General features: G+C 42.4%; 2 protein-coding genes across 3 annotated transcripts; one reads left to right on the top strand and one right to left on the bottom strand.

Moving 5' to 3' along the window:
* Positions 1-44,904: 44,904 nt before the first annotated feature.
* Positions 44,905-80,533, top strand: LOC135547570 (BRCA1-associated RING domain protein 1-like). The gene is made up of 11 exons (XM_064976684.1): positions 44,905-45,135; positions 45,283-45,339; positions 45,447-45,601; positions 47,022-48,118; positions 48,944-49,024; positions 49,951-50,126; positions 70,735-70,861; positions 71,085-71,217; positions 71,906-71,998; positions 75,298-75,395; positions 79,485-80,533. Exons 1-11 carry the CDS (start codon positions 45,047-45,049, stop codon positions 79,848-79,850), a joined length of 2,472 nt encoding a protein of 823 aa, XP_064832756.1. The 5' UTR covers positions 44,905-45,046; the 3' UTR covers positions 79,851-80,533.
* Positions 80,534-88,531: 7,998 nt separating this feature from the next.
* LOC135546986 (von Willebrand factor C domain-containing protein 2-like) lies at positions 88,532-121,516 on the bottom strand. Of its 2 annotated transcripts, XM_064975547.1 has the most exons (4): positions 121,127-121,516; positions 106,619-106,744; positions 98,034-98,163; positions 88,532-88,751 (listed from the first exon to the last, which is right to left on the bottom strand). In XM_064975547.1, the coding sequence occupies exons 1-4, from the start codon at positions 121,514-121,516 to the stop codon at positions 88,600-88,602; spliced, it is 798 nt and encodes a 265-aa protein (XP_064831619.1). In that variant the 3' UTR covers positions 88,532-88,599. The 2 variants fall into 2 exon arrangements, with proteins under 2 accessions (XP_064831619.1, XP_064831620.1); XM_064975548.1 differs by lacking the exon at positions 106,619-106,744.
* Positions 121,517-144,179: the final 22,663 nt, after the last annotated feature.

The raw sequence follows: 144,179 nt of genomic DNA, 5'->3' as shown, positions 1-144,179 counted from the left end.
TCTAAAATGGCATGCTATTTCCTACTATGTGTTAAAATCTCAATATTTAGGTAAATCGGTCTATACATGCTGATTGGGGCTTAAATTAGATTTGGGTTTGATTGTTCAGGTTCACAATCAGCAATAGTTTTGGTAGTTTTGCTTGAAACAATCAGTATACATATGGTTAGATGTAAAGACATTTTTATATGTAAAGTTGATCATTTCATAACGAGGGCAGCAATTACTTTTGCTAGGACAAGACTCATGACAATAAACCTCAACCTGCCAATACTGCATGGTCAAAGCTGGAGAAGAGAAGCTCACTCACTTCCAAAAGATCTAAACCATTCGATTATGAGAGGGGGTGAAATCCAAAGTTGTGCTATATATTAATTGGCTATGTCATAGCACATTTTTCAAAATAAATATTGATACATTACTAGCTCTAACACTTTTAATCTGCAAAAATGGCAAATTAATGAGTGGGTGATGGTGATTTGAGATCAAAAGTGGGGTTGGGGCCAAAGGGCAAAGATTTTTTTAATTCACCTTTATTTAAGCAGGTAGGCCGTTTTGAGAACAAGTTCTCATTTACAACTGCGTCCTGGCCAAGATAAAGCAAAGCAGTTCGTCAAAACAACAACCCAGAGTTACACATGCGATAAACAAACATTCAGTCAATAACACAGTAGAAAAATCTATATACAGTGTGTGCAAATGTAGTAAGATTAGGGTGGTAAAGGCAATAAATAGCCCATAGTGGCGAAATAATTACAATTTAGCATTAACACTGGAGGGATAATGATGTGCAAGTAGGGATACTGGGGTGCAAAAGAGCAAAAGTAAATAACAATATGGGGATGAGGTAGTTGGGTGGCTATTTACAGATGGGCTGTGTACAGGTGCAGTGATCGGTAAGCTGCTCAGATAGCTGATGCTTAAAGTTAGTGAGGGAGATATAAGACTCCAGCTTCAGTGATTTGCAATTCGTTCCAGTCATTTGCAGCAGAGAACTGGAAGGAAAGGTGGCCAAACGAGGTGTTGGCTTTGGGGATGACCAGTGAAATATACCTGCTGAAGTGCGTGCTGTGGGTGGGTGTTGCTATGGTGACCAGTGAGCTGAGATAAGGAGGGGCTTTACCTAGCAAATACTTATAGATGACCTAGAGCCAGTGGTTGAAGCGAGGGCCAGCCAACAAGAGCATACAGGTCACAGTGATGGGTAGTATGTGGGGCTTGAGTGTTGGAGTGTTGGAGGCTATTTTGTAAATTAAATCGCCGAAGTCAAGGATCGGTAGGACAGTCAGTTTTACGAGGGTATGTTTAGCAGCATGAGTGAAGGAGGCTTTGTTGCAAAATAGGAAGCCAATGCTAGATTTAATTTTGGATTGGAGATAGTTTATAGTCTAGCCAGACACCTAGGTATTTGTAGTTGTCCACATATTCCAAGTCAGAACCATCCAGAGTAGTGATGCTAGTCGGGCGGGCAGAATGAATGAAGTATACAGAATGCAGTATACATTTGAGAAACCAAGGCTGTTGAGTCTGCCGATAAGAATGCAGTGATTGACAGAGTCGAAAGTCTTGGCCAGGTCGATGAAGACAGCTGCACAGTACTGTCTTTTATCGATGGAGGTTATAATATCGTTTAGGACCTTGAGCATGGCTGAGGTGCACCCAGGACCAGCTCGGAAACCAGATTCCATAGCGGAGAAGGTACAGTGGGATTCAAAATGGTCGTTGGTCTGTTTTGTTAACTTGGCTTTTGAAGACTTTAGAAAGGCAGTGCAGGATAGATATGTCTGTAACAGTTTGGGTCTAGAATGTCTCCCCCTTTGAAGAGGGCAGCTGCTTTCCAATCTTTAGGGATCTCAGATGATACGAAAGAGAGTTTGAACAGGCTAGTAATAGGGGTTGCAACAATTGCGGCGGATAATTTTAGAAAGAGAGGACCCAGATTGTCTAGCCCACCTGATTTGTAGTGGTCCAGATTATGCAGCTCTTTCAGAACATCAGCTATCTGGATTTGGGTGAAGAAGTGGAGGGGGGTGCCTTGGGCAAGATGCTGCAGGGGGTGCAGAGCTGTTGGCCGGGGTAGCCAGGTGGAAAGCATGGCCAGCCTTAGAAAAATGCTTATTGAAACTCTCAATTATCATAAATTTATCAGTGGTGACGGTGTTCCCTGTTTCCTAGCCTCAGTGCAGTGGGCAGCTTGTAGGACGGCCAGGGTGTTAAGCATATCCCAGTTTAGGTCACCTAACAGTACGAACTCTGAAGATAAATGGGAGCAATCATTTATATGGGAGTCCAGGGCACAGCTGGGGGCAGAAGGTGGTCTATAACAAGCGGCAACAGTGAGAGACTTATTTCTGGAAAGGTGGATTTTTAAAAGTAGAAGCTTGTTGTTTTGGTACAGACCTGGATAGTAAGACAGAACTCTGCAGGCTATCTCTGCAATAGATTGCAACTCTGCCCCCTTTGGCAGTTCTATCTTGATGGAAAATGTTGCAGTTGGGGTTGGAAATTTCTGAATTTTTGGTGGCCTTCCTAAGCCAGGATTCAGAGACGGGTAGGACATCAGGGTTGGCAGAGTGTGCTAAAGCAGTGAATAAAACAATCTTAGGGAGGAGGCTGCTGATGTTAACATGCATAAAACCAAGGCTTTTATGGTTACAGAAGTCAACAAATGAGAGCACCTGGGGAATAGGTGTGGTACTGGGGGCTACAGGGCCTCGGTTAACCTCTACATCACCATCACCAGAGTAGGGTACGGCTAAAGGCTATAAGAACTGGCTTTCTTGTGCGCTGGGAACAGAGAATAAAAGGAGCAGATTTCTGGGTGTGGTACAATAGATTCAAGGCATAATGTACAGGCAAGGGTATGGTGGGATGTGTGTACAGTGGAAGTAAACCTAGGCATTGAGTGATGATGAGAGAGATTGCATCTCTGGAGGCACCAGTTAAGCCAGGTGAGGTCTCCGCATGTGTGGGGGGTGGGACAAACGAGCTATCAAAGACATGTTGAGCATGACTGGGGGCTCTACAGTGAAATAAAGCAATATGTACTAACCGTGATGGCATATTGACATTTTATAAAACATTTATTTTACCTTTTTATTTAACCAGGCAATTCAGTTTAAGAACAAATTCTTATTTTCAATGACAGCCTATGAACAGTGGGTTAACTGCCTGTTCAGGAGCAGAACGACAGATTTGTACCTTGTCAACTCGGGGGTTTTGAACTCGCAAACTTCCAGTTACTAGTCCAACGCTCTAACCACTAAGCTACATTAGAGAGAGGCATAAGATGAGATGGGCAGAGATGGTCAGTTAGGTATGCACAGGACCTGAGGTCGAGGCTGGGGCCGACAGATAAACAAAAAGAAGTACCGCGTTAGTGAATAGTCCAGCAGGCATCATCTGTGTAGCCGAGTGACCATAGGGTCTAATGAGCAGCAATAGATGAGTCCGGGAGCAGTTCGGTAGTCGCTACTACGCAAGGCGAGCGGGAGACAACGGCGTTCAGAAACTAGTGGGCCGGGTCTAGCGGATGGGTCTCTGACAACGTCGTAAAAGCCTGTTGAAACCACAACGGACGATTACGTCGGCAGACCAGTTGTGATGGATCGGCGGGGCTCCGTGTCGACAATAAAGGGTCCAGGCCAATTGGCAAAAGAGGTATTATAGCCCAAGAAGTTAGCCTCGAACTAGGCCCATATACCAGCTATCTCAAGATTAACTGATAGTGGGGTGGTAGCAGCTGCCCATCTTCCCTTATGGCTCAGCACCATATACAGTGGGGAGAACAAGTATTTGATACACTGCCTATTTTGCAGGTTTCCCTACTTACAAAGCATGTAGAGGTCTGTCATTTTTTTTATCATAGGTACACTTCAACTGTGAGAGACGGAATCTAAAACAAAAATCCAGAAAATCACATTGTATGATTTTTAAGTAAATAATTTGCATTTTATTACATAAGTATTTGATCACCTACCAACCAGTAAGATTTACGGCTCTCACAGACCTGCTAGTTTCTCTTTAAGAAGCCCTCCTGTTCTCCACTCATTACCTGTATTAACTGCACCTGTTTGGAGAGAGAGAGAGAGAGAGAGAGAGAGAGCTGAAAATAGCTGTACAGCGATGTTCCCCTTCCGACCTGACAGAGCTTGAGAGGATCTGCAGAGAAGAATGGGAGAAACTCCCCAAACACAGGTCTGCCAAGCACCGTACCCAAGAATACTTGAGGCTGTTAAAGGTGCTTCAAAAAGGACTGAGTAAATGGTCTGAATACTTATGTGATATTTCCTTTTTCTGTTTTTCAAATCAGATTGTATTTGTCACATGCACCGAATACCACAGTGAAATGCTTACTTACAAGCCCCTAACCAACATGCAGTTTTAAGAAAATACCAACAAAAAAAAGTGAGCGATAAGTATAACTAATAATTCAAGAGCAGCAGGAAATAACTATAGCGGGCTATATACAGGCGGTATCAGTGTCGAGGTAATTCAAATCAGCAGTAGGGATCTGACGGCCTAGGCGGGTCCTCCCTCGATGTCCAGGTGGAGGAGGGTGGGGGACAGCATCAGCCAGGGGACCAGGAACCACCGGCCTGAGAAGGGGGACATGAAACTTAGGTCAGATACGGTAGTCACTGGGAAGCTGTAACCTATACAGCACCTCGTTGACCCTCCGGAGAACCTTGAACGGCCCCACAGACCGGGGGACTAGCTTCTTGCAGGGCAGGTGGAGTGGGAGGTTCCTGGTGGAGAGCCAGATGCGATCAACAGGATGGAACACGGGCGCGTCACTGCGGTGGCGATCCGCCTGCTCCTTCTGGCAACGGATGGCACGCTGGAGCCTCACATGAGCCTCACTCCAAACCTGCTCTGTGCGCCAGAACCATTCGACCACTGCAGGGGCCTCAGTCTCAAACATAACATCACTACATTTTAGGTATAGCAAACACAGCTAGCCAGCTAGCTAGCTAAACTTGGCCAGCTTGGCTTGTAGTATTACTAGCAAGCTCTGTTATGTCCGATTCGGTCTCTATATTGTTATGTACTGCACAACACTGCCTTGTGTAAAATGAGAGGTTATATTGCTAGCTAGCTACAAACTTACTCGTTTGTCATTTGCCCTCCTGAGTCCTGGTCCAGTTGGTCTAGGCTACCACAGCTGCTTGCTGTTTTCACAATTATTTTTCTTGCTGTTTTAACTCCTCTTCAGTCTATTGCCACTCAAATAAATAGGTCTATGTGTTCCTATGTAAAATAACATTAAAGAATGTTTTGTCGTCCAGCTCTTCTTGGAAAGAGGAATCATCAGAAGTTATTTAGCAATCTCGGATAGACAGTGCACGGTAACATAGCTCTAGTGAACCTGTAAACTTGTACCCTGTTTTGAAAAGCCTGCTTTCGAGGGTGGAAACAAGAAAGTAAGGCTCCCGTCAGGCTGTATTCTTTACAAAGCCAGGGAAAATGAGTCAACGTAGATATCCCACAATGTCCTGGCAGATAAGAACATCATTGAGACAAGTCCAATAGCTCTATTGAACAAGGACAACCAGATCCACTCACTGCTAGTGTGACCATGCAATTGGCAAAACACAAAGGCCACAATAAATTCCCAATCTAGCCCTTGTACCATCATGGCCAGCTGATTATACACAGCTTCCAATTGACTCATTCATCCCCCCTCCTCTCCCCTGTAACTATTCCCCAGGTTGTTGATGTAAATGAGAATGTGTTCTCAGTCAAGTTACCTGGTAAAATAAGGGTAAAATAAAATACAAATTATACAGGACCTACCGCCCCCCACCTACCGTCAACCAATCATGTCAATGCGGAGCTATACGGAGCCCTATGCTTTGTTCTGATTTGACCTCCGGAGGCTCCTCAACTGTGTCAAACCCTCCATATGGAGCCTCCTGATCGCATTTCTGGAGCAATTATAAATTCATATTTAAAACAACCCCCCCCACATGCACAGTAAACATTTTTTTTATATATATATAAACACAGTATATCACAAAAGTGAGTACACCTCTCACATTTTTGTAAATATTTGAGTATATCTTTTCATGTGACAACACTGAAGAAATTACACTTTGCAACAATGTAAAGTAGTGAGTGTACAGCTTGTAACAGTGTAAATTTGCTGGCCCCTCAAAATAACTCAACACACAGCCATCAATGTCTAAACCGCTGGCAACAAAAGTGAGTACACCCCTAAGTGAAAATGTCCAAATTGGGCCCAAAGTGTCAATATTTTGTGTGGCCACCATCATTTTTCAGCACTGCCTTAACCCTCTTGGGCATGGAGTTCACCAGAGCTTCACAGGTTGCCACGAGTCCTCTTCCACTCCTCCATGACGACGTCACGGAGCTGGTGGATGAGACCTTGCACTCCTCCACCTTCCCTTTGAGCATGCCCCACAGATGCTCAATAGGGTTTAGGTCTGGAGACATCCCTGGCCAGTCCATCACCTTTACCCTCAGCTTCTTTAGCAAGGCAGTGGTCGTCTTGGAGGTGTGTTTGGGGTCGTTATCATGTTGGAATACTGCCCTGCGGCCCAGTCTCCGAAGGGAGGGGATAATGCTCTGCTTCAGTATGTCACAGTACATGTTGGCATTCATGGTTCCCTCAATGAACTGTAGCTCCCCAGTGCCGGCAGCACTCATGCAGCCTCAGAACATGACACTCCCACCAACATGCTTGACTGTAGGCAAGACACACTTGTCTTTGTACTCCTCACCTGGTTGCCGCCACACACGCTTGACACTATCTGAACCAAATAAGTTTATCTTGGTCTCATCAGACCACAGGACATGGTTCCAGTAATCCATGTCCTCAGTGTGCTTGTCTTCAGCAAACTGTTAGCGGGCTTTCTTGTGCATCTTTAGAAAAGGCTTCCTTCTGGGACGACGGCCATGCAGAACAATTTGATGCAGTGTACGGCGTATGGTCTGAGCACTGACAGGCTGACCCCCCATCCCTTCAACCACTGCAGCAATGCTGGCAGCACTCATACGTCTATTTCCCAAAGAAAACCTCTGGATATGAAGCTGAGCACGTGCATTCAACTTCTTTGGTCGACCATGGCGAGGCCTGTTCTGAATGGAACCTGTCCAGTTAAACCGCTGTATGGCCACCGTGCTGCAGCTCAGTTTCAGGGTCTTGGCAATCTTCTTATTGCCCAGGGCCATCTTTATGTAGAGCAACAATTCTTTTTTCAGATCCTCAGAGAGTTCTTTGCCATGAGGTGCCATGTTGAACTTCCAGTGACCAGTCCAACTATAGGCCCATATCAAAATTGTCTGTACTGTCAAAGGTACTGGAGTCCTTAGTTAGTAGGCAGCTAAAGACCTACTTCCAAGAAAACAACATCTTAAATGGAATGCAATCAGGTTTTAGGTCTGGCCACAGCACTGTTTCAGCAACATTGAAGGTTTTAAATGACATCCACTGTGCTCTTGATAAGAAATTACATAGCGTGTCTGTTTTTATTGATTTTATTGAAGGCTTTTGACACCGTGGACCATGCTGTGTTAGTGCAAAGGTTAAAATGTTGTGGAATTACTGGTCATGCGCTAGATTGGTTTATAAATTAACTATCAAATCGTACACAATGTGTAATGGTGGATGGTTGTAAATCTGAGTCCATAGAGGTGTGCTCAGGTGTTCCGCAAGGTTCTATTTTGGGCCCACTGTTGTTCATTTTTTATATCAACAACATTGGGGATCTTATTGAAACAGCGGATGTTCATTTTTATGCAGATGATACTGTTCTTTATTCAAGTGGTAGTATAGTAGTTTATCTTTAGCTTTTGAAAATGCCCAAAGAGCATTTAACATCATACATCAGAATCTGCATGATTTAAAGCTGATTCTAAATTCGGGTAAAACAAAATGCATGGTATTTTCAAATGCCAGGCATGTTACAAATCATGACATTGCTACATTGGCTGGACATAGTATAGAGAAAGTTAAAGTGTACACATATTTGGGTGTGTGAGTTGATGATAAGCTGAACTTCATTGTGCATGTAGATAACTTGATGAGGAAGCTCAAGCTGAAAATACAATTTTATTACCGGCATAAGGCTTGTTTTTCTTTTGAGGCCAGGAAGGAGCTGGTACGATGTACATTGCTGTCGGTTTTAGATTGTAGTGATGTTATGTATATGCAGGCCTCAGCCACTACCCTGAGAGCAATTGATTCAGTGTATCATGCAGCCCTCAGGTTCATTACAAATCAGAAAAGTTGAACACATCATTGTGATCTCTACAGCGCTGTTGGCTGGTCGTCATTGACCTTGTGTAGGCTTAAACACTGGTATACAGTGATTTATAAGTCCATATTGGGTAAAATGCCATTTTATCTCTGTTCTTTTTTTAGTCAGGTCAGTAAAAAAATATCAATTACGGTCCCATTCTGATTTGATTCTAACAGTACCAAAAATTAGAACAGGTCATGGTAGAAATAGTTTTAGTTACTTAGCACCGTGGTCCTGGAATTCTCTCCTTGTCACGCCCTGACCGTAGAGATCCTTTTATTCTCTATGTTTGTTTGGTCAGGGTGTGCCTCGGGTGGGAAAGTCCATGCTTTCTGGTTCTTTGTTTTTGGCCCTGTATGATTCTCAATCTGGGACAGCTGTCTATCGTTGTCTCTGATTTTGAATCATACTTAGGCAGCCATTTTTCCTTTTCTCATTTGTGGGTTGTTGTCTTTTTTAGTGGCATGTGTACAGAGCTTCACGTTCATGTTGTTTATTGTTTTGTTGGCTCCATTTAAAATAAAAGAATGTACACTTACCACGCTGCACCTTGGTCCGGTCATTTCCTTGACGACAATCGTGATACTCCTTGACATTTTAAAATCTGATGACCTGGTTTCGTTGGTGGAGTTTAAACACTTGATCGATGTATATATCATAGAAGAGTGTAATTGTTTTTAGGCCAGCTGTTTTTAGTCAAGATGTTTGAGTTTTTAATGTAATATGTAATTGTTGCACTGTATGTGTGTTTATAGTTTTGTTTAATGATGTGTTAGTGTATGTAAGTTGTTTTGTCTGAAACGTTGTTCCCCGTGCTGCTATTGGACTAGGTCTCTCTTGGAAAAGAGATATTATCTCAATGAGAAAAAAAATGAAAAATAAAGGACAAATTAAAAAATTAAAGATATTTGTGACCAAGCTTTATCTTCCTGACTGATGTCTTGAGATGTTGCTTCAATATATCCACATAATTTCCCATCCTTATGATGCTATCTATTTTGTGAATTGCATCAGTTCCTCCTGCACCAAATCACCACCACAACATGATGCTGCCACCCCCGTGCTTCATGGTTGGAATGGTGTTCTTTGGCTTGCAAGTGTCCCAATTTTTCCTCCAAACATAACAATGGTCATTATGACCAAACAGTTATTTTTTTAGTTTTTTTTCAGACCAGAGGACATTTCTTTGTCCCCATGTGCAGTTGCAAACCATAGTCTGGCTTTTATATGGCGGTTTTGGAGCAGTGGCTTCTCCTTGCTGAGCGGCCTTACAGGTTATGTCGATGTAGGACTCGTTTTACTGCGGATATAGATATGTTTGTACCTGTTTCCCCCAGCATCTTCACAAGGTCCTTTGTTGTTGTTCTGGGATTGATTTGCACTTTTCACACCAAAGTACGTTCATCTCTAGGAGACAGAACACATCTCCTTCCTGAGTGGTATGACGGCTGCATGTTCCCATGGTGTTTATACTTGCGTACTATTGTTTGTACAGATGAACGTGGTACCATCAGGCATTTGGAAATTACTCCCAAGGATGAACCAGACTTGTGGAGGTCTACATTTTTTTCTCTTTAGGTCTTGGCTGATTTCCTTTGATTTTCCCATAATGTCAAGCAAAAAGGCATTGAGTTTGAAGGTAGGCCCTGAAATACATCCACATGTACACCTCCAATTGACTCAAATTATGTCAGTTAGCCTATCAGAAGCTTCTAAAACCATAACATCAATTTATGGAATTTTCCAAGCTGTTTAAAGGCACAGTCAACTTAGTGTTTGTAAACTTCTGACTTATTGGAATTGTGACACAGTGAATTATAAGTGAAATAATCTGTCTATAAACAATTGTTGGAAAAATTACTTGTGTCAAGCACAAAGTAATGTCCTAACCGACTTGCCAAAACTATAGTTTGTTTTATTGACTCCAACCTAAGTGTATGTAAAGTTCTGACTTCAACTCTAATTAAAAGTTTACACTATTCATTTATGGCAAAGATACTTATACAGAGCATTCGGGAAAGTATTCAGACCCCTTCCCTTTTTCCACATTTTGTTACGTTACAGCCTTATTCTAAAATGGATTTAAAAAAAATGTTGCCTCATCAATCTACTGTACACACAATACCCCATAATGACAAACGGAAACCGTTTTTTAGAAACTTCCCAAATACAGGTGTGCCAAGCTTTTTTGTTGTTGTTATTATATATTTTTCAATTTAACTAGGCAAGTCAGTTAAGAGCAAATTCTTATTTACAATTACAGCAGTGCCTTAGACCGCTGCGCCACTCGGGAGCCCAAGCTTGTAATGTCATACCCAACAATCAATTTTTTCGCATTTTAAATTTGCAAAAAATTCTAAAAGCCTGTTTTTGCTTTGTCGTTATTTTTTCCATTATGACGGAAAAAAAATATTAGACATTTTCTACTAAGGCTGTAATGTAGTCAAGTGGTGTGAATAGTTTCAAATGCATTGAATGTCTCCACTTTCACATGTGTCTGGTGTTAAATAGTTACTGGCTAGTTATGTCTTCAGCCAGCATGGAGCAAAAGTGGGGGAATGGTCGTTCAAACCAGTTGTCATGTCAACACATTCATCAGTGCTGTTTCGAATTGCATCGCAAGAGATGTGCCAAACAGGAGCTGTATACAAAAATAAATACATTTGTAACCATGTTTTCACCCACAGGTTCTATGTGTAAAGTCATACTGTATATAAAAAAAATCTATGATGGAAACAGGACATTTTGGTACAATTTTATAAACTGTGACAGGTAATTAGTTTTTTCGACATATTTTGTGTTGATAAAATTCATTGGTGGGATTTTTTGTGTTCATTATGCGAAAAATGTTGGTGGAAACGCTTTTATGGACAAATATTGATATAATAACCATCATATCAAAGTAGACTTGGAGTTCCGCGGTGACATTTTGTGTGGTTCTCCCACTACGACTCATCGAGAAAGCATGCAGTTTATTATTTTGCATTTCTACCCCCCCCCCCAAAAAAAAATATTATGGTGATTTTTTTTTTGCCCCAAAAAGGCTATTTTACATTGGAATCAGAATGACTGCTCGGGACCTTAAAATTCTGGTCTCAAATTTGCTGCATATGAAGTGCAGCAGGATTCACCCACCCACAACCTGAGCTAGGTTTGGTTATTTTGAACAGAGAGGAACTGACAGAGCAGAGAGGAGAACCCTGTTTAGAGCAAGATGTTACCCAGTTCTTTCATCATCATCATAATTTTTAAAGACCTCTTGAGTTTTTATGAAATCTTAACTTTCTCTGACCTTAGATGAGAAATCTGAATCAGTAGTTGATATTTGCTGTGTCTACTGTTGCCAATTTGCCTTAATTGAGTAAGCTATGCAGTGTGGAAGTCTCCCGACCACACACACACACACACACACACACACACACAGTTCTAGTTTTGTTCTGCCTATGATGTGAGTCTCAAATGCTGTGTTTTTTTAAAAGTTGACTTTTAACTTTTCCCTCAGACGAGAATTCAAAATCACTCATATTTGTTATGTCTACTATCATTACATAAATTTGTATCATTGTTTAGACCAATTAATGAGGAGGCACCAAATACACAGTAGGTGATAATCTTAAAGGACTCCAGCTAGTAACTATGAATCTGTCTGACAACCCCATGATGCTTCTAAACAATCCCTCGAACAATATTTATTTATCACTGAGACATTTCAATAGCAGGAAGCAGCTGGTTTGATTCATAAATTGTAAGGAGAGCTCTGGCAGGGGGTGTTGGCAAACAGTAATTGCTTCTTCGTGGTGCTGGAAGTTGGAACATCTGGAGTTGGAACATTTCTGTTTGCGAGAGATCATTTATTATGAATGAAATGCTGTTTGTTGTGGGTTTCTCCGCTGAACCATTCAGAGTAATTACTGGCTCTGCTGGCATGGAAAACTAACATTGTCTCCAGGCCTGTCAAATAAGGACAAAGGACAGTTTGTAGCAGGACTAATAAACATGGGACATTTGGCTCTGCCTAGAAGGCCAGCATCCCGGAGTCGCTTCTTCACTGTTGGTGTTGAGACTGGTGTTTTGCAGGTACTATTTAATGAAGCTGCCAGTTGAGGACTTTTAAGGCATCTGTTTCTCAAACTAGACACTCTAATGTACTTGTCCTCTTGCTCAGTTGTGAACCAGGGCCACCCACTCCCCTTTCTATTCTGATTAGAGCCAGTTTGCACTGTTCTCTGAAGGGAGTAGTACACAGCGTTGTACGAGGTCTTCAGTTCCTTGGTAATTTCTCGCATGGAATAGCCTTAATTTCTCAGAACAAGAATAAACTGATGAGTTTCAGAAGAAAGTTATTTGTTTCTGGCCATTTTGAGCCTGTAATCGAACCCACAAATAATGATGCTCCAGACACTCACCAAGTCTAAACAAGGCCAGTTTTATTGCTTCCTTAATTAGCACAACAGTTTTCAGCTGTGCAAACATTTACCACATTAACCTATCTGGGATAGGATAACCCTACCACTGAGCTATCAACTTCTTCAACGACATGGTAGGACTACGCCAACACATCATGCACAGTTAGCTGATACAATACATTTCCTCCAACTTTGCTACATTGTCCAAAAATTGATAGCCAGGAGGAATTCTACATTGCTCATCCTGCACCTCCTTTATACAGTCAATGACAGAACTATGAAAATTGAGCACATAACCCTAATTGCTCCTGTAAGTCACTCTGGATAAGAGTGTCTGTTAAATCACTAAAATGTAAATGTTAACTGAAACCATTTTCAAACGATATTTCCCCTGAAAATATATGTTGTTCAGACTGTTGTTCTGATTGCATTTTTTATATTGAAGAGGTTTCTGATTCCATTACTCTTTAGGCTTGATAAACATTGAACTTCATAGGTAAACAAAGAAGGGTTTTGAAAGGCAACTTCCTTTCAATATTGTTCAATAATTAAACTATTTCGTTGTTTACCTAGTTGACATCCCATGGATTGAGACATACTGTAGATATTTAAACTCTTGCAAGAAGTGCTGATCCCTCTCTTTCTCTCTCTCAAAAAACACATACATTTTTTTTTATGAAACATTGAATTTGGCCTTACTGCTATTAGGCCATAGAAATGCTTTTAATAACATATTTATACATGGAAGAACAGATAGTCAAAAATGTAATCAAAAGGAAGTATGTCTGACAGATAGAAGAAAGCTCAGAAAAAAAGATATGCTGTAAGAATACACTTACACTACATTACCAAAAGTTTGTGGAAACCTGCTCATCAAACATCTCATTCCAAAATCATGCGCATTAATATGAAATTGGTCTCCCTTTGCTGCTATAACAGCCACCACTCTTCTGGGAAGGCTTTCCACTAGATGTTGGAACATTGCTGCAAGCACTTCCTTCCATTCAGCCACAAGAGCATTAGTGAGATCGGGCTCTGATGTTGGGCGACTCGGCCGGTCTCACAGTTGGCTTTTCCCCTTCCTCCCAAAGATGTTTGATGGGGTTGAAGTCAGGGCTCAAGTTCTTCCACACCGATCTGGACAAACCATTTCTGTATGGACCTTGCTTGGTGCGCGGGGGCATTGTCGTGCTGAAACAGGAAAGTTCCTTCCCCAAACTGTTGCCACAAATTTGAAAGCACAGATTCATCTACAATGTTATCATATGCCGTAGCGTTAAGATTTCCCTTCACTGGAACTAAGGGGCCTAGCCCTAACCATGAAAAACAGCCCCAGACTATTATTTATCTTCTATCAAACTTTACAGTTGGTTCTATGCATTGGGGCAGGTATTGTTCTCCTGGCATCCGCCAAACCCAGATTAGTTCTTCGGACTGCCAGATGGTGAAGCTTGATTCATCACTCCAGAGAAAGCGTGTTATTGCGAATGGTGATATTAGGCTTGTGTGCGGCTGCTCAGCCATGGAAACCCATTTCATGAAGCTCCCGACAAACAGTTATTGTGCTAACATTGCTTTACACGCTTCAGCACAGTGGCATCCTATGATGGTGCCACGTTGAAAGTCACTGGGCTCTTCGGCAAGGCCATTCTACTGCCAATGTTTGTCTATGGATATTGCATGGCTGTATGCTCGATTTTATACACCTGCCGGAAATGGGTATGGCTGAAATAGCCAAATCCACTAATTTGAAGGGGTGTCCAGATACTTTTGTATATATAGTGTGTGTGTGTGTATTGCCGTATATACTGTAGATTATGATACCTAAGGGTCCATTTTCCCTCTATAACCTCTACTGTGTGTGTTGCAGTATGAAGGAGTGTGAGGCTCTGTGTACACTCTGGTCATCACGGCGATGGGCCAGTTCAGGTGTCTGGGCTCCCTGCAACACATCAAGAACCTGTCAGTGGATTCTCCCACCCCCCCCCTCTCCTCCCTCTCCCATTCCCCTCACCATGTCCTTCCCCTCCCACTCTCATTCCCTTTCAGCTAGTCATTAGTCAGTCTGGGCTGCTTGAAGATTTGTTTGTGCTGCTTTTCCAACTCCTATGATGGTTGTTGTTTGGCATGACAATGGCCAAATGAGATCTGAAACCAGACTATTTCTATTGTTCTCTGACTCACCTTTTGTTCCATGTACCCTATGCCTATACATAAAATTATCCAGTGTTAATAACATTTAAAAAATGAACACAGAGTTTTAAATCATATAGACACCGGAACAGTGTTAAATTAACACAATGCGTAGTGTAAAGCGTTTTTCAGATATAGTGGGGCAAAAAAGTATTGTCAGCCACCAATTGTGCAAGTTCTCCCACTTAAAAAGATGAGAGAGTCCTGTAATTTTCATCATAGGTACACTTCAACTATGACAGACAAAATTAGAAAAAATATCCAGAAAATCACATTGTATGATTTTTTATGAATTTATTTGCAAATTATGGTGGAAAATAAGTATTTGGTCAATAACAAAAGTTTATCTCAATACTTTGTTATATACCCTTTGTTGGCAATGACAGAGGTTAAACGTTTTCTGTAAGTCTTCAAAAGGTTTTCACACATTGTTGCTGGTATTTTGGCCCATTCCTCCATGCAGATCTCCTCTAGAGCAGTGATGTTTTGGGGCTGTTGCTGGGCAACACGGACTTTCTATGGGGTTGAGATCTGGAGACTGGCTAGGCCACTCCAGGACCTTGAAATGCTTCTTACGAAGCCACTCCTTCGTTGCCCGGGTGGTGTGTTTGGGATCATTGTCATGCTGAAAGACCCAGCCACGTTTCATCTTCAATGCCCTTGCTGATGGAAGGAGGTTTTCACTCAAAATCTCACGATACATGGCCCCATTCATTCCTTCCTTTACACGGATCAGTCGTCCTGGTCCCTTTGCAGAAAAACAGCCCCAAAGCATTATGTTTCCACCCCCATGCTTCACAGGTATGATACCAGATAGGTATGGTGTTCTTTGGATGCAACTCAGCATTCTTTGTCCTCCAAACACGACGAGTTGAGTTTTTACCAAAAAGTTCTATTTTGGTTTCATCTGACCATATGACATTCTCCCAATATTCTTCTGGATCATCCAAATGCTCTCTAGCAAACTTCAGACGGTCCTGGAAATGTACTGGATTAAGCAGGGGGACACGTCTGGCACTGCAGGATTTGAGTCCCTGGCGGCGTAGTGTGTTACTGATGGTAGGCTTTGTTACTTTGGTCCCAGCTCTCTGCATGTCATTCACTAGGTCCCCCCGTGTGCTTCTGGGATTTTTGTTCACCGTTCTTGTGATCATTTTGACCCCACGGGGTGAGATCTTGCGTGGAGCCCCAGATCGAGGGAGATTATCAGTGGACTTGTATGTCTTCCATTTTCTAATAATTGCTCCCACAGTTGATTTCTTCAAACCAAGCTGCTTACCTATTGCAGATTCAGTCTTCCCAGCCTGGTGCAGGTCTACAATTTTGTTTCTGGTGTCCTTTGACAGCAAATTTTTGTTTTCTATTGTACATACTTCTTTCCATATGAAATATTCTAGTTTAATTATATCTGGGATATAAAGAAGGATTTTATCGAACAAAACGACCATTCATGTTGTAGCTGGGACCTTTGGGATTGCAAACAGAGGAAGATTTTCAAAAGTAAGTGATTTATTTAATCACTATTTGTGATTTTATGTAGCCTGTGCTGGTTGAAAAATATGTTGATGTGGGGTGCCGTCAAACAGTTGCATGGTATGCTTTCGCTGTAAATGTCACGCCCTGGTCAAAATGTATTATGTTTATCTTCATTTATTGGGTCAGGCCAGGGTGTGACATGGGTTTATTGTGGTGTGTTTTGTCTTGGAGTTTTGTGGGGTGTATAGCATAGTCTATGGCTGCCTGAGGCGGTTCTCAATCAGAGTCAGGTGATTATCGTTGTCTCTGATTGGGAACCATATTTAGGCAGCCATATTCTTTGAGTGTTTTGTGGGTGATTGTTCCTGTCTCTGTGTTCAGTTTCACTAGATAGGCTGTATAGTTTTTTCACGTTTCTGTCTGTTGTTTTTTGTACATTTCAGTATTTTCATGTCTAGTCATTTTTCTACAATAAATATGAGTAACCACCACGCTGCATTTTGGTCCGCTCCTCCTTCAACAGAGGAACGTCGTTACAGAATCACCACCACAACAGGACCAAGCGGCGTGGTGACAAGCAGCGGCAGCAGGAGCAGCGAAAGGAGGAATGGACATGGGAAGATGTTTTGGAAGGCAAGGGTTGTTACACTTGGGAGGAGATACTGGCTGGAAGAGATCGCCTCCCATGGGAACAGGTGGAGGCATTTAGGAGAGCAGAGGCAGCCGGAGAGAGGAGCCGGCGATACGAGGGAACACGGTTGGCTAGGAAGCCCGAGAGTCAGCCCCAAAAATTTCTTGGGGGGGCTCAGGGAGAGTGTGGCAGAGTCAGGAGTCAGACATGAGCCAACTCTCCCTGTTTATGGTGAGGAGCCAAGGAGGAGACCAGAACCAGAGCCGGTGTTGGAGGTGAGCGAAGCAGAGACTGTGAAGGAGTTAATGGGGAAATTGGAGGAGAGAGAAATGAGGGAGTTGCTGTGTTGGTGCTTTTTGCATGGAATTCGCCCGACGGAACGTGTCAGGGATTTGATGGCACCTGGGTCAGCGCTCCATACTCGTCCTGAGGTGCGTGTTAGTCGGCTGGTGAAGTTGGTGCCAGCCTCACGCACAAGGCCTCCTGTGCACATCCCTAGCCTTGCACGTCCTGTGCCAACACTGCTCTCAAGATCTCCAGTACGCCTTCACGGTCTAGCCCATCCTGTGCCACCTCCACACACCAGCCCTCCGGTGGCAGCTCCCCGCACCAGGCTTCCTGTGCGTGTCCTCGGCCCTGTACCACCAGTGCCAGCACCACGCATCAGGCCTACAGTGCGCATCGCCTCTCTAGCGCTACCGGAGCCTTTCTCCTCTCCTGCGCTGCCGGAGTCTCCCGCCTGTTCAGCGCTGCCCGAGCCTTCCTCCTCTCCTGCGCTGCCGGAGTCTCCCGCCTGTTCAGCGCTGCCCGAGCCTTTCTAGGCTGTATAGTTTTTTCACGTTTCCGTCTGTTGTTTTTTGTACATTTCAGTATTTTCATGTCTAGTCATTTTTCTACAATAAATATGAGTAACCACCACGCTGCATTTTGGTCCGCTCCTCCTTCAACAGAGGAACGTCGTTACAGTAAAGCCTATTGTAAATCGGACAATGCAGTTAGAGTAACAATAATTAAGCTTTTAATCGATATAAGCTACTTGTATGTTCATAAATGTTTAATATGATGATTATTTATTTGAATTGCGCACCCTCCAATTTCACCAGATGTTTCGACAGGTGTCCCGCTGATGGGATGTCTATCCCTATTAAAAAAAATACATTTCCTTCACATTGAGTTGAGCAGGCTGTTGATTGTGGCTGTCGTACACGCTGATCCAGAGCATTTCAAACATGCTCATTGGGTGGCATGTCTGGTGAGTATACAGGCCATGGAAAAACTGGGACATTTTCAGCTTCTAGGAATTGTGTACAGACCCTTGCAACATGGGGCTGTGTATTGTCATACTGAAACATGAGGTGATGGCAGTGGATGAATGGCATGACTATGGCCTCAGTATCTCATCACGGTATCTCTGTGCATTCAAATTGCCATTGAGAAAATGCAATTGTGTTTGTTGTTCATAGCTTTTGCCTGCCCATACCATAATCACCTTCACCATGGGGCACTCTGTTTACAATGTTTACATCAGCAAACCACTCACCCACATGACACCATACACATGGTCTGCAATTGTGTGGCTGGTTGGACGTACTGCCAGATTCTGGAGACGGCTTATGGTAGAGAAATTAACAGTCAATTATCTGGCAACAGCAACATCTGTGGCATTGTGTTGTGTGACAAAATGGCACATTTTATTGTCCTCAGCACAAGGTGCACCTGTGTAATTAGCATGCTGTTTAATCAGCTTCTTGCTATGCCACACCTGTCAGGTGGATGGATTGTCTTGGCAAAGGAGAAATGCACACAAACAGGGATGTCAACAAATTTATGGCCTAAATTGGAGAGAAATTATCTTTTTGTGTGAATAAGACATTTCAGGGATCTTTTATTTCAGCTCATGAAACATGGGACCAACACGTTACATGTTGCGTATATTTTTGTTCATTGTAAATTGAAGAGTGACCACCAATGACTGAATTTGTTAGTGATTGAGACATGGTTGTTGCTGTCATCCATTTTATTTATATTTTGTTTTTTTTAAACAATATATAACATACACATACAAAGAACAACAACATCATCACACAAACATCAACTACTTCATACCTGCCCAGACCTACGTGCTCACACCCCCATCTCCAGCGCCGCGTCACTCTTCGCCACTTGGCCTAAAACTGCACCATTTTGTTTCTCTTTGTCGCCCACGGAGAGATAATAAAGAATCTTACCTTTCCATTGTGCTAATGAGTGCAGACGTGTAAAATGATACAGATGTGTAAAAATGGTGCCGATAGAGATGGTCTCCTCAATTCGCGTTCTAAGGAAAATATGCAGTATTTTTTTTATGTATTATTTACAAGCATTTCGCTACAATCGCATTAACATCCGCTAACCATGTGTTTGTGACCAATAGCATTTGATTTGATGACGGATGATTGGTTGATTTCCAGTTTTTAATAAGTATACGTTATTGTACGATGATTGACGAGAAAAGCATCGTCCAACCCACAGGATATCTCACTGTACCCTCACTTGCCATGTCCTGAAATATGCAGGCAGATAAATGTACAGAAATGTACATTGTAATACTTCTGACCGGCAACTTTCTAACTCTGCTCCAAAACTTTAGGACTTTGCAACATTCCCAGAGGACATGCATTATTGAGTCATTGTTAGTTTTAGACTTAAGACATGACTCTGCCGTTGTGCTGTAGAATTTGTGAATTTTGTCTCTTGTATAATAAATTATATACATTTGTTTATACTGGATTAAGTGTACATTTTCAGTAACTGTAATTGTGTTGCTTTTGTTCCAACATTCCCTCCATCTTGTGCCAATATCAGTTATTTTTAGGTCTTGGATCCAATAGTTTATCTTTTTTTCTTAGATAGGCTCTCTGCAAGGTTTACTAGAAAGGAATTTGAATATCCTTTCCTGACTCAAATAGGATTCCCTCAAGATTGCTCTGATGTCCAAAACATTTCAAAAAAACATTTTGTAATATAAAACTTTTAAGTTGCATGTTTTTGAAAATATATACGTTGGTCAATTTCCCAGAATGCCTTGCCTTTCTAGTAAATTGTAGAGTTACCACCGATGACTGAATTTTCTAGTGACAGAGACATGGCTGCTGCATTCATTCATTGTAAGTCACTGAGATCTTAAGTGAATGTGTCATTGTGAAAGAGGAAAATATATTTAAAGTTTCTGAACAGTTAAAATCATGTTTTTCATGAAATGGGATGATGTTTGAAGGACACCAGATCAAGGTATGATGATTAAAGTATGACAAATGACTGTTGCGTCTACATTGATAAAATTTGGTCATAATGTCAAACACATGGATTCCGTATTAAGGGGACAAGGTGACATCACCTTAACTCTCATTTTAATACACCAATGGTGACGTGATATTCTCTTGCCTGATTTAAATAAGTACCGCCTTGTAACCAACTTTGGAGAAATTGTGTGTTTGCAGAGGGGCATGGTTAATATAGCTATATAGTTACTCTACTTTATCTATTGCAAAGATACTTATATGTTTGCAGTGTTGGGGCGTAACTGACTAAGTTACCAGCAACAATATTGGAATCAGATTACAGATACTACATGATCACTTTGAGGATTACATTTAGATTCAGAAAGAATGTTTGCAAAAAAAAATCTGACACTTCTCTGTTTTCTCAAAGACATTCAAATCAGCATTTTAAAAAAGCGCAAGTTTAAGTTTGTCTGACCATAAGTCAGAGATCACAATGATGACACACCAAATGGGTTTGATGGATTGTAGGAAAACAACAGGAATAGGCTTTCGTAGACTCAAATGATCAAATCTAATTTTATTGGTTACATACAAGTGTTTAGCAGATGTTAATGTGGGTGTAGCGAAATGCTTGTAAAACTACAGTCCAAACGATGTCTTCCAATGGTTCGACTGCTGTCGACATCCAAAGATTATCCAACTTGAATAAACGCTTGGAGGTAAGGATGATCGCAGTAGTGTAGTCTACGGAGATATGGATATCACTTATTGTTGATATCTATATAGCTCATTGTTATGAACCACACTGTGGTTGTTGTGAATGGCTGTTCACAAGTGTAAATGTGTATTTGAACTCCTCTGTCAGGAGGAATGGGCCAAAATTCACCCAACTTCTTGTGTTGAAGCTTGTGGAAGGCTTCCCGAAACGTTTGATCCAAGTTAAACAATGTTAAAGGCAATACCACCAAATACTAATTGAGTGTATGTAAAATTATGACCCACTGGGAATGTGATGAAAGAAAAAAAAGCTCAAATAAATCATTCTCTCTACTATTATTCTGACATTTCACATTCTTAAAATAAAGTGGTGTTCCTAACTGAACTAAGACAGGACAGGGAATTTTTACTAGGATTAAATGTCAGGAATTGTGAAAAACTGAGTTGAAATGTATTTGGCTAAGGTGAATGTAAACTTCCGACTTCAATTGTGTCCAGTATGACTCAAACGTTTGGACACATCTACTCATTCAAGGGTTTTTCTTTGTTTTGACTATTTTCTACATTGTATAATAATAGTGAAGACATCAAAACTATGAAATGGCACATATGGAATCATGTAGTATCCAAAAAAGTGTTAAACAATTCAAAATATATGTTATATTTGAGATTCTTAAAAGTAGCCACCCTTTGCTGGAATGCTTTCCACACAGTCTTGAAGGAGTGCCCACATATGCTGAGCAATTGTAGACTGCTTTTCCCAAACCATATCAATTTGTTTGTGGCCACGTGATTATAGAGGCCACATCATCTGATGCAGCACTCCATCACTCTCCTTCTTGGTCAAATAACCCTTACACCGCCTGGAGGTGTGTTGGGTCATTGTCCTGTTGAAAAACAAATGATAGTCCCACTAAGCACAAACCAGATGGGATGGCGTATCGCTGAAGAATGTTGATGTAGCCATGCTGGTTAAGTGTGCCTTGAATTCTAAATAACACACAGAGTCACCTGCAAATCACCCCCACTCCATCACACCTCCTCCTCCATGCTTCACTGTGGGAACCACACATGCAGAGATCAGACACAGCGGTTGGAACCAAAAATCACCAATTTGGACTCTTCAGACCAAAAGACAGATTTCCACCAGTCCAATGTCCTTAGCTCGTGTTCTTGGCCCAATCAACTCTCTTCTTCTTGTTGGTGTCCTTTAGTAGTGGTTTCTTTGCAGCAATTCGACCATGAAGCCTTGATTCACACAGTGTTCTCTGAACAGTTGATATTGAGATGTGTCTGTGAAGAATTTATTTGGGCTGCAATTTATGAGGCTGGTAACTCTAATGAATTTATCCTCTGCAGCAGAGGTAACACTGGGTCTTCCTTTTCTGTGGGGGTCCTTATGAGAGCCAGTTTCATCATAGCGCTTGATGGTTTTTGCGACTGCACTCGAAGAAACTTTCAAAGTTCATGACATTTTCCGTATTGACTGACCATGTCTTAAAGTAATGATAGACTGACGTTTATCTTTGCTTATTCGAGCTATTCTTGCCATAATATGGACTTGGTCTTTTACCAAATAGGGCTATCTTCTGTATACCAACCCTACCTTATCACAACACAACACATTAAGATGGAAAGATATCCTGCAAATGAACTTTTAACAAGGCACACCTGTTAATTAAAATGCATTCCAGGTGACTACCTCATGAAGCTGGTTGAGAGAATGCAAAGTGTGTGCAAATTTGTCATCAAGGCAAAGGGTGGCTACTTTGAAGAATCTCAAATGTAAAATATATTTTGATTTGTTTAACACTTTTTGGCTAACTACATGATTCCATATGTGTTATTTATTTTACAATGTAGAAAATATTAAAAACCCTGGAATGAGTAGGTGTGTTTAAACTTTTTACTGGCACATTGATTCTTGAAGAATATGAATAATACATGCCTCACTGTCACACTCCATGAGAACCCAAAATATAAGATTATTTTTATCCAATGTTTGTAAACATTGTAAATGCAAACAAACACTCTGTAACCTCATAACATGGTTAAAACAATCCTTTTGATATCATGGATGGTCAGTCCTTGCATCCATAGCTCTTTCTATTAATCTGAGAGTGGCTACATTTCTCCAGACCCATTCCTCGGTTTTTGATTAAGGCAGCCCCCTGCAACGCTCTGATTCGGGGGTTGGGTTAAATGCGGAAGACACATTTCAGTTGAAGGCAGTCAGTTGAACAACTGCCTCGGTATCCCCCTTTCCCTTTACCAAAACAGAGGTGGGGCAACCATTTTGTTATTGTTTCATCTGTCTATTTGCCTGTTAAACTGCTGCATATTATCAAGATATCAAAGTGTCACCAACAAAAAGGTAAACAATGGGCCTATAGCAAATGCAGCATATGGCATTCATTTATCACATGTAAATAGCACTTTTAAGTAGTGCTCAAAGCATGCCATTCCATGAGCGCAGCGTTTATTTTTCAACTCGATTCAATGAGCCCAATCAGTCCTCCATGACCACAAAATCATAAACAACGGAGTAGCGCTGGCTAATAAGTCCTTAGTTTTGAGGTCATGCTTAGGTAAAACAATTTTGCTAAGCCATATTTCCAAGTCCTATTCTTGAAGATCAAGGGGTATAACGTTTATTGGAATGACTGGAATTCTGATAGACTTTGGATTTCAATGTAAAGATAATATTTTATTGTATTATTATATGTAGTAGAAAGGTTAAAGTAAAATGTGTAATCCATATTTGGCCAGCTATGTAAACTTTAACATTGATTTATCCTGCAATATATGTGGTTCAATTGGTTACACACATTTTTGCCTCTTGAGGAGAAGTAATCTAAAAGTAACGGAATGTAATCAGATTACGTTACTGGGTTTAGGTCAAACAAAATGTACATTGCTGATTACAATTTTGGACAGGTAACTGTAACGGATTACATTTAGAAAGTAACCTACCCAACCCTGTATGTTTCCCCTTTCATTTGTGTCTGGTGTTAGCTAGTTACTGGCTAGCTAGGTCTTTGTCTGTGTCTGGTGTTAACGAGTTACTGGCTCGCTAGGTCTTCAACTGTGTCTGGTGTTAGCTAGTTACTGGCTAGCTAGGTCTTCAGCCAGCATGGAACAAAAGGGGGGGTCGTTCAAAACTCAGAAGCAGTTGTCAAGTTAACACATCTGTAGGTGCTGCTGTGACCCGCTGCACAAGATATGCCAAGGTATAAAAATAAAATAAAGATCAAATCAAATTGTATTGGTCACATACACATGGCTAGCAGATGTTATTGCGAGTGTAGCGAAATGCTTGTCATCTGCTAACCATGTGTTTGTGACCAATACAATTTGATTTGAAAGGGTTGATGTAAATTGATGAAAGTTGATGGAATTTCAATGTTTGAGTTGCTTTGTATCTCACAATTTTATTGAGATTATTATACTGTTCTGTATGCAGGTTGCAAGTGATACAAAACATTCTAACAGTTGGGTATCCTAACTCTGGCCGGATTCCAAAAGGAATTAATGTCACTTTATAAGCCAGTTTAATGTGATTTGCAGGTAGAGTTGCAGAATTTTGGTAAAATGACCAGTTTTTCCAGGAAGCTTGGTTGGAAGTTTCCTGGAAACAGAAAAATGTAATTGATACATGTATCGGTACACTGCTTTGAAATAAACTGCTTCGCCATTTCAACGCATGCATCGGAGCTCTGGTATAAAACGTAACATCACGAGGTACCACTATAGTGTCAAATGTTTGTACCACTTTATGAACAAATCTAAACCTTTTTTTCTGAGAGCATAATACAATGGCCTGGAACTCACAGTTTATAGGCAATATCAGGCCTGCAAGTCACATTATGCTGGCATGCAAGATGATGTGTAATTCGTATTGGAATCCAGCCAGTTTGGGAAGACCAAGCTATGAGACTACCTAAAAATCTAAACCTGAACAATAATTTCATTAATCGGTGCAATAAATCCAAGTAGCATAATGGATTAGTGGTGCGTCTGCACCAGACAGAACTGTTTAGTTTTGTTCCAGTTTGTCATTTTGTCTCAGTGTTCAGTTTAAATAAATTATCATGAACACGTACCACGCTGCGCTTTGGTCCACTCCTTCTTCATGCAACGACGAGCATTACAACAACAGTAAAAATACAGAAATAACAGTAGCGAGGCTATATACAGTAGCGAGGTTATAAAAGTAGTGATGCTACGTACAGACACTGGTTCGTCGGGCTGATTGAGATAGTATGTAGTAAGGTTAAAGTGACTATGCATATATGATGAACAGAGAGTAGCAGTAGTGTAAAAGAGGGGTTGGCGAGTGGTGGGTGGCGGGACTCAATTCAGATAGCCCGGTTAGCCAATGTGCGGGAGCACTGATTGGTCGGGCCAAATGAGTTAGTATGTACATTAATGTATAGCTTGGGGGTAAAAACTGTTCAGAAGCCTTTTTGTCCTATACTTGGCACTCTGGTACCGCTTGCCATGCGGTAGTAGAGAGAACAGTCTATGACTGGGGTGGCTGGGGTCTTTGACACTTTGTATGGCCTTTTTCTGACACCGCCTGGTGTAGAGGTCCTGGATGGCAGGCAGCTTAGCCCCAGTGATGTACTGGGCCATACTCTGTAGTGCCTTGTGGTCGGAGGCCGAGCAATTGCCGTACCAGGCAGTGATGCAACCAGTCAGGATGCTCTCAATGTTGCAGCCTTTTGAGGACCTTTTGAGGATCTCAGGACCCATGCCAAATCTTTTTAGTTTCCTGAGGAGGAATAGGCTTTGTCGTGCCCTCTTCACGACTGTCTTGGTGTGTTTGGACCATTCTAGTTTGTTGGTGATGTGGACACTAAGAAATTTGAAACTCTCAACCTGCTCCAATACAGCCCCGTCGATGAGAATGGGGGCGTGCTCGGTCCTCTTTTTCCTGTAGTCCACAATCATCTCCTTTTGTCTTGGTTACCTTGAGGGATAGGTTGTTATTCTGGCACCACCCGGCCAGGTCTCTGACCTCCTCACTATAGGCTGTCTTGTCATTGTCGGTGATCATGCCTACCACAGTTGTGTCATCTGCAAACTTAATGATGGTGTTGGAGTCGTGCCTGGCCATGCATTCGTGGGTGAACAGGGAGTACAGGAGGGGACTGAGCACGCAACCCTGGGGGGCTCCAGTGTTGAGGATCAGAGTCGCAGATGTCTTGCTACCTACCCTCACCACCTGAGGGTGGCCTGTCAGGAAGTCCAGGATCCAGTTGCAGAGGGAGGTATTTAGTCCCAGGATCCTTAGCTTAGTGAGGAGCTTTGAGGGCACTATGGTGTTGAACGCTGAGCTGTAGTCAATTAATAGAATTCTCACATTGGTGTTCCTTTTGTCTAGGTGGGAAAGGGCAGTGTGAAGTGCAATATTGATTGCATCATCTGTGGATCTGTTTGGGCAGTATGCAAATTGGAGTGGGTTTAGTGTTTCTGGGATAATGGTGTTGATGTGAGCCATTACCAGCCTTTCAAAGCACTTCATGGCTACAGACTTGAGTGCTACGGGTCTGTAGTCAGTTAGACAGGTTGCTTTGGTGTTCTTGGGCACAGGGACTATGCTGGTCTGCTTGAAACATGTTGGTTTTACAGACTCAATCATGTTGAAAATGTCAGTGAAGACACCTGCCAGATGGTCATCACATGCCCAGAGCGCATGTCCTGGTAATCCATCTGGCCCCACAGCCTTTTGAAAGTTGACCTGTTTAAAGGTCTTACTCACGTCGGCTACGAAGAGCGTGATCACACAGTCTTCCGGTACAGCTGATGCTCTCATGCATGCCTCAGTGTTGCTTGCCTCGAAACGATCATAGAAGTGATTTCGCTCGTCTGGTAGGCTCGTGTCACTGGGCAGCTTGCTGCTGTGTTTCCCTTTGTAGTCTGTAACAGTCTGCAAGCCCTGCCACATAAGACGAGCATCGGAGCCGGTGTAGTATGATTCAATCTCAGCCCTGTATTGATGCTTTAACTGATTGCTTGTTCGTCGGAGGACATAGCAGGATATCTTATAAGTGTCCGGGTTTTAGTTGCATAAAATTAATGAATCAATCAATCAATGTACATGCACAAGCAGATATTGAAACAACTTGAAATACAGCCTGCTGGGAAATATGATAATGATGGGCATGGTTTTGGTTTGCATTTCTGGTGCTTTGTATTAGGGTAAAACTAGTCCATCAAAATAAGGCTTTATGAAATACATGTTGTATTGTGTTAAATAATTGATACTTTTAATAATAAAATAATATAGTCACTTAGGATCTCACTTGAAGTCCATAGGACCAAAAAATAGATGAATGCAACATGTCATGTAAAGGCAAGGAACTTTCTGGAAAGGCAAGGAACTATTTAACAATATTCCAGTGTCTTTATGGGTCCACAGACTCAACACTTTACGTGGTAAATTAACACTGTGTTAATTTAATGTATTTTTTTTACACTGAAGATTTTGCTGTGTAGCATTCTCCCATATATGTATTATGTGCTGCCTTGCCAACTCATATGGTCATTGTTTCTCGTGACAACGGCCATAGGCAGCACAAACAGATCTAGGACCAGGCAATTCCTACTGTGCCCTGACGGATTTGATGTTTGTTTCCTGTGCCCTAAGCTAGCTTGTTCCCAGATCTATTTGTGTTATATAGCCAGCTATTGCACCATGACAACACAAAAAGATCTGGGACCAGGCTAACTGTACGCTATGGCTATAACCTAATATTCCCCCTTCTGACAGATAATAACATTGACTCTGATTGGTAATAAAATAAATACATTCCTTTGTGGTTGAGTGTGTGTCTCTCAGCTTTGGCAGTGGCTTCACAGTGAAGACGTATCTGGCAGTGTCTTCCTGTGAGGTGGAGTTTATTACCAACTTCATTCAACACCACTTCCCCACATTTCCCACAGCACGTTCCCAAAGCCCATTCACACAGTTTATGATGTATGGCACCTGATTGATGATTGATTGATTGACATGTGCCCTCCTGTCTCCTCACAGGACCAACACTTTCATTGTGGAGTGTCATGTTCCTGTGGCACCTGGAGGTATGGTAGACATCTTTGACCAGCTGGAGTCCAACAAAGCCACTTTGCAGATCAAGCACTTCTCTGTCAGCCAGACTACCCTGGATGAGGTGGGCGAGAGAGACAGGGAGAGGAAGGGAGATGGAGAAATTGAGATATGGGGTGTGAGAAAAGAGAGACAGACAGAGATGGTGGGGGAGTCTGGCAGAGACTTAAAAGGCCATTATGTCTTCACACTTCAAAAATCAAGGTGCAAAATATGTTTTGAATCATACCTATGCTGCATCCCAAAATGGCACCCTATTCCCTTTATAGGTCAAAAGTAGTGCACTAGGGAATAGGGTGCCATTTGGGGCATAACCCTACAGTATGTAAAGCAGTCTGAATAACAAACCAGTCACTGATCCTTCCAGGTCTTCATGAACTTTGCCATGGGAAAGGTTGGCATGGAGACAATCCCAAGCACACAGCATAAGCCTCGAATACATTGAGGGTTCAGATACATAGCTTTTGCGGCTATCTTGTTCACAATACAATGTGTCTGTCTGTCTGAGGACACCCACTGTGAAGGAAGAAGAGCAACATTCAATCTGGGCTGGAACTGAATAAATGGATCTGCATGTACATTTAATAATAATACAAATATGAAATTAATTATTCTTGTAATTAATTTACTTTATTTTAATTGTATAATTTTGCTTTTGGTACTGTAATCACTGTATCACATATACCTTATAAAGGATAACTTATGAAGTCACTTTGTGGCCACTTTGGACTGTTAAATTGAACCGGGTTGCTCTATTGATGTTTCATCATGTAATGAGAATCAAAGAGATGTTAACATGCTTCTATCATGTTTCTTCACTAATATGGGTTGAAGTCCTAAAAATGTAATGGCCATCCTTCCTCACCTGAAGGCTATAACCAATTAACAAAAGTACAATTACATATTTAAAATTACAATCACATCTAAGAGCAAATAAATGGTATTGTCATGTTATTATCATTCCAAATCGAAGTACTGTGGTGGAAGCACTGCTCTTCACCAACAGTTATAACCTTACAAAAATCAGTATTCCCCATGTTTAACCATTCTCTGCATTCCAATGGTGAAACTCTTATATTTTGTTGATTCAATTATATTTATTTGGCCCAATGGTTAAGCAAAAAAAAGATCTGGAAAAATACTTGAAAATGTATGACCGACTATATGTGCAGAGACTGTACTTATGGTGACGATAATATCATCAAAGCTTCTGAGATATATGTAAGTCAATAGAAAAAACGCTTTGCCACCCAGAGATACAAACGTTCTCAATATCTCTTCGTTTCTCCTTACGACTTCCTCTGAGGGAATATCTAAATGTTTTATTGGCTCCTCCAAATGCTTTAAAGCGGCAATCAGCAGTTGACAAATCGTTCTTCCCGCCACTGTTTCTCTAGAAAGCTGAGGTAATGGGGCAGGAGAAATGTAACCACTCTCAAATTCATAGACATAGCTATGGGTGCAAGGGCTGACCATCCATAATATCAAAATGATAGTTTTAATCATGTTTTGAGGCTATAGTGTTTGTTTACATTTATTGTTTACAAACATTGTAGTAAAACATGCTTAGATTTTTAGTTCTGATGGGGTATAACAGTTGAACTAATAAGTTATAAGTTATATTTTTTCAAGAATCAATGGGAATATGTTATTCATTTATAAGTGCAACAATTTATGTAGCTACTGTATATTGCCCTTTAAGCACAGTTCCACATAAACATGAATGCACTGAACTTATTTTTGTACATTTAATAACGCTATTTTTCAAAGCATTTGTTGCTGTGTGGTGTGCTCATTATATGATAGCAAGTGTTGGTTCCTTATTACAACAATGTGTCATAAAACATTACTTTGTCCATTAGGCTTATCTATTGCATTTCACCATGTGCATGCAAATGACCTTCCTCCATTCCAGTATGATTAAAGATCCTTGCTAGCTACCGTCATTTTCATTATAATTCTAAGTATATTCAATGCATAATGAATGAGTATAACGTTGAGATGGTAGATACAGTATCTACTTGTTAAGGCTTTTTTCGTTTATGGAAGAGGGGAAGAAATGTGCCATACACAGTCAGGAAGGCACAGGAAGCAATTGTGCAATTGGGCAATAATGTGGGGATTCAGGTTCTCTGTAGAGAAAACTCAGACAGTGTTCTTTACCAGGAAGGCGAGAGATGAGGTACACTTGAGGTTTTATGGGAGAAACTTGGAGAGGGTGAGGCTTTCAGGTTCCTTGGGGTATATTTTGACAGTAGACTGAACTGAGAGAGAGAAAGTCATGGGAAAGTGTAAGAAGGTGTGATGCGCTGTCTGACGGCGTTCCTCATTGAGGACCATGTATGTTACATTGATCCGATCTGTAATAAACTATGGCCAGTATAGGGTATGGTTTGGCAGCCCAAACCTCATTGGACAGGCTAGATGTCACACTGGGGAAAGGACTCAGAATATGTAGTGGGGCGTTTCAGACCTCACTAGTGGCTGCACTACAGCTGGAGATGGGGGATATGCCATTGCAGAATAGGAGACAGCAGCTGCCAATTAATTAATGGGTCAACCTACAGGGACATGCGGGGTCTCATCCTGTGAAAGGGATTTTAAAGGCATGCTGGGAACATGAGTGAGGACAGAACACAAACTTTGGGTGGGTGAGTAATACCCAGGCGAAAGAGATGGGAGTTTAGTCGAACGGGAGCTGTTCCTGTAAATCCACCATGGCTACTCCTGCCTCAAGAAGTTGATCTAGAAGTGTTGAAGAGACTACAGAAAGATGTCTGGATACTGTGTATCAGGATTTTGTGGCCATTTACACAGATGGTTCAAAAGATCCAATGACAGGATATACTGGGTCAGCATTTGTAGTGCAGGAATGTGGGGTGGCAGTCAGGAAATGTATTACAGATCATCTGGCTGTATATACGGCGGAGCTGATGGCCATACTGTTGGCCTTGCAATGGGTGGAGGAAGTTAAGCCAGACAGAGTGGTTATTTGCTCTTATTCATATGCAGTGTTGTGAGTCTGCAGTCCTTTAGCTCATGTAGCAGACAAGACCTGCTTTATGACGCGCTACAAACCCATGGCAGGATTAGACAGATGGGTATGCAGAGAAGATTTACTTGGGTCCCAGCACATGTGGGGGTGGAGGGGAACGAGGCAGTTGATTTACTGGCTAAACAACACTTGGTAGTGGGGATGTTGATGTTGTGGTTTCAATGAGCAAGTCAGTGGCAAAAAGCCTGATATAAACACCAATGGTGCTGAGATGGCAGGAGCAGTGAAATAGATAAACTAAGAGTAGGCATTTATTTCAAGTACAGAGGAAAGTCGGGGACGGGAGGGTGGCAGGAAGGGACAGAAGAGAGGAGGCTATTTTCGCAAGATTAAGGGTGGGACACAGCCGGTTGAAAAGCATCTAACAAGAAAGTGGGATTTTCATCAGGAAACAGAGACCACGGACCATGCATTGATAACAGTGTGGGCAGTAGAGAGAAAGAGAGAGGCTGAGAGTATGAGGGAGAAGGGGGTACAGGAAATTTGTTTCAAGATTATATTGAGTAGCCTTCTTCTTTGGTGAGGGTTATCGGCAGTTGGCAACGGGGCTGACAGGTAGGATTTAGTTTCTCAATGTTTCTGGCCCATACTCCAATACAGTAGGGGGTGGTAATGCACCATAACTTTGGATGCCAAACGCCAATAAACCCCACCAAAGAAGAAGAAGGCTGCTTTCAATGGAGCTGAAAAGGGAGGGAGGAAGGGAAGGAGGGGATACGAGGCCCAGTTATGAGCAGCGACGAGCAGAGGTTCGAAAGGTGTCTGTTTCATCAGCAGAAAAAAAAGATGGTGGAAGCGGATGAGGAAGTGGATTCTGAATACAATTACGGGAGAATCAAGGAGAATTTGAGTATTGTCCAAAAGAATGGAAAACGGAGCAAAGTAGCGTACAGTGATAAGAATGACCCTTTATATCAAGTAGGAGTATGTTTTGTTAATGAGGAACAGCTGAGCAGAGTACCAATCTTGAAGAAACCATTTGAGTTATCCAAACTGATGGCAAGAGTGCTGGGCAAAGTGAAGGCTGTGAGGATTGTTAAGATTTTTTGTGCTTCTGCGGAACAGAAGGAACGTGCGTTGTGTCTTAACCGATTTTATAAGTTTGAAGTGCCACGTGTGTCTCTTTGGAACAGGGCACACCTCAAGGGGGTTATATCTGGCATCTCATGGGAAGTAGATTTTGAAGGGTTGAAAAATATTCCTGGAGTGATTGAAGCACGTCGGATGAATCGTGTGGTGAAAAAGTGAAGTCTATCTGTTCTTTTGTTTTTTGATATAGAGTCTCTCCCTACTCAAGTGCAGTTGGGGTATATAAACTACAGAGTTAGAGCATTTATCCCAAGACCAATGCAGTGTGACCATTGTAAAGTTTTTGGTCATGTTTCAAGTGTTTGCCGAAGGGAGAAGCCAAGATGTCCAAGTTGTGGAAAAGATCATATCATGTGTTATAAAAGTGATGAAAATGTGAAATGTTGCAATTGTGGTGGGAACCATGAAGCCACAGCTTTCGAATGCCCCACAAGAGTGAAAGAGAATGAGGTGGCCAAAGTCAGGGCTGTCCAGAGCATTTCATATGCAGCAGCTGTTAAAAAGGTTGAGGGTTGGAATGGTGCACCTGAAGAGTCCATGGTGGTGGAAAGGCCTTCACTGACAGACATTTCAAATCAAATCATATTTTATTGGTCACATACACACGGTTAGCAGATGTTATTGCGAGTGTATCAACATGCTTGTGCTTCTAGTTCTGACAGTGCAGCAATATCTAGCAAGTCATCTAACAATTCCACAACAAATACCTAATATACACAAATCTAAGTAAAGGAAAGGAATAAAAATATATAAATATATGGATGAGCAATGACAGAGCGGCATAAGCGAAAATGCAATGGATGGTATAGAATGCAGTATATACAGTACATATGAGATGAGTAATGCAAGATAACTGGCATTATTAAAGTTACTAATGTTCCATTTACTAAATTGGCCAATGATTTCAAGTCTGTATGTAGGCAGCAGCCTATCTGTGTTAGAGATGACTGTTTAACAGTCTGATGGCCTTGAGATAGAAGCTGTTTTTCAGTCTCTTGGTCCCAGCTTTGATGCACCTGTACTGACCTTGCCTTCTGGATGGTAGTGTGGTGAACAGGCAATGGCTCGGGTGTTTAAATTTTATTTATTTATTATTATTTCACCTTTTTTTAACCAGGTAGGCCAGTTGAGAACAAGTCCTCATTTACAACTGCGATCTGGCCAAGATAAAGCAAAGTAGTGCAACAAAAAACAACAACACAGAGTTACACATGGGATAAACAAACGTACAGTCAATAACACAATAGAAAAATCTGTATACAGTGTGTCCAAATTAAGTAAGGAGGTAAGGCAATAAATAGGCCAATAGTGGCGAAGTAATTACAATTTGTCAATTTACACTGGAGTGATATATGTGCAGATGAGGATGTGCAAGTAGGGATACTGGTGTGCAAAAGAGCAGAAAATCAAAAACAAATATGGGGATGAGGTAGGTAGTTGGTTGGATGGGCTATTTACAGATGGGCTGTGTACAGCTGCAGCGATCAGTAAACTGCTCTGACAGCTGACGCTTAAAGTTAGTGAGGGAGATATAAGTCTCCAACTTCAGTGATTTTTGCAATTCGTTCCATTCATTGGCAGCAAAGAACTGTAAAAAAGGCGGCCAAAGTAGGGGTTGGCTTTGGGGATGACCAGTGAAATATACCTGCTGGAGCGCGGGCTACGGGTGGGTGTTGTTATGGTGACTTGTGAGCCGAGATAAGTTGGAGCTTTACCTGGCAAAGATAACCTGGAGCCAGTGGGTTTGGCGACGAATATGTAGCGAGGACCAGGAGCATACAGGTTGCAGTGCTGGGTAGTATATGGGGCTTTGGTGACAAAAGGGATGGCACTGTGATAGACCACATCCAATTTGCTGAGTAGAGTGTTGGAGGCTATTTTGTAAATGACAGGCCTTGATGCGAAATAGGAAGCCGATTCTAGATGTAACTTTGGATTGGAGATGCTTAATGTGAGTCTGGAATGAGAGTTTACAGTTTAGACAGACACCTAGGTATTTGTAGTTGTCCACTGATAAGGGAATTATATGCTGAAAGGTAATGACTAAACATATTCCACCCTGAAACGTAATTATGACATGATGTAACAGGTATAATGAATAATTAGACAAATGTAACTATTAGTAATCATTTGACTCTGTAACATGTATAATGAATTAGAATGGTAAACTTCAGTGTGACTAAGGAGAGACCGAGAACCATTGAACTACGCATGACCTAACCTTGGCAAGAACTCTGAGAAACTTACGATAGGACAGGACTACCTGGCATGATGACTCTTTGCTGTCCCCAGTCCACCTGGCCGTGCTTCTGCTCCAGTTTCAACTGTTCTGCCTGTGGCTATGGAATCCTGACCAGTTCACCGGGCGTGCTACCTGTCCCAGACCTATTATTTGACCATGCTGGTCATTTATGAACATTTGAACATCTTGGCCATGTTCTGTTATAATCTCTACCCGGCACAGCCAGAAGAGGACTGGCCACCCCTCATAGCCTAGTTCCTCTCTGGTTCTTCCTAAGTTTTGGCATTTCTTGGGAGTTTTTCCGAGCCAACGTGCTTAAACATCTGCATTGCTTGCTGTTTGGGGTTTTAGGCTGGGTTTCTGTACAGCACTTTGAGATATCAGCTGAGGTACGAAGGGCTATATAAATACATTTGATTTGATTTGACAGGGAGTCTTTTCAAGGTTCCTCTAATCTCGGGGGAATGGAACTGCCGGCTTGGTAGTGATAAACAGTGGATACAACTCACCTACTGTTTGTGTGTATGTATGTGCGTAGGATATCTACTGTTTTTGTGTATGTACGTGCGGAAGTAGGGAGTGAACTATAAAATGGATGTCTTTGTATTACGGACTTCAGAACGTTCTGAAGTAGAGGAGGACCAAAACGCGGCGTGGTTATATTGATTCATGTTTAATTAAAACAGATAAACATGAACACTACAAAACAACAAAACGTGGAAAACCAAAAACAGCACTATCTGGTGCAAAACACAGAGACAGGAACAATCACCCACAAACACACAGTGAAACCCAGGCTACCTAAATATGGTTCCCAATCAGAGACAATGACTAACACCTGCCTCTGATTGAGAACCATATCAGGCCTAACATAGAAATGGACAAACCAGACACACAACATAGAATGCCCACCCAGCTCACGTCCTGACCAACACTAAAACAAGGAAAACACACACGAATGATGGTCAGACCGTGACACCCAGGGTCTTACAAACCTCTGGAATTAGTCAAAGCTTTAATAATTGTTAGTTATTATCATTGGGATTGAAAATTCTCGTGACACCACCTTTTCTAAATCATAACCGTCCAGAGTAGTGATGCTAGTCGGATGGGCGGGTGCTTGCAGCGAACGGTTGAAGAGCATTACTAGCATTTACTAGCATTTAAAAGCAGTAGGAGGAGACGGAAGGAGCGTTGTATGGCATTGAAGCTCGTTGGAGGTTTGTTAACACAGTGTCCAAAGAAGGGCCAGATGTATACAGAATGGTGTCGTCTGTGTAGAGGTGGATCAAAGAATCATCCGCAGCAAGAGCGACATCATTGATATATACAGAGAAAATAGTCGGCCCGAGAACTGAACCCTGTGGCACCCCCATAGACACTGCCAGAGGTCCGGACAACAGGCCCTCTGATTTGACACACTGAACTCTATCTGAAAAGTAGTTAGTGAACCAGGCGACGCAGTCATTAGAGAAACCAAAGCTGTTGAGTCTGCCGATAAGAATACGGTGATTGACAGAGTTGAAAGCCTTGGCCAGGTTGATGAAGATGGCTGCACAGTAATGTCTTTTATCAATGGGAGTTATGATATTGTTTAGGACCTCGAGTGTGGCTGAGGTGCACCCGTGACCAGCTCGGAAACCAGATTGCCTAGCGGAAAAGGTACGGTGGGATTCAAAATGGTCGGTGATCTGTTTGGCTTTCGAAGACTTTCAAAAGGCAGGGCAGAATGGATATAGGTCTGTAACAGTTTGGGTCTAGAGTGTTTCCCCCTTTGAAGAGGGGGATGAACGAGGCCGCTTTCCAATCTTTCGAATCTCAGTCGATACGAAAGAGAGGTTGAACAGACTAGTAATAGGGGTTGCAACAATTGCGGCAGATAATTTTATGAAGAGAGGGTCCAGATTGTCTAGCCCAGCTTTTTTGTAGGGGTCCAGATTTAGCAGCTGTCTGGATTTGGGTGAAGGGGAAATTGGGGGGGACTTAGACCAGTTGCTGGGGAGGGGGTGCAGAGCTGTTGGCCGGGGTTGGGGTAGCCAGGTGGAAAGCATGGCCAGCCATTGTTGGCCAGCCAAATGCTTCTTGAAATTTTTGATTATTGTGGATTTATCAGTGGTGACAGTGTTTCCTTGTCTCAGTGCAGTGGGCAGCTGGGAGGAGGTACTTTTATTCTCCATGTACTGAACAGTGTCCCAAAACATTTTGGAATTAGTGCTGCAGGATGCAAATTTCTGTTTGAAAAAGCTAGCCTTTGTTTTCCTAACTGACTGTGTGTATTGGTTCCTGACTTCCCTGAAAAGTTGCATATCGCGGGGACTATTCGAAGCTCGTGTAGTATGCCACAGGGTGTTTTTGTGCTGGTCAAGGTCAGTCAAGTATGGAGTAAACCACGGGCTATATCTGTTCTTAGTTCTACATTTTTTAAAAGGAGCATGCTTATTTAAGATGGTGAGGAAAGCACTTTTAAAGAACAGCCAGGCATCCTCTACTGACAGGATGAGATCAAAATCCTTCCAGGATACCCGGTCGATTAGAAAGGCCTGCTTGCAGTAGTGTTTTAGGGAGTGTTTGACAGTGATGAGGTGTGGTCGTTTGACCGCGGACCCATAATCGACGCAGGCAATGAGGCAGTGATCGATGAGATCCTGGTTGAAAACAGCAGAGGTGTATTTAGAGGGCAAGTTGGTCAGGATGATATCTATGATGGTGCCCATGTTTACGGATTTTGGGTTGTACCTGGTAGGTTCCTTGATAATTGGTGTGAGATTGAGGGCTTCTAGCTTAGAATGTAGGATGGCTGGGGTGTTAAGCATATCCCAATTTAGGTCACCTAGTAGTACGAACCCTGAGTGGAGTCCTGTGTGGCTCAGTCGGTAGAGCATGGCGCTTGATGGGGGATTCCCGCACCACCCATATGTAAAAGTAGTGGCCCCAATTCAAAAGCGTCTGCTAAATGGGATATATTATTATATTATTATTTATTATTATTATTACGATAGATGGGGGGCAATCAATTCACATATGGTGTCCAGGGCACAGCTGGGAGCTGAGGGGGGTCTATAACAAGCGGCAACAGTGAGGGACTTATTTCTGGAGAGATGGATCTTAATAGTAGACGTGGATAGTATGACAGAACTCTGCAGGCTATCTTTACAGTAGATTGCAATTTCACACCCTTTAGCAGTTCTGTCTTGACAGAAAATGTTGTAATTGGGGATGGAAATTTCAGAATTTTTGGTGGCCTTCCTAAGCCAGGATTCAGACATGGCTAGGACATCCGAGTTGGCAGAGTGTGCTAAAGCAGTGAATAAAGCAAACTTAGGGAGGAGGCTTCTGAAGTTAACATGCATGAACGCAAGGCTTTTACGGTTGCAGAAGTCAACAAATGAGAACGCCTGGGAACACACAGGGCCTGGCTTAGCCTCTACATCACCAGAGGAACAGAGGAGGAGTAGGATGAGGGTATGGCTAAAGGCTGTAAGAATGTGTCGTCTAGTGCTTTGGGAACAGAGAATAAAAGGAGCAGATTTCTGAGCGTGGTAGGATAGATTCAGGGCATAGTGTACAGACAATGGTATGATAGGGTGTGAGTACAGTGGGGGGAAACCTAGGCATTGAGTGAAGATGAGAGAGGTTGCACCTCTGGAGGACCCAGTTAAGCTAGGTGCGGTCTCCACATGTGTGTAGGGTGGGACAAAGGGGCTATCTGAGGCATGTTGAGCATGACTAGGGGTTCCTCAGTAAAATAAAACAATTAGAGCTGACCTAAACAACAGTATACAAGGTATATTGACACTAGAGAAAGGCATAAAGAAATCACAGGTGTTGATTGGGAGAGCTAAGACAACAATGGATGAGACAACAACGGGTAAACAGCTAGGACAACAATGGGTAAATGGTGATGAATGGGCAGAGTTCGAGGCTGGGGCCGACAGATAAACAAAATGAAGTACCGTGTTAATGAACAGTCCAGCAGGCATCAGCTGTGTAACTGAGTGATCATAGGGTCCAATGAGCAGCAATAGATGAAACAGGGAGCTGTTCAGTAGTCAATTACTACACTAGGCGAGTGGGAGACACAGCGTTCAGGAAGCTAGTGGGTCGGGGATAGCAGATGGATCATCACCAACATCCATGACGTTGAGAGCACATCGGCCGAATTATGTCAGCAAACCAGCAATGATGGATTGGCGGGGCTCCGTGTCGACAAAGGGTCCAGGCCAGTTGGCAAGAGAGGTATTGTAGTTGGTGTACTTCGTTTGCTAGCTTGGAGATGGACCTTGCTCGAGGCTAACTGGTGCATGTTTCTGGACAACGGCGTTAGCCACAATAGCCACTTGGTAGCAACTAGCTAGCTGAAAAGATTTGGTGTAATGGTTCAGAGCTTGCGGCATGAATCCGGTGATGTAGTGGGAAAAAAAGCAATCCGATATACTCAGGGCTGATATCGCGCTGTGCAGACTGGCAGGTGTCTTGTTTTGCACACTTCGTACAAAATAATCAAATGCAGTACTACAGGATATTTCTTAACGTAGCTCCTTATTAGGGGCGGCAGGGGCCTAGTGGATAGAGCATTGGACTAGTAACCGAAAGGTTGCAAGTTCAAATCCCCAAGCTGACAAGGTACTAAATCTGTCGTTCTGCCCCTGAACAGGCAGTTAACCCACTGTTCCTAGGCCGTCATTGAAAATAAGAATTTGTTCTTAACTGACTTGCCTAGTTAAATAAAGGTAAAAAAAAAAGAATTAGCTAGCCATAACTGGCATGTTCACGTATCGCCAACCAGGATCAAAATGATCATGACCTAACCAATCATAACACAGTATCATATGGTGGTAAAATGCATCCAATTACAATTCAGTATGTTTACACATATGCATATTACACCCCCTTCTTTTAAAACAAAATAAATGTTTCCATATTCTAAGGGTTTCTTTTGAATACATGCTCTGTAGTTTGAACTCAAGGTAAGTAACCATTTATATTACATACTACACCAACTGAATCAACATAGTATGGTGTATGTTGTGCTGTGTGTGTGTTTAGTCCATCACGTTCTCTTTCAGAGGAACAGTTCATCCCATCGGGGTGTTGTTCTTTTGTGTCCATAGGTGACGACGATTGCGGCGGTACACCGCTCCTTCTGCGGTGCGGACGTGATATGAACGTTCAGTGTCAACTGACTCTCTGTCGATCAGTGGTGGTGGCAGTGGTCTAGCTGACTTGTCGTAGTATTGCTTTTGTTGTTGTTGTCTCTGCACGTTTTCCATGCATTTCCTTGTAGCTGACGACCTCAGGTTGCAGCTGCTGGTTGGTGCTGGGAAGGATTGAGCGAAGTGTGCAGCTCATCAACAGCTGGGCTGGTGATTTGAAGTTGTCAACTGGAGTGTTGCGGTATTCAAGGAGACTGAGGTAGGGGTCTCTCTTGTCTGCTTTTGCTTTATCCATGAGTGATTTAGCAATCTGCACAGATTTTTCAGCAAGGCCATTACTTTGAGGGTAATGTGGGCTTGTGGTGACATGTGTAAACTCCCATGAATTTGTGAAGGATTCAAACTCATTTGATTTGTAACAGGACCCATTGTCAGATATTAAAGTCTCTACAATGCCATGCCTGGCAAAGGCTGCTTTCAGCTTGTGTATCACAGCTGCAGATGTGGTGCTGTGAAGCTTGTCAAGTTCGAAGTATCTGCTGTAGTAGTCCACTGTTACGATGTAGTCCTCGTTGTTCCAGGTGAACAGATCGGTTGCCACGACCTGCCAGGGTCGGTCTGGGATACAGTGAGGTAACATTGGGTCTTTGGTGTTTGAGGGGCGTCGTTCAAGACATATGGTGCATTTACCAACAATGTTTGCACATTCCGGGCCAAAACAAAATGTCCCATGCTCTCTGTTTGCACTTTTCCATGCCCATGTGTCCAGCATGGATCATTGTCAAAATCTCTTCTCTGAGACTGGTAGGAATAATGATTTTCTCTCCTTTGAAAATCATTTACATTTACATTTAAGTCATTTGGCAGACGCTCTTATCCAGAGCGACTTACAAATTGGTGAGTTCACCTTATGACATCCAGTGGAACAGCCACTTTACAATAGTGCATCTAAATCATTTAAGGGGGGTGAGAAGGATTACTTTATCCTATCCTAGGTATTCCTTAAAGAGGTGGGGTTTCAGGTGTCTCCGGAAGGTGGTGATTGACTCCGCTGTCCTGGCGTCGTGAGGGAGTTTGTTCCACCATTGGGGGCCAGAGCAGCGAACAGTTTTGACTGGGCTGAGCGGGAACTGTACTCCTCAGTGGTAGGGAGGCGAGCAGGCCAGAGGTGGATGAACGCAGTGCCCTTGTTTGGGTGTAGGGCCTGATCAGAGACTGGAGGTACTGCGGTGCCGTTCCCCTCACAGCTCCGTAGGCAAGCACCATGGTCTTGTAGCGGATGCGAGCTTCAACTGGAAGCCAGTGGAGAGAGCGGAGGAGCAGGGTGACGTGAGAGAACTTGGGAAGGTTGAACACCAGACGGGCTGCGGCGTTCTGGATGAGTTGTAGGGGTTTAATGGCACAGGCAGGGAGCCCAGCCAACAGCGAGTTGCAGTAATCCAGACGGGAGATGACAAGTGCCTGGATTAGGACCTGCGCCGCTTCCTGTGTGAGGCAGGGTCGTACTCTGCGGATGTTGTAGAGCATGAACCTACAGGAACGGGCCACCGCCTTGATGTTAGTTGAGAACGACAGGGTGTTGTCCAGGATCACGCCAAGGTTCTTAGCGCTCTGGGAGGAGGACACAATGGAGTTGTCAACCGTGATGGCGAGATCATGGAACGGGCAGTCCTTCCCCGGGAGGAAGAGCAGCTCCGTCTTGCCGAGGTTCAGCTTGAGGTGGTGATCCGTCATCCACACTGATATGTCTGCCAGACATGCAGAGATGATTCCGTTGATCTGTGATAGTTCATCACGATGGTTCCAGAATTCTGAGACGCTCTGAGGACATTTTCTCCTCTCCTCAGATAATCCATCCTGTATGACTTTCCTCAGCTGTGTGAGTTGTGTCCTTTTCTGTTTCTGCTTGGATTTCCTTCAGTTTTGTGTCACTAACTGGTAAGTTACTGTACACAGTGTGCACTTGCATGTCCATGCCTTCACCAAGGCTGCTGTCCTTATAGATAAGAAACTTCCTGGAGAGTGTGTCTGCGACAGGGATGTCTTTGCCTGGACGGTGAGTCATTGTGAAGTCATATTTTTGTAGTTGAAGGATCATTCTCTGTAGCCTTGGCGGGGCTGCGGCTAGTGGTTTCCTCATAATTGACTCAAGGGGCTTGTGGTCAGATTCTACAATGACTTGTCGTCCATATATGTACTGATGGAAACGTTTACATCCAAAAAGAATGGCGTGGAGCTCTTTTTCGATTTGAGCGTAGTTGATTTCACAGTCTGTGAGAGATTTGGAAGTGTAGCCGATGGGCTTTCCTTCTTGCAGTAGCACTGCACCTAGTCCATACTTCGACGCGTCCACTTGGAGTCTGAGCTCTTTGTCGGGGTCGTAGTAGGCAAGGATTGATCCTTGTTCTCTCGTGATCAAGTCTTTCACATTCTGGAAAGCATTGTTGTATTCCTTGTCCCAAAGAAACGCGCTGGACTGCTTTAGCAGTTGACGCAGGGGTGCATTAGCATTGGAGAGGCTGGGTGCAAACTTGGCTAAGTAGTTGACCATGCCAAGCACTGTTTCCAGCTCTGCACGGTTCTTTGGTGGCTCCATTTCTTTTATGTCTAAGATCTTCTGTGGATCTGGCTTGATTCCAGTCGCTGTGAGAAGATGTTGACAGCTGACCTCTGTAGCGCCGACTGTGCTCTTCTCAGGGTTGAGCCGGACTCCTCTCTCGTGGGACCTTTGTAGCATCGAAAGGAGGTTTCGGTCGTGCTCCTCTTTGGTTCGACCATAGACAAGGATGTCGTCCACAACTGCTACAACTCCGTCGAGGCCTTCGTACACTTCGTCGATCTTTCGCTAAAATTCGTCTTGGGCTGAGATAATCCCAAAAGGCAGGTGACGGAACCTGTAGCGTCCAAACGTTGTGTTGAATGTTGTGAGCTTAGATGACTCTTCTGTGAGCTTTATAGCCCAGTAGCCTGATCTAGCGTCCATGACACTGAAGTAGTGTGCTCCCGCTAGCTTGCGTGTGATGCCATGCGTCGGTAAAGGATAATGGGGGCGTTTGATAGCCTTGTTCAAGTCTCTTGGGTCAAACTCCTCCAGTACATTGTCTGTCTCTACTGGTGCTGTCACTGATATAACTAGCTTGATGAGGTCCATGTCTAAACATGCTTTAAGACCTAGCACTGCGGGTGCTCTAGTGTCAACAACATAAAAGTCCAACATCATGTCACTTTCTTTATATTTGCATTTGAAAGTGCATGTGCCTTTTACTGGGAGCTGTTCAACACCATAACTAGTCAGTCTGTGCATGGTGGGCTGTAGCTCACACTCACTTATTCAGAGGAATAATGTTTTCTTGTGCACCAGTGTCTAGTTTGAACCTGAGCTCTGTGCCTTATGTTCCTATCTCAATGTCTGCAAAGGCTTGCTCTGTCTCTAATATTTTACTTTTCTGTGTCATTGAATCAATAAACAGTTCATCAGCGTTTGACTCTTTGATTGACATTTCATCTTCACTCACTGTGTGTACTGTTTTTCCATCGTAAGCTCTGCATACCTTTGCAAAGTGATTCCATTTACCACATTTTGCCTTTAGCTGGGCAATTTCCTTGTTCGCCATGCACTTTGTATCCACAATATCCACGTTTTGGGGCGTTTTGAGTCTGTATCGCTGTTTTGGAGTTATGTCTCTCTGTTCTAAATCACACTTTCTGTACACCGGAGGTGTGCTTTGATGTCTGTCTGACTGCATGCACTGCGCTCTTGCTGCTGCGCAAAATGGTTTTCATCTGAGCCTGTGCTCGTGAGTGAGATCTGGCTATGTCGATAGCTTTGTCCAGCGTTAGCTCAGACCCAACATTCAAAAGTTTCTCTCTCACTCGCGGTGAGTGTATTCCAAATACAATACGGTCCTTGACCATCTCATCCTTGTTAGCATAATCACAGTCTTTCACAAGCAGACGCAGCTCTGTAACAAACTGTTCAAAAGACTCGCTAGCTCCCTGTACTTTCTCATGGAATTTGTACCTAGCGAAAATTGTATTGGTCTTCGGCGCAACATATGCTTCAAAACGATCGTAGTATGTTTTCAGTACCTTTGATTCAGCCTCGGTAAGTGTCCATGTGTTGTAAATATCTCTCCCTTTTTCACCCATCCAGAGGAGCAGATAGCTGCATTTTTCCTCTTCTCCTCTGTCATTCAGAGGACCCGTGAACATTGGCTCCACATGCTGTTTGTACTTACGCCATGCATCGGGTAAGTTTGTAGACTCCCAGTCCATTCGAGGTGAAGGAACTCCAGAAAAACCCTTCTTGTAAGACCTTTACTCTGACACCATGTCTTGTTTTGCACACTTTGTACAAAATAATAAAATGCAGTGCTACAGGATATTTCTTAACGTAGCTCTTTATTAGCTAGCTATAACTGACATGTTCATGTATCGCCAACGAGGTTCAAAACGACCATGACCTAACCATTTGGGTGGTCTTAACCAATCATAGCACAGTATGATATGGCGGTAAAATGCATCCAATTACAATTCAGTATGTTTACACATATGAATATTACTGCAGGTATTATCCGGCCTGTCCGGGCTAAAGCGGCTGGAATCCGAGCTAAAGGTAAAGACCACTAGCAGTGGCTAACAATGACTAAATAGCTAGTAGCTAATTAGCTGGCTAGCTTCTGATGGATGTTCCAGTTACAAGTCTAAAAAATAGCAGATCTGTACCACATTAGGTGAGGCAGGTTGCAGGAAGGTATATTTAATAATAATAATAAAAAAAAGAGATTTAAATATAATGGAACTTATACAACCCCCCCCCGGAAAATACAATATTTACATGGGACATAAACAAACACGTCTTACTGCTGCGCTATCTTGCAATTAAGAAGTTGAACTTCGTGGCCTTTATATCTGGGGATAAAGGGCACTGCCAAGGTGGAGAGAAGGACCAGGAAGATATAAATCATTGTGGATGCTGCAGAGAGGTTCCTGGGGCTGAAAGATTTCTTGGCGAAGGAGTTGTCACAAGCCGTACCACCCTCTCAGGCCCTACAGCCTGAGAAGGGAGACATGGAGATTTGAAAGAAGGAAGAACTGGGATTGATTTTTGTTTTGTCAATGTACTATTTTTATTTGGGTGGATTAAGTTAGTTTCCCTATTACGTATGGATATCTTTTAACCTTGTTTTGGTTTCAACCGGTCCAGTTGGTGGCAGCAATACACCCTTCTCGGTTGTGAAATCCAAAGAAGAAGAAAAAGAGGGCGGGAGGGAGGTATACGTAGTTACATCACGGGCAGGCCCTTATCCCTGACGCTTTGGCGGGAGAAGCGAAAAAAACTAAGTGAAGCTACCGCAATCAAACTCAGCTTTAGCGTCATTTCAAGATATCAAACGTGTACAAATATAATTTCGAAATAGTGGAAAACGTAGCTACATTTCGTTAAATGGATCCTGATCTTTGCACCGACGAAGGCTGGACGAAAACTAAGGAGGCTGTCGCGCATTTTCGAAAACTTCTGCTGTGCTCAAAATGGTAAACGTTACATTTAACTTGAATTATTTATTATGAAACTGGGCATGCTTGGCTGCTTGTTGCTAATTAGTTGAGGTCATTTATAATAATAGCGAGATCTAACTTACATGATTATGGTCATATCTTTGATATACTTTGTCATTCCAGTTCAAAACTGATGAACGAACCTGTGTGCCTCGGGGTTTGTGAACATATGCTTTGCAGGTGAGTGGATGCTGTCCCTCTTGGAGTGGCTAACTTGGTAGAAGCACATTGTTGTACTTGGCTTGTTATTTCATCAATGACTTGTGATTCTTTGTACTAACTACTAGGTCGTGTGCTGGTCCTCAGGCTGGAGAGGGATGTGTGGTGTGTCACAGTCCTGCCTGGGTGAAAGACATTCGGATTAACAGACAACTCAGCAATATCACAGAACTCTATGGCAATTTAGACTCACTGCTCAATCCCACTGGCTCCGATTACTCTGGTATGTTATTATTAGAAAATAAAAACAACTGTATTGTCCATTGGTTAGAATGGAAATGTTTCTACTGCTTTTCCCAACACCCCCAGATTATTATATTATAACGACTGTGCCTGTCACTGACCATGATAATTAGGATACGGACACACCGTGCAGGCTGTAATTTGTGAAAGAGTGCTGACCAATTTCATAGGATGGAATCGGGTGAAAATGTTGGCAGTCAGACGTCTACAGCGGGTGGTTCTTAAAACACAGCAGACTAACGCTAGATCCACATTCAGTGTGATGTGCACAAGCCTTAAGATAAAGGAATTACAGACGGCACTGAACTCTAACACAACCTAGATTCACTGTTTATTCCCCCAAACGTCTGTGACTGTTCACTCAACATGATAGTTATGACTATGCTTTCACTTTGTTCCCCCTGTAGGTAGGTACAACTTGTAGGATATTAATGAGTATTCCTTGAAGAAGACGAGTAGGCGGCATGTAGCTTAGTGGTTAGAGCGTTGGACTTGTAACGAAAAGGTTGCAAGATCGAATCCCCAGGTAAATATCTGTTGTTCTGCCCCTGAACCAGGCAGTTAGCCCACTGTTCCTAGGCTTCCATTGAAAATAATAATTTGTTCTTAACTGACTTGGCAAGTTAAATAAATAAATAGGCGGCCAGTGTGGTGCAATACACTTTAGTAAACTATTAACAAAATATACCGTATTTACAAAATAATACATACAGGAGCAGTCAGAATTGTACGTCAGGATGCACAACTGCAACGGGTTGTGCACCCTGATGTACAATTCTGACTGTTCCCATATGTATTCCTTTGTAAATATATTAATTTTTATTACCTGCCATTTAGGGGCCTACCTTTCCACTGCCCTCATCTCACCTGTGATATTATTCCTTAACAAAGGTAGGCCTGTGTCCCTTAGCATTAAGCACAAATGGAAGTATTACCATGTATTCCCTCTTTCTTTTTTTCCCCCCTCCCATCATAATCACTGTTAATGACAGTAATGATGCAATGCCATTATGTATGGTGGTGTTTAGCTTCTATACTTGTGCTCTAACAAACGGGTGATGTTCATGTTGCCGCAGTGGTAGAGGAACACTGACTGGCAGCTACATGCCCCTCTGGGTCACCAAATTAGATACTAGCTAGCTTGCTAGGCAGAACAGGCTGGATGTGTGACAAGCAAGGTCGCGTGAATGAATGCAGCGCAGACAACCAAACACAACCACGGGTGAATCTAGTGGAATACAAATTGTGCCGTGACAAGGAAAGAAAACATTATAGTGCTACCTTACCGCTTGCTTTCACATATGCCATTATAGTCTCTGTCCTTAGCTTAGGTGAGACGTTTTGATGTGTGGTTTCAGTTTGTCCCACCAGTATTTTTCTCTTTCCTGTACTATTTTCAGATGCCCTTCCCATTACACCACCAGCACAGTCAGATAAATCTGTCTTAAAGCACAAGAAGAACTTCAAGATCTGGTTTAGTCCCCGCAGCCGCAAGGTGCGCTGCCGGGTGGAGAAGCCTGCGGTGGTGCCTCTCTCGGAGGTTGGGAGTGGGACTGTGAAAGCTGCTCCAAGACATCCTGAGACACTACCTGAGTCTAAAGGCAAAGACCTGTCTGTCTTCAACTTCAACTCCTCCTCCCAAGACTCTGGCTCCTCCTCTCCTCAAAGGGCGACTAACTATGAAAAGAAGAAAGCGACTAAGAAGACAAGAAATAGTGGTGGTGTCAGGAAGCCTGCAGCTGGGGGTGGGCAGAAACCAATCAAGCAGAATGTCAAGACACAGAGGCTGGAGGCAATCAACCAGCAGTGGGGCTTTGGCGGAGCGAGAGAAGGAGATGTCGGAGAGGAAGAAGAGCAGGTCACTGCAGAGGAAGGAGAGCACAGGTCAAGTAAAAGAGTTTCCTTCCAAAGTCCAGCCACCTTGCCTGCCACTGCGGAGCCTCAGAAGGAGGATCTCCCTCAGGGGAACACCATAATCCTCAGCCCCAGCAGAAGCATCCTGAAGGTGGTTCAGCCAGGAGAGAACGTCCCACTCTCTAAGGACCAGGACGGTCCAAGCCCACACACCACCCCTTCTCAGCTGGATAAGATATCTGCAAAGCAGCACTCCAAACCAAATGAAGAAATGACTAAAAAGCCTGACCTGCACTCCCCTCCTAAGCGCACTCCCAAAAGATTCTGTGTGGAAGATAAAAACATCTCTCAGTGTACCCCAAAGAAACCCAAGGCATCTCCTGGCCAGGGTAGACGTCCGGCAGTGGACAGGGTTGCACTCCCAGCCATGCATACCTCGCCCTCCCCCGCTGCCAGCCCCAGACAGGGTCGAACCTCCACCAGCACCAGGATATCCAGAGAAGGAGAGCAGCAGTGGGGCAGGAGCCCGTGTTCCCCCGCCCCCCTCGGGAAGAGATCCCCGGGCAGACTGTCACAGAACAGCCCAGCGGTAGTGAAGAGAAACCACAAGGGAGAGACACCCCTACACCTGGCAGCAATAAAGGTGAGATAAACATGACTTGGGTCACAGGCTCAGGGTCAGTTGTTAGAGACATGTCAAATTGTAGCAGCTGATCCCAGACCTGCTGCTATTATCAATCATTTACAGCGTTGGGACATTGATTACCTCGGGAGGATCCAGGCAGGGATTACAGCAGTGTTTACAGGGCTTATGTTAAGCTCCCTGCTATTCTCCCAGGGCTGGGAAGGGAATGCTTGTCTGATCAGTAAAGAGTAGTGCTATGGGCCATGAGAGAACCACACCGCACAACCAGGTAGATTTAGAAATTCCGATTTAAGCTGGATTTACAACAAGGCACCCAGAAAACCTTAAACTACAATAGTAACATAACCTTAAACTACAATAGTAACATAACCTTAAACTACAATAGTAACATAACCTTAAACTACAATAGTAACATAACCTGGGGACACTCTTTGATTGTATTACTGTCTGCTTCCCAAATGGCACCCTATACCTATGTAAAAGTACTGCACTATATAGGGCTTAAGTTGCCATTTGTGACACGCTGGTTGTGTGAAGTGCATCTTCTCATGTCTCTAGTAACTGACTCTGTACCTGTGAACCTGATTGATGATTGCTGTAGGCCCCATGATGCCTGTGTAGGATCAGATGCTGTGTTTGGAGTACATGTTGACATGTCTCTAACACCTGACCTAGACATGTGGCCTGATGCATCTTTGTGAACCTCACAGAGTAATTGATTGATAATAGCAGCTGGTCTAAGATGATTTTGGATCAGCCAATGTGTTTGAATGGCATGTTCATATCTTTTACAACTGTCTCCTCTCTATGTCACCCCTGCAGGGTGATGTGGAGACAGTGAAGGAGCTCCTAGACCAAGGGGCTGACCCAAACCTGAAAGACAATGCTGGATGGACACCGCTGGTGAGTGAAGCCTTGTCTCCTCAGTCTCTCCCTTGTCTAGAGAGCAAATACATCCAATCATATACATCAAGGGACAGATAGGAATACAGGGCAGGGGTGTCAAACCCATTTTGTCCCGAGGGCTGCATTCGGTCCGGAAGGCCTCATTGAAAACTGGTTGTATTTCCTTGCCGTCAAAATTTGATTTCGAAATTTCCGATGCTCCCTGACTATCTAGCTTTCATTTCAGTGATTTTTAGCGGGCTTGACACAAACTTTATGAATGTAGGTCCATTGTCATTTCTACACAGTTTGGTTTTAGTCATTTTAAAGTATATTGTTGTTCGTTCCTCCCCAACACCTTTTGTACACATTTTTACTCAAACTACCCTCGGCCGGATTAGACCCCTTCATACGGGCTTCATGTTTGACACCCCTGATTTACATGTTGGTATAGCATGCAAGTCTTTAACTTTGTCCTGCATGATAGAAGTGCTGTTATACGTATGCATACAGTATTACAAATCTATGACTTTTGGCATTTTTAAAGGGTTACTTAGACATTTTTGCAAATTGCCCAATTATCTACTTTTCCTGAGTCCAATCAACTTGTGGAAACCATTTTTGTTTTCCTGTGTTCAATTTGAAGGAAGTTAGCGGTAGTTTCGTGAGCCAATGCTAACTAGCGTTAGCGTAATGATGAAGTCTATGGGTATCTTATTGCGCTAGTGCTAGTTAGCAACTTCCTTCAAACTGCACGCAGAGACACAGAATTGGTATCCACGAGTTCCACTGACTCAAAATTCCAAAGTATCCCTTTAACAGCCTCATTGAATATTCAATGTCATCAGTGCTAGTATGTATTACATAGTAATAGAAGACCGTATGCAAGAGGAAGGACGCAGTTACTGTATAATGTATGTAATAACGGTGCTCCTCTGTTACAGCACGAGGCATGTAACCTGGGCCACCTGGGTGTCGTGGAGGTGTTGGTGGAGAGGGGAGGCGTGCTGTTGAACACACCAGGCTACAAGAACGATTCTCCTCTACACGACGCTGTCAGGAATGGACATACTGGGATCGCCATGCTACTGCTGCAGCACGGGGCTTCACAGAGCGTCTTGTGAGTATGATTGAATTTATGTATTGTTTTTTTAGCCACTCTTGTGGCCCATCCCACATGGCATTATACACATTAATATGGTAGAGCATATTGTGAGTATGGCAGAATGCACACTGATATCTGCAGCGAAACCCTTAGTCACATACAGTGGGGCAAAAAAGTATTTAGTCAGCCACCAATTGTGCAAGTTCTCCCACTTAAAAAGGTGAGAGAGGCCTGTAATTTTCATCATCGGTACACTTCAACTATGACGGACAAAATGAAGAAAAAAATCCAGAAAATCACATTGTAGGATTTTTAATGAATTTATTTGCAAATTATGGTGGAAAATAAGTATTTGGTCAATAACAAAAGTTTATCTCAATACTTTTTTTATATACCCTTTGTTGGCAATGACAGAGGTCAAACGTTTTCTGTAAGTCTTCACAAGGTTTTCACACACTGTTGCTGGTATTTTGGCCCATTCCTCCATGCAGATCTCTCTAGAGCAGTGATGTTTTGGGGCTGTTGCTGGGCAACACAGACTTTCAACTCCCTCCAAAGATTTTCTATGGGCTGAGATCTGGAGACTGGCTAGGCCACTCCAGGACCTTGAAATGCTTCTTACGAAGGCACTCCTTCGTTGCCCGGGCGGTGTGTTTGGGATCATTGTCATGCTGAAAGACCCAGCCACGTTTCATCTTCAATGCCCTTGCTGATGGAAGGAGGTTTTCACTCAAAATCTCACGATACATGGCCCCATTCATTCTTTCCTTTACACAGATCAGTCGTCCTGGTCCCTTTGCAGAAAAACAGCCCCAAAGCATGATGTTTCCACCCCCATGCTTCACAGTAGGTATGGTGTTCTTTGGATGCAACTCAGCATTCTTTGTCCTCCAAACACGACGTGTTGAGTTTACCAAAAAGTTATATTTTGGTTTCATCTGACCATATGACAAATGCTCTCTAGCATACTTCAGATGGGCCCTGGACATGTACTGGCTAAAGCAGGGGGACACGTCTGGCACTGCAGGATTTGAGTCCCTGGTGGCGTAGTGCGTTACTGATGGTAGGCTTTGTTACTTCGGTCCCAGCCTGGTGCAGGTCTACAATTTTGTTTCTGGTGTCCTTTGACAGCTCTTTGGTCTTGGCCATAGTGGAGTTTGGAGTGTGACTGTTTGAGGTTGTGGACAGGTGTCTTTTATACAGATAACAAGTTCAAACAGGTGCCATTAATACAGGTAACGGGTGGAGGACAGAGGAGCCTCTTAAAGAAGTTATAGGTCTGTGAGAGACAGAAATCTTGCTTGTTTGTAGGTGACCAAATACTGATTTTCCACCATAATTTGCAAATAAATTCATAAAAAATCCTACAACGTGATTTTCTGGATTTTTTTCTCATTTTGTCTGTCATAGTTGAAATGGTACCTATCTCATCTTTTTAAGTGGGAGAACATGCACAATTGGTGGCTGACTAAATAGTTTTTTGTCCCACTGTATGTGACTGGTTACAGGATCTGAGGCATTTGTCGCCTCAGATGCCATTGCCCAAACTGTAGACCAGGTGTTTTTAGAGCTGCAATCTGTTTTTGTTGCCTTACAAAAATGTTTAGTTTCAAACTTATACTTAATGTCAGGAACACTAAATATATGTTCTCTAAAATAGAGATGGTCTACATATTTATGAATCGATTGATATTCCCAACGATGAGGTTCCCGCCTATAAATATCTGGGCTTTTGGATTGTCGATTAAAAAAACATGCTGGTGAGCTATAGTACTTTAGTAAAAAATCTCATTTTAAAGTGGGCTTCTTTTTAGAAATAGATCTAGCCTCTCCCTGAACAGCAGGAAGCAGATTGTATAGTCAACTTTCCTGCTAGTTCTTGACTATGGTGACACCATTTATCAGAATGCAGCAGCTAATACTCTTAAACCTTTGGATGCTGTCTGTCATAGCACCCTTCGCTTTACCACAGGTGTCCATTTTTAATACTCATCACTGCATCCTGCATCAAAAGGTTGGCTGGTTCTCTTTAAAGTCCAGTAGATCACTTCACTATTATCTTTTTGTTTACTAAGCTTTACTATAAAAGCTTCCGACTTCGTTGTTGAAGTATAAAAACATGATTTACCAAACCCATTCACAGGGTTGGTTAACTCTTGATTTTCCTCAGGTCTCCACTGAATAAGGTAATTCCGCTTTTAGTTTTAATGCACCTCACTGCTGGAACAATTTGCAGAACTCCTTACAATTGGATGTTCTGTTGCTGCTCGGGTAGTTTATGGTGTTGATTGAGGACCTAGTTGCTGAGGAATCAACCTTTTTTTCTTAAATTTGATGTTTTGTATCGATTGCTGTTTTACATTTTATTGGTTGTTGTATTGCTTAGATCACGGCACACTTGGGAATGAGACCCCAGTCTCAATGGGGTTTCCCTGAATAAATATATTTTTTGATATTAATTTAAGAAAGTAATAATTTGTTTTTGTAGAAGTGCCTTCTTGAACATGGCAACTTTTATGTGCCTTAATTACAAACTTTTGTGTGGGATCTGTAAATATGAATAAACATTTTAAATTAGTTGAGCCAAGGAGAAAGCCCTGAGCTATACAGGGAGAAATACAGGATCCTTCTCTAGTTATGATTGGTTGAGATAATGGAGTGGTTGGACATGCCTAGAGATTAGTCCTGATTGGGCTGCATGTCACAGGCTTCTGTCTATACCAGAATGGGATCTTCCCTGGTCAGTATATAGATCATCTTTGCTACTGCAGATTTATGAAAGGATCTAGCTATGGACAACTGCAAAAGGGTTGCTCCAGCTCTTAAACTTTCCTGCCCTGAATTTTGCTGGGTTTAAGTAGAGCGATGACTTTCTGGAGGGCATTTCCATACGGACTCGCATGCATTTACATGTGTGGGTGAGGCTTAAGATGGAATGATGTGTAAACAAAGAAGTGTTCTCTAGGAAGTGTGAATCTTTCAAACGGCATTTTCCTCCAACTTGTCTTTTAAGTGGGATAACAAGTATATCAACTTTTAAAGCAGCATAACTGTCTTGTGCGTCCTCCAACTACAGTGTACGAGATACATTTAAGTCATTTAGCAGACCATTTTCAAGCTCTGAGTCTTTACTTTTTTTAAATGTACAAATAAGCAAATCTCATACATTTGACAAGCCTCATCAGAGATCTGAACTCATGAGTATTTATGAAAGTCTTTATTTGGATCCCCATTATCTGACACCATAGCGAGTGAACCAAACCTTATCCATCGTAGTCTGGTCTACCATAGTTGTCTCTAGTTTTCACCATATTCTATGCCCTCTGCTTGGCAAAAAATTAACTTAATCCCGTGGATAGCAGAAGTGGCCCATATTGTAACCACAGATATAAGATCAATGTATTCAACATGACTGCACCAGACTGTTGGCCTACCAGACCTGTAGGGCTGCACATTTTGGGGAATATTCAGAGGTGGAAACTTTCTGTGGGAATGAATGGGAGTATATTGGAATGAATGGAAATGTATGCAAATTAATATTTACATTTAAGTCATTTAGCAGACGCTCTTATCCAGAGCGACTTACAAATTGGTGAATTCACCTTCTGACATCCAGTGGAACAGCCACTTTACAATAGTGCATCTAAATCATTAAGGGGGGGGGTGAGAAGGATTACTTATCCTATCCTAGGTATTCCTTGAAGAGGTGGGGTTTCAGGTGTCTCCGGAAGGTGGTGATTGACTCCGCTGTCCTGGCGTCGTGAGGGAGTTTGTTCCATTTAAATGTAGATGTTTTTTCCATTAGATACACTGCTCAAAAAAATAAAGGGAACACTGAAACAACACAATGTAACTCCAAGTCAATCACACTTCTGTGAAATCAAACTGTCCACTTAGGAAGCAACACTGATTCACAATAAATTTCACATGCTGTTGTGCAAATGGAATAGACAACAGGTGGAAATTATAGGCATTTAGCAAGACACCCCCAATAAAGGAGTGGTTCTGCAGGTGGGGACCACAGACCACTTCTCAGTTCCTATGCTTCCTGGCTGATGTTTTGGTCACTTTTGAATGCTGGCGGTGCTTTCACTCTAGTGGTAGCATGAGACGGAATCTACAACCCACACAAGTGGCTCAGGTAGTGCAGCTCATCCAGGATGGCACATCAATGCGAAATGTGGCAAGAAGGTTTGCTGTGTCTGTCAGCGTAGTGTCCAGAGCATGAAGGCGCTATAAGGAGACAGGCCAGTACATCAGGAGATGTGGAGGAGGCCGTAGGAGGGCATCAACCCAGCAGCAGGACCGCTACATCCGCCTTTATGCAAGGAGGAGCAGGAGGAGCACTGCCAGAGCCCTGCAAAATGACCTCCAGCAGGCCACAAATATGCATGTGTCTGCTCAAACGGTCAGAAACAGACTCCATGAGGGCCCGACGTCCACTGGTGGGGTTTGTGCTTACAGCCCAACACCGTGCAGGAGGTTTGGCATTTGCCAGAGAACACCAAGATTGGCAAATTCGCCACTGGCGCCCTGTGCTCTTCACAGATGAAAGCAGGTTCACACTGAGCACATGTGACAGACGTGACAGTCTGGAGACGCTGTGGAGAACATTCTGCTGCCTGCAACATCCTCCAGCATGACCGGTTTGGCGGTGGGTCAGTCATGGGGTGGCATTTCTTTGGGGGGCCACAGAGCCCTCCATGTGCTCGTCAGAGGTAGCCTGACTGCCATTAGGTACCGAGATGAGATCCTCAAGAACCCTTGTGAGACCATATGCTGGTGTGGTTGGCCCTGGGTTCCTCCTAATGCAAGAGCTCATGTGGTTGGAGTGTGTCAGCAGTTCCTGCAAGAGGAAGGTATTGATGCTATGGACTGGCCCGCCCGTTCCCCAGACCTGAATCCAATTGAGCACATCTGGGACATCATGTCTCGCTCCATCTACCAATGCCACATTGCACCACAGACTGTCCAGGAGTTGGCGGATGCTTTAGTCCAGGTCTGGGAGGAGATCCCTCAGGAGACCATCCTCCACCTCATCAGGAGCATGCCCAGGCGTTGTAGGGAGGTCATACAGGCACGTGGAGGCCACACACACTACTGAGCCTCATTTTGACTTGTTTTAAAGGACATTACATCAAAGTTGGATCAGCCTGTAGTGTGGTTTTCCACTTTAATTTTGAGTGTGACTCCAAATCCTGACCTCCTTTTGTTGATAAATTTGATTTCTATTGATAATGTTTGTGTGATTTTGTTGTCAGCACATTCAACTATGTAAAGAGAAAAATATTTAAGAATATTTAATTCATTCAGATCTAGGATGTTATTTTAGTGTTCCTGTAATTTTTTTGAGCAGTGTATTTACCATATCATATGGAGACAGAAACATAAACTTTTTACCTTATCATAAGTAGACATAATTGCAAATGATTAAATCCTTCTAATAAGAAAAAAAACAAAAAAACAATTTAGTTACGAATTGAACTTAAATTAAATGAGTTGACTCTTCACATGGGATGATTTCACTAAACAACAAAAGAAAGGGAATGTTGAATGATCCACAATGATCCGTCGCATCTCCTAAAAATGTTTTCAACATGCATCTGTAAAATGATAGTCTAGAAACTAAAGCTTTGGTTGTCTTCCTCTCAGGCTTCCATGTCTTCTCCCTGGCCCTCCTCAATATATACCTCTTGAACATCAGATTCTGAGGCCTCTTCACTGTCACTTTCGAACCTTGTTGAGGATGGCTCGTTGCCTGGCTCAAATTTGCCTAGAGGGCCATCAATATTTCAACCCTTGTATTGGTCACCCTGTTGTGTGTGTGTTCCCAAACAAGGACCAGTTGCGCTCTGAGGCGGTTGATGTTGGTGGGATTTGGAGGATGACGGAGGCAACAGGGGAAAGAGCCTCAGATCCACAAAGTCCCTTCCACCAGGTGGCTGATGAGATGTGCTGGCACGACTGCCATATTGTATCTCCATCCCAAAGCCCTTGCTTCCTTAGTTGGAAGTGTACTTTGTCTGACTGCTAAGAACCTTGCCCTCATCCAGGCCAAGGTGGGAAGATACCGTAGTGATTACACCATAGGCCTTGTTGTTCTCTGCACCAGACAGGATGCTCTTGCCAGCATACTTGGAGTCCAACATGTACGCTGTGGCATGTATGGGCTTCAAGCAGAAGTCTTCACGCTTTTTGATGTATTTCAGAACTGCAGTTACCTCTGCATGGAGCAACAGTGAAGTGGGCATGGCAGTACGGATTTCTTCTCTTACATCTGCAAGCAGATTCTGAACTGAACAGAGTCAACCGATTAATCGGAATGGACTATTAATTAGGGCCGATTTCAAGTTTTCATTTTTGGGTGCCTATTTTATTTTTAAACATTTCATTTTATATTTTTTTATATACCTTTATTTAACTAGGCAAGTCAGTTAAGAACACATACTTATTTTCTATGACGGCCTAGGAACGGTGGGTTAACTGCCTTGTTCAGGGGCAGAACGACAGATTTTCACCTTCTCAGCTCGGGGGATCCAATCTTGCAACCTTAGTTAACTAGTACAACTCTCTAACCACCTGCCTCTCGTTGCACTCCACAAGGAGACTGCCTGTTACGCAAATGCAGTAGAAGCCAAGGTAAGTTGCTCGCTAGTATTAAACTCATCTTATAAAAAACAATCAATCATTATCACTAGTTAACTACACATGGTTGATGATATTACTAGTTTATCTAGCGTGTCCTGCGTTGCATATATTCAATGCGATGCTGGGGGATGATTTAACAAAAGCGCATTTGCGGAAAAAGGCACAATCGTTGGACGACTGTACCTAACCATAAACATCAATGCCTTTCTTAAAATCAATACACAAAAGTATATATTTTTAAGCCTGCATATTTAGCTAAAAGAAATCCAGGTTAGCAGGCAATATTAAAAAGGTGAAATTGTGTCACTTCTCTTGCGTTCATTGCACGCAGAGTCAGGGTATATGCAACAGTTTGGGCAGCCTGGCTCATTGCGAACTAATTTACCAAAATTGTATGTAATTATGACATAAAATTGAAGGTTGTGCAATGTAACAAGAATATTTAGACTTAGGGATGCCACCCGTTAGATAAAATACGGAACGGTTCCGTATTTCACTGAAATAATAAACGTTTTGTTTTCGAAATTATAGTTTCCGGATTCGACCATATTAATGACCAAAGGCTCGTATTTCTGTGTGTTATGTTATAATTAAGTCTATGATTTGTTAGAGCAGTCGGACTTAGCGATGGTAGCATTTATTCAAACAGCACTTTTGTGCGTTTTCCCAGCTGCTCTTCGCAAGCACAGCCCTGTTTTATGACTTCAAGCCTATCAGTCTAATGGCTGGTGAAACTGATGTGAAATGGCTAGCTAGTTTGCGAGGTGCGCGCTAATAGCGTTTCAAACTTCACTCGCTCTGTGACTTGGAGTAGTTATTCCCCTTGCGCTGCAAGGGCCTCTGCTTTTGTGGAGCGATGGGTAACGCTGCTTCGAGTGTGGCTGTTATCGATGTGTTCCTGGTTCGAGCCCAGGTAGGGGCGAGGTGAGGGACGGAAGCTATACTGTTACACTGGAAATACTATAGGGCCTATAAGAACATCCAATAGTCAAAGGTATATGAAGTACAAATGGAATAGAGAGAGTCCTATAAATAATATATTAACTACAACCTAAAACCTCTTACCTTGGAATATTGAAGTCTCATAAAATTGATTTATATAGCCCTTCGTACATCAGCTGATATCTCAAAGTTCTGTACAGAAACCCAGCCTAAAACCCCAAACAGCAAGCAATACAGGTGTTGAAGCACAGCGGCTAGGAAAAACTCCATAGAAAGTCCAAAACCTAGGAAGAAACCTAGAGAGGAACCAGGCTATTGGGGTGGCCAGTCCTCTTCTGGCTGTGCCGGGTGGAGATTATAACAGAACATGGCCAAGATGTTTAAATGTTCATAAATGACCAGCATGGTCAAATAATAATAATCACAGACAGAACAGTTGAAACTGGAGCAGCAGCACGGCCAGGTGGACTGGGGACAGCAAGGAGTCATCATGTCAGGTAGTCTTGAGGCATGGTCCTAGGGCTCAGGTCCTCCGAGAGAGAGAAAGAGAGAATTAGAGAGAGCATACTTAAATTCACACAGGACAGGAGAAGTACTCCAGATATAATAAACTGACCCTAGCCCACCGACACAAACTACTGCAGCATAAATACTGGAGGCTGAGACAGGAGGGGACAGGAGACACTGGCCCCATCCGATGACACCCCCGGACAGGGAAAAACAGGAAGGATATAACCCCACCCACTTTGCCAAAGCACAGCCCCCACACCACTAGAGGGATATTCTTCAACCACCAACTTACCATCCTGAGACGAGGCCGAGTATAGCCCACAAAGATCTCCGCCACGGCACAACCCAAGGGGGGGCACCAACCCAGAAAGGAAGATCACATCAGTGACTCAACCCACTCAAGTGACGCACCCCTCCTAGGGACGGTATGAAAGAGCCCTAGTAAGCCAGTGACTCAGCCCCTGTAATAGGGTTAGAGGAAGAGAATCCCAGTGGAAAGAGGGGAACCGGCCAGGCAGAGACAGTTGCTCCAGAGCCTTTCCGTTCACCTTCACACTCCTGGGCCAGACTACACTCAATCATATAACCCACTGTAGAGATGAGTCTTCAGTAAAGACTTAAAGGTTGAGACCGAGTTTGCATCTCTCACATGAGTAGGCAGACCATTCCATAAAAATGGAGCTCTATAGGAGAAAACCCTGCCTCCAGCTGTTTGCTTAGACATTCAGGAGGCCTGCGTCTTGTGACCATAGCGTACGTGAAGGTATGTATGGCAGGACCAAATCAGAGAGATAGGTAGGAGCAAGCCCATGTAATGCTTTGTAGGTTTGCAGTAAAACCTTGAAATCAGCCCTTACCTTGACAGGAAGCCAGTGTAAGGAGGCTAGCACCGGAGTAATATAATCAATTTTTTTGGTTCTAGTCAGGATTCTAGCAGCCGTATTTAGCACTAACTGAAGTTTTAGTGCTTTATCCGGGTAGCTGGAAAGTAGAGCATTGCAGTAGTCTAACCTCGAAGTGACACAAGCATGGATTTTTCTGCATAATTTTTGGACAAAGTTTCTGATTTTTGCAATGTTAGGTAGATGGAAAAAAGCTGTCCTTGAAACAGTCTTGATATTTTCTTCAAAAGAGAAATCAGGGTCCAGAGTAACGCCGAGGTCCTTCAGTTTTATTTGAGACGACTGTACAACCATTAAGATTAATTGTCAGATTCAACAGAAGATCTCTTTGTTTCTTGGGACCTAGAACAAGCATCTCATGTTAAAAGGAACCACCAACTTTCATATGTTCTCATATTCTGAGCAAGGAACTCAAACGTTAGCTTTTTTACATGGCACATATTGCACTTTTACTTCTAACACTTTGTTTTTGCATTATTTAAACCAAATTGAACATGTTTCATTATTTATTTGAGGCTAAATTGATTTTTATTGATGTATTATATTAAGTTAAAGTCTTCATTCAGTATTGTTGTAATTGTCATAATTACAAATAAATAAATAAAAATCGTACGATTAATCGGTATCGGATTTTTTGGTCCTCCAATAATCGGTACCGGCGTTGAAAAATCATAATCGGTCGACCTCTAGTCTTAACATCAGACAGGATGGCATTGTCTCCTTCAATCCTTGCAATGGCTACTGCTATAGGTTTCAGGCTGCTCTTTCAGGCTGCTCTTTCAGGCTGCTCTTTCAGGCTGCTCTTTCAGGCTGCTCTTTCAGGCTGCTCTTTCAGGCTGCTCTTTCAGGCTGCTCTTTCAGGCTGCTCAGGATCCTCTTGATGGGGCAGACTGTGATATGGCCATTTCTTAGTGAGACTACTTCCTCTCCAGGAGACTGTCAAACATGTTGACAACACCACCCCAATGGGTGTTGCTGGGCAGCTTCAATGTGGTGCTCTTATTTTTCTCACTTTGCTTGGTGAGGTAGTGCTATAAATTGATGACCCTTCACATAGTTAATAATTTCCTTGGCTCTCTTGTAGAGTGTATCCATTGTTTTCATTGGCATGATGTACTTGAGGAGCAGATTCAATGCATGATCAGCACAGCCAATGGGTGTGATGTGAGGATAGGACTCCTCCACTTTAGACCATGGCAGCCTTCATGTTCGCAGCATTGTCTGTCACCAGTGCAAATACCTTCTGTGGTCCAAGGTCATTGATGACTGCCTTCAGCTCATCTGCAATGTAGAGACGGGTGTGTCTGTTGTCCCTTGTGTCTGTGCTCTTGTCAAATACTGGTTGAGGGGTGGAGATGATGAAGTTAATTATTCCTTGGCCACGGACATTAGGCCACCCATCAAAGATCATTACAATATAGTCTGCTTTCTCTATGATTTGCTTCACCTTCACTTAAACTCTGAACTCTACATCCAGCAAATGAGTAGATAAAGCATGTCTGGTTGGAGGGGTGTATGTTGGGCAAAGAACATTCAGAAATCTCTTCCAATACACATTGCCTGTGAGCATCAGAGGTGAACCATTTGCATACATTCATCAGCATTTCTCTGACTACGTTCCTCCATTGAGTCAAAAAAAGCCTTCTGATTCCAGAAGGACCATGAGCTGTTGCTATCGATAAGGTGTCCGATTCATCATTTTCACTTCGAATAGAAGTAGAGGGACTTTTGTCAGAGGTTGCTTGTTATGAGCGCTGAGGGAACTTTATGCTCTTGGCCAGATGATTCTGCATCTTTGTTGCATTCTTCACATATTATTTTGAACATTTATTTTTATTTTATTTCACCTTTATTTTGCAAATGTACACAGCTTTTCCTTCTACATTAGCTGCAGTGAAATCTTTCCAAACATCAGATAGTGCCCTTGGCATTTTCCTGTTAAGATTTTTTTAAATGAGTAAAACAAATACAATTCCATGAACAGATAAATGGTTAAGCAGTTAGATTAAACAACTCCTTTGTAAGATAAATGTTTTAAAATGAAACATGTATGGAAACAGGAGAATTAACACTCAGCAAGCTAAAACCCACATGGTAGCAAAAAGTATCAGAAATTGATACAAGTTTGAAATGATTTAAACATACTTTGCTGTAGGCTACTATTTGCTAGTTAACAAAAAAAATGTCATAAAATATATTCACCCCACCTGGTATTGTAATAAAAACTTACCTGAAAGCATGTACTCCTTTGCGCAGTCCATGTAGTAGTGTGGGCTCCATAGTATCTCATTAGTGTGCAAGTCCTGGAGAATTAGCTGTACATATGATGGAAGAATGCACTGTGCATGCAGAGGGTTGCAATTCCATTGAATTTGGGATAATGTAGCCTAAATATGCCGCAATACTTAGACTTGCCTTACGTGTATCCCACAAAAAAAGGTTCTCTCTTATAAGCTGAACTTTTTGATGAATTTAAGCAAAGTTCCCAAATTGTAGGACTTAACTTCCCGACCCTTTGCAACCCTATTTACCAGTCACAAATACCATAAGTTAATTTTGCATGATGTGCGGTAGCGGACAGCCGGAGTCATAATTCTAGTTGGACAGCCGGACACTGATTGGTTGTTTGATGGTCAAGTGGTTTGACCTCATTGGGCAGGTTGGCTTAGAATACATCAGCCAGTGGGTTGGGAAGGGGCTGGTGTGTGTGAGGACACTCGCATATTATTTGATGCTGATAAGGTGGCGGTCGTTAACTGAGTGCTGAAGGAACAATTACCTATATATTTTCCCCTTCCATCTTCTCTCTCCTTCCATTTCTTTTTCCCCCTCTGTCTTTTCTCTCTCACCTTCCCTTCTCTCTTCCCCACTGCTCAGCATGTTGATATGCTGTAGTGGGTGGCGCCCGGGGCCTTGGCGACAGAGGTTAGCAACAGCAGATTTACTCAAGTTTATCCTGCCTGCCTGCTAGTCGTCTGCAAGGCAAAAGAGACAATCTGTCATGATGCCACAAGACAAGTGCAACCCTTCCCCGTCACACACTATCAATGAATTTAGTCTACACAAACACACACACAGGGATGATCACACGCTGCCTCAGTCTTGTATAACTAATCTTGTGTGGACTGACACACAATTCAGTCCCACTCAAAATCCTATTTTCCCTAACCATTGCCCTAACGCTGTCATTAACCCCAAAACCAAATTCTTCCCTAAATCCGTAGAAAAAGAATTTGACAAATCCCCAGTTAGTCCAATTTTTGTTAATTTACTTCTGGTCCCCACAAGTATAGTTAAACACGTCCACAAACAAAAACACACACAAACACAAAGACACACCCTGGTCCTCCAAGTCCGAAATAATTTCCCTGAAGGCTGTGCCGGAGTCAGACAGAGAGCCAGTGCCATCCCTAATGGATTGATTGGCACACAGAGCTGCACGGTGAGAGTAAGAAAGAGGATTTCTCTGAGGCCATGTCCACTGAAATCATCCATCTCGATAGCCTCAACCCAGCTCTGCATCTGCAACATTGGACAGGTTGTCTTTTTTGTTTGTGGATTTAGACTAAAGAAGTGTTTGTGTTTCAAGTGAAAGTTTTATTTGTCACATGCAGTAGCACAATGAAATGCTTAAAGGTCTCATGCAGCCTTTATCTCAATATCAAATATTTTCTGTGTGACAAATAAGTACCGTACTGTCATAGTTTTCAATTAAAATGGTCAAAAATGAACAAAAATAGCTTCTTAGCAAAGAGCTATTTCTCAAGCAAGAATTTTGTTTGGACTGTCTGAGTGGGGAGGAGAAAACAGAAAACGAGCTGTTATGGGCAGAGGTTTAGGAACTCTTTCTTATTGGTCTAACTAATTTACCACCTGGTGATGTCACCACTCAACTCAAACCAACTCAAACAGGCAGTAATGTTAGGCAGTTATTTCAAACTGCTATTACACTAAAATGGTATTATCCTAATATTTCACAGTATTATTCCAACCTCATAGTGTAGACAGGCAGAGCTGCATACAGTTGAAGTCGGAAGTTTACATACACTTAGGTTGGAGTCATTAAAGCTCGTTTTTCAACACTCCACATTTATTGTTAACAAACTAGTTTTGTCAAGTCGGTTTGGACATCTACTTTGTGCATGACAGGTAATTTTTCCAACAATTGTTTACAAGACAGATAATTTCACTTATAATTCACTGTATCGCAATTCCAATGGGTCCGAAGTTTACATACACTAAGTTGACTGTGCCTTTAAACAGCTTGGAAAATTCCAGAAAATGATGTCATGGCATTAGAAGCTTCTGATAGGCTAAATGAGAGAATGAGTCAATTGGAGGTGTACTTGTGGATGTATTTCAAGGCCTTCCTTCAAACTCAGTGTCTCTGCTTGATATCATGGGAAATCAGCCAAGACCTCAGGAAAAACAATTGTAGACTTCCACAAGTCTAGTTCATCCTTGGGAGCAATTTCCAAACGCCTGAAGGTACCACGTTCATCTGTACAAACAACAGTACGCAAGTATAAACACCATGGGACCACGCAGCTGTCATACGGCTCAGGAAGAAGACGCATTCTGTCTCCTCGAGATGAACGTACTTTGGTGTGAAAAGTGCAAATCAATCCCAGAACAACAGCAAAGGACCTTGTGAAGATGACCAAGGAAATAAGTCTTATATCGACAACCTGACAGGACTCTCAGCAAGGAAGACGCCACTGCTCCAAAACCGCCATAAAAAAGCCAGACTACGGTTTACAACTGCACATGGGGACAAAGATCGTACTTTTTGGAGAAATGTCCTCTGGTCTGATGAAACAAACAACTGTTTGGCCATAATGATCATCGTTTATGTTTGGAGGAAAAATGGGGAGGCTTGGAAGCTGAAGAGCACCATCCCAACCGTGAAGCATAGGGGTGGCAGCATCATGCTGTGGGGGTGCTTTGCTGCAGGAGGGACTGGTGCTCTTCACAAAATAGATGGCTGCATGAGGAAGTAAAATTGTGGATATATTGAAGCAACATCTCAAGACATCAGTCAGGTAGTTCAAGCTTGGTTGCAAATGGGTCTTCCAAATGGACAATGACACCAAGCATCCTTACAAAGTGGTGGCGAAATGGCTTAAGACAACGAAGTCAAGGTATTGGAGAGGCCATCACAAAGCCCTGACCTCAATCCTATAGAAAATGTGTGGGCAGAACTGATAAAGTATGTGCGAGCAAGGAGGCCAACAAACCTGACTCAGTTACACCAGCTCTGTCAGGAGGAATGGGCAAAAATTCAGCCAACTCATTGTGGGAAGCTTGTGGAAGCCTACCCGAAACGTTTGACCCAAGTTAAACAATTTAAAGGCAATGTTACCAAATACTAATTGAGTGTATGTAAACTTCTGACCCACTGGGAATTGGATGAAGTAAATAAAATCTGAAATAAATAATTCTCTATTATTCTGACATTGCACATTCTTAAAATAAAGTGGTGATTATAACTGATGTAAAACATGGCATTTTTACTCAGATTAAATGTCAGGAATTGTTAAACTGAGTTTTAAATGTATTTAGCTAAGGTGTATGTAAACTTCCCACTTCATACATGCAGTGTCAAGAAAAAGTATTTGAACCCTTTGGAATATTTCTGCATAAATTGGTCATCAAATTTGATCAGATCTTCATCTAGGTCACAACAACAGACAAACACATTCTGCTTAAACTAATAAAACTCAAACAATTATGTTTTCATGTCTTTATTGAACACACCCTGTAAACATTCACAGTGCAGGGTGGAAAAGTATGAGTCCTTGGATTTATAACTGGTTCACCCTCCTTTGGCAACCATAACCTCAACCAAATGTTTTCTGGAGTTGCGAATCAGACCGGCACAACGGTCAGGAGGAGTTTTGTACCATTCCTCTTTTCAAAACTGTTTCAGTTCAGCAATATTCTCTTGGTGTCTGGTGTGAACTGCTCTCTTGAGGTCATGCCACAGCATCTCAATGGGGTTGAGGTCAGGAATCTGACTGGGCCACTGCAGAAGGGGTATCTTCTGTTGAAGCCATTCTGTTTAGGGTTGTTGACCTTCAATTGGCGAACAGATAGCCCAACATTTTCCTGCAAAATGTCTTGATAAACTTCTTGGGAAATCATTTTTCTGTTGACTATAACAAGCAGTCCAGTTCCTGAGGCAGCAAATCAGCCCCAAAACATGATGCTCCCTCCACCATACTTTACAGTTGGGATGAGGTTTTGATGTTGGTGTGCTTTTAATTTTTTTTTCACACATACATACTGTTGTGTGTTCCTTCCAAACAACTCAACTGTAGTTTTTTAATATTTTGCTAGTAGCACTGTGTACGTACATACATACATACATACATACATACATACATACATAAACTCAGCAAAAAAAGAAATGTCCTCTCACTGTCAACTGCTTTTATTTTTAGTAAATTTAACATTTGTATGAACATAAGATTCAACAACTGAGACATAAACTGAACAAGTTCCACAGACATGTGACTAACAGAAATTGAACAATGTGTCCCTGAACAAAGGAGGGGTCAAAATTAAAAGTAACAGTCAGTATCTGGTGTGGCCACCAGCTACATTAAGTACTGCGGTGCATCTCCTCCTCATGGACTGCACCAGATTTGCCAGTTCTTGCTCTGTGATGTTATCCCACTCTTCCACCAAGGCACCTGCAAGTTCCCGGACATTTTTGGGGGGAATGGCCCTAGCCCTCACCCTCCGATCCAACAGGTCCCAGACGTGCTCAGTGGGATTGAGATCCGGGCTCTTTGCTGGCCATGGCAGAACAGACATTCCTGTCTTGCAGGAAATCACGCACAGAACGAGCAGCATGGCTGGTGGCATTGTCATGCTGGAGGGTCATGTAAGGATGAGCCAGCAGGAAGGGTACCACATGAGGGAGTAGGATGTCTTCCCTGTAACGCACAGCGTTGAGATTGCCTGCAATGACGACAAACTCAGTCCGATGATGCTGTGACAGCCCCTCCACCTCCAAATCGATCACTCTCCAGACTACAGTCCTCGGTGTAACGCTCATTCCTTCAATGAAAACCGTGACTCGTCAGTGAAGAGCACTTTTTGACAGCCCTGTCTGGTCCAGTAACGGTGGGTTTGTGCCCATAGACGATGTTGTTGCTGGTGTAATAGCCTTTCTCAGCCTATTGCGGACAGTCTGAGCACTGGCGGAGGGATTTTGTGTTCCTGGTGTAACTCTGGCAATTGTTGTTGCCATCTTGTATCTGTCCCGCAGATGTGATGTTCGGATGTACCTGATCCTGTGCAGATGTTGTTACTCGTGGTCTGCCACTGCGAGGACAATGAGCTGTCCTGTCTCACAGTACGGACATTGCAATTTATTGCCCTGGCCACATCTGCAGTCCTCATGCCTCCTTGCAGCATGCCTAAGGCACATTCACGCAGATGAGCAGGGACCCTGGGCATATTTCTTTTGGTGTTTTTCAGAATCAGTGGAAAGGCCTCTTTATTGTCCTAAGTTTTCATAACTGTGACCTTAATTGCCTCTAAGCTGTTAGTGTCTTAATGACCGTTCCACAGGAGCATGTTCATTAATTGTTTATGGTTCATTGAACAAGCTTGGGAAACAGTGTTTAAACTCTTTGCAGTGAAGTTATTTGGATTTTTACGAATTAACTTTGAAAGACCGGCTCCTGAATTTATTTATTTTTTTGTTTGTTTTTTGAGTTTACATGCATACATTACCAGTGAAATGTTTGGGGACACCTTCTCATTCAAGAGTTTTTCTTTATTTTTACTATTGTGGAATAATAGTGAAGACATCAACCATGAAATAACACATACGGAATCATATAGTAGCCAAATAAGTGTTAAACAAATATATTTGAGATTCTTTAAAGTAGCCACTCTTTGCCTTGATGACAGCTTTGCACACTCTTGGCATTCTCTCAACCAGCTTCATGAGGAAAGTTTTAACAATAGTCTTGAATGAGTTCCCACATATGCTCAGCACTTGTTGGCTGCTGTTCCTTCACTCTGCAGTCCAACTCCTCCCAAACCATCTCAATTGGGTTGAGGTCAGGTCTTTTGATGCAGCACTCCCTCACTCTCCTTGGTCAAATAGCCCTTACACAGCCTGGAGGTGTGTTCTGGGTCATTGTCCCGTTGACAAACAAATGATACTCCCACTAAGCACAAACCAGATGGGATGGCATCATGACTGAACACTATTCCAGGTGCGTCAAAACTAGGGCCTGTATGACCTGCCTGATAGCGTTAAGAAGGTAGAGAAGCGGTTTATTATGGACAAACTTTTCCCAATCTTAGCTAATGTTGTATCAATATGTTTTGACCATGACAGTTTACAATCCAGGGATACTCCAAGAAGTTTAGTCACCTCAACTTGCTCAATTTCCACATTATTCATTACAAGATTTAGTTGAGGTTTAGGTTTTAGTGAATGGTTTGTCCCAAATACAATGCTTTTAGTTTTTGATTGCATTCAAATCAAATTTTATTTGTCACATACACATGGTTAGGATATATGAATGAGTGATGGTACAGAGCAGCATAGGCAAGATACAGTAGATGGTATCGAGTACAGTATATACATGTGAGATGAGTATGTAAACAAAGTGGCATAGTTAAAGTGGCTAGTGATACATGTATTACATAAGGATGCAGTCGATGATATAGAGTACAGTATATACGTATGCATATGAGATGAATAATGTAGGGTAAGTAACATTATATAAGGTAGCATTGTTTAAAGTGGCTAGTGATATATTTACATCATTTCCCATCAATTCCCATAATTAAAGTGGCTGGAGTTGAGTCAGTGTCAGTGTGTAGGCAGCAGCCACTCAATGTTAGTGGTGGCTGTTTAACAGTCTGATGGCCTTGAGATAGAAGCTGTTTTTCAGTCTCTCGGTCCCAGCTTTGATGCACCTGTACTGACCTCGCCTTCTGGATGATAGCGGGGTGAACAGGCAGTGGCTCGGGTGGTAATGTCCTTGATGATCTTTATGGCCTTCCTGTAACATCGGGTGGTGTAGGTGTCCTGGAGGGCAGGTAGTTTGCCCCCGATGATGCGTTGTGCAGACCTCACTACCCTCTGGAGAGCCTTACGGTTGAGGGCGGAGCAGTTGCCGTACCAGGCGGTGATACAGCCCGCCAGGATGCTCTCGATTGTGCATCTGTAGAAGTTTGTGAGTGCTTTTGGTGACAAGCCAAATTTCTTCAGCCTCCTGAGGTTGAAGAGGCGCTGCTGCGCCTTCTTCACGATGCTGTCTGTGTGAGTGGACCAATTCAGTTTGTCTGTGATGTGTATGCCGAGGAACTTAAAACTTGCTACTCTCTCCACTACTGTTCCATCGATGTGGATAGGGGGGTGTTCCCTCTGCTGTTTCCTGAAGTCCACAATCATCTCCTTAGTTTTGTTGACGTTGAGTGTGAGGTTATTTTCCTGACACCACACTCCCGAGGGCCCTCACCTCCTCCCTGTAGGCCGTCTCGTCGTTGTTGGTAATCAAGCCTACCACTGTTGTGTCGTCCGCAAACTTGATGATTGAGTTGGAGGCGTGCGTGGCCACGCAGTCGTGGGTGAACAGGGAGTACAGGAGAGGGCTCAGAACGCACCCTTGTGGGGCCCCAGTGTTGAGGATCAGCGGGGAGGAGATGTTGTTACCTACCCTCACCACCTGGGGGCGGCCCGTCAGGAAGTCCAGTACCCAGTTGCACAGGGCGGGGTCGAGACCCAGGGTCTCGAGCTTGATGACGAGCTTGGAGGGTACTATGGTGTTGAATGCCGAGCTGTAGTCGATGACCAGCATTCTCACATAGGTATTCCTCTTGTCCAGATAGGTTAGGGCAGTGTGGTTGAGATTGCATCGTCTGTGGACCTATTTGAGCGGTAAGCAAATTGGAGTGGGTCTAGGGAGTCAGGTAGGGTGGAGGTGATATGGTCCTTGACTAGTCTCTCAAAGCACTTCATGATGACGGAAGTGAGTGCTACGGGGCGGTAGTCGTTTAGCTCAGTTACCTTAGCTTTCTTGGGAACATGAACGATGGTGGCCCTCTTGAAGCATGTGGGAACAGCAGACTGGTATAGGGATTGATTGAATATGTCCGTAAACACACCAGCCAGCTGGTCTGCGCATGCTCTGAGGGTGCGGCTGGGGATGCCGTCTGGGCCTGCAGCCTTGCGAGGGTTAACACGTTTAAATGTTTTACTCACCTCGGCTGCAGTGAAGGAGAGACCGCATTTTTCCATTGCAGGCAGTGTCAGTGGCACTGTATTGTCCTCAAAGCGGGCAAAAACGTTATTTAGTCTGCCTGGGAGCAAGACATCCTGGTCCGTGACTGGGCTGGATTTCTTCCTGTAGTCCGTGATTGACTGTAGACCCTGCCACATGCCTCTTGTGTCTGAGCCGTTGAATTGGGATTCTACTTTGTCTCTGTACTGACGCTTAGCTTGTTTGATAGCCTTACATTCTGGGTTAAACTTGCAAGCCCTACACAGTAGGGCAGTATTCAATATAAAAAGGTATAACTAAAACAACAAAACACGAGAGATGTATATTTTTTGGGTGCAGAAAAATGTTAGAAACAAGAGAAACAAGGCACTCCCAGACACAAGGTGTTTTTGGGCTTTCACAGCTGATCGCTTCGCTTTCCCAGCTGCACTGAGAACTGCACAGAGCCATGCATCGGGTGTTTCTGGTTCCTCTTCTGTATGTCATCGTCTTGGCTTGGATCCTCACACATCATATGTATCATGATCAATAAAAGATGATCTCAATGGGGTATTTACTTAGATATAACAACTGTCAAAACATCTGGCCTATTCATTTATTGCAAGGTTTGTCGTATGTAGATGGAGGAAGTTTGAGAATTAATTTTTATATATAAAAAAAATTGGACAACACTGTGCAACTACTGTACTCTGTATTCAGATCTGAATTGATAAATTAATGCATTTTCCCTTATCAGTATGAAAGGCTTGGTTTCAGTGGTTACCCACACCCCTTAGATACACACACTACACCACCTACCCAAAGCAATTTTCCATGCTTTTCATATCCTTTCACTGGGAATGTGTGTGTGTGTGTGTTTTTGTACATGGTCGCGTCTGCAGTATTTGTGTGTCTATCGGGGTGGGGGGGGGGGGGGGGGGGTGTTATGAATCCAATTGAAATATTTTATGGACCAGTGGACCTATTAATTGTCCCCCAGGTGTTATCTTTGCTGACGCCTAATCTTTATGCACCAACCTGTTCTGCTTCTCCTCCCTCTTCCCCTCCTTTTTCTCATCCCTTCCTTCCCCTCCTCCAGGAATGTGCTGTTTCACTTTGTCTTCTGTGTCTCAGTGTCTCGCGCTGCATTGCTGTTCACTGGATCCTCATAGCCCTATGTCAATCCATGCACTAATATATTGTATCATATTGTCACCGATGAGTGACTTTGTTACCATCCATGTCTGTATAACCCTAATCTTAGCACCCAGAATGATGCATTGCTGTCTGGCTGCTAGATGGTACTTGTCTGTGTATCCGGATACCCAGACAGTTTTGACATGGTTCAGGTTTGTGACGGAGACAGTCTGTATCTCCATCTAACAGGAATATGTTTGGCCTTCGCCCTGTGGACTATGCCGTGAGCCCAGAGATGCAGGCAATCCTTCTGGCAGCCTCTGAAGGACCCCACCCAGTCAACTCACCTCTCAATCCTTCACCCAGCCTCAATAAGGTATGTCCATCAGCCCATCATTGTTCTCACACAAAAGTAACGTTACATCAGCCATTACCTTCTAGCTCTGCGTTAACTTATTCCAAGTTATACAACTATGGAAAGAGCAGGAAGTTTTATTTTATACCTTTTTTATTTATTATATACAGTAAGTTGCAAGAGGGCAACAACATATAAAATCTGTACTTTAAAACCCATGGTGTGTGTCCATGTTCTGTTACAGGCCAGTGAAGGTGTGAGACTGGAGGAACAGGTAGTTGTACTGGGCAGTAAACTGTCCCAGTCCCAACAGACCCGGCTAGCCAAACTGGGACATCTCCTGGGAGGAAAGAGGGCAGACGCCTTCTCCTGCTCTGGTAACTTACCTGTCCACTATACCTGTACCCATCAACCTGTACACTGCCACCTGCTACAACACATTTGATACTAGCCTGCTCCCAGATCTGTTAGTTATGTCGTGCCAAATCCTATGGCAAACATTTGTTTGGCATGTCAACTACCAAATAGGAGTTGGCAATGCAGCACAAAGAGAGTTGGGTCCAGGCACATTTTGGGACTTAATACAATTGGGACTTGATACAATTAAGGTCATTTTGCAGCCTGTCAGCCACAGAGCCTTGTTGACTGCAGAGACAACAAGAATGTCTAAAACAATATGTATATACATAAAAGTCTCATTGTCTAAGCCTGGTGTGAATGAGGCTGATTCTACCCATGCCGGTGTTGCAATCACTCACAACAAAGACATTGCCATTATTTTATTCAAATAATATTTTGGACAAGGCTATTCTATTAAAATTGTATTCAACTGTCTATTTAGTAGGCCTAAATTGATATTACATTTTCATAACTAGGCCTAATTATCAGATTGTAACTGTTATGAACAGATACGAAACCAATTGAATGCACTGGCATGCATTTGATGTGTACTAACCCAACCCATGAAATGGCAGACATTAGTTGATATGTGCTGTATCCATCACTACACATGCACTAAAATACATCTTTGGATGACATCCCATTTTTCTTCTCCCATTCCTCTAGTCACTCATGTGGTGGTACCAGACGGGCCGATGCCCACCACCCTGTCCACTCTCCTTGGACTCCTGAACGGCTGCTGGGTCCTCAACTTTAGCTGTAAGAAACGTTCACCTCTGCCTCCTAGGCCTACAGTAGCCTGGCCTACAACTCTGCCTCTTACCATACCTTCATTCTCTATGAACTTATGTCTAAGTATCTTATTATTCTTATACAGGCTGCATCCCAAATGGCACTCTTTTCCCTCATACATTAACTTTGACCTTGGTTCTGTACTGCTTCTTTCAAATGTGTGTTTATGTATGGTTAATGTATTCTAATGAGAAATATAATTATACTGTAGAACTGTCCATATATTGTGTAATATACTGTACATGGATACATTGGGCATTAATAATATATCATTTCAAACCCTTACATTTTTACATGATCGATGTCAGGCATTCAGAGTTATCCTCTACCCTCTGTTTCAAGTATGCTTTAAAGCAGTATGGATTTATACTCCATAATAATCTAGATGGAGAAATATGCCTACTTTTTATTCATCTTCCCTTGCATTATCTGCTGTTTCCTTGCTTTTAGAAGAAATGCATTTGCTTTTGTACTTTGTCTTTTATCTTCTTTATTCTATGTCATGCAGTGTCCTGAGAGGCATGAAGCGTTTGTTCAACAGGATATTGTAGATATTACGTGTCGGGCATACAGGCAAATACAGTGGATTGAAATAGGGGGTTTGAGAATTGTCAGTGGACCTAGATGTCAAAATTGGTAGAAATCAAAGAAACTCTCTTCTCTTGTGTTTGTTTCCTACAGAGGTGAATTTATAAGTGGAAACTTTACAATTTCCATGCATTTTTTTTTTTGCCATCTATTCCTAGTGGCAACCATAAAATATAGTAGATATTCACAGGCAGTCTACCTCAAAAAGGAATAAGGTGACTGTCATCAAGGTGTCTGATGCCTTGGGGTATGTGTGTGTGTCTTGTCTTTTTAGGATTGAGAACATTTTATTATTCCCAACACCTCTCTCTCCTCCACGGAGGATGAACACTTGACACAGCCTGTCTACCCTCAACAACAAGTGTACCACGCTCCATCCCTCTGTCTGTCCCTCTTTCCATGAACCCCAGTCTCTGGTGGTGGGGCTAACTAGCTGGCCCTATCTTCCGAAGCAGAGTGGAGTGGGAGCCTGGATTAACCCCGGTATCTCTTTCCCCCCCGCCAAGGCCTTGCAGGGTCTCTCGAAAAGAAAGCTGCAATTAAGGGGGATTAGTAAATGTAATTATGCTTGATGACTGCTTTGGACACTGTTTGTGTGTGTCAGACAGTGTTGTGTGACTGTGTAGTGTGGTCACATGGGAAGTGCCCTCATGAGAAAATACATTGTAGCTGCCACTGCCTCGGTTAGGCAGTGATCAACATGGCACTGTTGTAGTGATAGCATATATCATCATGCCAAGCACAATGGCATCATGAGACATTCAAATGGAAAAAACTTGGTTACCTTGCAGATTGTCATTAAGCTTTAGGCCATGTTATTTGCATGTAGTAACTAATGTCCATAAATTACCCCAACTTACAGAAAAGTGCAATGCAACCCTCCATCACCTTGAAAGCCTTATTTTACTGGAGTAAGGGTTGTCTGAAATTGTATTTTATATAGTGCGATATGTAGGGGATCAAGTGCCATTTCGGATGCAGCCAATGGAAAAGTTTAAAGCAACCCTCACTCCCATGCTTCTTATTTTAGCCATGACTGCTGTTCATCTGTCATCCGAACCTATCTCGGCACTAAGAGGTCTCCCAGTGCTGAGCAACACAACAACCCAAATATTGTTTTTGTTTTTACAATCGATAATGTAATAATGGAGAATGTACCTAGTCCCAGACAGTACTATTAAAGTTCTGTTGTCTGATACCGTTGGAGAAAACCTTCCTCTTGTCTGTGGCACCACAGGGAGGGGGAAAATGTCTGCTTCCCAAATGGTACCCTCAACCTACTGCATATAGTGAAGTATTTTTTTCCAGGATCCTACAGTCAAAATAAGTGCACTATGTAGGGAATAGGGTGCAATTTGGGATCAATCCTAGGGCCTTTTCATCTCTATGCAACTTCTCCCGTTTTTTAAAAACAATTGTGACATTATATTAAGAAATGAAAGGGGGCGCTAGATTAGAGTGAAGTGAAGAGAGGATTAAGGTGGATGTGTGTATCGAACTCCTGCCACTGGGGGCCATATGTCGTCAGTGGTTAGAAGCACGACTAGACCAATTCCTGGTACTCAATTTATTCAAGTGCTATGTGTGAAAAATGACTGCTTTTTGTAAACAGTTCATTTCTTACACGTGGAGAGGAGATACTACGCTAAAGCTTGCCGTATTTCATTCTGTGTTGCATCATTCGCCTATAGGGCAAGTGTGTTGAGGGCATTCTATTCTTCATCACACTTTAATTTTTCAAATGGTTTCTTCAAATCAAATTTTGTTGGTCACATACATGTGTTTAGGAGATGTTATTGCGGGTGTAACGAAATGTGTGTGCTTCTAGTTCCGACAGTGCAGCAATATCTAACACTAATATCTAACAATTTCACAACATACCCAATACACACACATCTATGTAAAGGAATGGAATGAAGAATAAAAAAATATATGGATGAGCAATGTTAGAGCGGCATAGACTAAGATACAGTATAGACATGAGATAAGTAATGCAAGATATGTAAACATTATTAAAGTGACACTATTATAGTGTGCAATTATTTCAAGTCTATAAAGGCAGCAGCCTCTGTGCTAGTGATGGCTATTAAACAGTCGGCCTTGCGAATGAAGCTGTTTTTCAGTCTCTCGTTCCCAGCTTTGATGCAGCTGTACTGACCACGCCTTCTGGATGGTAGTGGGGTGAATAGGCAGTGATTGTTGTCCTTGATGATCTTTTTGGCATTCCTATTACATTGGGTGCTGCAACGACAGTCCTTTTTCCACGAATGCGCACCGCATCAATTATATGCAATGTGTACCTAACCATAAACTGAGGTTGCAAGATTGAATCCCCGAGCTGACAAGGTAAAAATCGGTCGCTCTGCCCCTGAATCAAGGCAGTTAACCCACCGTTCCTAGGCTGTCATTGAAAATAAGAATGTGTTCTTAACTGACTTGCCTTGTTAAATAAAGGTGTAAAAAAAAATATATATATAAAAAAAAAATATTGATTTCCGATTGTTATGAAAACTTGAAATCGGCCCTAGTTAATCGGCCATTCCGATTAATTGGTCGACCTCTAGTTCATTTGACCGCAGGGATCTCCTCATCTAGCTATAAAATAGGTTTTCAAGTTATCTCCTCTCATCTAAGCTTCTGCTGTCCCCTTCTTGTCCCTGTCTCTTTTTCTCATACAGGGGTAGAGGCGTGCCTGCAGGCAGATAGCTGGATCTCCGAGAGTGACCATGAAGCAGGAGCAGGACCGCAACGCAGCCGCATTAACAGACACAGCCTGGTAGGTAACACACACCCCTGCAAACAAGAAACAAAACACAATGGAGGCAATGGACCGGCTTTCTCTGAAACTCTGGAGAGTACCAATTTACAGCAGGAAACAATTGAGTGCATTGATGCATTCAGTGGAGGGGCCTTCTGGCACCTGAATACACAGCCACTAAACTGATAAGAGTTTTGGTTTAAAAAAAAAAAGCTGCAATGGAGTCTGGCTCTTGGGTTGGAAAGCAACGTCATTACAATGCAATCCCAATGGAATAGAATGCAATGGAATGGAATAGAATGCAATAGAGGAATACAATACAGGAGTATAATGCAATAGGGCTGGGTGATCTATGGAATTAATTTGATTAATTCAAATGCATGTTTTTGCGTGATATTCCAAATACCAGAATTGCAGAATAGTTTTTGAGCGTTTATGTCCGCTTGTACTCATGTCTTTTTGGTCTTGTCTCATTCGCTCCTTCTGAGATGCTCCTGTCTCCGCCCTAACAATGGGAGTCGTTGTCCCAAAGGCAGGTAGGCAGGCGACCAGCTAAGGTTCAAAATAAGCTCGTAGAAAGACATTGGGCAGATTTTGGACAGATTTTGGCAGGAGTAAATCCTCTCGCTTCCCCACTTTCTCCTACACCCCTCCCCCTACCACTCACAACAACAAAGATGAGAGATCACTTATTCTTCTCTGATAAATGGGTTCAGCGGCTATTTGCATTTTAAGGTTTGGTCCAACAGAATTGGTCATATGGACACCGATATGGGCACCGAAACACATGGAGACGTTATTTAGAATCTCAATTCAACGGCTCAGACATGCGGTATGTGGCAGGGTCTACAGTCAATCACGGACTACAAAAAGAAAACCAGCCCAGTCACGGACCAGGCTGTCTTGCTCCCAGGCAGACTAAATAACTTTTTTGCCCGCTTTGAGGACAATACAGTGCCACTGACACGGCCTGCAACGAAAACATGCGGACTCTCCTTCACTGCAGCCGAGGTGAGTAAAACATTTAAACGTGTTAACCCTCGCAAGGCTGCAGGCCCAGACGGCATCCCCAGCCGCGCCCTCAGAGCATGCGCAGACCAGCTGGCTGGTGTGTTTACGGACATATTCAATCAATCCCTATACCAGTCTGCTGTTCCCACATGCTTCAAGAGGGCCACCATTGTTCATGTTCCCAAGAAAGCTAAGGTAACTAAGCTAAACGACTACCGCCCCGTAGCACTCACTTCCGTCATCATGAAGTGCTTTGAGAGACTAGTCAAGGACCATATCACCTCCACCCTACCTGACACCCTAGACCCACTCCAATTTGCTTACCGCCCAAATAGGTCCACAGACGATGCAATCTCAACCACACTGCACACTGCCCTAACCCATCTGGACAAGAGGAATACCTATGTGAGAATGCTGTTCATCGACTACAGCTCGGCATTTAACACCATAGTACCCTCCAAGCTCGTGCTCGAGACCCTGGGTCTCGACCCCGCCCTGTGCAACTGGGTACTGGACTTCCTGACGGGCCGCCCCCAGGTGGTGGGGGTAGGCAACAACATCTCCACCCCGCTGATCCTCAACACTGGGACCCCACAAGGGTGCGTTCTGAGCCCTCTCCTGTACTCCCTGTTCACCCACGACTGCGTGGCCACGCACGCCTCCAACTCAATCATCAAGTTTGCGGATGACACAACAGTGGTAGTCGTGATTACCAACAACGACGAGACGGCCTACAGGGAGGAGGTGAGGGCCCTTGGAGTGTGGTGTCAGGAAAATAACCTCATACTCAACGTCAAAAAAACTAAGGAGATGATTGTGGACTTCAGGAAACAGCAGAGGGAACACCCCCCTATCCACATCGATGGAACAGTAGTGGAGAGAGTAGCAAGTTTTAAGTTCCTCGGCATACACATCACAGACAAACTGAATTGGTCCACTCACACAGACAGCATCATGAAGAAGGCGCAGCAGCGCCTCTTCAACCTCAGGAGGCTGAAGAAATTTGGCTTGTCACCAAAAGCACTCACAAACTTCTACAGATGCACAATCGAGAGCATCCTGGCGGGCTGTATCACCGCCTGATACGGCAACTGCTCCGCCCACAACCGTAAGGCTCTCCAGAGGGTAGTGAGGTCTGCACAACGCATCACCGGGGGCAAACTACCTGCCCTCCAAGACACCTACACCACCCGATGTTACAGGAAGGCCATAAAGATCATCAAGGACAACAACCACCCGAGCCACTGCCTGTTCACCCCGCTATCATCCAGAAGGCGAGGTCAGTACAGGTGCATCAAAGCTGGGACCGAGAGACTGAAAAACAGCTTCTATCTCAAGGCCATCAGACTGTTAAACAGCAACCACTAACATTGAGTGGCTGCTGCCAACACACTGACTCAACTCCAGCCACTTTAATAATGGGAAATGATGTAAAATATATCACTAGCCACTTTAAACAATGCTACCTAATATAATGTTTACATACCGTACATTATTCATCTCATATGTATACGTATATACTGTACTCTATATCATCTACTGCATCTTTATGTAATACATGTATCACTAGCCACTTTAACTATGCCACTTTGTTTACATACTCATCTCATATGTATATACTGTACTCGATACCATCTACTGTATCTTGCCTATGCTGCTCTGTACCATCACTCATTCATATATCTTTATGTACATATTCTTTATCCCCTTACACTTGTGTATAAGACAGTAGTTTTGGAATTGTTAGTTAGATTACTTGTTGGTTATTACTGCATTGTCGGAACTAGAAGCACAAGCATTTCGCTACATTCGCATTAACATCTGCTAACCATGTGTATGTGACAAATAAAATTTGATTTGATTTTACTTTGACACTGAAGTTAACCTTTCAAACCATACCCTTTTTATGTTTGATCTTTTTGAGCAGACACTACTAAAACGGATGTACCAATTAACATTCATTCTGGAAAATGTAGGCTCAGTTTATTGCTTGCGCATTACGGTACCATGTATTGCTAGCAGCATTTTAGTCAAATAAGGATTGTTATACTAGCTGTTTAATCTCTGTTTTTATAAATGTGCAATAACCATAAAACAAATAAGGATTTGACATCTCCTCAGTCTGAGAAATAAGGTAGGCCACTTGATTTCAACATCTGGCAAGCATGCTGTTCAAACAGTTGGAGATGGACAGAAAGCTGTGTTCATAACAATTCAACTGTTCTGCCTTGTTAGCTGAATTCCGAGCTTATGAAATTATACCTAATGCCAAGTTGGCTAAACTTGAAATATAAATATTAGCTGGCTACTCACTAGCACGTGGGCTTGTGCTTGAGCAATTGTTTGAGACCGGTTTTAATTTTCTATAATGCCTCGGTATCATTACACAAGCTTTGAAATCAATAGATTATTGCTGACTTTTTTTAATGTGGTGTGTTTGAACTTTTTAATTGTGCAACAAAGCTTATTTAGAGAAAATAAAACAAATCGAGATGTATATCATAAATCGGCCATAAGTTTGAAATAACCAAGGTATGAGTTTTAGTCCATATCACCCAACCCTGGTGGAGTATTTGGTATTTTATTAGGAGTGGAGTATTTGGTATTTTATGTGTGGAGTAGAGGCTGCTGTTATGTAAAAACTGAATGTTGTGTCTGTGATGTAGCAGTGATTCAGCAGCATTTCAACTCATTAACTACAGAACAATCTCTGTTGTCTGGACACTTTGTCCAGACACTCGGCTATTCTTAGTGGGACTTGATTTTATCCCGAGGCACTTGAGTGGTTAGCATCGTTTAGGATCAAGGAAGAAGATACATTCTTTGTTCTCTTTTTTTTCTCCCTCTGTATGTGCACGGCTTTGATGAATTTGTAAGGGCTTGTCTACCGTAATTTACAAAATTCATGAAACATCCTCATTTGTTTAGTTCTCCTTGCAGTCCACAGATGTGTTTTTGTCTTAACAAGCCTTATCTCATTTCTGTCCCCTCTTTCTATTTGACTCTACTCTGTTTAACTATACTCTTTTTGGCTACTGTATTTTACTTTATTTTCTTGTACTCTTCAATACTCCACTCATCTCTACTCTACCCCAGCTGCCCCCGCTGTTGGACGGTTGTTTCTTCTACCTCATGGGCTCCTTCAGGAAGCCCCCCAGGGACGAGCTCCTCCAGCTGGTGAGAGAGGCAGGGGGCCAGATTCTTACCCGACAACCCAAACCAGACAGTGATGTGACCCAGACCCTGTCTGCTGCAGCCTACCACGCGTCTCTGGGCTCAGACCAGGCCCTGTGTACCCAGTACATCATCTATGATCCCCAGGGCTCTTACAGGCCACCCAGGGTGAGGTTAGGAAAGGTGTGGTCGGCTCCATCTACATGGGTTGTAAACTGTATATCGGCCTTCCAGCTACTGCCAGTGCCTGAGCTTGAATCACAGACACACCTGGTGTGTAATCAGTGAGTTGAAACATTTGCAACATTTCCGATAGAAATGTAATAAATAGTGTTGTCATGATTGCCTATTCTACATGACACAATCATATCTGTTCTACACAATATGTTTCTACGTAAATGTTCCGTAACATTGCACCCTCTTTAACAGGCCCATGGTCTTTCCGTCTCCCACCTGAATATCAAGGTCTAATCAGAACACAGACAGCTGTGGTTGTAAAAGTATAACCTTGACATAATAGAGATTGTACAGCCACAGTCAGTCCCCAATTTCTGATGTCTCTGGATTTGGCCTTAAATATATCCACCTATCACAAGCCACAACTTGTTTTTCAAGTTTTGTACCTGTAGCTCAAAGATAAGCTCGGGGAAGTGTTTATTTTTATCCCCGCTCAATGACAATAGAAGATTATAAAAATGTTAGCACTTTTCACTATTTTGAATGGAGTGAGAAATCTAACTTTTTTCTCCTACTGAGACTCTTTAAAACGTCTGTGCTTTTGAGAATGCCCTTTTCTTTGAAACTGAATTGTGACTGCCTCTTCTCCATTTGTATGACTTAAAAAAGAAAAATGATGAAACACTGCCTTTTATTAATACCAACGTCACCTCCTGCTGCTGCACACAGTTTTCTGTTTGGGCTTTTGAGAATGAATGGTATTCTACAAAATAAACATTGTTGCAGCAACACAATTACTGACTCATATGCATCTTAATTATATACACTGAGTGTCCAAAACATTAAGAACATCTGCTCTTTCCATGAGACTGACCAGGTGAACGCTATGATCCCTTATTGATGTCACTTGTTAAATCCACTTCAATCAGTGTAGATGAAGGGGAGGAGACAGGCTAAAGTTTTTTTTTTAATGCTTGGGCAAGACAAAATATTTTAATGGGGTATGGTAGTAGGTGCCATTCTTGATAAACACGGGAAACTGTTGAATGTGAAAAACCCAGCAGCGTTGCAGTTCTTGACACAAAAGCACTGATTGGAGTGTGTCAAGAACTGCAACGCTACTGGGTTTCACATTCAACAGTTTCCCCGAGTGGTCCACCACCCAAAGGACAGCCAACTTGACACAACTGTGGAAAGCATTTGAGTCAACATGGGCCAGCATCCCTGTGGAACGCTTTCGACCCAATGTAGTCTATGCCCTGACGAATTGAGGCTGTTCTGAGGGCAAAGGAGGTGCAACTCAATATTAGGAATTTTATGGCTAGAAGGTGAAAATAGTGGCTAATGCATAGGAATGCTAGTCCTGGATGTTGGGTATCGTGTTCAGCCAATCAGGTTGCAGCAGTCCCTGGCTGAACGTTGGGGTGTAACATCAGAAAGTAGCATTAGCCATAATGGTGGAAAATTGTTTCATAAAGTATATATTTATATTCCCATTTTTTTCCCGCCTTCTCTCCATTAAACCGAGTTAAGGAGGAAAGAAACGCCTTTGCAGCCTGAATTGAGAATGTTTTTATTTATTTTTGTTATTTAAATGATTATTATTTTTATATACGACCCGGTTCACGGGGATACAAGTGTATAGCTGGCTGCATACAATGACTTTGGACAGTAAGATGAAATGACTCAATATCGCCATCTGCCAGCCTTTGAAGTTGGACACAGCCATTCTCTCTTCCATATCCCAGGATGCCCCTCTCCTTCTCAATAGCATTAGTCAGGGATAGGTCTAATTGCTATTGATTGCACCGTGCCACATTAAATTACCCCTTCCTGTTCTTGCGGGAGGTGTAGGGGGGCAATTAATGGTGCAGACAGACAGAACCTCAGCTCAGCCTCGTAATTAATAGGAATGTGGAATAGAACCAGAGTGTTTAAGCAGATGGTGTGTTTAAGCAGATGCTGTGTATCCCAAATTGCATCCTATTTCCTGCGTAGTGCGCTACTGTTGACTAGAGCCATATAGGACCCGGTCAAATGTAGTGCACTATATAGGGAATAGGGTGCCATTTGTGAGAAAGACAGAGGAAAGCCCTGGGTCACTTCCTCTAGTAGACCTCGGGGATATGATTATTCCTGATCAATCAGGAATTCCCACTTCTTTGACATTTATATCCTCTATCTGTACATCATTAAAGTTGACCTACCCCTGAAACCAGTATCCTCCCATTCCTGGTTTTCTATAGTGGTAGGCTATGGCCCAGGCACTATTCCAAAACTAGTTATTTTTCTGATCTCTGTATGGTTTGTTTGACTGGTGTTCTCGCTCCCAGCTACACCGGGATGGGAAGAAGCATGATGCTTCAGGTGTAAGTCATATGAAATACTGTCGGTGTCAATGGTGAAGAATTGGAAGTAAAATGTTAACACACCACCATATTTATCTCATTTGTGGTGCAGTGGATTGCAGCCCCTAAGTTTCATGCAGAGGTTATATTGTGAATAAGGAGTGACCTTTCCTACAATAAAGTGGTGAAGAGTTGCACGCATGTAGGATTGTGTTTCTGCCTGGACAATAGAAGTGGAAATGAAATAAATTGACACACACACCCTTGCTGTATAATAACACTTATTTTTCACTCTATTTAACAAAATAGTTTGTCTCCATAAATAATACACATTTTTTTCTTCAACTCTGATTTTCAGAATACACATACGTTTTGAAGGTATTTACAACTTACTATACACCATAATTGGCACCAAGGGTTTTATTTCAATTGGAACAAAACTCGGGAGTGTTTGATTAGATGTATGCACCCACTGTGTTATAAGCTATGTATGGTCTCTAGACTCTAGAGGTCAGTGTGTCTTGGTATTTCCAACCAAACCATCTCTTTGTTTTTATTATGAAAAATTTCTGTCTCTAATTCAATATAACATGAATTGATAACAGAAGGAGTTAATATTAATAGAATCTTTAGGAGTAACCCCCCTGCGCCTGTATAATAATGCAATTCGATTGTTTAAGTGTTTTTCTCTCAATACTAGATAGTACTCTTGTTTTTTCAGGCACACTTTATGTAACAGTTTTTTTGTAAAAAAAAAAAAGAAAAGCAATAGAACAATCTTTCATAGCTTCCAGCTACAGTAAGTCGGTGCAAAGAGAAATTGTATGGTATACCTTTACAGCAAATGAGCAGTGTCAAGTTGAATGGGTTGGAGAGTGCTTTGTGAGTAGTAGGCTAGACTTTCATGGCCAGAAACACAAAAGACCAGACTATTTCATGAGCAGAAAATTAACAGGGATATCGACTGCTCCCTCAGACTATCTTTTGATATATTTTGAAACTCTATTACTCAGTCAATAATTCTTCACTGCAGCTGGGGTCTCACAGTTTGGATTCAAAATCTACTGCAAGTTCACTGAACAGTTTGAGTACATTGAAAGCTCCCTGCAGTAACCCATGTTCAGGATGCTAGGCGGTAGCTGATGGTGAGAACAATTGACTGCCTTCTTAACCTTTTGTACTTGAATAATTTCCCTCTGTATTATTCAAATAAGACTTTCCGTCCTTTCATTGTACAACTGTTCATGAAACAAATACCTGGGATATCATTGTCAATAAAGAGAGGGGTTATTTCACTATTATGCTCCCTACATAGAATTAGGAATTACAATACTAGAATGGAGTAGAACCTTCTTATTATGGGATAAAGGTCAGCCATTTTGGTCAGGGAGTTGGTCAACCATCGTTTGCCATTGCTGTGATAAGATATTGTGTAAAATAATGAATTTTAATAATTGATCTGCACTGTATGTTTGTTAGCAAGCTGTCCAGACAGTTTTAGAGGAATGATTCCATAAATATTTCTAACTGCCAATAGGTCAACATTCCATTCAAACAATGCAGTCAATACACTGGCTGAAATCAGTTGATGATAGGACTTACACAAGTTGTAAATGCAACAAGTACTGATATTGTCTCATATAATAGCACTCACTGCTTTCCAAGAAAACTAAAGTGTTAATATTTATGGTCTTTGCATATATTGTAGAGGCTATTTTACAGAAAATTGGTATAAAACCTTGTGTTGAAAATAATTATATTACCACATCTTACTTTTTTCCCCCTGCATAATTAAATGCCTCTACTGCCATTAATTCCAATTAGACTGGTTTGGGTTTCTCCCTGACCAATATGACTGCTATTTTCACCCTATTCTGGAACATTGAGGGTTTATGACATAGCCCCTCTATTTTAACTTTATTTAACTAGGCAAGTCAGTTAAGAACAAATTCTTATTTTCAATGACAGCCTAGGAACAGTGGGTTAACTGTGTGTTCAGGGGCAGAACAACAGATATGTACCTTGTCAACTCGGGGATTTGAACTTGCAACCTTTCGGTTGCTAGTCCAACGCTCTAACCACTAGGCTACCCTAATATCTATGGCTCACTGCTTGTCAGTGTTCTAAATGGGACAGTATTTAGCCTTTTTACCTGAACATGCAAACACCACCAGATAAATTCATAGCAAGCAGTGAACTGGAATGAAATTCACTTTCATGGGATGGGTGGCCAAAAACAACTAACTGAAAGCCACATCCCAACAAAGCCATGAATATGACCGCATTGATGGATATTTCACTGTGCTTCTATGGCTATATGCACCATGCCACTGCCTACATCATTTGTTCGTTCAACAAGCAAGACAGCTCATAATCCAGTTCCTTTATCACAGTCAACACACCTATATTTGAGCTTGAATTACTTTTAAAACAGCAACATTTTCTCTCTGCCCCATGGCAAATGTGTAGAATTGCAGGAAGTTAGCAATTCCTGAGGGAGAGGTTAACCACCTATCCAGAACAGGTTAGTCTGAGTTCAGCTGTACTGCTACCCACACAATCCCTGGAGGACCCATTCCCTATCCCCAGCGCTATATACTGTATATGCACTGTTATACATTATATATGGCTCTGCCTTATCCCACTGTACACTGAACCCAGCTGGCCACTGGTCACAGAGGAGCTATGCAGGTTCGAGGTCACTCCACTAGCTCTTGGCTATGCTGTATGTATGGGGAGCTACATATCCACTACCTCTTGGCTATGCATGTAGAGTATGTTTAACTAAATTGAGGCAGATAATGGATATACATAGCACTTCAGGAGGTCTCAGCTGGTTGGTTTGCAGCTGCGGACCATGGATGGTTCCTGTAAGGGTTCCAGAGCAACTTCTGTCTTGTTCATCTGGAATACTGTCTTTCTCTCTTTTTCTGTCTCCCTCTCTCTCTCCACCTCTCTTTCTGTCTCTCAATTACTACCATGGTAGCAAGAGATAATCTCTATCCAGTACTACAAATCTATAACACATGAAAGAGAATCTCAGATATCAGGACTATGATCGACCTGGTTAAAGGAGATGAGTGATAAAGGTGTCATGGAGTCTGTAGAGTGATGTATATCTTAGGGTGCATGTGCCTTCATGCATCTTAATATGGCGCTTTTTTACTATATGTCTGTCGTTGTTATGTGTCCTTGTGAGTTATTGATGATGTATGCTGTGATAAAACAACTTCCCAAGTTGGGATGAATAAAGTAACACTCTACTCTCTTCTCTAGGTACTGTACGAGTGAGTATTCTGGCTTGACAAATTGAGTCTCTCTTCTCATTACAAATGACTAATTCATCAGGAGACAAGGTAATGATAAAAATGACCTGAGCAACTTTGACCATAATGATGCACCCAGGTTTGAAGTCCCCTTCCCTCATTTGTTCATCTTCTGAATTCCTGAATCAATAATGATACAACTACAGGCAGCTGAGTATAACAGAATGAGCTAGTCTACAGTACAGTGGCTGCAGACAGACATAGATGGGTTTGGGAGGAGAGGCTTATTAGGTCATGTATATTTTTGTGAATGTCCCAAATGGGACCCTGCTCCATATATAGTGCACTACTTTTATCCAGAGCCCTTTGGGCCCTGGTCAAATGTAGTGTACTCACTACATTGTGAATAGGGGTGCCATTTGGGACACAGTCTATGTCATTTTCTATTCTTCCACCTCTTTAGTCAGGGGTCTCACTCCTGTGTTCATTTCCGTCTCATTACCAGAAGCTGGAAGCCATTATTAAGTAGTTAATCTATCACACAGCATGAATAGCTTCTAAAAGGTGAACAGGAATGGATTCTCACTGAAACCCACAAAAATAAAGTATCAGTGATGAATTGCATGGGCTTAGCAGGAAATCTGCCTTTGAATTAATGAATAGTTTTTATCATTTCAAAAAGAAAAGGAGTTTGGGTGGGGTTGGTTGCTTGGAGTATGACCCTGAAACCTATAGGAAGGAATCTATAGGCAAAGCAATGCATTAAATCAAGCTAAGTTATAACCCTGGCCATACTGTGGGGTGCTGTAGCGGAGCTATGCAGATATATGGAGGAGGCTAGAAAACAGAAAATCTATTGTGTAATCTATAGAGGAGGGGAGGGGAGGAGAGGAGCTGTGTATCTCAGTGAAGCTTTATTGGCTTAAGTGCTTCTTCTTGGGGTGCAGTGGATCAACATTTATTAAGCTGAAAATGAATTGTGAAAGCTGTAGGTATGGGCCTTAGAGGATGAAAGGGTGTGCGTACAAGTGTGTGTGTGCCCGCACATGCTTGTGTGTAGGCACATGCATACGTGTTCACCTGTGTGTTTGTTTGCTTATGCAGATATCCCCTTTGTCTCTCTCTGAGTTCTTGCCGAGTGTACTTGGTGCTTGGCTGATGCTTGCAGACGGCAGCCAGGTGGCCTAGTGTTGAGCGCAGAGAGGCCCGGCCAGATGATTTATCACAGAATACCCTTTGCTTAATGGAAATTAAAGCAGGCCACTGCTTGGCTCGCTAATTTCTTAGATAACAAGTTCAAGCTGTTCACACTGAGGACAATTTTTGTTGGTTTGGGCTATGGGGAAAAACAACAAAGGCAATTAAGCCAAGAGGAATGGCCTCAGTAGTGTATGAATTTATTTTTTACCCTTTCTGTTATGGGTTACATGGCTTCTAACTTAAGTAGTTGTTTCAACTACTAAATTAAGTAGAGTTGGTTCCTTTTTCTACTGTTTCCAGTAACTTATCACTTACTAATGTAACGGTTGGCTATACAGTACCAGTCAAAGTTTTTCTACATTGTAGAATAATAGTGACATCAAAACTATGAAATAACTATGAAATAACACATGGAATCATGCTGTAACCAAAAAAAGTGTTAAACAAATCAAAATATATTTTATATGAGATTATTCAAAGTAGCCTCCCTTTGCCTCGATGACAATTTTGCACACTCTTGGCATTCTCTCTACCAGCTTCATGAGGTAGTCACCTGGAATGCATTTCAATTAACAGGTGTGCCTTGTTAAAAGTTCATTTGTGGAATTAATTTCCTAGACCAAGTCCTTATTATGGCCAGAATACTGTAGCTCAAATAAGCAAAGAGAAATGACAGTCCGTCATTACTTTAAGACATGAAGGCCAGTCAATCTGGAAAATTTCAAGAACTTTAAAAGTTTCTTCAAGTGCCGTCGCAAAAACCATCAAGCGCTATGATGAAACTGCCTGTCATGAGGACTGCGAAAGGAAAGGGAGACCCAGTTACATCTGCAGGCTTTGTAAGGGCTATTTGACCAAGAAGGAGAGTGAGGGAGTGCTGCATCAGATGACCTGGCCTCCACCCAATTGAGATGGTTGGGAATGAGTTGGACTGCAGAGTGAAGGAAAAGCAATAAACAAGTGCTCAGCATATATGGGAACTTCTTCAAGAAAATCATTCCAGGTGAAGCTGGTTGAGAGAATGCCAAGAGTGTGCAATGATGTCATAAAGGCAAAGGGTGTCTACTTTGAAGAATCTCAAATCTAAAATCAATTTAGATTAGTTTAACACTTTTTTAATTACTACATGAGTCCATGTGTTATTTCATAGTTTTGATGTCTTTACTATTATTTTACAATGTAGAAAATAATCAAAATAAAGAAAAATCCTTGAATGAGTAGATGTGTCCAAACTTTTGACAGGTACTGTATATTAGATAAAACTGACCTCCAATCTCTCCATGCAGAGAAGAGCACCTCGAAGACAGTCTCATCAAGCATATTGTGTGTATTAAAAACAGTAACTGAGGGGATCTGTTTGTGGCCATGCATCTTTTGTCAGCCCAGATGAGTGTAACTAACAGCACATCAGAATGCTGACATTTTATGTCAATAATTAATTTCATTGACCACAACACCAGAAGTGAACTCTTGCTATTGACTCATAGAAGGATTGTGCATTTAGTGGGAAACCAACAGCGAGTCACAGTGAGTGATATGTTTTTGTGACCATTGTAATTCCCATAGCGAAGCGGTGTGGTAAAGACATCTCAGAGAGAGAGAGAGAGAGAGAGCTACAGTAAGCAGATGACAGAACACATCTGACCATGTTTAACAGTGCTAATGGTTAGGTGGAAATGACTTCATGAAATATATAAACATTATGTTTATAAGCAGCATAAGCAGTAAGTAGTTATCAGAAAATATAAATAGTCACACAGTCAAAACAGAAGACAAAAAAACAGTCTCAAGAAAAGTTCATCCTGCTCTTTCCGCTCCTCTGTGGTTAAAGTTGTGGTAGTGGTGGTGTGTAGGTACTGTGTACGAGAGCTTTTCATTTCAGCTTGTTATGCAGTCTCCTAGTCAATGTTGCCAAGGAATTGTGCTCCTCTCCTGTCCATCCTATCAATCATACAAGATGAGCATTTTGTTTGTTTTTGTTTGCCTTTGCAGCAGGCAGGACCGCTCCCTGGCTGCACGTCACCGACACCGTCCCCACCGGGGTTTCTATGACAACGTCTGGCCATTGAGGCACTCCCGGCGCAGGCACTGTGCTGGCTTCCACCAGTCCCCATTGTGACAGCGGCAAATGGTGCAGTCATCTACCTTCACTTCAATACCGGCTGGGATGATCGTCGTTCCGGCAAAGCAATTTGGACCTGCCTCATGGGAGCAGAGGAAGAGAGTGAAGAGAGAAAGACAGAAGGAAGAGAGACAGAGAGGGAAGGAGGGAGGGGAGAGAAAAGGAGAAATGAGTGTGGTGGTTGTTTTCTCGGGAGGTTCTGTAAGAAGGGGATGGCAGAGTGATGCCTGCTTGGGGAGTTTCGAAGTCAGGACAGACACACAGATCCTTTCATGGGCATGCACAGATAGGCTTGTTTTTGCAACATTAAAGCGCTTTTCTTAGCCTGGCTCTCCCTCGACATAGAATGCTTTGCATTTCAATGTGCCGCAAGCAGAGAGGAGAGAAGAGGAAGGAGAGGGCTTGACAGCACAGAGAGAGCTGGAATACAAACACACACACAAATGCACACATGTACACATGTACTCCTGCACACACAAAAACAAATGCACACCAACACACACAGAGAGAGGGAAAGTCACTCCTTGATTCCTAGTCTGCATGGAAAGGCCTCCTCAGCCTCTGTGGAAAGTTTATTTGGTCGATCATTGCGCTAGCAACGCGCAAGATAGTGGGTTTGATTCCCATGACCACCCATATGTGAAATGCACACAGGACAGTAAGTCGCTTTGAATAATGTATTACATTATCTTCCTACAAGACTTAACAATGAATGTTTCCCAGCATGCACGTGAGATTTGGTTCTGGGTGCTGAGATTAGGAAAGCCTAGTAGCCTATTTAATTTCTTTGGAAAAGATAATCATGTCCAGATTGTGTCCCTGCTCCCTGGCTGCATATAATCTTGAATCTTGATTCAAAAGTAATGTAAAGTAAGTAGCGAGCCTTGTCTGAACTGGAATGGCCCATAGTGCAGGAGCCTCCTGTTTCTGAAGCGCGAGGTAGCATGCTGTACAAGTACACTTCCTGACAGGACACAAGTCTATTGCATGGCCTAAATTATAGTTCAGTAAAAAGTCAAAGTAAATGCTCTACATCAAACAGGCAAAGCATCAATATAGGATCAATATTGAATCCTACTACACAGGCTCTGACGCTTGTAGGATGTGGCAGGGTTTACAAACTATCACAAATTACAAAGGGAAAACCAGCCACGAGCTTTCCAGTGATGTAAGCCTACCAAACAAGATAAATACCTTCTATGTGCCCTTCGAGTCGAGCAACATTGAACTGTGGGTTCATGAGAGCATCAGCTGTTCTGGACGACTGTGTGATCACGCTCTCCATAGCCGATTTGAGTAAGACCTTTTAAATAGGTTAACATTCACAAGGCGGATTACCATAAAGCGTACTGAGAGCATACGTTGACCTCTCCCTGACCCAGTCTGTAATACCTAAATGTCTCAAGCAGACCACCACCATCTCTGTGCCTACAAATGCCAAGGTAACCTGTCTAACTGACTACCGCCTCGTAGCACTAATATCTGTTGCCATGACATGCTTTGAAAGGTTGATCATGGCTCACGTCAACACCATCATCAGACACCCTGGACCCACTCCAATTTGCACACCGCCCCAAAATATTCACAGATGACGCAATCTATATTGCAATCTACTCTGCCCTTTCCCACCTGGACAAAAGGAACACCTATGTGATAATGCTGTTCATTGACTACAGCTCAGCGTTCAACACCATTGTGCACTCCAAGCTCATCACTTAACTAAGGACCCTGGGATTAAACACCTCCCTCTCACTGGATCCTGGACTTGGTGATGGTCCGTCCCCAGGTGATGAGAGTAGGCAACAACACATCTTCCATGCTGACCCTCAACATACAGTAGGGGCCCCTTAGTGGTGCGTGCTTAGTCCCCTCTTGTACTCCCTGTTCACCCACAACTGCGCGGCCATGCACGACTCCAACAAGATCATTAAGTTTGCTAATGACAACGGTGGTAGGACTGATCACCGACGATGATTAGACAGCCTACAGTAGGGGTGTCAAACTCATTCCACGGAGGGTCTAGTGTCTGCATGTTTTTGCTTTTCTCTTTCAATTAAGCCCTCGACAACCAGCTGAGGGGAATTCCTTACTAATGAATGACCTTAATTAATCAATTATGTACAAAAACCCCGCAGACACTTGGCACTCCGTGGAACGAGTGTGACACCTGCCAGGTCAGAGACCAGTGTGGTACCAAGAACACAACCCTTCCCTCAACGTCAGCAAGACAAAGGAGCTGATTGTGGATTACAGGAAACGCGGGCCGAGTACGCCCCAATCCACATCGACAGGGCTGTTGTGGAACAGGTGGAGAGCTTCAAGTTCCTCTGTGTCCACATCACTAAGGAATCTATCATGGTTCACACACATCAGCACGTCGTGAAAAGGGCATGACAATGCCTCTTCCCCCTCAGGAGGCTGAAAAGATTTGGCATGGGCCCTCAGATCCTCAAAAGGTTCTTCAGCTGCACCATTGAGAGCATCTTGACTGGCTGCATCACTGATTGGTTATTTTTACACTTTCTGAAAATGTTCCTCTGGATTGTTGGGAAGGGCCCGTAAGTAAGCATTTCACTGTTAGTCTACACCTGTTGTTTATGAAGCATGTGACAAATAACATTTGATTAATATTAAGAAAACCAGACGGCATGATTTTCTTGTTTATTTTATTTACTGACTGACAGGGTTCGACTCCAACACTCAGACATAATTTACAAACACAGCACTTGTAAGTGCTTCAGATCAGAGGCATTAGGGATGCCAACATGGTTGTAAGGTTCTGTATTTATTTTCTTAGTCAACCATGTGTTCTGTTTCGTTGTGTTCTTGTACATAGCCCTGCTTCTCTGTGTTCTTGAACGTAGCCCTGTCTTTCATTTATATTCATTGATTTCTCCTGTGTTAGTTACTCACCTGGTCTCATCTGCTCCTTATTTAGTTCAGTTCATTTTGACTCTACTAAGCCTTTTCCCAGCTCATTTGTGAGAACCAGTTACAGCCTTCAGTCCTAGTTTTGTTTCACCTGCCTGTTTGCCTACCTGTGTATGACCACTGCCTGCCTGTTTGCCTACCTGTGTATGACCACTGCCTGCCTGTTTGCCTACCAGTGTATGACCACTGCCTGCCTGTTTGCCTACCTGTGTATGACCACTGCCTGCCTGTTTGCCTACCTGTGTATGACCACTGCCTGCCTGTTTGCCTACCTGTGTATGACCACTGCCTGCCTGTTTGCCTACCAGTGTATGACCACTGCCTGCCTGTTTGCCTACCTGTGTATGACCACTGCCTGCCTGTTTGCCTACCTGTGTATGACCACTGCCTGCCTGTTTGCCTACCTGTGTATGACCACTGCCTGCCTGTTTGCCTACCTGTGTATGACCACTGCCTGCCTGTTTGCCTACCTGTGTATGACCACTGCCTGCCTGTGTCCACGATTCCTGCCTTCTAAGAAGGTGAAATTAACACCTGCCGCGCTCTGCGCATGAATCTACACCTTTTTCTCCCTGAGTATTCATCACAGCGTTATATTAATAGATGCTTTGAATTGGACCATAATTATGTCCTGCCTGAGCATTCGAAGTGTAACTTTTTGGTGTCAGGGAAAATGTATGGGAGTAAAAGTACATATTTTCTTTAGGATTGTAGTCAGAATTATATAGGGAATAGGGTGCCATTTCAGACACATACTTAACTCACCCTTGTCTGTTTAACCCACATAGGGGAATATCATGTCAGGAATAATCATATGTAAAAACATCTCTAACTATAGTAATAATAGACCACTAGCTACACCTCATAATAATAAAGACACTGCCCACATCCCCACAGCAGAATCTAAAATATGCAATCAGTATCAGTTTTCTTTCTGATTTTATTGCATTAAAATAGCTTGTCTCAAGGCCTACTGTAAGCAGTCCTCAATGATCTGCAGTACTGTCTCTTACTCCTCTTCCTCAAGGTATACTACTGACTCCATCCAGGAGTTTAGTGTTTTAACAGACACCCAGGCATTTGGAAACACCCCTCAGCTGCTCTGGAATAAACTTCGGTTTCCGGATTTCTTGCTAATAGCTGAGTGAACACACTAGCAGTGTAGCAGTGCAAGACTGCACTGAACCAAATAGATCTAATGGCATCAAGTATACCTTATAATACATCAAACACTATCTAGCCTAGCACTACCTCCTTCCGGCACCTTGGGCTACCCATACCCCTCTCTTCCGTGCCCGGGTCGATTCTGCTCTCGTAGTCTACTAAGATATGATAAAAGCCCATCAATCAACCTGTACCTCAATGGAGAAATCGTGAGAGGCCTGATGCCAAGTCCTAATTCTCATTGATCCACAGCTTCAGTACAGCTGGCACAAGTCATAGACAAACTGGGCAGAGGTTGATAAGAAAAGTGGGCATCAAGCAGCCCTGCCAAGTGTGGGTGTTTACGATGGGAAATGACACTTCTGAGTCACATCAGGCGAAAGGCACAATACGGGTCCCAAATGGCACCCTATTCCCTTTGCAGTGCAGTACCCTTTCTCCCCAATTTCGATCTTGTCTCATCACTGCAACTCCCCAACAGGCTCGGGAGGCGAAGGTGGAGTCATGCGTCCTCCGAAACATGACCCGCCAAACCGCACTTCTTAACACCCGCCCACTTAACCGAGACACCAGCCACTCCAATGTGTCGGAGAAAACACCATTCAACTGACGACCGAGTCATGCGTCCTCCAGAACATGACCCGCCAAACCGCACTTCTTAACACCCGCCCACTTAACCGAGACGCCAGCCACTCCAATGTGTCTGAGAAAACACCATTCAACTGACAACCGAGTCATGCGTCCTCCGGAACATGACCCGCCAAACCGCACTTCTTAACCGAGACGCCAGCCACTCCAATGTGTCGGAGAAAACACCATTCAACTGCCACAAGGATTCGCTAGAGCAAAGCCCTCCCTGGCCAAACTGCCACCTAACCCGCACTACGCTGGGCCAATTGTGCGACGCCCTATGGGGCTCCCGATAACGGCACTGTAAAGAGAATACGGTGCCATTTGTGATGCAGTCACATGCAAGGACACAGTATCCACTGCCTGTCACCACTGCCTGTCACTACTGCCTGTCACTGCAGAAGATGGAAAAGACAAGGCTCTGAGACCTTGGGACATTGCTCCATTCAAAGCCAGTGCTTGTCTGTTAGTACTGTCAACAGGGATACATGTTACCTGTTTCTCTGTGTTGCCACTTGACTGTCTATCAGGAATACAGTGACTGACAGGTCAGATGAAAAGGAATAGATAGACGCTGAAAAGACTAGTTCCCATGTGTATTTTCCCTGCAAAACTGTAAAAGAACTTTATGTAAGCTACATTTACTTGTGAATAATTTAAATGTATCTTACATAAAGTAAATTCATATTTAAATCAAATTCATAAGTTAATTTATATCCCTTTAGGATAGAGCTAGGTTGTTACATTTGCATAGTCCTTAGGGATCCTCAGCTTAATTTGCCGAAAGGAAACCTTGAAGAAAGCCTGATGAAGCCCTCTGCAAGTCAGAGTACTTTAGTCAAAGTATGTGTATCTGCTGATATGTCCCATATGTCACCCGATGGGCCCTGCAATGTTAGCCGTTTTTGTCATTTTAGTAGTAATTTACTGTATTAATCAACAGTAGGATACTGTGTAAACTGAATATAGTAAATTACCGTAGGATGCACAGTAAAATACTGAACATTTATTTTACAGTACACTGTAATTTCAACAGTAAAACACTGTGAAATGCAGAGTAAAATAACTTAAATGTGTTTTACTGTATTAATTATGGTGCATTTTGAGAAAATGGTGTGGACGGGGAAAGAATCTCTGACTCATTAACATATTTTAAGGTATGGCTTGTAAGAGACTATATTTGTTGCACCCGTGAGTGAGAATGCTGTACCTCCACGGAATACGGTAATATAAGCTACTCCAATGGTGCAACAGTCTACGGCTAAATCACCCCGGGTACATTCCTGGGCTGTGACATGGTCGTCCTTGGCCGTGAGAGATATTGAATGGTTCACAATTGGCCCAGCACCGTCTGAGTTAGGGGAGGGTTTAGCTGGTGGGGCTTTACTTGGCTCATTGTGCTTGAATGACCCCTTGTGGGCCGGGTGCCTGATGGACTGATGATTGTTACATGTTATTATAACAGATGCAATTTGATTTGATTAATGTAAGCTGAATTGATTATTTATTGTTTGAATTGTTTATTATTTTTGGAATTGAACAAAATTTGTTTTGAAATTTTAGCATGTATTGAATTTTGGAATAACCATTTAAATGGACCTTTAATGGTTGCGTTACTAGCCATGTGCTTTTGATCCATTTCTGTCAGTTTTGTTTTGTTAAGGCCTAAAGTGCAACTGATATAAAACACCTAGTAATTACATTTATGCTGTAATATGTAAATACATAGAGCCAACCTGCTTGGTCTAATCCCTTGTAATTACAGTAAAATACTGTAGAAATCATTTTCTTACAGTTTAATAGTCACTTTTACTGTGTTTAATTTCTCTGGCATCAAGTTACCTTGAATACCTAAGTATTGGCACTATCCAGATATGGTCAGAGCTACACTACCATTCAAAAGTTTGGGGTCACTTAGAAATATCATTGTTTTTGAAAGAAAAGCACATTTTTTTGCTCATTAAAATAACATCAAATTGATCACAAATACAGTGTAGATATTGTTAATGTTGTAAATGACTATTGTAGCTGGAAATTGCAGATTTTTTATGGAATATCTACATAGGCATACAGAGGCCCGTTAATAGCATCCATCACTCCTGTGTTCCAATGGCACGTTTTAAGTTGATCATTTTCAAAGGCTAATTGATCAATAGAAAACCCTTTTGAAATTATGTTAGCACAGCTGAAAACTGTGGTGCTGATTAATGAAGCAATACAACTGGCCTTCTTTAGACTAGTTGAGTATCTGGAGCATCAGCATTTGTGGGTTTGATTACAGGCTCAAAATAGCTAGAAACAAAGAATTTCCTTCTGAAACTCGTCCATCTATTCTTGTTCTGAGAAATGAAAGCTATTCCATGCGAGAAATTGCCAAGAAACTGAAGATCTCATGCAACGCTGTGTACTACTCCCTTCATAGAACAGCGCAAACTGGCCCTAACCTGAATAGAAAGAGGAGTGGCTCTAACCAGAATAGAAAGAGGGGTGGGAGGTCCCGGTGCACAACTGAGCAAGAGGACAAGTACATTAGTGTCTAGTTTGAGAAACAGACGCCTCACAAGTCTTCAACTGGCAGCTTCATTAAATAGTACCCGTAAAAACCAGTCTCAACGTCAACAGTGAAGAGGCAACTCTGGGATGCTGGCCTTCTAGTCAGTTGCAAAGAAAAAGCACACACAAAATCATACGTACACATGCGTACACATGCGTCTCTCTCTCTCTCTCTCTCTCTCTCTCTCGCTCTCTCGCTCTACAACAGAGATCTTGCCAGAGCTGGCTTTGGCTCCCTATGGGGCTGGAGATGGCAGGCAGGCTCCCTGAAATGCCACCACCACGAGGGTGTCACTGTATCCTGTCTGTGTGGATTAGTGCTTCCTCCAGCTGCAGGCCCAATGTGTGTGTGCGCGCACGCCTGCGGAAGTGTGTGTCTGTGTGTACAAGCATCTTCCTTGTACACCTTACAGCTCCAGTACCCTCTTTCAGAGAGCTTAGCCTATATAGGACAAACTGCGCTACAAACGAAGATACAGTCATTTTAGTGAACATAGGAATTTGATTGAAGTCTAAATTGGGACATTTATTTATTCTTTATTCCTTATATATACTGCTATGAGCCATATCCCAAGTGGATGCTCTTGTCCTTTTCCTTAAGGATGCACTGAAATGTCCTTTCCTGTCTCTTGCATGTGAGAAGCCCTTCATTAGTTTGTTCTTCATTGTTTACGTGGAGCTAGTTTAATTAACAGTCAGTTTAGTCCCTTTTGCATTTTCCATTGAGAGAGTTAGCCTATACAATGGCAAAATCATCATCATGATGTCTGACCTGCAAGACTATACCCTAGTGGCTATGTGTGGCTATTTGGCTATTTGGCTCAGGTATGGATGCCCTGAGCTACAAGGCAAATTCTTCAGTGTAAATGTTTTAATCTATTAAACACTGAAAATGTCTGTGAACCAATATATACACATGAACCATATTAAATTAACACAGGACTTAGTAGAGTTACCACCCATGACTGTATTTGTTAGTGACAGAGACAATGTTGCATTCATCCATTTTCCATCATATGTTATAATTAAAATGTTTTATTATTTAACACAATACCATTAGTGATGGGGAAACTGAGCTTCCTGAAGCATTGATGTTTCCTAGCCAATTGCATCGAAAATAGGTTCATTACTTGAAGCTTTGATCAACACAGTGTATATTGGTGGCCCCTGCTGGTCAAAATAATCTAGAGCTGCCAAATTATTATAGACGACGTCCCACACCCCATATCGCGTTTGCAGTGTAGCCTTTTTGTTTCCTACCAAAGCAATACCAAACCAATCAGATGGTTGTTTGACAAAACAAAGCTTCAGACGTCATTGATCATGTGCTTCTGATAAAGTGATACAGACATAGACACACTGCTTCGAAGTACACCGCTTAGCGATTTCGACACATGCCTTGGAGTTCCTGTATCAAACGTAACATAACTAAATATCATACATATTTCATTAAGCCTTGTTTTGAGGGCCTAGTTTTACACAAATGCTTGGGCCTGAGACTCATACACATTTGCAGTGTTAATGCTGCTTAGTGTGTTGTATTTAATTAAAGCAGTTTGTTGTGTCCTCATTAGCGCTCGGGCAACCCCCCCAAAGTAACAGTTTAATATACAGTAAAACATAAAAGATGCACGTCCTCAATTAAAGAGACTGAAGACTCGAATCATGAAAATATAGACGTAGAGAAAGAGAATCTTTTGGTTGGTTTCGATGTGATAAAAGTGTAATTATTTTGTAGTGGGTTTGTATGTGTGTGTGGGTTGAGGGTCAAACAGTTACGTTTCAAGTTTATTTGTGTAACGAATTTGTAATGACTACTTTAGAAATGTAACTCTCCAGTGTGCTCACAATAAAATCACAAGATCAGCAAGAAATATACAAACATACTAGCCTGGTTAACCAGACAAATAGCTATGTTCATCATTCTGTTTTGTGAAACAATGGTGAGCACAGCGTCAGTCTGGTTTACCAGGGTACATGTACACAACAACCAGCAATGCAATAGTAAGGTTGATATACATAAAGTATTTCAGTAAAACCTATGTGCGTGTCAGAAACACACGACAGTAAGTGCCCTTACCGTTTTTACAGACGGGACAGCACTGTTCTGGCTCGTAGACTGGGTTGACACACTCTGGGACGGCACAGTCAGAGACCACACAGTGCACCTCGTTATTTGGTTCACAGCGACACCACTCACAAGGCGAAGGCTGGAGGGAGAGAGGGGGAGGGAGAAAATGGAGAGAGAGAGAGAGTGAGGGAGAATGAGAGACCAAGGGGAGGGAGGGAGAGAGGGGGGAAGATTTTAATTGCATTTGAATACCAATCATATAACTATTGTAACAACATGGTGGCAAGATTACTGTTAATATCAATTTATATGCCTTGAAAAAATACAAGGGTTAATTTGACTGAACATTTAAAAGATCAACTCATGGTCACAGTAGGATGTCTGCACTTAGAAACAAAGGTTCCAAAAGAGTTCTTTGGCTGTCCCCATAGGATAACCTTTTTTGGTTCCACTTAGAAACCTTTGGTAGAGGTAGAACCCCATGTAGAAAGGGTTATACATTGAATCCAAAAAGGTTATATCTGAAACCAAAGGGTTCTGCTATGGAGACAGCTGAATAACCCTTTTAGGTTCTAGATAACACATGTTTTCTAAGTGTGTAGGGTTACTCTTTACAACACATTAGGAAATCCACTGAAACTTCACTTGTAAACTGACAACTATGATTTTATTTAGCAGTGTTCCTAAGCAACAGTGCTTAGCCTACTCATCCTTGGGGGCAATGCTGGAAACAGAGTGATTGAATTGGAACATCTCAATCACGCCACATCAACCTGGGTATGTTTCCGTCTGTCCCTCTACCTACTGAGATCCAACTGGTACCTAATGTCATGGGCAGGTCTCCTATTGGAAAAAAGTTACTGTATGTCCATGGGACTTAGAGTAAGTCCAAGGTAAAATAAAAGAGAAAAACGTCTGTCTGTAGCAAGAGGTAAATATTAAGCTCACATAAAGAATATACTCCGTGGGAGAACTCAACCCAATTGAAACAGAATGAACTCCAACAGTTGTTGTCATGTCATGTCTGCATAAGCAGAAACCTTTGGTTTACCCACTGACCACATTTCGATTATAGTTTGTACACTCTTTAAAAAAAAGGGTTATTTTGCTGTCCCCATAGGAAAACCCTTTTTGGTTCCAGGTAGAACCCCCTTTGGAAAGGATTCTAAATGGAATCCAAAAGGATTCTACCTGGAACCAAAAGGGTTCAAATTGTAATCCTATGGGGACCGCCAAAGAACCCTTTAAGGTTCTAGATAGCACTTATTTTTCCTAAGAGTGTACTACATGCCTTTTGTAGTATAGAATGTATGCCATCATGTTGTAAGCTACAGTGAAAGCAAGTCACTGCCTCTAGAGAATGACAAAACCACTATCTTTCATTTTCACATTCACCCACTGCAAAGGGTATCCTTTTAGCAATGTTAAAAGTCCCTGCAGCCCAATGGCCTTTTCTCTGCCCCAACTTAACAATGACACCCTATTTCCTATATAGTCTTCTACTTTTGACCAGAGGCATATGGGCCCCGGTCAAAAATAATGCACTACAAAGGGAGTGGGGAGCCATTTGAGACAAAGCCAGAGAGATGTTGACTCATACATTTGGAGCGGTGCGTCCGCCTGGCTGGTGGTGTGTGTGTGTGTGTGTGTGTGTGTGTGTGTGTGTGTGTGTGTGTGTGTGTGTGTGTGTGTGTGTGTGTGTGTGTGTGTGTGTGTGAGAGAGTGTGTGTGTCAATAGGGTGATGAGAGACAGAGGAGAAGCCTGAGCCCTCTCAGCAGCCAAGGTGTTTAAACTTTGTACATAGGTAATTGCCAAACTGAGACTGAGACAGATCCCCTGTCTATGCCTTCAATAACACTGTTTGGCCTCAGAGCCGAGGGCTCTTATCCATGGAAATGCTCCCTAATTGTACTGAGCTCAATGGTAAACAAGAACAAACAAACAAGTTTGTGCCTGAGGGTGAAATGGCAGTCTTTTCGACTGAAACTGCATGACTTTTACTGTGAAACCTCACAGTTAGTTATGCAGTTGAAGTCGGACGTTTACATACACTTATGTTGGAGTCATTAAAACTTGTTTTTCAACCACTCCACAAATGTCTTGTTAACAAACTATAGTTATGTCAAGTTGGTTAGGACATCTACTTTGTGCGTGACACAAGTCATTTTTCCAACAATTGTTTACAGACAGATTATTTCACTAATAATTCACTGTATCACAATTCCAGTGGGTCAGAAGTTTACATACACTAAGTTGACTGTGCCTTTAAACAGCATGGAAAATTCCAGAAAATTATGTCATGGCTTTAGAAGCTTCTGTTTGGTGAATTGACATAATTTGAGTCAATTTGAGGTGCACCTGTGGATGTATTTCAATTGTAGAACTCCACAAGTCTGGTTCATCCTTGGGAGCAATTTCCAAACGCCTGAAGGTACCACGTTCATCTGTACAAACAATTGTACACAAGTATAAACACCATGGGACCACGCAGCCACCATACCGCTCAGGAAAGAGACACATTCTGTCTCCTCGAGATGGACATACTTTGGTGCGAAAAGTGCAAATCAATCCCAGAACAACAGCAAAGGACCTTGTGAAGATGCTGGAGGAAACAGATACAAAAGTATCTATATCCACAGTAAAACGAGTCCAATATCTACGTAACCTGAAAGGCCGCTCAGCAAGGAAGAAGCCACTGCTCCAAAACCACCATAAAAAAGCCAGACTACGGTTTGCAACTGCACATGGGGACAAAGATTGTACTTTTTGGAGAAATGTCCTCTGGTCTGATGAAACGAAAATATAACTGTTTGGCCATAATGACCATCGTTATGTTTGGAGGAAAAAGGGGCATGCTTGCAAGCCGAAGAACACCATCCCAACCGTGAAGCACAGGGGTGGCAGCATCATGTTAAGGGTGTGCTTTGCTGCAGGAGGTACTGGTGCTCTTCACAAAATAGATGGCATTATGAGGAGGGAAAGTTATGTGGATATATTGAGGCAATATCTCAAGACATCAGTCAGGAAGTTACAGCTTGGTCGCAAATGGGTCTTCCAAATGGACAATGAACCCAAGCATAATTTAAAAGTTGTGACAATATGGCTCAATTAAGGACAACAAGGTCAAGGTATTGGAGTGGCCATCACAAAACCCTGACCTCAATCCTATAATTACACCAGCTCCGTCAGGAAGAATGGGCCAGAATTCACCCAACTTCTTGTGGGAAGCTTGTGGAAGGCTACCTGAAACGTTTGACCCAAGTTAACAATTTAAAGGCAATGCTACCAAATACTAATTGAGTATATGTAAACTTCTGACCCACTGGGAATGTGATAAAGGAAATAAAAGCTGAAATAAATCATTCTCTTTACTATTATTCTGACATTTCATATTCTTAAAATAAAGTGATGATCCTAACTGATGTAAGACAGGGAATTTTTACATTTTATTAAAATGTTGGGAATTGTGAAAAATTGAGTTTAAATGTATTTGGCTAAGGTGTACGTAAACTTCCATCTTCAAATGTACATACTCAGAAAAAAAGAGTTAAAAGCGGGTTCTTTGTAAGGCAAATGGTTGTACCTAGAACGTTAACATCTTAAGAACTATTTCTGGAAGAAAGGGTTATTTGATTATTCTTTGGAAGGCAAGAAGGGTTCTACATAGAACCATATATAATATTTCCTAGCATGTCTGTTATTTTGCATGTGCATTATTTGGTTGATTCATTTTATGCAACACAAAAATAAAGAACATACAGTTTTCTAAACTAATCCAATCTATTGGATGTTTTGCACCCGTTACTGAGATGGTTGTTCCAGTTTGGATGACTGACAGTCTCAGTATTCAAGTTGCCTTACTCTGGCAGTCAGTCTGAATGCAGGTGATTAACAATGCCACTTGTTGGATATCCTAACTCTGGATGGATTCCAATAGGAGTTACACGTCACTTTGTAAGCCAGCATGTGACTTGCAGGCTTGATGTGACTTGTAAACCAGGAGATTCTTAACTCTGTGTTAAATTAGTGATAGTGAAACAAAGCTTGATGAAGCATTGTGGTTTTCCAATAGTCTTGAAAACAGGTTCATTACTCAAGGCATTGATTAACACAGTGTACATTAGTGGCACCTGCTGGTAAAAATAATTTACAGCTGCCAAATTATTATAGATGACGTCCCACACCCCATAACACGTGCGCAACAGCCTTTTGTCTTCTACCAAACCAATTCCAAACCAATCAGGTGGTTGTTCGATGAAACTAAACTTCAGACATCATTGATCACATGCTTCTGATAAAGTGATACAGGCATCAGCACACTGCTTTGAAGTATACTGCGTAGAGATTTTGATGCATGCCTCAGAGCTCCAGTATCAAACATCACTAGACATAACTAGGCCCCCAAAGAAATGCCTTATCATATATGTAATTTATTGTCATAAATAATTTAAAAAACACTTTATTATACACAGACTGGCAGTAACATTTTTATGAAGGCATTTAAAGGTCTATGGAATTGTTATAAAACTGCAGCTCTGGGATAATGGTCTTATTGAACCTTTAGTAAAAGTGAACTGTCAGACCACTCAAGCATCCTCAGCTTGTAACTAGTAACATGCAATTTCATGATACAGACTTTCATGAAACCTGTCATTTTCAGAGCATCCTCTGTTTTTCAGACAACACAAAACTTCTCAAACTGTGATATCTACTTGATAATCTATCTAATTTACATCTTTTCCTGCAACTGATCTTCCAACATACCTGTAACTTTCTCTATCCCCTTTCATTTGGAATATTTTTTACCAGCACTCAATAGTCATCAAAATACCTTAATTAGTAAGAGACCTTGAACAAATATTTTCTGCACTAGATGTACAGTAAACTGCCTCCAGTTTTCTTGTAGATGTGAATGGATGGATATATCTCGCTGAATTTGCTTGATCTGGTGCCACTGCCAAATCTATGGGGAAGGTGATGAAGTTAAAACACTGACAAGTCTTTACTGCACTCTATATTTACCATCATCTAACAAACATTTGCTTCTTCATGGCATAGATAGAAGATGAAACAAAATAAGAAATTGCACACTACTCATCGAGGGATACATTAGATACGGATGGTTGAATTCAACTGAAGCTATTATTTATTTCCTTTGTATAAGTTGTGTTACGTCCCTAAGGTACATGTTCATGTGCTGTCACAGTGTCTCTTACAAAGACTGTAAGATTAATTTATTTGACATGATCACCGGAATAATTACATATTTCTCTGTAATCATGACAAAAAAACACATTGAAGGCAATTTCTTGACTGGATGCATTGTTATACATTTGATACATCTGAAATGAAAGTATATTTAAAATGAACGGGAAGTATCCACTGTATACTGTACTTCCTGCATCTCAATAATACATTGCAGTCTAGTGCATGCATCCATCAATGTATTTACTGTAACAGTGCTAGAGTGCTTTGAAGGCAACCTTTTGTATGAGATTTACCGTTTGGTGAAGTGGATTAATCATGCCACCGTCTGTAAGTACGACAGTAACTCACAAAAAAAAGAAAAACACCAAGACCATGTTTTGCCATGCCGAGGGGTGTGTTAGTGAGTTTGTGGATCCAACTATATGGTGATTTGTGAGCCCATGCAGGTTCACATAAGAGTGAACTGACTGTCGAAGCTGCATTAGAGGCTGTAATGGTTGTACTCTGAGACTATTCTATGTTATTCTAAGTTACGTCAAAACAACATCTTATATTACCAGAACGAAGGAGAGGTAGAGTGGAGTGTAGATGGGAGATGAAGGGATGGGAGAGGAGAGGTGGATTGGAGATGGGAGATGAAGGGATGGGAAAGGTGGAGTGTAGATGGGAGATGAAGGGATGGAAGAGGAGAGGTGGAGTGGAAATGGGAGATGAAGGATTGGGAGAGGAGAGGTGGATTGGAGATGGGAGATGAAGGGATGGGAGAGGTGGAGTGGAGTGTAGATGGGAGATGAAGGGATGGAAGAGGAGAGGTGGTGGAGATTGGAGATTAAGGGATGAGAGAGGAGGTGGAGATGAAAGAATGAGAGAGGAAATGGGAGATGAAGGAATGGGAGAGGTGGAGATGGGAGTTGGATGGGAGAGGTGAGGTAGTGATGATATATGGGAGATGAGGGATGGGAGATGAAGGAATCGGAGAGGAGAGGTGGAGATGGGAGATGAACAGATGGGAAAGGAGATGGAAGATGAAGATTTGGAGATGGAAGATGAACAGATGGGAAAGGAGATTTGGAGATGGAAGATGAAGGTATGGGAGAGGGGAGGTGGATGGGAGAGATGAAAGATGGGAGATGAAGGAATGGGAGAGGAGAGGTGCAGATGGGAGATGAACAGATGGGAGAGGAGATTTGGAGATGGGAGATGAAGGGATGGGAGAGGAGAGGTAGAGATGGGAGATGAAGGGATGGGAGAGGAGAGGTAGAGATGGGAGATGAAGGGATGGGAGAGGAGAGGTAGAGATGGGAGATGAAGGAATGGGAGAGGAGAGTTGGAGATGGGAGATGAACAGATGGGAGAGGAGATTTGGAGATGGGAGATGAAGGGATGGGAGAGGAGAGGTAGAGATGGGAGATGAAGGGATGGGAGAGATAGAGATGGGAGATGAAGGGATGGGAGAGGAGAGGAGAGGTAGAGATGGGAGATGAATGAATGGGAGAGGAGAGGTAGAGATGGGAGATGAAGGAATGGGAGAGATAGAGATGGAAGAGGAGAGGTAGAGATGGGAGAGGTAGAGATGGGAGATGAAGGGATGGGGGGGTATAAGGGGTATCCAAAGTCAGATAAAGACACAAGGCAATATTTTTTTAGCTTTCATTTACCTCACTCGGTTAACTCATTTAAAGTAAATTATGCGGGGAACTTGCTCAAACTAGTTCAACGCTCCAGTTATCTCTGGCCTACTTGTTTGCTTCTCTTAATCAGCTTCTCAAATTAAAACAATGCTTTTTTCTTCAGGCAAATTGGATAGGAAAATCTATTTGAGCAACTCATTTTAGATGCTTTTCATAGGTTTCCTTTCATAGGTGTCAGTGCTGAAGAGCACAGTAACTAATTAGTGTAGGATGTGCAGTGTGGGCGGTGAAGTTTGTTTTGTGTGTATGCACACGTGTGTGTAAAAGTGTGTGTTCTGTCCTCCATTCTATAATTTTCTGCTGTGCAAAGGGTGATATATTGGTTCATTACTTTGTAAATTGTTTTTTGTTGCAGAACTTTTACTGCAATCAGACACTACTCTTATGAGCTGGATCAGTGTTTAAAAAGCTGCTGCAATGTCAGACTGGGCAGTTGAGAGAGCTGAGAGTTATAAAACCCTCAGAATTTAACCTAAACCTTGACATTTTGTCCAAAAGTGTCATTAGTAAATAACTGTATTTTATTTAGAAACTTCCACTGCAGTCACTTCTGTTATGATTCTGATGAGTGCTTTACTATTCAGTAGATTCAGAGCTGGATCTCTTGGGTTCCCATGTTATTAAACTGTGTCCAATCTGTCTCTTGTAACAATGTGGGTAATAGAGCTCACCAGCTTGTAGTCCTAAAAAACAGAACTGAGTTACCTCTGGTTTGTTCAGCCATTCCTATGGGAAAAATAGTGGGGAAAGAATAGAGTTTTGGGATAAATGGCAAAAATATGGTCTGAGGTTAACACAGGCTTAGGAGACTAATATGTTTTGTTCTATGAGATGATATCAGTCATTTAACATTAAGAATAAAGCCTTGATGTGCTTTATGTGCTTTTTTTTATGGCATAAATGCTTAAAAATCCACGAGAAGTGATATTAGCTGATGAGTTGTACCCACCCCCACCCTTTTGCCCTTAGAACAGCCTTAATTCATCGGGGCTTGGACTCTACAAGGTGACGAAAGCATTCCACAGGGATGCTGGCCCATGTTGACTCCAATGCTTCCCATAGTTGTGTCAAGTTGGCTGGATGTCCTTTTGGTGATGGTCTATTCTTGATACAGACGGGAAATTGTTGAGCGTCAAAAACCCAACAGCGTTGCATTTCTTGACACAAACCGGCCCGCCTGTCCCCTACTAACATACCCCATTCAAAGGCACATATATCTTGTGTCTGGCCCATTCATCCTTTTAACCTGTCTCGTTTAACCTGCCTCCCTTTTATCTGCATGGATTGAAGTGGATTTAACAATTTACATCAATAAGGGATCATAGCTTTCACCTGGATTTAGCTGGTCAGTCTATGTCATGGAAAGAGCAGGTGTTCATAATGTTTTTTACACTCAGAATATATTTAAGAGGATTAACCTTATGTTAAAACAAAATAAATCAGTGTAGTTTGTAAGACTACAGTTGCTTTTTGTGTCATTTTTGAATGGATGGGGACCCAAAAACAAATGTTGTTATTAAGGTCCTTCTCAGCCCATCTCTCACCCCTCTCCCCTAGAGTTCTCAGTCAGGAGCACGGATGGGATGGGGATTGATCGGATTTCAGCCCTACAGCCTGTCGAGTCCTGTTCTTCTCACCTGGGACATAGATATAGAACAGTTGTTTTATATCTGTGGCCTGGGATCTGAACTCACCCTATATTTCCTGGTTCTTGATTGGAGCTGCGCTGCAGAGGCTGGGGGTAGGACCGGGGGTAGGACCGGGGGTAGTACGGGCGCGACGGCGGGCGGACTGGTCCCCTCATCGTCGGACGGGGAACCCTGTAGGTGAAACACCTACCGAGGTTGAGTGGCACAACTCTCTCATACTGTCTTATATACATACTGTATACTATCTCTCTATCTTAGAAATATATTGTATATATATCTGTGTTATATTCTACATTACATGCATCTGAAATGAAACTATACTAAGTGTGCTATAGTACTGAATACAACACAGCAGCAAAGACCCACCCATAGTTATGTGATTCTATTTCTACAGACTAACTCACAAATATGACTATTTTTCTATGGAACTACTATTGTTTTCACTCTACCGTCCCATCACCAAACCACATAACTGTCCATCAGGCTAAGAAAGTAGCTCCACATCAACTACATTACATCCATATTAAAAATGGACCACTGCCCAATAGAGACTGACTCAGCATTCTGTGGATGGAAAGATTTACTTTCTGATGAATGAGGTCTTTAAGGCTGGATCATATTTCTTAACAGATTACAGGGCATCGTCCGTGATCAATCAATGGTTAGAGAGTCTTTACTTATCAAAGGGTTTTATTACTGACAAGGATCTACAGATGTAGTATCTTAATTTGAGCCAGTTTTCTCCAGCAGGAAAATAATACAGCAACCGTAAATGTGAATTATTATGTGGATTATAATTAATGGACATTTTTTGTAGGAGTTGATACATTTTACGTTAGGGCAAATTAAGTATGACATTTTAAAGTGGAAATTACAAACTTTAAAAGCCTTTTTAAACCTTGAATACACTACAAGTTTACATTTCCTGCTGCTTTACATTTCCTGCTGTGCACATTAACAAAATAGTGATGAAATGAAGATCCTACATCTATACAGAATGTAACCCTGAGAAACTTGCACAAAAGATTGATCACATTCCCTATTCCATGATCAGTGAATTAGTTACTATGAGACACAAAATGTTGGACAATGTGGTGATACAGTCTGATCTGTGAGATTAAAACTTTAGTGTTTCTCTCTTGGCCTGTGTTTAGGAGAAATATAATACCCTTTTCACATCCTGGCTCCTATACATCCTTCCTACATTGTCCTTTCCAACACGGTTCCAGCAACTATGTTGAATGCCTAACCAAGCCAGTGCATCATAGCTCAGCTCGGCCTGGCACTTGGCACAGTAGTGTGAATCAACCCTCAGAGATATCTCCAACCTTACAGAGATGAAACCTGCCTTGTTGGTCTTAGATACACTGCTTGTGTTCCAAAACCCCAGTGTTTCTCTCATGGTCCCTATGTCTGCATGCCTCTTTGTTTAGAAGAGATATCAGAGAGATCTCCAACCTTAAAGAGATCGAACCTGCCTTGTGGGTCTTAAAGATATAGATCTCTGTTGGACTCCTTCCCCGCCTGCTGTGTTCAGTAAATGCGGAGCTATGCATAAAGAGCCAGGACGACGGCCAAGGAAATGCCACCGCAGCCCACGCCAAAGGTTAACCAGCCAGCCCTGTCAGCATCCTCTTAATTGGGGCTTTGATCAGAAGCTACCAACACCCTTCAATTTTTTGTTTACTCCGCTGGACACTATGCAGTCATCGTTTTATACAGTAATTCAAGGAGAAATTATACTTTCATGTCTTTAATACTTTCATAAATAGGCACTTTCATTCTGGCACAAGCATGGTGATTATGACTTTAGCTTCCTCAAGTCATCAGATGCCTGTCACGGATCAACAACCCCAAAACAGTGATCTGACCAAAGCTTCAAAGCTGTGGTCAATGGGAATTCTTTGCTATATCAATTATTTATCTAAACTATCTGAAAATGGCAATTTTCATTGACCATCCACAGTTTCCCCTCTGTGTTCTGCCTCCCCCTGTAATTTCTCTGTTCAGGTGAGAAAATCGATAGGAAAAAATGAATGGTTTTTCAAGAGGTGTGAAATGTCCTTCCCTCTCGCCGGGCCCTGCCACTCTAGGTTAGTGGGGATGTGAGGGTGAGCTGCACTATTGATGGACTTGATCTCACATCAAACCAGCAGGCTTTACTTACAGGCCTCTCTCTCTCGCTGAGGGGAGCATGGATCTGCATCCCAATACAGGCCTAAGAGGCTTCGTCCGCTCAACACCGATCCAGCCAGGCTGCGTTCCAAATGTCACCCCATTCCCTTTATAGTGCACTACCCTAAGGGCCCTGGTCAAAAGTAATGCACTATAAAGGGAATAAGGTGCCATGGGACGCGCCCCCAGTCACTGATCACAATGGATTAAGTACACAGGTTTAAAGGGCTGATCTCTCACAACCTTATTAGCAACACACTGCTTTACTTAAGTCCCCCATACTAATTAGCTAATGCCATGCTCTTTTTGGAGATCTAAAAGCCTTGTAAATGATATGGAGTCTAAAATTAGTGGCAGGTGTTTCACTGGGGTGAGCAGTCACATTGTGATTGAATTGAATTGAGTTGAAGAATGTGATCAAGGACAAAGGTGGAACATGGACAATAGGAAAATCAAATCAATGAACTGAGCTATTCAAGAGATGAGATTTCTTACAAACAAAAATTACAAAGTTTGGTGCCCACTAACCACGTTTCAATTCACAGTTTTTATGCAAGTAAAGTCATATCGTATATATAAAAAAAACCTGTGATGGAAACAGGAAGTTTCGGTGTAATTTTCTAAATGTTGACAGATAATTTGTTAGTTCGACATGGTGGGATCTTTTTGTGTTAGTAAAATTAATTATGCGGGAAATGGTGGTGGAAACAAAGTCAATTTGAAGTCACGCAACAATATGGTGTGTGGTCCTCCCACTACTTGGAAAACCATGCTGTTTATTAGGCTACAGATCAAATAAATTACGATGAAATTCACAGGGTGGTGAAAGTACACGGTGATGAGCTTGATGCTGCTTTCCAATAACTATTGAGGGTTTTACTCTGGGGACATGATGAGCGATGCTTGACTGCTATTTGACAAATAAAAATATTCTCGCTCTCATCTCATAATAATCTCATTTTGTAGACTAGCTAACCCGCACTGTATCTGCTAGCTGTTGGCTAATGCGCAGGTGCCAAGACCAGAGCCAGAGTAGGCACATTTGCCATTTAACGCAACAGTTTTGTGAAAAAAACTATCGGTAGAGTTGAAAAAGTGATTAGATTTTTATTCGGTACATCATTATTTTGTGTGTGCACTATGTCATCAAGCACTGATTTTTATCCACAACAAGTTCATTTGGTGGAAACACACCTTTGGTTAGAAAATGCACATGTTTTCTTTATGCAGATTCTAGAATATTTGCATGAAAATATTTTGCCAATTGGATTGAAACCTAGCTACTGTCTAACTTTTATATCAATGTGCACGCTAATCATCACATAAGTTGATGATTGGGGACACATTACATGTAAAGGAAATTAATGCCATTAGCAACTGCATGCACAGCGAATACTAAAGTATAATGGGAAAAAAGTTCCAAATGGGTTATTTGGCTGTACCCATAGGATAACCCTTTTTAGTTCCATGTAAAACCCTCTGTGGAAAACCAAAATAAATCTTCCTGGAACCAAGATTTCACATTCTTAAAATAAAGTGGTGATCCTAACAGGGATTTTTTACTTGGATTAAATGTCAGGAATTGTGAAAAACTGAGTTTAAATGTATTTTGCTTAGGTGTATGTAAACTTCCGACTTCAACTGTAAGCTTGTTTTTCTCCGAAGTTTGTAAACATTGTAAATGTAAACAAACACTGTATCCTCATAACATGATTAAAACAATACTTTTTTATATATCATGGACTGTCTGTCCTTGCATCGATAGCTCTGTCTATTAATCTGAGAGTGGTTCATTGCTCGTGGCCCATCCCTCAGCTTTTTACCAAAAAACAGAGGCAGGGCATCCATTTTGTTATTGTTTCATCTGTGGAGTTGCCCTTTAAACGAGATAAAAGTGTCACCAACAAAAAGGTAAACAATGGGCCTATTGCAAATGCAGCATATGGCATTCATTTATCACATGTAAATAGCACTTTTCAGTAGCGCTCAAAGCATGCCATTCCATGAGCGCAGCATTTATTTTTCAACTTGAATCATTGAGCCCAATCAGTCCTCCATGACAACAAAATCATAAACAACAGAGTAGGGCTGGCTAATAAATCCTTAGTTTTGGGGTTATGCTCAGGTAAAACAATTTGGCTAATCTAGACTTCCATATTTCAAAGTCCTATTCTTGAAGATCACGTGGTACAACATTTATTGGAATGATTGGAATTGTGATTTTAATGTAAATATTATCATTTAATCATATCATTGTATGTGGTGATGGGTTAGAAGAAGCCTATATAACCAAACCATAAAGAAAAATTTAACATCCATATATTTTGGCTCCCGCAGTGGTTTAAGGCATTTCATCTCACTGCTAGAGGCATCACTACAGACCATGGTTTGATTCCAGGCTGTATCACAACCAGCCATGATTGGGAGTCCCATAGGGCGATGCACAATTGGCCTAGCGTCGTCCAGGCCAGGGTTTGGCCATCATTGTAAATAAGAATATCCCCCACGGGACAGTTGAGCAAACGTAGGCTAATGTGATTAGCATGAGGTTGTAAGAAACAAACAAAAAAATCCCCGGGAGATAGACATGTTTGATATGGGCAAAAGTTTAAATTCTTGTTAATCTAACTACACTGACCAATTTACAGTAAGACTTGCCTAGTTAAATAAAGGTTAAATAAAAAATATATATGGCCAGCAATATAAACTTTAACATAGATTTATCTTGCAAAATATGTTCTTCAATTGGTAACATACATTGCGGTCTTCTTCTAATGATTTGAGGGGAAAGTAATCTAAATCTAAAGTAATCTAAAAGTAACTGAATGTAATCAGATTACGTTACTGAGTTTGGGTAATCTGAAAGTTACATACTGATTACAATTTTGGACAGGTAGCTGTAATGGATTACATTTAGAAAGTAACCTACCCAACCCTGGACAGCCTATAGGGAGGAGGTCAGAGACCTGGCAGTGTGGTGCCACAACAACAACCTCTACCTCAACGTGAGCAAGACAAAGGAGATTATCATGGACTACAGGAAAAGGAAGGCTGAACATGCTCCCATTCACATCGATGGAGCTGAGATGGAGCAGGGCGGGAGTTTCAAGTTCCTTGGTTTCCACATCACCACCAAACTATCATGGTCCAAACACACCAAGAAAGTCGTGAAGAGGCCACAACAACACCTTTTCCCCCCCAGGAGACTGTAAAGATTTGGCATGGGTACTCAGATCCTCAAAAAGTTCTATAGCTACACCCTTGACAGCATCCTGACCGGTTGCATCACCACCTGGTATGGCAACTGCTTGGCGCTGCAGAGGGTAGTGCGTACGGCCTAGTTCATCATCCAGGACCTACATACTATGTGTTGTCAGGGGGAGGCCAGTCACCCAAGTCATAGACCGTTCTCTCTGCTACCGCACGGCAAGTGGTACCTGAGTGCCAAGTATAGATCCAAAAGGCTCCTTAACAGCATCTAACCCCAAACAATAAGACCGCATATAAGACCGCAAATGGCCACCTGCACTATTTGCATTGACACACCCTCCCTTTGTTTATACATTATACATTATACATGGTTTATTATCTCTACTGGCTGTTTATTATCTATGCATAGTAATTTTACCTCGACTAACCTGTAAGCCCACACATTGACTCAGTACCAGTACCCCCTGTATATAGCCTCGTTATTTTCTTAAAACTGCATTGTTGGTTACAGGCTTGTAAGTGAGCATTTCACGGAAATACCTGTTGTATTCGGGGGATGTGAAAAATAAAAATTGATTTGATCGAAACACATCTTCACTGGAGGAATTTACACAAGATATACTAGGAATGATATGATACTGCATAAGCGTTGGTATGTTTCTTGACACTATAATTAAGAAATAAGTCTTGAGGGGGTGTGGTATAAGACCAATATACCAGGGCTAAGGGCTGTTCTTATGTACAACGCAGCCCTTAGCTGTGGTATATTGACCATATACCACAACCTCCTGAGGTGCCTTATTGCTATTATAGACTGGTTACCAATGGAATTAGAGCAGTAAAAACACAGGTTTTGTCATACCAGTGGTATAGGGTCTGATATACCACGGCTGTCAGCCAGTCAGCATTCAGGGCTCAAAACACCCAGTGTATAATAACAAATATGAACCCTGTAAATAGTGTATATTGTTTTTTATTGACAGGGAGAGAAAAACAATGCTCTAACAGCAGATTAGGGAGGCACAATGGGATTAAGCTGCTCATCTCGCTAGCCTACTGTTTCTAGTATAACATTTCCTATTTCACATCAGTAAAAAAGGCATTACAGTCTCAATATGCATTACTATTTAGGGCATGTCTCTGAATGATTTAGTTTATGTTTGTCATGTCAGAGCTACTGTACTGTATTCAGCTCATTGTGTATCCCCCCCCCAGGTGTTCCTCCTGTCACAGGTCTAAGATATGTTCTGAGATAAAAGTTGGTACAATTCCTTCTCATGCTTAGAATGATTGCTGCATTATCCGTCAGAGTTCTATTAAACACTGGGGGATATAGGCAAAGGTGTGTGGGTGAAAAATAGGTCTATCTATGCAAGTGAAAATCAACTTATTCTTGACTCAATCCTACTCTTCCAATCTGTAGGTTCAACTGACTCTCTCATAGCTAAATTAAATGAGCAGCGCTGTAGTATACTGTAGGTAATGTTTACAAGCCACTGATAAGAATCACTATTGGTCAGTATAGACAAGACATGTCCATACCAACACTATAATAATAATAATTATAATAATGTATCACATTTCTACAGCACTTTTCATAACAATCTTAATGCGATTCAAAAGCAAAAAATAAACAAGCAATACATCATCATGAGTAGTTTAGCTATAGTTAGGTAACCAATAGGCCATGTCTTTGAGTCCATGCATCATCCAAAGATAGAGATGGGAAGTTCATGGCTTGATCAGAGGTAGTATGGTCAGGGAGATGGTTGATGAAGAGTCTGGTGACGATCATGTAGAAGGCTACTCTGGGAACCAGCATGAGTCGTGTAGCTACTGGACTTCTCCTCCTTCACAATGTATGGCATCCAGTTGGGTGACACATCAGCAGCTCTTGGTGCCAGAAAGCTCACCACACACAGTTCAGAGTACTAGCCAGTCGTCCCAAACACAAGCCCTCTGCCTCAGCACTGCATTAATTTACTGCATCTCCCATTCTTCTCAGGCTTCAGGTGACTCTTAAATTGATGTTTTCAAAAGATCAGGAACCAGCAGCCAGGTGAAACAACAAAGCTGGTACAGTGTCCAGATGCATCATTCGAACAAAAACAATTGGCTAGCTAACAAGCCAAAATCTGCCAGTCTATCTGCAAATCTGTGGGTAAAAAAACACCAGAAATATGCACTAAAACTCAATGTTATCAAAAACAAAATAGTGATAAAAAACAAATAACAACTAATTAAATATGTACACATTTAAGTTCTCTGTTTCGGCTGGTGCCATGGCAACTACAGAACAATAAATATATGACTCTGCCATCTTCTCTTGCTCTCCCCCGACTGACACAGCCCTTCAACACTGACAATGTGCTTCAGCCTCTTCCATCATGTAATGTCCAACCAACACGACTAATTGCCATGATGAATCATCATATAAATATATCACGCCAGTTCAGACCTTAGGGTAGGCCTGGGTATGCGTAGATTTTATCCAGTATAATAGGACAGTATAGTAGGCCAGCCTACCTCAAGCGTGGTACAGCTCCAACCATGGCTCAAAGCATTCAGTGTGCCATTGATGAATGTGCTTGGGGAATCTCCAAGCCCATTGATAAAGTGTGAGGTGCCTGTAGTTGTGCAGCACAGTGTCATTACTAATCAGCCATATCCGTTACGCCCCCCACTGTCACAGCAAAGATGCTTGAGACGCTTGAGAATCTTGGCCAGGAGGATGGATAAATACATAGGCTAGACGCCGACCAGATTATCTAATATAATCCAATTTTGTCCATTTCTAATCCACAGAGTAGGCGTAGGCCTGAATACAAGATACCATGAATTGCTGTGTCATAAGACGTGCACATTTACAACTTTCTCTCTGCCACCAGGTTCAGGAGCGAGCAGACCAGGGGAGTGCCACCATTGATATCCGGGTCTAGGGCTTCCTTGTGTGTCTGCTTCCTCCTCAGGTTGTCCTTTCTCCCCTCTGCAGGTCCAGTTACAGCCTCATCCCAGTACCCGGCTTCCAGCACCAGTCCCAGCACCAGACCACCAGACGAAGTGCAGAGGAGGGACCAAAGATCAAACCTTCACCTGGTGATCAGGCCACAGGAAAGTAACACCATGGGCCTGTGGGTCTAAGGCACCTTTGTGTGTTTGCTTGCTCGTCAGGCTGTCCTTCCTCCCCTCTACAGACCCAGATACCAATCCAGCACCTGAACCAGCCCCAGTTTCTTGTTCCCGGTTCCTGTTTTTTCCACCCTGGTCCCAGCACCAACAAGACTTCAGTCCTGGCCCCAACACCAGCAACAACCCTGGATACAGCACTGACCAACCACAACTGCCACCTCCATCCAGCAACTGCCAGCCCAGACCCCACCCACAACACAAAGACACAGACACATTGTGGACTGACTGATGGACAGATTGCTTTTGTTTTTGCTTTTCCTTGATTAGATGACCATTTGGTTTGCCTAATTTGACTTGATAGTTTATTGCTATAATTATTTATCATTTTGAATTTTGAAAAACCAAATTAAAGGACCTTAACCTTTTCAGGGTTCTTACCTAACCTTAACATTTCAAGGTTCTTGCTATGTAAAGAGTTTGGGGATATTATGGCATCATTTTGAGTGGAAGATAAAGTTTAATGTCAAAATCTGGTGTATTAGGTAAATAAGACAGATGTCAAATAATGCATTAAGTTAATGAGATCATGTTGCATTGTGACTATCAAATCAAATAAAAATGTATTTGTCACATGCACCGAATAAAACAGGTGTAGACCTTACAGTGAAATGCTTACTTACAAGTCCTTAACCAACAATGCAGAGTTCAAAAAAAATATTTACTAAATAAACTAAAGTAGAATAAAAATAAAAAGTAAGACAAGAAAATTACGTAACAATAACGAGGTTATATACAGGGGGTATCGGTACCGAGTCAATGTGCAGGGGTACAAGTTAGTCGAGGTAATTGTAATTGTAAAGTGTCTATGCATAAATAATAGACAGCGAGTAGCAGCAGTGTAAAAACAAACAGCGTGGTCAATGGAAATTGTCCGGGTGGCTATTTCTAATTGTTCAGCAGTCTTATGGCTTGAGGGTAGAAGCTGTTAAGGAGCCTTTTGGTCCTAGACTTGGCACTCCGGTATCGCTTGCCATGCGGTAGTGGAGAGAACAATCTATGACTTGGGTGACTGGAGTCTTTGACAATTTTGGGGGTCTTCCTCTGACAACACCTAGTATATACAGTGGGGCAAAAAAGTATTTAGTTAGCCACCAATTGTGCAAGTTCTCCCACTTAAAAAGAATAATTTAATTAATTAATGTAATTTTCATCGTAGGTACACTTCAACTATGAAAGACAAAATGAGGGAAAATCACATTGTAGGATTTTTAATGAATTTATTTGCTAATTATGGTGGAAAAGTATTTGGTCAATAACAAAAGTTTATCTCAATACTTTGTTATATACCCTTTGTTGGCAATGACAGAGGTCAAACGTTTTCTGTAAGTCTTCACAAGGTTTTCACACACTGCTGGTATTTTGGCCCATTCTTCCATGCAGATCTCCTCTAGAGCAGTGATGTTTTGGGGTGTTGCTGGGCAACATGGACTTTCAACTCCCTCCAAAGATTTTCTATGGGGTTGAGATCTGGAGACTGGCTAGGCCACTCCAGGACCTTGAAATGCTTCTTACGAAGCCACTCCTTCGTTGCCCGGGCGGTGTGTTTGGGATCATTGTCATGCTGAAAGACCCAGCCTCGTTTCATCTTCAATGCCCTTGCTGATGGTAGGCTTTGTTACTTTCGTCCCAGCTCTCTGCAGGTCATTCACTAGGTCCCCCCGTGTGCTTCTGTGATTTTTGTTCACCATTCTTGTGATAATTTTGACCCCACGGGGTGAGCCCCAGATCGAGGGAGATTATCAGTGGTCTTGTATGTCTTCCATTTCCTAATAATTGCTCCCACAGTTGCAGATTCAGTCTTCCCAGCCTGGCGCAGGCCTACAATTTTGTTTCTGGTGTCCTTTGACAGCTCTTTGGTCTTGGCCATAGTGGAGTTTGGAGTGTGACTGTTTGAGGTTGTGGACAGGTCTCTTTTATACTGATAACAAGTTCAAACAGGTGCCATTAATACAGGTACCTAGTGGAGGACAGATGAGCCTCTTAAAGAAGCAGTTACAGGTCTGTGAGAGCCAGAAATCTTGCTTGTTTGTAGGTGACCAAATACTTATTTTCCATCATAATTTGCAAATTCATTAAAAATCATACAATGTGATTTTCTGGATTTTTTTTTTCAAATTTTGTCTGTCATAGTTGAAGTGTACCTACGTTGAAAATTACAGGCCTCTCTCATCTTTTAAGTGGGAGAACTTGCACAATTGGTGGCTGACTAAATACAGTGCGGCTATGTGGCGGAGTTCCGACACGCTAACAGCAGAGGGTACCTGGAACCCAGAAGCGCTGTTCGACATGTTCCTGCATGGATTATCGGAGGAGGTAAAGGATGAGCTGGCAGCCCGATAACTACCGACGGATCTTGACTCACTCATCGCTTTAACCATCCAGATCGATGGTCGGCTTCGGGAACGTAGGAGGGAGTAGAGGTTCGAATGCAGTCCCAATCGCTCACTCAGGGATCCCACCTTGTAGCTGATGAACTCACCTCTTCCCGAGCCGATGCAGGGCTGGGCTGTCTCCAGCCAAACGCGTACGCAGACTTGAGACCCAGAGTTGTCTGTATTATGGTACTGCCGGTCATTTTGTGTCTACTTGTCCCTTCAAGAGAGCTAGCTTATTTGTTGGAGTACACTGGTGGGTCTGAAAGATAATTGTTCTTCTCCCCTTACTCACCCCCCTCTCTATGCCACCCTGCTTTGGGGCGACCAGTCCAAGTCTCTCCAGGTACTCATCGTCTCGGGGGTCGAAATGAATATCATGGACGTTACCCTGGCGTCCAAGCTGGGCAATCCCCACTCAACCCCTCTCCATTCCCATGGTGTTAGAGCGCTGGACGGGCGCTCTATATGCCGGGGCACCCACCAGACCACCCCCGACTACTAGAGTCAGGGAACCACAGCGAGGCTATCCAATTCCTGCTGGCTGAGTCTCCGCAGGTCCCCGTGGTATTGGGATTCTCTTGGCTCCAGTGACATACTCCCTCCATTGACTGGCCTACTGGGGCCATTGTTGGCTGGAGCCCGTCCTGCCACACTCATTGCCTGAAGTCAGCTCTGCCTGCACCGGGATGTCTTCCTGGGGCTTGGAAATTGCCCCGGACCTCTCCTCCAGTTCCGCAGAGTACCAGGACCTCCGGTAGGTGTTCAGTAAGGCCCGGGTCACTTCACTTCTGCAGCACCGACTGGTATCCAAGGAGGTCAAGTCTGAGGCACTGGCACGTCGCTTTAGGGCCACGGCTACACCCCCGGAAGTGAGACCTGTTCCCCCCGCTACAAGATTATTAGCCCCTCTGCTGTTCATCCTCTGTTGCCCTGTACCCTCTGTATTTTATTTTTCCTACCTTTTCTGTGTCTAGAGTCAAAACCATCTCTGACTGCTCCCATCTCTGACTGCCCCTTGCCCCTCCCCCCATGTCAGCATACGCCTGATGGTTCGACCACTGGGCAGGGGTTTCCAGTACCTGGTTGACTGGGAGGGCTATGACCTGGAGGAGAGGTGCTGGGTTCCCGCTAAAGACATCTTGGACCTGTTCCTCACTGCCAACTTTGTCCAACAGCACCCCAGTCAACCAGGTATCCGCTAGGTGGAACGGGGGGGGGGGGGGGGGGGGGTACTGTCATACCCTGATCTGTTTCACCTGTCCTTGTGCTTGTCTCCACCCCATCCAGGTGTCACCCATCTTCCCAATTATCCCAAGTGTATTTATACCTGTGCTCTTTGTCTCGTTCGTTCAAGTTTCCCAGCCTTTTTCCTGTCAGCGCCTATCGTTTCCCAGCCTTTCTTTGCTAGTCCTCCCGGTTTTGACCTTTGCCTGTTATGACCCTGTACTCGCCCGCCTGACCTCTCTGCCCTGCCTGTCCCTGATTCTGAGTCCGCCGGCAGTCCTGTACCTTTGCCTTACCCTGGATTTTCGACCCCTGCCTGCCTTGACTTGTCTTTGCCTGCCCCTGTTGCTACAATAAACAGTGTTACTTTGACAGTCTGCATCTGGGTCTTACCTTGATCTCTGGTAGTCCTGGTAATCCATCTGGCCCTGCGGCTTTGTGAATGTTGAACTGTTTAAAGGTCTTACTCACATCCACTCCGGGGAGCGTGATCACACGGTCAGCCGGAACAGCCGGTGCTCTCATGCATGCAGCTCTCATGCAGCTCATGTCTGGGTTTCACTTTGTAGTGCGTAATATTTTTCAAGTCCTGCCACATCTGACAAGCATCAGAGCCGGTGTAGTAGGATTCAATCTTAGTCCTGTATTGACGCTTTGCCTGTTTGATGGTTCGCTCCTTTAGCTCGGTGCGGATGTTGCCTGTAATCCATGGCTTGGGAAATGTACATACGGTCACTGTGGTGACGATGTCGTCAATGCAATTATTGATGAAGCCGGTGACTGAGGTGGTGTACTCCACAATGCCATTGGTTGAATCCCGGAACATATTCCAGTCTGCTAGCAAAACAGTCCTTTAGCATCCGCATCATCTGACCACTTCCATATTGCGTGAGTCACTGGTACTTCCTGCTTTAGTATTTGCTTGTAAGCAGTAATCAGGATGATATAATTATTATTATTATTAATTATCAGATTTGCAAAAATGAAGGGTGAGGGAGAGCTTTGTATGCTTTGCATGTGTGTGGAGTAAAAGTGGGATTTGGGCCTTGTCTTGACAAAGCAGTATATATTTTGCATCGGACTCATTAAAGAAAAACTCTTTGTCCAGTTCTAGGTGAGTAATTGCTTTTTTAGGTCATAAGAGATGGTAGCAGCAACATTATGTACAAAATGAGTTACAAACAATGAGAAAAAACAAACAAAATAGCACAGTTGTTTAGGAGCCCGTAAAACGGCAGCCATCCCCTCCGGCGCCATTATCATCAGTATTATACACTGTAAAAATTGTAACTTGTTTTTAAGGTAACTTATGTTACTGTAAATTCCAATAAACTTTGTTTTAACTCTACATTACTGTAAAGAAGGCACTTATTTACAATAATGTACAGTAACATGCTGTACTTCTTTTTACAGTAACTTACAGGTAACTGTTTGTCAGTAATTTACCATTAAAACAAGTTGTGTTTTTTACAGTGTAATATAATGAATTAAGACTAAGAGTGTTGAATCAACAATTAAAATGTTGAGTCTCTGTGGACCCATGTTTACACCGAAACAGTGTTAAGTGTTAACTCTGCTTAGTGTACAGTCTTATTTAAATATTTCCCAGTGTGTGCCTTGCCTTTCGAGTAAATTGTAGAGTTACCACCCATGACTGAATTTATTAGTTACAGAGACATGGTTTCAAGGCTAATGAAATCATTTTGTTTTTTATAAATGTTTGCAATATTGAATGCTGGGTAATATGATAATGAGCTGCGTATGACTTGCAGGCCATTGTACTAGGGTGAAGCTAGGCCCCCAAAATAAGGTCTTAAGAAAAAAATGTATGGTGTTGTGTTAAATATATATGTTGAAAGGTAACATATCCACTTAGGATGTCACTTGGTGAAGTCCATAGGACTGGAAATGGATGAATGCAACAAATATGTATCTGTCACTAATAAATACAGTAACTCTACAATTTACTCAAAAGGCATGGCACTGGGAAATATTTGAATAAGGCTTTACACTACGGAGTGTGTAAATTTAACACTGTCGCGGTGTCTATATAGATCCACAGACTCAATCCTTTCATGGTTGATTGAACACTGTTCATTTAGACTTTCTTTAACAATGGAGAATTTGCCGTGTCGATTCTCTACGAGCAGAGAACATTGGGGGAAAACAAAATCATGATGTTTTGAGTGGAATGGCTATCCAGTCAACACTGCTGCATTGTTTTGATCACATACAATTGTCACACTTAGCTCATTCGGCCTACCTAAATAAGCAAATGGTACAAATGCAATTGCATCTAAATGAGAATTGAACATTTAAAATGATTACGACTGATCAATAGACCATGCAAATTAAAACAATAAACACCAAACATCCCTACCTTAAATTCCTCCAGGATCTTGTAAGTTTTCCCCCTGTATTCACAAAAGTTTTTAACCTCCTTGCATTCAGGACAGCATCCATTGTGCTCCACTTTTGTGCACTTAGGGTGTATCTTGGGGCATTCCGGCTGGTCGCACACTGGCCCATCCTCAGTGCACACGCATGGGCAGTTCGAGTGTCCTGGGAAGAAACGCTCCCCCAGTTTGTAAACGAAGCCACTGTCGTCCACGCAAACTTTCCCCCGGTAATCGTCGAAAATTATGTTGTCGCTGTTGGCAGTTCGCTCTGCCTCGTCCGCGACGTAATCCTCGGGACTGAGGGAGGCTGGTGACAAGGTGGCGTGGAGGACGAGGAGGACAATGCAGGGTGTTGGAAAGAGAGGGCCCATCCTTCGCCGCGGTATTCCTATTGCAGTCAAGGAAAGGGTCGAAGTTGCATTTACTTTGCCCATTCCATTCCCAGTCTGTGCAGCACGAAGGCCAAATTAACATGCTGATGATATCATGCAAATAGAATGGTATATATTCATTTAGAAGTATCCACAGCAACGGACACAATCCCAGAAAAGATTTACAATCTAACACAGCAAATTCTCAAGTGTTAATTCAACACTTAGTGTTAAAATTAACACGGGTCCAGTGTGTTGATCCAGGTGTTAATTTAACACGAACATAATTAATTTAACACTCACTGATGTAAAAGAACCCCTGTGTTGGTGTTAATAACCCGTGTTAAATTAAAACCATGCTCATCTTTATCATATTTCCCAGTATGCTCTATTGCAGGTGGCTTTTTAGAATTGTTTGTTTCAATATCTATGTTTGTGCATGTACATTGATTGGTTAATTAATATTATGCTACTCAAAAATAAATAACAAACGTTTTTCTAATCTAATCCAATCTGTGAGCTGGATTTATTGCACTATAGGCCCGGATTACCGCATTACAATTTACTGCATTTCAATACATTTTGCCATGGTGCAGAGAGAAACATTTGCATTTCTACACTTTTTGTTATGAGGCTAAGAGAAAATGTTGAAGTTTTAAAGCTAATTTCCTACAATTCCACAGTTTTTGCCATGGGGCAGAGAAAAGATATGTTACCCGTTACCGAAATGGTTGTTCCAGTTTAAATGGTTTAGCTCAGGAGTATCAAATACATTTTTCCCTGGGTGCTGCATTTGATTTTCAATGAGGTCCAGAGGGCCCCACTGAAACTGTATGAATGTAAGTCCATTATACTTTATACACAGTTTTGATTTTAGTCATTTTAAATGGGCCGGATTGGACCGTATGTTTGGTCTCCTATCTTAGTCTTCCCAACCCGGGCAGTCTTTCTAAATGCAGGTTGTGGGTGAATAAAGATTCAAAATGTTGAATATCCCCACTCTGGCTGTATTCCAATAGGAATTACACATCACTTTCCAAGCCAGCATAATGTGATTTGCAGGCCTGATGTAGCATGAAAGCCATGAATTTCAGGCCACTGTATTAGGTAAAAATGCAGCCCTCAAAATAAGATCTTATTATAGAAGTGTTTCAGTGTGTTAATTACATCTTATGATAACATATTTGCATAGGATCTCATTTGATGGCCAGGAAATTTTATTTGATGAATGCAACAATCATGTCTCTGTCATTAACAAATACAGTTAAGGTTTGTAGCTTTACAATTCACTGAAAGGCAAGGCACTCTGGGAAATATGCAAATAATGCTTAACACACTGTTAATTTAACACTGAAAAGTGTGGACCCATATAGACAATGGACTAGTGTTGATTTAACACTGAATAATGTTCTGTCTATTATTACATTTCTTACATACATTGCAGAATGTCAGTATTTTAAGTAAGAGAACCCCCCCCCCCATAAAAACAAGATGTGTTTACAATGAAAAAAAGACGAGGTTTTCGGATGAGTTTTACAGTGAATGGGAAGGTGGATACATTGGGCATTATAGACTCACCGCGTTGAAATGTTCGGTTCCACTAGTTGGAGTCAGGATCAACAGAGATCCAAACCCAGTAGAATGGATTAAACACAGGATCCAATAACTTCCAGATTGACCATTGGATTAAACCAACAGGCTCCAGATAAAAATATAATCCCCCTTCAGTTGCTATTGTTGCGCGTAAAAGCAGTTAGAAACGAGACCATTTTCGGTACGGATGACTTCGGAGCAGCGCGAGCGATGTGATATGCACACACAAATCAATCTGATACATGACTCAGACGATCCCGTATTTCCCGTAGATAAAGATAACAATAGGTAGCTGATGTGTGAAAAAGAAGCCTTGAAAAAAAATGGTGCGAAATTATATTGCCTTCTATTTTTGCCAATAGGCTACTCATAGTCGTCCACGGCAGTGAGAGTCATTTCAATCAACTTCCAAATGCTGCAGGTAGATCAAAAACATAATTATGCATTGTAACATACATCCAGCAGCGAGTGCAATTTGAATAATAGACCCAAACTCTGGAAGATACACCTTTTAAGAAGAGAAAAATTAACTAAAAGAAAATAAGTTTAAACCCAGCATCTCCAGTAAAAGTTCAATGTTTAGCCTACTAAAGATATTTTATTTGTCCACACTTTTCCGTGCGCACTCTCCGGGAAGAAGCAGAGAATATGGTAGCCTACCAATCATAGCTTGATTCTCGTTAGTTGAATAAACTGAAGCGAAAAAGCCCCGATTCAAGTCCTCCGCCTATACCGCCAATTTTGTGAAGAGGAGCGTGCAGAACAGCGGCGCTTTACATCGCCCTTGTGAGTGAGAGGGGACGCATTTGACTTCAGGACCACGGACAGTGGCAGAGGGCACAGCGGCAGACAGCGCTATCTTCAGCACTGTCGCTGTTCAGTCGAGCGTCCCGCTGAGCACGCGGAGATTGGAGAGCTTTCCCATCTTGTGTTGCTCCCCAGACCGACAAGGAAAAAGCGGATGGTTTGGCGCAGCGAGATCACCCTTCAAAGAACTTGAAGTGGCATTTTATTATATCGATATCCGCCCAAAATGCACTGAATCAATCGAAATAGATGGATGGGGTTTGCTCTCTTAAATATCACGTGGAGCACTTTTTATTGAAAGCTTCATAAACAGATAGCACAGTTTCTCTGTGCGCAGACGTTATTTATGCTACTGTAGCCTATGAGCTAGATCACACACACTTTACCATTCTTGCAGCAAATAACTGAAATAGACTTAGAGAAAAGATGATGTACAATGTGGCGTTATGTTCATTTCAGAATAGACGACACAGTAATTTCCCAGGATTGAAGATTGGCACAATTCCACATTATACCGTATCTGCTCTACAGAGAACCTACAGAGGTGCAACATTTTCGAGTGGAGGGGAGAAATAAGAAACTACAGAGCTCAGCTCCCAAGGCATTTGCTTGTACAGTACAGGGGTATGGTTCATGTCTATAATGGATAAAACTAAAGCTCTCTTCTCAGGCTGTCCCTGGGGATGTCTGGCTAACATGGTGTAAAATGTCAAGGGTGGATTAATCTCTGAGTGAAAACATACTCATAATACCTCACTTGACAAGTAGCCATGCAGAAACATGTGGCATGTACACTACTGTAGAATGTTGTGTGTATGTGTGTGTGTGTGCGTGTGTGTGTGTGTGTGTGAGAGTACCATGCATCGGTGTGTGTGTGTGTGTGCGTGTGTGTGTGTGTGTGTGTGTGTGTGTGTGTGTGTGTGTGTGTGTGTGTGTGTGTGTGTGTGTGTGTGTGTGTGTGTGTGTGTGTGTGTGTGTGTGTGTGTGTGTGTGTGTGTGTGTGTGTGTGTGTGTGTGTGTGTGAGAGAAAGTATGTGAGTAAGTCCATGTGTGTGTATGTGTGTGAGAGTGCCATGCATCGGTGCGTGTGTGAGAGAGAGAGTACGTGAGTAAGTCAATCTGTGTGTGTACGTATGCTTGCCTGCGTGTGGTATAATGTCTCTGTGTGTACTTAGCCTTGTCTCCGTCCTCTCTGTCAGAGTCAGTGCTATGCTTCTTTAAATGGAGCATAAATAACACCTATCAGAGATAATCAGGATGAATTGTGTCAGAGCCCTGGATGACGTCTTACAGTGATGATTCATTCGCGAACAAACAGCTCTTTTTGACCAGATATCTTTTGGAGAACATAGGGAACCGAATCGAGAGAGAGAGAGAGAGCCGTTCAATTGAGTACCTGATTTGTATACTACTGCTACTGATTTTTGAGCACCAGAAAATGATGATCTATAGAAACATTATAAAAACATTATCTGGAGATGGTAATTCCTCACTGCAGGAACAATAGGTAGTGCGGAGAGAGCCACATTCTGGTCCACGCAAAATTTTGTCAGGCGAAATGTAGTATTTGAACTCAAATTTCATGATCTGACATGATGGTAGGCAACCCTTTAGGCTTTACATTAGAAATGTGCTATTTTTCATTGCTTTTCATCACATTTTAAGCACCACTGGACCAAGAGCCATCTGGGAGCCAAATGAACGCCTCATTTAGGTGAGTTGAGCTAAAAGATCTGGCTCACCGAAAAGACTCGGAATACCCATCACTAATGTCATATCCCTGCTCCTTAGTAATTGAAGCATGATTTCTCACATTTTTAATAGCAACAAGCTGTCTCTCTGCTCCCGACGCAATGTATTCTCTAATTGACTCCTCACGCACCCACAACACTCATCACACAAACATGCACACACACATATATAGGCAGGCACACAGGCACAAAAACATTCACGTACGCTCACACACATGCACACAGCATACACAGGCACAAACTTACAAATGCATGCATGCACACACAGACATGAACACACACAGGTATACAGACACACACAGACTTTGAAAGGTTTCACTATAGCAACATATAGATAGGTCATCCTTCACAGTACTGGAGTATCATAGGCACAGCATGTTCCATAAGACGATCAGCAGCCTCAGAGGATCACACACACACACACACACACACACACACACACACACACACACACACACACACACGCACACGCACACGCACGCACGCACGCATGCACACACACTTTCTGAGCTAAGGCGCTACTGCTGAAATTCTACATGGGTAATTTCTCGTATTGAATGATTAGTGAGATCCAGATGAAGTCCAATGGGAAGCTGTGGCCGCTTGGTGGAATGGGTGTTTGACGCCACCGTGTGTGATGTGACATGCATCTATATTATATTTCAGTTTCAGCTGAAACGTTAACAAGCAAGGACAAGGTTGCACTTGCACTGATGATAAGAACAATTATCTATCCTGAATGTACAGTATGAAATGTGCTGACCCTGTCTCTCACTAAAATACATTGTTGGCAATATTATCATATTCTTCTTCATGCATATTGATGCTATCCCTCATGTCTTCATATTCGTCTACACCCGCAAAGCTTATGGACCTGTGTACCGGACACAGTTTATTAAGCCTAATTCTGATCATAAAAAGTTGAATGGATAATCTCTACTGAAAATCCCTCTTTAGTCTACTGGGAAACCTGCCCTAAGTGTACTTATCAGGGAGTTACCTTACCTTACTTACCTTCTTCGTGCATGTTTGAGTCTGTGTAAGCCTCTGAAGATGTTAACGAGACCGGCTCGTGTGACTTCTGAATGAGAGCTCGCTCCTCATGACAATGGGCAGGGGTGAGATGTGCAGCCACAGTCACAGGCTGTGCCATGCTTAGTTCTTAGCTCTGAATCACATCATCTCCCATCTGACACTACAGTATATGCTTGTCTGGGACCTGGTTGTATGATTGTATGAAGCCTAGAAACACTGATGGTTTCAATCTGGAGAAAAACAATTCAGCACCATAGTAGCCAAGTCACTTTCCTTTTTATTTTTGTTATGTATTTTGTCACATCAATTACAAACATACACATACGAACAACAACTTACAGACACACACGAACTACACATCTCTGACCAGATCCGCATGCTCACACCTCCATCCCTAGAGCCTGCATTATTGTTTGCCACATGGCCTTAAATTGTACCAATTTTTTTTCTCAGTCACCATGCTAATTCCATATTTCAATAACAATTCATTATATTTTCCCATTGTGTTATTGATGGCAGATTAATTGATTTCCAAGTTTTAGTATACGTTTTTTTCAAGATGAATGATGAGAAGAGAATCATCCAGTCAGTTGGGTATCTCACTACACCCCCATATGCCATGTCTTGAAATATGCAGACAGACAAATTTAAAGTAAGATGTAGTAATACTTCTGACAGGCAACATTCTAGCTCCGCCCATAACTTTTGGACTTTATAGCATTCCCAGAAAGCATGGATTATTGAATCATTGTTCGTTTTACACTTAAAATATGACTCTGCTGTTGTACTGTAGAATTTGTGAATTGTATAATAAATTATATATATTAGTTTATACCGGATTAAGCTTACATTTCTGTTCATTCATTAGTTATGCTCCAACTTTCCTTCCATCTTGTGCCAACATCAGTTCTTTTTAAGTCTTGGTTCCAATAGTTAATATTTTCTTATAGGAGATTGTTAGTTGGATATGCTCTTTGCTTGCAAGGTTTTGTATATCTTACCTATCACTTTCCTTTTTAGTTGACCATTGAACAGTTTCCCAGATTTCACATTTAGGGCAGGACTCCAATTGGGAAGGCATCATGGCATCAAGCCAGAACAAGCTGGATCAATTATTTAGTGGCACTGCTGCACACTGGTCCTTATATGGTTTTAAGGTCGGCTAGGTACAGACAACTAACCACTACTACAGCAAGCCTTGGTCCATTAGCCCTTCACTTTGGCTTGTGAAAACCATGCAACGGATCATACTGTTGTTTACAGCCGAGCAGAAACAAGTGAAATAGTACCTAAAATAGCTCCATCTTACAGGTAAGCATTTATTTTCTCACCGCTGACTTTTCCTTTCTCTAGCTACATCCAAATGTGTAATTATGTCCTGCTCCTAAAGCTGCACTTGCTTGACATACTGTAAAAAAACAAAATATGAGAAAATCACAGACGTCAGTATACTGATGTAGGGGTTGATAATTATTTGTTATGGCAAATCAAGTCTGCAATTTTAAAGTGGAAATTACAAACTTTAGAAGCCTTTTTAAACCTTGAATACAGTAACGTTTGCATTTGCTACTGTGCATAAAAATTCTCAACAACAAAATAGTGAACAAATTAAGAGATCTGTAGGAGCGATTCAAATTCAATTAGCTAATGGAAGAAGCAGCATGCATCCTCCTCCTCCTTTTCCATTCCCAGGGCTTCATTCACAAACTGCAACCAGGCAGGGACTGTAACAATGTTATAATGGTTTAGCCATTAGGGTTACATTTATAGACTGCTATCAGATTTTCTCAGTATTATATTCGGTCACGGCTGTTCACGCTGGCCTAATAAACTCAATGCCAGAGTGGCAGTAAAGGCCCGAGGTGAGTTCTGCCTCTACAGCCTTGAGGTATCTATTATGTCAGTCACTGTACAAAGATGTTCTCTTGCATGACATGACAGCCAAAGAGCTGTATGTACAGTTGAAGTCGGAAGTTTACATACACTTAGGTTGGAGTAATTACAACTCATTTTTCAACCACTTCACACATTTCTTGTAAACAAACTATAGTTTTGGCAAGTCGGTTAAGACATCTACCTTGTGCATGACACAAGTCATTTTTTCAACAATTGTTTACAGACAGATTATTTCACTAATAATTCGCTGTATCACAATTCCAGTGGGTCAGAAGTTTACATACACCAAGTTGACTGTGCCTTTAAACAGCTTGGAAAATCCCAGAATAGGCTAATTGACATAATTTGAGTCAATTTGAGGTGTACCTGTGGATGTATTTCAAGGCCTACCTTCAAACTCAGTGCCTCTTTGCTTGACATCATGGGAAAATCAAAAGAAATGAACCGAGACCTCATAAAAAGTTGTAGACCTCCACAAGTCTGGTTCATCCTTGGGTGCAATTTCCAAATGCCTGAAGGTACCACATTTATCTGTACAAACAATAGTACACAAGTATAAACACCATGGGACCACCCAGCCGTCATACCGCTCAAGAGGGAGGCGCGTTCTGTCTCCTAGAGATGAACGTGTAAAAAGTGCAAATCAATCCCAGAACAACAGCAAAGGACCTTGTGAAGATGACGGAGAAAACAGGTACAAAAGTATCAATATCCACAGTAAAACGAGTCCTATATCGACATAACCTGAAAGGCCGCTCAGCAAGGAAGAAACCACTGCTCCAAAACCGCCATAAAAAAGCCAGAATCCGCTTTTGCAACTGCACACGGGGACAAAGATCTTACTTTTTGGAGAAATGTCCTCTTGTCTGATGAAACAAAAATAGAACTGTTTGGCCACCATGACCATCGTTATGTTTGGAGGAAAAAGGGGGAGACTTGCAAGCCGAAGAACACCATCCCAACCGTAAGGCACAGGGGTGCCAGCATCATGTTGTGGAGTTGCTTTGCTGCAGGAGGGACTGGTGCACTTTACAAAATAGATGGCTTCATGAGGCAGGGAAATTTATGTGGATATATTGAAGCAACATCTCAAGACATCAAGTTAAAGCTTGGTCACAAATGGGTCTTCCAAATGGACAATTTGGAAGCATACTTCCAAAGTTGTGGCAAAATGGCTTAAAACCTCTTAAAGAGGCTGCGAATTTTAGCAGCTTTTTGTTAAAAATCGTGCAAAATTTCACCGTCCTGCTAGTCATGCCAGGAATATAGTATATGCATATGATTAGTATGTGTGGATAGAAAACACTCTGAAGTTTATAAAACTGGTTAAATCATGTCTGTGACTATGACAGAACGTGTGGAGGAGGAAAAATCCCAAGGAAAACTGTTCACAAAAAAAAACAAATATATCCTTCCGCCAGTCTCTGTATTGTCTATCGCAAGGGAAAATAGATAGCATCCAGTTTACAGTTCCTACAGCTTCCGCACGATGTCGCCAGTGTTGGGAATTGGGTTGAAGTTAATCCTTGGTCAAATGAGAAATAGGCACTTCCTGTCATCGAGTACACCGGAGGAAGTTATGAAAGGAAGAATATGGACCATGATTTCAAGACTTGCTGCTATTGAATACAGATCGCCCCGTGATCAATTTGATCGATTATTAACGTTTACTAATACCTAAAGTTGGATTACAAAAGTAGTTTGAAGTGTTTTGTCAAAGTTTATCTGCAACTTTTTTAATAAAAAAAAATTACGTTGCGTTTTGAAACAGAGTTTTTTCCCGGATCTGACGGTGTTCATAAATGGACATTTTGGGTATACATGGACCGATTTAATCGAAAAAAAAGACCCAATTGTGATGTTTATGGGACATATAGGAGTGCCAACAAATAAGCTCGTCAAAGGTAATGTATGTTTTATATTTTATTTCTGCGTTTTGTGTAGCGCCGGCTACGCTAGTTATTTTGTTTACGTCCCCTTTGGGTATTTCGGGGGTTGCATGCTATCAGATAATAGCTTCTCATGCTTTCGCCGAAAAGCATTTTAAAAATCTGACATGTTGGCTAGATTCACAACGAGTGTAGCTTTAATTGAGTACCCTGCATGTGTGTTTTAATGAAAGTTTGAGTTGTATCGAGTACTATTAGTTGGCACTCTGAAATTTCCGCTGATTTTGATCCCTGTACAGGGACCGCAGCCATAACAGCAAAGCAAAGTCCAAGTATTGGAGAGGCCATCACAAAGCCCTGATCTCAATCCTATAGAACATTTGTGGGCAGAACTGAAGAAGCGTGTGCGAGCAAGGAGGCCTATAAACCTGACTCAGTTACACCAGCTCTGTCAGGAGGAATGGGCCAAAATTCACCCAACTTATTGTGGGAAGCTTGAGGAAGGCCACCAAAAATGTATCACCCGTGATACAAGTCAGTACGTGATTGGCTGTTATAGACCCCCCTCTGCTCTCGGTGATGCATTTTCTTCTCTGATGCACCTTATGTTTACAGCGAAATGATCTTGATTGGTGATCTCAACTGGTGTTGGTTAAAGCCGGTGTGTGAAAGATTTTAAAATGTATTATAATTCTATGAATCTTACCCAGTTGATTAACTCACCCACCCACCCAACTCTCAAATGTCCAGAGAAATCTACCTTGATTGATTTGATATTGACAAATGTTCCACACAAATATTCTGCGGTTGGTGTTTTCTGTAATGATTTAAGTGACCATTGTGCTGTTGTTGCTGGTAGAAATAAGGTTCCTAAGACAAACCCACGCTTTATTCGTAAGAGAAATGTTAAGAGTTTTAATGAGCAGGCTTTCTTTCATGATTTGTTTTATTTTGACTGATGCAAGATTGAGCTTATTCCTGATGTGTAAACTGCCTGGAAATGATTTCATTATGCTTTTCCCCCCAAAATGTCAACACTGATAACCTGAATGACCCTAGACAGTTTTGGAAGACGATTAAGTCTATGTCTGGTAAAAGTCATGTTTATGAATTACCGTTATGTGTATTGAAGGACTGTTGCTGTATATGACAAAACTGAAATGCTGAATTGTTTCAATGAGCACTTTGCATCATCTGGTAGGCTGTTTGATTCAGTATCCTCTGTCTCTGTCAACTTTGTGTGGATGAACTGTTGAGAGCTGGTCAAACTTTTAGCTTTTTGACATTCTCAGTGCAGGAGGTATATAAAGCTCTGACATCCTTAGATCAGAGAAAGCCTGCAGGTTCTGATCTTCTTGATCCCTGCTTTTTAAACTAGCAGCTGATTTCATAGCTGAACAACTTACATATCTGTTCAATCAATCCCCGGAATGTAATGAAATTCCAAAGATCTAGAAATCAGCATTTGTCCTACCACTATGAAAAGGGGAGATCCAACTCTTTAAAATAATTATTGGCCAATCTCAAAGCTGTCACCCATTGCAAAAATACTTGAGAACTTTGCTAGTAAAAAGCTACAATAATTTTTATATACTAACTATTTTATCTATATACCAATCGGGCTTTCAGGAAGAAGCATAGCACAATTACAGCAGCCATGAATGTTTTAAATGATATCACTGAAGCGCTTGACAAAAACAGCAGTGTCTCACTTTTTATTGGTCTCTCTAAGGCTTTTGATACAGTTGATCATCCTCTACTGAGGCAGAGATTGTTGAGCGTAGGTCTTTTGGAGCTTGCAGTTGCATGGTTTGCTAACTATCTATCTGATAGCAGTCAATTTGATGGGCTCATGTCTGCTAAATTGTCTATCTGTAATGGTGTGCCCCAGGACTCTGTTCTTGGTCCCCTTATTTAGTGTTTATAAAAATAATTTTGACAAAAATGTGCAAAATATGCTGATGATACTGTTATTTATTATTGTGCCTCGTCTCACAAAAGCTTTCCAGAACTTGCAAACTGCTTTTTATACTGTTCAACATACCTTGTGTCAATTGAAGCTTATCCTCAATGCTGACAAAACTACACTAATAGTGTTTTCTAAAGCAAGAAATAGACCTCTGAACCTTTCACCTATTATTACCTGTCAGGGTAATGAGATTGAGGTTGTAACCGCACATAAACATTTTAATTGATGACAGGCTCTCTTTAAAATTGCATATACAAAAAAATGGAAGCTGAAGATTTTATTTTAGGAATTTTTCTTTTGAAGCCAGAAGGAGGCAAGTATCAGCTACATTAATACCTATACTAAACTATGGTGACATTTGATATATGAATGCTTCTGCTCAGTGTTTAAGATCAATTGACACCCTTTACCATGGAGCATTGCGATTTATTTTAAACTGCAAAAACCTTACGCACTGCACTTTATATACCAGGGTTGGCTGACCTTCTCCAAGTCACTCGCAAGCTCAGTCTCTGCTATACTTTTATTTACAAAGCCATTTTTGTCACGTTCTGATCTTAGTTCCTTTGTTTTGTCTTTTGTTTTAGTATGGTCAGGGCGTGAGTTGGGTGGGTTGTCTATGTTAGTTTGTCTATGATTTTCTATTTCTGTGTTTGGCCTGGTATGGTTCTCAATCAGAGGCAGCTGTCAATCGTTGTCCCTGATTGAGAACCATATTTAGGTTGCCTGTTTTCAATTTTGTTTTGTGGGTGGTTGTTTCCTGTTTAGTGTTTTTGTTTCACCTTTCAGGACTGTTTGTTTGTCGTGTTTGTTGTTTTGTCTAATGTTGCATATTTCATTAAATAATATGAACACTTACCACGCTGCATCTTGGTCCTCCTCTCCTTCCCCAGATGACAAGCGTTACAATTTTGCGTTTATTACCATTTTTATTTGGCATTTTTATTCTTCAGAAATGTGGTGGGTACTCTCTTCGTCTGCAAGACTTGATCCTTCTAACTGTTACAAATGGCCAAACTGAATTTGGAAGAATGGCTTTTATGTACTCTGCACCATCGGCTTGGAACACTTTACAAAATACTTAAACTGGAAGAACTTGTCCTTATTGGTGTTTTTAAATCATTGATGAAGGATTTTGAGACTGATTCCTTGACCTGAAATGTTTTAATTTACTGTTATGATTTCGTACTCCTGTGATTTCTATGGTTTTTACTAGATTACTTGTAGTTTTTCATGTTGAGTGTCTGTACTTGTGTAATGAATTGGTGCTGCCTATTTTGGCCAGGATGCTATTGAAGAAGAGATTTCAAATCTCAATCCTGTTTAAATAAAGGTTAAATATAAATAAAATAACAATTTGATGTCAATCCATTTCGAAGGATGTTGGGAGATGACATAGAAACCGGCATCTAGGGGCAAGAGTGAGCTCTGTTACCTTCAAGTAGGTTTTGTTTTGCTAGGCTGTTGTAGATGGGTTTAAGCATCTGCCTCTAATTCAAATGGTTGCATGTTCAAATCCAGCGATGAAAAAGTAATTTTTGTTTTAAGCCTTTCCCATGCCTCTACCCTTACCTTAACCATTCAAAGTTAATACCTAAACTTAATTAATCATTTTTATTTCATGCCTGAATCAAACCCTAACCTTAATTAAAAATGAAGAATTAATGCCTAAACTTAATTAATTTGGAATATCTAAAAATGTGACATTCCAGTATAGTAGACTGTGTCGTATCCTTCCCTTCCAGTATAGTAGACTGTGTCTTATCCTTCCCTTCTAGTATAGTAGACTGTGTCATATCCTTCCCTTCCAGTATAGTAGACTGTGTATTATCCTTCCCTTCTAGTATAGTAGACTGTGTCATTATCCTTCCCTTCCAGTACAGTAGACTGTGTCATATCCTTCCCTTCCAGTATAGTAGACTGTGTCATATCCTTCCCTTCCAGTATAGTAGACTGTGTCATATCCTTCCTTTCTAGTATAGTAGACTGTGTCATATCTTTCCCTTCCAGTATAGCAGACTGGTCATATTACCTTCCCTTCCAGTATAGTAGACTGGTCATATTACCTTCCCTTCCAGTATAGTAGACTGGTCATAATACCTTCCATTCCAGTATAGTAGACTGTGTCATTATCCTTCCCTTCCAGTATAGTAGACTGTGTCATATCCTTTCATTCTAGTATAGGAGACTGTGTCATATCCTCCCCTTCCAGTATAGTTGACTGTGTCATTATCCTTCCCTTCCAGTATAGTAGACTCTCTCATTATCATTCCCTTCCAGTACAGTAGACTGTGTCATATCTGTCCCTTCCAGTACAGTAGACTGTCATGTTACCTTCCCTTCCAGTATAGTATACAGTGTCATATCCTTCCCTTCCAGTATAGTAGACTGTGTCATATCCTTCCCTTCCAGTATAGTAGACTGTGTCATATCCTTCCCTTCCAGTATAGTAGACTGTGTCATATCCTTCCTTCCAGTATAGTAGACTGTGTCATATCCTTCCCTTCCATATAGTAGACTGTGTCTTCCTTCCCTTCCAGTATAGTAGACTGTGTCATATCCTTCCCTTCCAGTATAGTAGACTGTGTCATTATCCTTCCCTTCTATATTAGACTGTGTCTTCCCTTCCAGTATAGTAGACTGGTCATTTACCTTCCCTTCCAGTATAGTAGACTGTGTCATATCCTTCCATTCCAGTATCTGTGTCAGTGTAGTAGACAGGTCATATTACCTTCCCTTCCAGTATAGTAGACTGGTCATATTACTTTCCCTTCCAGTATAGTAGACTGGTCATATCCTTCCCTTCCAGTATAGTAGACTGTGTCATTATCCATCCCTTCTAGTACAGTAGACTGTGTCATATCCTTCCCTTCCAGTGTAGTAGACTGGTCATATTACCTTCCCTCCCAGTATAGTAGACTGGTCATATTACCTTCCATTCCAGTATAGTAGACTGGTCATATTACCTTCCCTTCCAGTATAGTAGACTGTGTCATATCCTTCCCTTCCAGTATAGTAGACTGTGTCATTTTCCTTCTCTTCCAGTATAGTATACAGTGTCATATCCTTCACTTCCAGTGTAAAAGACTGTGTCATTATCCTTCCCTTCCAGTATAGTAGACTGGTCATATTACCTTCCCTTCCAGTATAGTAGACTGGTCATATTACCTTCCCTTCCACTATAGTAGACTGTTTCATTTTCCTTCTCTTCCAGTATAGTATACAGTGTCATACCCTCACTTCCAGTAGAGCAGACTGTGTCATATCCTTTCATTCTAGTATAGGAGACTGTGTCATATCCTCCCCTTCCAGTATAGTTGACTGTGTCATTATCCTTCCCTTCCAGTATAGTAGACTCTCTCATTATCATTCCCTTCCAGTACAGTAGACTGTCATGTTACCTTCCCTTCCAGTATAGTATACAGTGTCATATCCTTCCCTTCCAGTATAGTAGACTGTGTCTTATCCTTCCCTTCCAGTATAGTAGACTGTGTCTTATCCTTCCCTTCCAGTATAGTAGACTGTGTCTTATCCTTCCCTTCTAGTATAGTAGACTGTGTCATTATCCTTCCCTTCTAGTACAGTAGACTGTGTCATATCCTTCCCTTCCAGTGTAGTAGACTGGTAATATTACCTTCCCTCCCAGTATAGTAGACTGGTCATATTACCTTCCATTCCAGTATAGTAGTCTGTGTCATATCCTTCCCTTCCAGTGTAGTAGACGGGTCATATTACCTTCCCTTCCAGTATAGTAGACTGGTCATATTACTTTCCCTTCCAGTATAGTAGACTGGTCATATCCTTCCCTTCCAGTATAGTAGACTGTGTCATTATCCTTCCCTTCTAGTACAGTAGACTGTGTCATATCCTTCCCTTCCAGTGTAGTAGACTGGTCATATTACCTTCCCTCCCAGTATAGTAGACTGGTCATATTACAATCCATTCCAGTATAGTAGACTGGTCATATTACCTTCCCTTCCAGTATAGTAGACTGGTCATAATACCTTCCATTCCAGTATAGTAGACTGTGTCATTATCCTTCCCTTCCAGTATAGTAGACTGTGTCATTATCCTTCCCTTCCAGTATAGTAGACTGTGTCATATCCTTCCCTTCCAGTATAGTAGACTGGTCATATTACCTTCCCTTCCAGTATAGTAGACTGGTCATATTACCTTCCCTTCCAGTATAGTAGACTGGTCATAATACCTTCCATTCCAGTATAGTAGACTGTGTCATTATCCTTCCCTTCCAGTATAGTAGACTGTGTCATTATCCTTCCCTTCCAGTATAGTAGACTGTGTCATATCCTTCCCTTCCAGTGTAGTAGACTGGTCATATTCCTTCCCTCCCAGTATAGTAGACTGTGTCATATCCTTCCATTCCAGTATAGTAGACTGGTCATATTACCTTCCCTTCCAGTATAGTAGACTGGTCATATTACCTTCCCTTCCAGTATAGTAGACTGGTCATATTACCTTCCCTTCCACTATAGTAGACTGTGTCATTTTCCTTCTCTTCCAGTATAGTATACAGTGTCATATCCTTCCCTTCCAGTGTGATAGACTGTGTCATTTCCTTCCTTCCAGTACAGTAGGCTGTGTCATTATCCTTCCCTTCCAGTATAGTAGACTCTCTCATTATCCTTCCCTTCCAGTATAGTAGACAGTGTCATATCCTCACTTCCAGTAGAGCAGACTGTGTCATTTCCTTCCCTTCTAGTACAGTAGACTGTGTCATATCCTCCCCTTCCAGTATAGTTGACTGTGTCATTATCCTTCCCTTCCAGTATAGTAGACTCTCTCATTATCATTCCCTTCCAGTACAGTAGACTGTTTCATATCTGTCCCTTCCAGTACAGTAGACTGTCATGTTACCTTCCCTTCCAGTATAGTATACAGTGTCATATCCTTCCCTTCCAGTATAGTAGACTGTGTCATTATCCTTCCATTCTAGTACAGTAGACTGTGTCATATCCTTCCCTTCCAGTGTAGTAGACTGGTCATATTACCTTCCCTCCCAGTATAGTAGACTGGTCATATTACCTTCCATTCCAGTATAGTAGACTGGTCATATTACCTTCCCTTCCAGTATAGTAGACTGGTCATATTACCTTCCCTTCCACTATAGTAGACTGAGTCATATTTTTCCCTTCTAGTATAGTAGACTGTGTCATATCCTTCCCTTCCAGTGTAGTAGACTGGTCATATTACCTCCCCTCCCAGTATAGTAGACTGGTCATATTACCTTTCATTCCAGTATAGTAGACTGTGTCATATCCTTCCCTTCCAGTGTAGTAGACTGGTCATATTACCTTCCCTTCCAGTATAGTAGACTGGTCATATTACCTTCCCTTCCAGTATAGTAGACTGTGTCATATCCTTCCCTTCCATTAAAGTAGACTGGTCATATTACCTTCCCTTCCAGTATAGTGGACTGGCCATATTACCTTCCCTTCCAGTACAGTAGATAGTGTCATATTACCTTTCTTTCCATTACAGTAGACTGTGTCATTATCCTTCCCTTCCAGTACAGTAGACTGTGTCATAGTTTTGCCTTCATACTCTTGCCAATAGGCTGTCATTCTTGACGTCGTTGTAATCTTTCCTTGGACTTCAATTGATCATAGCATAATTTCACCGTGACAAATCTACTCCTTGGCAGAGCTGCTGGAACCCCCTTGCTGTTAAGAAAAGCTGAGCAAAAATAAATGAATCTCTCTATAGATTATCCAAATATTTCAGATAAAAAAATGCTTCTGTCAATTAAGCAACCTCATTATGGTAAATATATCAATGTCAAATCAAATCAAAGTGTATTTGTCACGTACGCTGAATAGCTTACAGCGAAATGCTTACTTACAGGCCCTAACCAACAGTGCAATCTTTAAGTAAAGAATAGGTATTAGGTGAACAATAGATAAGGAAATAAAAAGCAACAGTAAAAAGACAGTGAATAATAACAGTAGCGAGACTATATACAGTAGCGAGGCTATATACAGTAGAGGAGGCTATATACAGTAGAGGAGGCTATATACAGTAGCGAGGCTATATACAGTAGAGGAGGCTATATACAGTAGCGAGGCTATATACAGTAGAGGAGGCTATATACAGTAGCGAGGCTATATACAGTAGAGGAGGCTATATACAGTAGCGAGGCTATAACAGTACATACAGCTACATACAGACACCGGTTAGTCTTGCTAATTGAGGTAGTATGTACATGTAGATATGATTAAAGTGACTATGCATATATGATAAACAGAGAATAGCAGCAGCGTAAAAGTCCTGTTGGACATGGACACACACACACACACACACACACACACACACACACACACACACACACACACACACACACACACACACACACACACACACACACACACACACACACACACAATGCAAATAGTCCGGGTAGCCATTTGATTACCTGTTCAGGAGTCTTATGGCTTGGGGAAAAAATCTGTTGAGAAGCCTTTTGGTCCTAGACATGGCGCTCCGGTACCGCTTGCCATGCGGTAGTAGAGAGAACAGTCTATGACTGGGGTGGCTGGGGTCTTTGAAAACTTTTAGGGTCTTCCTCTGACACTGCCTGGTGTTGAGGTCTTGGCTGGCAGGAACCGAGCCGTTGTCATACCAGGCAGTGATGCAACCAGTCAGGATGCTCTCGATGGTGCAGCTGTAAAACCTTTTGAGTATTTGAGGACCCATGCAAAATATTTTTTGTTTCCTGCGGGGGAATAGGCTTGTCGTGCCGTCTTCATGACTGTCTTGGTGTGTTTGGACCATTCTTGTTTGTTGGTGATGTGGACACCAAGGAACTTGAAGCTCTCAACCTGCTCCACTACAGCCCCATCGATGAGAATGGGGGTGTGCTCGGTCCTCCTTTTCCCATAGTCCACAATCATCTCCTTAGTCTTGGTTACGTTGAGGGATAGGTTGTTATTCTGGCACCATCCGGCCAGGTCTCTGACCTCCTCCTGATAGTTTGTCTTGTCGTTGTTGGTGATCAGGACTACCACTGTTGTGTTGTCTGCAAACTTAATGGTGTTGGAGTCGTGCCTGGCCACGCAGTTGTGGGTGAACAGGGAGTACAGGAGGGGACTGAGCACGCTCCAGTGTTGAGGATCAACGTGGCAGATTGGTTTCTAAATACCCTCACCACCTGGGGGTGGCCCGTCAGGAAGTCCAGGATACAGTTGCAGAGGGAGGTGTTTAGTCCCAGGATCCTTAGCTTAGTGATGAGCTTTGAGGGTACTATGATGTTGAACACTGTAGTTCATGAATAGCATTCTCATGTAGGTGTTCCTTTTGTCCAGGTGGGAAAGGGCACGGTGGAGCGCAATAGAGATTGTATCATCTTTGGATCTGTTTGGGCGTTAAGCAAATTGGAGTGGATTTAGGGTTTCTGGGATAATGGTGTTGATTTGAGCCCTTACCAGCATTTCAAAACACTTCATGGCTACGGACGTGAGTGCTACGGGTCTGTAGACATTTAGGCAGGTTGCCTTAGCGTTCTTGGGCACAGGGACTATGGTGGTCTTCTTGAAACATGTTGGTATTACAGACTCAATTAGGGACATGTTGAAAATATCAGTGAAGACACCTGCCAGTTGGTCAGCACATGCCCGGAGCACATGTCCTGGTAATCTGTCTGGCCCTGCGGCCTTGTGAATGTTGACCTGTTTAAAGATCTTCCTCGCATCGGCTACGGAGAGCGTTATCACACAGTCGTCCGAAACAGCTGATGCTCTCATGCATGCTTCAGTGTTGCTTGCCTCGAAGCGAGCATAGAAAAGATTTATCTGGTCTGGTAGGATTGTGTCACTGGGCAGCTCACGGCTGTGCTTCCCTTTGTAGTCTGTAATATTTTGCAATCCCTGCCACATAAGACGAGCGTCAGAGCCGGTGTAGTACGATTCAATCTTTGCCCTGTATTGGCGCTTTGCCTGTTTGATTTGATGGTTCGACCGTGTGCATAGCATGATTTCTTATAAGCTTCCGGGTTAAGGTCCCGCACCTTGACAGTGGCAGCTCTACCCTTTAGCTCAGTGTGAATGTTGCCTGTAATCCATGGCTTCTGGTTGGGGTATGTACGTTCAGTCACTGTGGGGACGACGTCCTCGATGTACTTATTGATAAAGCCAGGAACTGATGTGATGTACTCCTCAATGCAATCGGAAGAATCCCGGAACATGTTCCAGTTTGTGATAGCAAAACAGTCCTGTAGTTTAGCATCTGCTTCATCATACCACTTTTTATAGACCGAGTCACTGGTGCTTCCTGCTTTAATTTTTGCTTGTTAGCAGGAATCAGGAGGATAGAATTGTGGTCAGATTTACCAAATGGAGGGCGAGGGAGAGCTTTGTACGTGTCTCTGTATGTGGAGTATAGGTGATCTAGAATTATTTTCCTTCTGTTTGCGCATTTAACATGTTGATAGAAATGAGTTAATACTGATTTAAGTTTCCCTGCATTAAAGTCTCCGGCAACTAGGAGCGCCACCTCTGGGTGAGCAGTTTCCTGATTGCTTATTTCCTTATACAGCTGACTGAGTGCAGTCTTAGTGCCAGCGTCCATCTGTGGTGGTAAATAAAATAATGTGTACACATTATTAATGCATTTTATTTCTTTATTTAACCAGGTAAGTTGACTGAGAACACATTCTCATTTGCAGCAACGACCTGGGGAATAGTTACAGGGGAGAGGAGGGGGATGAATGAGCCAATTGTAAACTGGGGATTATTTGGTGACCGTGATGGTTTGATGGTCAGATTTGGAATTTAGCCAGGACACCAGGGTTAACACCCCTACTCTTACGATAAGTGCCATGGGATCTTTAATGACTGCAGAGAGTCAGGACACCCATTTAACGTCCCAGCCGAAAAATGGCACCCGACACAGGGCAGTGTCCCCAATCACTGCCCTGGGGCATTGGGATATTTTTTAGACCAGAGGAAAGAGTGCCTCCTACTGGCCCTCAAACACCACTTCCAGCAGCATCTGGTCTCCTTTCCAGGGACTGACCAGGACAAACCCTGCTTCGCTGCAGAAGCAATGCATGGAATTAACCCAACTGTTCAATAACTTAGCGTACAATGTCTTGTCATGTCTTTATGCTGCATAGTAATGCAATTGATTATCATTATTGTATTCAGTAAATGACGAGTGTACTTTGTGATAAGTGACTTTAATTTCAATATTACTGCAATCATATAGACCTGGCCATTTATTAATGATCATATATGGAAGATATTCCATTTGAATAAATTAAACAATCATGGATGGCTCTGAATTAGAAGAGTAACTCAACCTAACCCCTGTCTCCCATAGCTTGCTACATTAAAACAACCCATCCTCTCTCCCCCCTATCCATTTTCCTATGGTCCTGCTGTAGCAGACATATTAAATGGGAGACTGAGTCAGCAATTAAAGAGCTGCTCTCTAGCAAGAGGGGACGTGGCATGGCATGGTATAGTCTGCTTCCCAAATAGCACCCTATTCCCTACATACTGCACTGGTCAAAAGCTGTGCACTATATAGGGAATAGGGTGCCATCTGGGACACAGCCAGAGAATGAACAGGATTTGGGATGACTCAGCTCCAGTGTAGTCAGTGTGTGTGTGTGTGTGTGTGTGTGTGTGTGTGTGTGTGTGTGTGTGTGTGTGTGTGTGTGTGTGTGTGTGTGTGTGTGTGTGTGTGTGTGTGTGTGTGTGTGTGTGTGTGTGTGTGTGTGTGCGTGCGTGCGTGCGTGCGTGCGTGCGTGTGTGTGTGTGTGGAGACGTGTTTAACTATTAAACAAACATTTGACCAAATGCGGACATTTTGTTTGTCCCCACAAGGTTTTAAATGCAATTTAGGGTTAAGGTTAGAATTTAGTTTGGGGTTAGAGATAGGAGCTAAGATTAGGTTTAGAGATAGGGTTAGAAGCTTGGGTTAGGTTTAGGGTTAGGGTTAAGGTTAGGTTTAGAGGTTAGCGAAAATAGGATTTTGAGTGGCACTGAATTGTGTGTCCCCATGAGGTAAGTTATACAATAATGTGTGTGTGTGTGTGTGTGTGTGTGTGTGTGTGTGTGTGTGTGTGTGTGTGTGTGTGTGTGTGTGTGTGTGTGTGTGTGTGTGTGGGAGTGGAGGGAGGGAGGGAGGGAGTGTGTGTAGGTGTGCTCAGCTGTAGGGGATCAGAGCCTCCCTCTCTTTAATACTTATTAGTCAGACTAAACTATGTGTAACGGCCCCCTGTGGGTGATGGCATTTCCAACTGAGTTGGGCTAGGAGCTCTTATTCCTTCTGCCTCCTTATATCCCAAAGAGCTGTTTAAATCCTTTGTTTTTCTCTGTTTGTTCCTTACCTCCCTCCTTCTCGCAAAGAGTTGTGGCAGTCCTCTGTTTGCTTTGCTCTTTTTTGTTCCTCTGTTTGCTCTTTTCGTTCTCCTCCTTTCTCGCAAAGAGTTGTGGCAGTCCTCTGTTTGCTCTTTTCGTTCCGTAACTCCCTCATTCTCGCAAAGAGTTGTGGCTCCTCTTTTGCTCTTTTCGCAAAGAAAGAGTTGTGGCAGTCCTCTGTTTGCTCTTTTCGTTCCGTAACTCCCTCCTTCTCGCAAAGAGTTGTGGCAGTCCTCTGTTTGCTATTTTCGTTTCGTAACTCCCTCCTTCTCACAAAGAGTTGTGGCAGTCCTCTGTTTGCTCTTTTCGTTCCGTAACTCCCTCCTTCTCGCAAAGAGTTGTGGCAGTCCTCTGTTTGCTCTTTTCGTTCCGTAACTCCCTCCTTCTCGCAAAGAGTTGTGGCAGTCCTCTGTTTGCTCTTTTCGTTTCGTAACTCCCTCCTTCTCGCAAAGAGCTGTGGTAATCCTCGGGATTTGCTCTGTTCGTTCCGTATCCTCTCTCCTTCTCCCAAAGAGCTGTGGCTAGTAATCTTCGGCTCTGCTCCATCTCTGAAGATTGATGCACTGCTCCATCAGACCTGGCTTCAAATGCTGCTTGAAAAAGTGTAAAATACAGCTGTGCTTAATGTAGCCTGCCTCGCACAAGGCAGAGTACAAACCATAACCATCTAAAACTCCAGTTAGGCTAAAGCAAATGCTAAAAGTACAGTATTTGAAAGATTTCAAAGCCACTGAACAAAAATATAAATGCAACATGTAAAGTGTTGGTCCCATGTTTCATAAGCTGAAATAAAAGATCACAGAAATGTTCCATATGCACAATAAGCTTATTTCTGTGCACAAATGTGTTTACATCCCTATTCGTGAACATTTCTGGTTTGCAAAGATAATCCATCCACCCGACAAGTGTGGCATATCAAGAAGTTGATTAAACAGCATGATCACTACACAGGTGCACATTGTGCCGGTGACAATAAAAGGGCACTCTAAAATGTGCAGTTTTGTCACACAACACAATGCCACAGATGTCTCAAGTGTGCAATTGGCATGTTGACTGCAGGAATGTCCACCAGAGCTGTTGCCAGAGACGTTAATGTACATTTTTCTAACATAAGGCGCCTTCAATGTCGTTTTAGAGAATTTGGCAGTACGCCCAACAGGCCTCACAACTGCAGACCACATATAACCTGCCAACTCAGGACCTCCACATCAGGCTTCTTCCCCTGCGGGATCATCTGAGTCCAGCCACTGGACAGTTGGTGAAACGGTGGGTTTGCACAACTGAAGCATTTCTGCACAAACTGTCAGAAACTGTCTCAGGGAAGCTTATCTGTGTCCTCACCAG

The sequence above is a fragment of the Oncorhynchus masou genome, chromosome 10 (genome assembly GCF_036934945.1).
Source record: "Oncorhynchus masou masou isolate Uvic2021 chromosome 10, UVic_Omas_1.1, whole genome shotgun sequence".
Classification (NCBI taxonomy): Eukaryota; Metazoa; Chordata; class Actinopteri; order Salmoniformes; family Salmonidae; genus Oncorhynchus; species Oncorhynchus masou.
This window is presented reverse-complemented; position numbering and strand designations above follow the sequence as displayed.

Coding starts and splice junctions, on each gene's coding strand:
- LOC135547570 (XM_064976684.1), top strand. CDS start 45,047: ATGGATCCTGATCTTTGCACCGACGAAGGCTGGACGAAAACTAAGGAG. Junction 48,119..48,943: donor TACACCTGGCAGCAATAAAG/GTGAGATAAACA, acceptor TCACCCCTGCAG/GGTGATGTGGAGACAGTGAA. Junction 70,862..71,084: donor CTTCACCCAGCCTCAATAAG/GTATGTCCATCA, acceptor GTTCTGTTACAG/GCCAGTGAAGGTGTGAGACT.
- LOC135546986 (XM_064975547.1), bottom strand. CDS start 121,516: ATGGGCCCTCTCTTTCCAACACCCTGCATTGTCCTCCTCGTCCTCCAC. Junction 106,745..121,126: donor AGATCCTGGAGGAATTTAAG/GTAGGGATGTTT, acceptor TTTCACCTACAG/GGTTCCCCGTCCGACGATGA. Junction 98,164..106,618: donor CAAGAACCAGGAAATATAGG/GTGAGTTCAGAT, acceptor CTCTCCCTCCAG/CCTTCGCCTTGTGAGTGGTG.